At 43.1% G+C, this 126,952-nt stretch overlaps 5 protein-coding genes and 2 long non-coding RNA genes across 18 annotated transcripts; 3 read left to right on the forward strand and 4 right to left on the reverse strand.

Annotated features, from left to right (window-relative positions):
- Window positions 1-34,049: 34,049 nt before the first annotated feature.
- oma1 (OMA1 zinc metallopeptidase) lies at window positions 34,050-46,402 on the reverse strand. Its single transcript, XM_078945633.1, has 8 exons — window positions 45,778-46,402; window positions 42,871-43,099; window positions 42,616-42,789; window positions 42,421-42,528; window positions 40,196-40,324; window positions 39,986-40,060; window positions 38,106-38,255; window positions 34,050-35,606 (listed from the first exon to the last, which is right to left on the reverse strand). The coding sequence occupies exons 1-8, from the start codon at window positions 46,110-46,112 to the stop codon at window positions 35,346-35,348; spliced, it is 1,461 nt and encodes a 486-aa protein (XP_078801759.1). The 5' UTR covers window positions 46,113-46,402; the 3' UTR covers window positions 34,050-35,345.
- A 178-nt stretch (window positions 46,403-46,580) lies between these two features.
- On the reverse strand, window positions 46,581-66,431 carry mysm1 (Myb-like, SWIRM and MPN domains 1). Of its 2 annotated transcripts, XM_078945632.1 has the most exons (20): window positions 66,289-66,430; window positions 66,111-66,183; window positions 65,965-66,035; window positions 55,108-55,182; window positions 54,932-55,010; window positions 54,597-54,695; window positions 53,967-54,513; window positions 53,665-53,875; window positions 53,456-53,586; window positions 53,266-53,369; window positions 53,119-53,196; window positions 52,959-53,041; window positions 52,267-52,324; window positions 51,887-51,937; window positions 51,735-51,809; window positions 51,460-51,648; window positions 51,253-51,385; window positions 51,017-51,122; window positions 50,855-50,912; window positions 46,581-50,140 (listed from the first exon to the last, which is right to left on the reverse strand). In XM_078945632.1, the coding sequence occupies exons 1-20, from the start codon at window positions 66,342-66,344 to the stop codon at window positions 49,850-49,852; spliced, it is 2,568 nt and encodes an 855-aa protein (XP_078801758.1). In that variant the 5' UTR covers window positions 66,345-66,430; the 3' UTR covers window positions 46,581-49,849. The 2 variants fall into 2 exon arrangements, with proteins under 2 accessions (XP_078801758.1, XP_078801757.1); XM_078945631.1 differs by having other exon boundaries at window positions 53,119-53,369; window positions 66,289-66,431.
- Window positions 66,432-69,529: 3,098 nt separating this feature from the next.
- Window positions 69,530-70,892, reverse strand: LOC144991838 (uncharacterized). The gene is made up of 4 exons (XR_013655470.1): window positions 70,716-70,892; window positions 70,064-70,160; window positions 69,838-69,934; window positions 69,530-69,710 (listed from the first exon to the last, which is right to left on the reverse strand). It is a non-coding gene; the product is annotated as an uncharacterized LOC144991838 (long non-coding RNA).
- Window positions 70,893-73,788: 2,896 nt separating this feature from the next.
- suco (SUN domain containing ossification factor) lies at window positions 73,789-111,827 on the reverse strand. 7 transcript variants are annotated; one of them, XM_078945625.1, is made up of 24 exons: window positions 111,634-111,827; window positions 95,611-95,725; window positions 94,678-94,773; window positions 94,118-94,446; window positions 93,288-93,413; window positions 92,841-93,018; window positions 92,235-92,346; window positions 91,133-91,260; window positions 90,980-91,047; window positions 90,783-90,890; window positions 88,647-88,752; window positions 87,711-87,731; window positions 87,406-87,461; window positions 85,911-86,002; window positions 85,662-85,727; window positions 85,268-85,351; window positions 81,335-81,410; window positions 79,909-81,225; window positions 79,732-79,819; window positions 79,555-79,659; window positions 78,819-78,973; window positions 78,468-78,559; window positions 77,795-77,847; window positions 73,789-76,183 (listed from the first exon to the last, which is right to left on the reverse strand). In XM_078945625.1, the coding sequence occupies exons 1-24, from the start codon at window positions 111,687-111,689 to the stop codon at window positions 75,650-75,652; spliced, it is 4,161 nt and encodes a 1,386-aa protein (XP_078801751.1). In that variant the 5' UTR covers window positions 111,690-111,827; the 3' UTR covers window positions 73,789-75,649. The 7 variants fall into 7 exon arrangements, with proteins under 7 accessions (XP_078801751.1, XP_078801750.1, XP_078801754.1 ...); XM_078945624.1 differs by having other exon boundaries at window positions 77,795-77,850; XM_078945628.1 differs by lacking the exon at window positions 93,288-93,413.
- Window positions 98,518-104,255, forward strand: LOC144991839 (uncharacterized). 2 transcript variants are annotated; one of them, XR_013655472.1, is made up of 3 exons: window positions 98,518-98,585; window positions 103,739-103,807; window positions 104,121-104,255. It is a non-coding gene; the product is annotated as an uncharacterized LOC144991839 (long non-coding RNA). The 2 variants fall into 2 exon arrangements; XR_013655471.1 differs by lacking the exon at window positions 98,518-98,585 and adding an exon at window positions 103,085-103,209.
- A 52-nt stretch (window positions 111,828-111,879) lies between the features above and the next one.
- On the forward strand, window positions 111,880-116,236 carry tmed5 (transmembrane p24 trafficking protein 5). The gene is made up of 4 exons (XM_078945634.1): window positions 111,880-112,939; window positions 113,408-113,505; window positions 113,575-113,755; window positions 114,575-116,236. Exons 1-4 carry the CDS (start codon window positions 112,751-112,753, stop codon window positions 114,791-114,793), a joined length of 687 nt encoding a protein of 228 aa, XP_078801760.1. The 5' UTR covers window positions 111,880-112,750; the 3' UTR covers window positions 114,794-116,236.
- Window positions 116,237-118,562: 2,326 nt separating this feature from the next.
- pigc (phosphatidylinositol glycan anchor biosynthesis, class C) lies at window positions 118,563-121,114 on the forward strand. Of its 4 annotated transcripts, XM_078945638.1 has the most exons (4): window positions 118,642-118,800; window positions 119,652-119,883; window positions 119,959-120,030; window positions 120,142-121,114. In XM_078945638.1, exons 1-4 carry the CDS (start codon window positions 118,751-118,753, stop codon window positions 120,613-120,615), a joined length of 828 nt encoding a protein of 275 aa, XP_078801764.1. In that variant the 5' UTR covers window positions 118,642-118,750; the 3' UTR covers window positions 120,616-121,114. The 4 variants fall into 4 exon arrangements, with proteins under 4 accessions (XP_078801765.1, XP_078801763.1, XP_078801764.1 ...); XM_078945639.1 differs by having other exon boundaries at window positions 118,563-118,644; window positions 119,959-121,114; XM_078945637.1 differs by having other exon boundaries at window positions 118,627-118,729; window positions 119,959-121,114.
- Window positions 121,115-126,952: the final 5,838 nt, after the last annotated feature.

A 126,952-nucleotide genomic window follows, 5' to 3' on the forward strand; every position in this document is an offset into this window, starting at 1 on the left:
ATAAACTAATGAAACCATCTGTAAAAGTTGGGAACTTTCAGGTGCATTGCAAAAGATGCCAATGAGCAAACAGATGTACTGAGCATTACTTTATTATCTTAATGGATATAAATCAGCTGATTGTAAGCTCATTTAGTTGGTAGAAATGACAATGTGTTTTAGCTTAAAAGTTGCAATAGTGGCCTTTTTTTAGTAGCTCAATTAAGCTGATGGGTACAATAAACTGTGGCTGTCTTTGGTATCATTTCTCAAGCAAATGAATGTGATCTAACATTTTTTAGGTTCTATCATCCCATGTCAATATTCAAAAGAGCACAGTTTCTTCAGTTTGGGAAAGAAAAAAAAAGGGAAATTAAGAAAAATTGCTTTGAGTAAAAATAAGAACCAGGATATAAATGAACCTGAACAATCTATTGTCCATGAACTTCAACATTTACCAACACCATTTGTCCAGCCATTCGGTTTTAGAACCCGCTGTATCTTGTTTAGGCTCACAGGGCTGGTGGAGCTAACCCAGCTACTGTCGGGTAAAGCCAGAGTAAACCAGGAACAGTCCAAGACCAAAACATTGATATAAATTTGTGTCTATGACTTTAGAGTGGGAATTAACAACTGCAGGCATCAGTTTTGGGGAAATATATGGAAAGTCAAGTTTCCATGCATAAAAAAACTTTTGCAAAGCTCTGTTTTAATGCACAAAGTACAAAAGTGTTTTGTTGATGATTCTAGTGAAGCAACAAAATGAAACAGCAAAGAATTTGTTGGCAGTGTGGCTGGGCAAGATTCTGTCTGGAAACTGTAAATGAAGCATTGAAGACAATCCCTACCACAACAATCACAGTAACCAGTGAACTGTTTTACACTTCAGCAGCAGTGATCCTTGAACTTGGCTATAAGAGCACCCATGGCAGAAAATAATACCCACCAGGGAAGCAACGGTTGGAGGCTACAATCAAGGCAACTCGGAGGGATGTGAATCAGCTGACAGATGCTCAAAGAGGTGCAATGAAAAAGTACCTAAGAGATAAAGCAAGATGCCCATACCTGAAGCACTGGAAACTGCCAAACAAAGGCATTGAGCAGCCGCCTAAAGAGGCAAACAAGAGACAATGAAGTCAGACGGATAAACAGGCTGTTCGCAACTCAGCCTTCGAAAGTGTACCCCTTAGTGGCAGGGTCAAAACATCCTCGAGACCCAAAGCTCTTTACAGTCACAGTCCCATTCACACACACACATACTTTCACACACTTATTGCGGCTCGGGTGCCGAACATTGGCACCAACCTTCCACCAGAGGCAAGGTGGAGTTCAGTGTTTTATCCATGGAAACTTTCACATGTGGACAGGCAAGGTGAGAATCAAATAAGCCTCCATGAACAGAATCCAGTAACCATCACAGTGGCAGACATCCAAGAAAGAGTCTCAGGTATAAAGAACTGGACAGCACCAGGCCCTGACATGATACATGCCTACTGACTAAAAAAACTCACTGCACTCCATAAAGTGCCTGGCAGCACAAATGAACCAGCTGCTAAGAGATGTGACTCACCCCGAAAGGCTAACGGAAGGGTGAACAGTCCTGAACCAGAAGGATCCCTTAAAGGGTGCAGTCCAATCCAACTACCAGCCAATAACCTGTCTGTCCTCAAAATTTCCATATCCATAACAGTTCATTCCGTTGCATTCCCTTTGGCTTCCAAGAAAACTAGAGAGTTTTGCCTTGACTGATGTGATGCAGTCCATCTGCATCTTTACTTAACATGAGCAGCCATAAAATTGTACGAGTAGTTGGGAGAATGGTATCCTATGGAGGTAAAACTAAACCGATCTCTCAGCATGTTTATGTGTTGCGGTGTCTTGGTAATCTGCAGCCTCACTGAGCTCTCAAACAACCCACATTCAAAACGGCAATCATCCCACTTTCCATCTTTGCGGAGCTCACAGCAGAAGGCTGCAATCAAAATGAATAAAGCGCAGAACGTGACGCTGCTTCCGCAACTGGACGGAAACTTTACTTTGGGGTTTGAGGACCTGCAGCAGAAACGACCGCAGATCACTTTTCTCATTGATCCTTTAATGCAGAGACTGACTGCCTGAGATCCCCGCTTGTCACTGATGAGGCAGCGAGCAAACCGGAGATGATTGAGCTGAAATCTCTTTTGAAAAAAAGGCCCTGTTATCTTTTGGAGAACGGAAAAATACCAGTGTGTAAAAGAGCTCCTCTCAAGCTGCTGTCGATGTTCTCTTTAATATATGTCTGCCAGTCCCTGTTTATTTCCTTGAAACACGTGAAATCAAGGCATCGGTCCGTTTTGACCGACACTCACGTAAAGGAACTGATCAAAGGGGCTACAACTGAATATAAACCTGATCTGCAGAGGATCACTAGAAACAAGAGAAATCCCACTGAGATCATCATCCCATCACTGCAGCAAGGTAAGAAATTCTGAGATGTAGTTTGGAAAACACACCTGACTGAGCATGCTTGTGTGAATAGTGTAGTGACCTGGGGGTTTGCCCCGCTTCAGCCCCTAAAACTCATGGGAAGTGGGGAATCTTGGGTGTAAAAACATGAGTCAGGGGGCTGTGAGCAGAAGTGAGGTCCATGCTGTTTGGCCATTAGCGGGTGTGTTCAAATACATGGGCTCAGAAACCGGGAAGGTGGGGCACGGACAGCTCTTCAACGCAGCCAGTTAATCAGCAGCTCAGTGCTTGTTTCCCCGCTACAGCGATGTACAATCAGAGTTGTTACAATAATTTAATATTCCATCAATTATCAGCTTATCATGCAAAAAGTCAATCATACATTTTTTTCTGAAAATTAAAACTAATGTATGCTGCACACAACTGAAATGTAATGTTTTTAATGTGTTTATTCTGAATATGAATTACTTAGACCAGAAGAATGCTCTGTCCAGATGTTTGTGTATTTGTTGGTGTGTCATTGAAAGAGGAATGTTGATGAAGTTTAAAGATTTACCAGTTAAATACTCTTGGATAAATGGTGAAATATTCAGTTTTATCATCGTAAATCTGACTTCAGAGGAGTCGGTGCCTCACCAGCCATCAACCTCACTGCACGTCACTGAGTAGTTGTGTGTCAGAGAGAGGCAGAAAAAAGAGTGAGATAGAGAGAGAGAGTGTGTATGTGTGTATGAGATGAGAGAGAGGTGCCTGTGTGTGTGGAGGGGGTATCTGGCCTCCAGGGTAGTTGCTGTGTTAACTCTGGCAAAGCTGCATTTGATGTGTGCATTGAGGGTGGACACTTTCCTTGAAATAAACACAAGTACAATACGTGCTGTTGTGTTGTAGGGAGAGGAGTGTTTTATGGAAAATAATATGGCTTTAATTGCGTGTGTACGTCTTGGCAGGTCAGTGTGTGGTGTGGCTCTTTGACTATCACAGTAAAAATTGCGGGTCTTGGCGTCAAACTTGTTCGCCACCCCTGGCATAGTGTTAATGCTGCAATAGCTAAAAGTTGCTTTGCTTAAATTTGTCAGGTTGTGTCTAGGACAGCCAAAAGAAGAAAACTCAAGAGTGAAAGAAGCAGTCAATTTATTTGGTCTGAAACCTGGTTTGGACCAGCAGATCTGAAGGGGCGAGAACCTCCCACCTGCAGTAGAAGCAGGACTTTGTAGCTTCAGAAGGGGAAGTCAGCCAGTGAGCTATATAGGCTAAAATCGTTACATTAATTGGTCGCGTTTGCAAGGTTGGACGCCATGTTGGATAGGGCCAGATGCCTTCTCACTGCTGTTGTTTTTAACCCAACAATTTTACATACTCGTGTCACTGAACACACTAAAGCTAAACTTTTGAAATGTTTTAAACCTTTAAAACTTAACTTTTTGAACATGAATATGAATAATAACAGACAGGAATATTCATTTAAAATAAATCAATTTAAACCTTAAATATTGATAATATTTTGTTCTCCATAAAATATATTCTGTCAAAATTATACATATGTAAACATGCTGCAGAACAAAACAAGGAAACATTAATAATAAGAAATAACAAATCAAATCATTCGTTACAATCAAGTAGGAATAGTACAATATTACCAAGAAAAAATAATTATTAGCTAGTTAAAACTAGGTGACAGTTTGTGTGTGAGAAATTCTGGTGACTGTAGTGCTAGAAACTTAACAACACTTTGGATCAGATGTGTTTTATAATGACATTAAAATGTCTTAAAAAATTTATAAGGATTTTGTTTTGTTGTTTTAGCATAAATATGATGATTACTATTTATGACTAGATCATACTAATTAAACCATTTATTAGGTTTGGCTGTTTTTTTATAAAATATGAAATTCTTTTTTTGATGCCTTCAGACCTGGCATCCACATGGATAAACATCCCATTTTGGGCTTTATCACCACAGTAGTTAAATCTAAAAAAAGGATCTGGTCTTAATGATGAAGTGTCATGACTCGCTAACTTGGCAGACCCAGATGCTGGAACCCGGAAAAAGGACAGGAGGTGAATGGAAGTAAATAAACGAGTTTATTGTTCCAGAGGGTGACGTAGTTTGCTGTGGCAGGAGGACGGCGAAGTTGGGAGGCCGCCGAAATTCCGGAGCGAGACTTAGATGTACGGCTGCGGCTTCCGACGTGGCTTCGGGTCGGCTGCGGCTCTTGGCGTGGCTGGAGGTTCGGCTATGGTTCTGAACGTGGCTGAGGCTCCGTGACGAGGTAGGTGGCTTCCGGTGAAGTTCTGCACGGTAATCACTTGATTCGAGGCGTTCACTCGTGGGCATGAAGGTCCATCAGGGGCAACGATCTGGCGTTGAATCCTGGTCTTGAGGCTCCTTAAGTAGGTCAGGTAGGGTGATGAGATGAGTGGACACAGCTGGGATGAATCAGAGGCCAAGCAGAGAGGGGAGGGGGAGGAGAGCTGACAGAGGCACAATGACATAAAGTACCTTTCCCCGCAACAGCATCTCACAGCTGATCTTTTTTCTGATAAAATGACTTTGTAGGTCGTTGTTTGCATCAAGGTTCAAAATGAAATCAGATTTCGATCGAGTCATAAACTCCAATCAGATCGGGACATCCCTGGTTTGTACTCAGCGTTTATAACACAGATGGTTTAAATGAGACTCAGAGTCTTATGTTTTAGAGTTTAATTTGTAAGAAGCACAGACAATGGTTCCATTCAAGTCTGAACTAAAGTGCACCTGAGATTTACAAGGGTTTATGTAATTCTGGTCACACATCCATGCAATGGATGACTCAGCACATTTCCCACAGACTCAGCTCCGGCACGTCCTTGAGTTTGGGCTGAGAAACTGTCTCCTTTTCTCGGGCACAGGTGTCGCATCTGGTCAGTTTCTCATGTCAGTTCTGTAAATGTTTTGCTGAGTCTACAAGCTGGGTGCAGTCAGAAACAGCAGAAACCAATGCAGCAGAAACCAAGTCTCAGAAACAGACAATCCAAAATTTGACATTTCTAGACAATAAAATGCAGTTTTTTATTATGGTGCGAAATAAACTCAAATTGCAATTTTGAATAAATATATATGCTTAACATGTTTTATAGAAAATAAATCCTACCAAGGCAACCACTGATTTTTACTAATAGTATTTAGCATACGGATCCAATAAACGTCCCTACAGCAAGCTTAGAAAGATGCAACAAGTAGATCAAAGGGGGCCAGCAAGACAGGTGGAGAGTTGGAGCGAACAGATGTAATAAACTTTTCAGCCACTTCAGGAGCCAAGTAGCGTTTCTTCACGTTTTCACAGAGGTCTCTTGTTTTATAAAACCAGTGATGTTAAAAAGCACACAGTAATGGTCAGATACAACCAATCCCGCCCAATGCCTCAGCGGAGATCCCGACCCGTCAACCCCCCAAGGTCCCGTACCAATAGTGGGCTCCCCCTCCCCCCCAGAACGCCCCTCCACAGGACAGGGCCGACAAGCCCCCCACCCCACCCCACCCCAGACCCCGCAGCCGAAGCGGATGACACCCAGAGCGACCAGGGGTCCCAAGAGGGTTGTACCGTCCCGTCCCAGAGCCAGGGAAGGGCTGATCCCAGCCCCAGGTGTAGATGGGCAGCCCATCCAGCGCCGCTGGGCCCCCCTCCCCAAGCAGGGCCCCCCCCCCCAGCACAGGCAAAGGGACCACCCCCCCAAGCCAACCCAGACCACCACTCAACCCCCCCACCACCACCCCCACACCCAAGCCCAGAGTACCACGCAGCGCCCCAGCCCGCCCCACCCAGGCACTGGACCCGACCCCCCGACCAACGGAGCCCCCATCCCCCCCCGCCAGGCACCAGAGGCCCCGACCCAGAAGGGCAAGGAGCAGCTACGACCAGGCCCCCCACCCCCCAAGTCACGGAGTTAGCCATGGGAGACCAGAGAGACTGAATTCTTTCAAAGTTACTTGAACTTTGGGCTGACATTTTTTCCAAGCTGATATAATCAAGCAGCAGATTTCTGTGTTGACTTATATTTATATTTTTCTCTTGTTTTTCCAATTTATCAAAGTAGTTTTTTAGCAATACAAAGAGTTATGAAAATAATAGAAAAATAATAGATACTAATTCCTCTTCTATGTCGATGGCACTCATGTCACCAAGCACACAAAGTGATGGTGAAGCTGTGATTGAAACCTTAAGCCAGACTGATAGATCGGCACATACCTGCTGCCAGAGAGCCTGGACAGGCGTGCAGAACCACAGTGCATGCATGTAACTGTCGGGTAGATTACTATCACAGTGCTCACAAATGTCTGAGTTACTGACACCCATCTTGAACAGCCTCTGTCCAGTGTAGTAAATCCTGTGAAGAGTTTTGAGATGGATTAGCTGCAGATTTGGACTTTTTGTCAGTTTAAAGGTGTTTAGGCAAAGTTCTGACCAGAAGCTTTCATCTGTGCTGATGCTCAAATCTGCATCCCATTTTGTTGTCGGAAGTGAAATATTATTATGTAAATTACATATAAGTTTGTGTATTTTGGAGAGAGTTTTATTCATTGAAAAATTAATCAAAGAGGTAACTGCTTCTGGTAGCTTTAAATCAATGTATTTGTATTCAAACTTTTTAGTAATGATTGATTTAAGTTGCTGATATTCCAAGAAGTTATTTATTCCATGTTTGTCTTTTAGTTCCTGGGGAGTTATGAATCTTCTATCAATAATTAGGTGCTCTAGTTGTTTTACGCCCCCTGCTTGCCAAGCTGGGAAGTGTATCGTTTTTTTGTTCATAAGGATGTCTGGGTTGTTCCAGATGGGTGTCATTTTGCACGGTTGAATTGATTATTTTGATATTTTGAGAAATTCCCACCAGGCTGTTAAAGTGGTGTTTATATTAATACTTTGAAAACAATCCTGTTTTTTAACTGTTTGGCTAATAAATGGTAGATCTGACAGGTTGATCTTTTCACATAACGCCTGTTCCAAGTCTAACCATGAGTTGGTTTCTGGATTACTTTTTAACCATTTTAAGATGTATTGTAATCTATTTGCAAGAAAGTAATTGTGGAAGTTAGGTAATTCTAAGCCTCCACAGCTTTTTGCAGATTTTAAAGTTTTTAGACAAATTCTTGCCGGTTCATTGTTCCATAAAAAGCTTGATATGGATGAGTCTAATGTTTTGAACCATTTTAATGGCGGTTGTGTGGGAATCATTGAGAATAGATAATTAACTTTGGGTAAGATTTTCATTTTTACTGTGGCTACCTTGCCCATAAGGGACAGAGGCAGGTTGGTCCAGCGTGTTAGATCGTCCTGTATGTTTTTCAGTAATGGGGTGTGGTTTAGCTGCACCAGTTCTGATAGTTTGGGGGAAAAATAGATACCCAGATATTTGATATTTCCTGTTTTAACTGGTATTGTGAGTCTTTGCTCCGAATTACTGTTCAGTGGTAATAAAACAGACTTATTCCAATTAATGGAATAGTCTGATATAGAGGAGAATTCATTAATGATTGCAGCTGTTTCAATTTCAATTTATTTGTTTGAAGGATAAGCCCCTTGAGATGTGTCATCTCGTTTTCGAGGGGGTCCTCAACATACAACAAAACAAGCAAATACCGACAGATACAGTTGAGCAAACTTTGCATATGTCAAAACAAAGAAGAACTTAAAATTTACAAGACAACGAGCAGGCACACACACACAAAGACATTTAATGCACCTACTAGCAATTAGTTTAAGGTAAGGAAATAAAAATAATAATAAATAAAAAGCAGAAAAGAAATCAAATTAAATCAAAAACAGTTACATGAGTGTTGAAGATGTTCTAAACAGGTAATTTTAAATGCAAAGAATGAGGTTAAAGAGCGAATGGATGGAGGAAGATTGTTCCAGTTAGAGGGTGCTTTGTAATAAAATGAATATTTTCTGATTTCTTTTTTAACTCTTTGAACAACAAAAAAGATTTGATCTGCATGACGTAAATTATAAGAAGACTGAAAAGGAATTAGATATTGTTTAAGATATTCTGGGTAGCTGAGGTTAATACATTGGAAAATGTACAATAGCCAGTGAAGTTGACGTCGGGAGGATAGGGGAAGCCAGGACAGTTGCTGAAACATAAGACAGTGGTGAGTTCTAAACGGACAACGAAGAATAAACCTACACAAGCTGTTATAAATAACGTTCAGTGGTCGGAGGTTAGTGAGAGTGGTGTTTTGATAAATTATGTCACCATAATCTAAAGTCGGGATAATCAGTTGTGCAATAATTTTCTTCCTGACTGAGAGACTAAAACAATGGTTTGATATATAAAGTAATTTTAAATGATAAGAAATTTTGTGCACAATGGACTGTATATGGGCACTAAAAGCACTTATGCCTAACTAAAAGAAAAATATGGAAATAAATCTTTCTCTACTGCATGAGTTGTCTGACTGAAATTTATTAACGATCAGGAGGATAATGATCAGGTTCTCCTCCATGTTGGCTTTGGACTCCACCCGCTGATCACGTCATTCACACATCACGGGCCAAAGTTGAGTCTCTGGTTGACATGACGTGTCTTCTTTGCAGACTACTCTGGACCTGATGCAACGCCCCAAACACCCTGCTGCCCAACTGACAAGCTGTCCTCAACACTCAAATTGCACTGGAGAACGTCTGATCGCGTCTGTACATTGACTTAACAAAGAAACTGGACTCTCCTGACGAGCAAATTGTGTTTGGTGTGAATGCAGCTTTTGTACATTTATCACTGAGTTGTTGGGACAAGGTTTTGTGTATCCCATCACGCTTTTCTGAATAAGGTTGTGAATCCTCACTTAAAGTTACTTGGGATAATGCTCAGCACCCATGATATCAATTTATTTTTATAGAGCAAATTTACTACCATTGTAGATTGTAAAATAATTCAATAAAGACAAGAAAGAAAAACAGAATTCTAAACTGTAAACTATGTGTCTAAAGTTTTTTTTTTTTATGTGAAATACAAAGTACCCATATGCCAACACAAAAGCTTTATTGTTTGCACTTTGACATGGAGATGGGATTTATGGCTCTTTTTAGGGAGCCAAATCTGATGAATCAGTTCATTTTTAAGAGCCGTTCAAAAAACTGGCTCATTTGGTTCTTTTTACATTCATTTACTTTTAAGACGCCATCCTGGATTCAAGCTATTTCATTCTGGAAATAATCACACTGAGGATTGATGGGCTGAAATGAGATCTGGATCAGAATAATGCAAATTCAGATTTCCCACCAATAATTGAGTTAGAATTTATTTATTTATTTAAAAAAAAAATTTTTTTAACTTGTCCTGTCCAACAGCTGGACAGACAGATGAGAGCTGAGGGCCTCTTGTGTTGGACATATTTTACTTTAACAAAAGGGGTTATTAATCTTCAGACAAACCAAAGGTATGTCTGAATAAACCCCTTTTGTAATTGAGGCCAAACTTTATTAATTTCAACCATGTTTGAAAATCTTTGGTGTTGGACCGGACGGAAAAGGAAAGAAGGGAAGAAGAGAGAGGGATGTTAGAGAGAGGGGGGGGGGGTTAGGAGGGTGATAATAGGAGGGGAGGGGGGATAAGACAATGAAGCAGCATCAAGCAACAAGTTTACTGGTTGTTTATCATTACGGTAAGGTTCAAATGTAGTACAAAAAGGGCGGGGCGTGTCCAGACACAAACTCATATGTCATAAACACACCTGCTAGCTGCAAAAATGTCCACATGTCAACATGTACACAAAACAGATGCATACTTATGCCTTAAAACCAACTAGTGTGAAATATTTCATTCATTTAATCATGCAAACTATTAGTGCAAAGGTGAGCTAACACCTGTGCTCAGGTGAGTGTTTATGTTCTTCTAAAATGGATGGTGGAATGTGAAAAGAAGGAGGAGGAGCACCCAGCCATCCCCACCACAAGACCCCCACTGTAGCGGCAGCCGGAACCCCTCCAACGCCACACGGGAGCAGGCAGGGAACAACCGCTCCCCTTGTGACCAAATCCGCGACCCAGGCCAGGGCCAGCAGGACCGCCGCGAGGCCCCCAGAGCCAGAGAGCAGGGAGGGATGGGGGAAAAGAGAGCGCCGCCCCAGTCCAACCAGGAGAGCAGCCCCGCCGCCGCGCCGGGAGAGCCCAACGCAGGGCCCAACCAGAGAACGGTGCCCACAGCCCCAGACGAGCACCCCATCACCACCCAGGAGTTCCGGGCACCCCCCCCGCCCCAACCCCAGGTACGAGCCAGGGCCCCCCCAAGGGAGACCCGCTCCGCACTCCAGGCAGCCACCCACCCGGCCCACGGTTGGTCCAGGGAGGAGCAAGGCAGGGGCCCGCCGCCACCGCCCAGGAGGGGGGAACCCCGGGGAAAAAGGGGGCCCACAAGGGGTGTTGTAAACATGGCCCGACCAGGCTCGGCCACAGTCGGAAATTTTGCGGGGCACAGCGCTCAGGGGCAAGGACCCGAACCCACCCCCCAGGGACACGGACACCCCCGGCTCAGGTGTAATGTGAACCCCCTCGCCGCACGGAGAGAGCACCGCCGGGCCCAGGAAACCGGCACCCAAGGGAAACGGCCGCCTTTGCCAAGGGCCCCGTACCCCCCACCAGGGAAGGGGTAGGGGACAGATCGTCCTAGGTCCCACCTTCCTTGCAAAATGTGTGTGTTTTTGAGAAGATGTGTGTGTGCATATGTGTGTGCTTACGTTGGGATGTATATATTGAGGGGGGAGGGGTGTGTGTACTGTGTGGCGGGTAGGGCACTAAGGGGACATCTCCTGATTATTCAGAATTTATTTATTTTTTAATATCAACTATAGCTTTATATGACATCTGTGAGGAAAGTCATGGTCATTAGTCTGACATGGATTCATCGTGTATCTTCCACTAATATATCCCTCTGAGTTGACAGTAGCCTCGTTTACATGAGCAAAAGTCATGTAAACGCGCCATTCGGAATAGTTTGCCCCGGTCAGACTCGTTCGGATCAGAATTTCTTTCCGATCAAGATAGGTGGGTTATACCAATTGTTTATCCGATCGTGGAGCATGTAAACGGTCATTCCAATCGTGTGTCACTACTGCTCTGGTTTACGTCATGCATAGACGGTGTTTCGCTGAGAGAAAGCTTTGGAGCTCATACGGGACCGACCAGCTGCTCTGCGGAGGCCCCGTGAAAAGCGCCGCTTCGCTCTCGCCCCCGCTGGCTCTCCCCTCTTTTCACCCCTAACGAGGGAGATGCGGGGAAGGAGCGCTTCGTGCCCCCGACGCTCACTGGGTCCACTGGCATCCGAGTGAGCAGAGGAGCTGGATTAATAACTTCGTGTCTGATGGGAGGAGGATGCTTGTTCGGTGTGCGTTTTTTTTTTTTTTTTTTTTGTTATGTGTTGGAGAATTCAGACTGCGAGCCGTCCCGCCGCTCTTGGTTAGCGGCTGCAGGACTCAGGAGAGCCTCCAGCTCACTCAGCGAGTTTGGGGAAGCAGAAATAAATGTCGCTCAGTTCTTTTCAACACTACTGCGCATGCCCAAATGATTCATTCCGACCGAAAGTGTGAGCCATGGGAACGTTTGTTCTAATCGGAAAAAGGTTTTCTGATCCCAGGTGCACGGGTGAATTTTAACCCGACCATTGATCCGATCAAGATATTCTGCCCATGTAACCGCGGCTAGTGAAAACACTATTTACCCTGCATGTAAAGAGTGTGTATGTGTAGTTTGAATAATGTTATTAATGCAACAGCTAAACCAGGCGTTTGCAACTTTTAACGCTAAAAGAACCTTTTGGTCCAGTTTCTTACTGACAAAATCGAGGGAGAGTCTCAAAATCTCACCACACTGTTTATAGAAATACACTTTATTTATGTTTTTGTGGCCATTAATCCATTTAGTTATAACACACAGCCTCTACATATTTACAATAATTAAATGCTGGAGCGCCACATCCTTCAGCCTGAGGAGGAAACTTCATGAACTCTGGGTGACATAGTGACTTAGTAGTTATTCAAATCTTTAAAACAAAATGTTCAAAACTTTCTCTAAAACAATGGTTTAATTTGAAAGCAAAAGTGAAATGGAAACATAAATCTGATCTCAAAATAAAGTAAAAGGAATATTCTGTCACCTTTAATTTATTGCCTCTGTTACTGAGCTATGACTAGTTAAATGTAGGAATAAACAGACAAATTACCATAGTAATTACTTGCTAATGATTTTATTTTTTGAACAATTATTATGCAGCATTAAATAGAGCCATATAATTAAAAGCATTTCTAAATTAAGGTAAAAACAGGATGTTATGAAACAATGGAAAAAAAATGTGTGTGTGCACTCAAGCACACACTGATGTGAAAACAAAGAAATGCCACATTTTACTGCCCCACTGTGAAAGCATCATCATTAAACACAAGTCAAATTAAAGTCTCTTCCTCAATGTTAGCTAAGGTTTATACAAATAAGCATTAATAACTATTAACCCTTGTGCTATCTTAGATGACCCCCCCCCTTACATTCACGTGTTCTCCCTACCATGACAAAGGTGGATAAAGGTGGAAAGATTTCATGTAATCCATGTACACCAGTGAAGATCACAAATCACTGAAGAAAAAAGGTTCAGAGCACTGTCTAGTGGGTCTAGATGACCCAACTCCCAATGGTAAAGTGCCTAGGATAGCACAAGGGTTAACAAATAAGACTTATTCAAATACCAAAAAATGAACTCTGAACTTCAAGGTCATTTGTTTCTCATGTATGCTTCAACATTTTGGAACTCTTGTGCCAAGGATGCTGAGTCTAGAGCTGGCAGGCAAGAGGTCTTTCCCTGGAAAAGTCTGAACTGGAGAGATGTTGGCCGAAAGTGGAATCTCAGATCCAGGAACATCTGGTGAGCTCATGGAGAGCTTTGCCACCCTCCAAAGAAATGCCACCCCAAACCGTTACTGACCCACTGTCAAACCCGTCATGCTGTCACACGGGCACAGTGTGAAGTTGCTTTCATCTGTGAAGAGCACAGGGTGCCAGTCAGTGGCCAATTTACCACTCTTGGTGTTCTCTATCAAATGCCAAATGTCCTGCACATCTTTGGGCTGTAAGCACAACTCCCACCTGTGGGTGTGGGCCCAGGGTTCATCCCTGTGCTGCGGCTCTGTGCTTTCTGGTCTATCATGTTCTAAGACTGTCGTGGTGCCTTTAACACCATCGGGATGTGCAAGTGGGAAGAAGGAAGATAGCAGTGTGAACGCCAAGAGGGGGCGTGTCTGCGGCTGTGAGCACGGACCAAAGTTATGGGATGGAAAGTTCTTCTAAAAAGACAGTCAGTGGATATCTCACTGCTAGTTGGCAGCAGAGCACACTGAGCCTCTTTTTGAGCAGCTGTACTCTGAACCAAAACAACAACATCTGAGCTAAAAGGCAACATGTTTTGTTGTTATGAGACATGAACTACTTAGTTATTACTTGGGATGGGTACAGAACTGAAACTCTGTGCCATGTTGCTGTCAGTAACATATAAAAACACGGTTTGTGGTGCTTTTTAGCGGCTCAGATAAGAACAAGTGAAGCACTGCAGCTACACAGCGGCTAATTCACGGATCATCGGACAAAACGCTGTTGGCAAAGCGGGCCAAAGTTCTGCAGAACCTCACAGCAATAGATTCTAGTTCAGTGACCTGATGGGTCAGAGTGATGTGTAAAACGCTCTGAAAAAAGACCAACATCGTGGCGATGACTGTTACTAGTTTACTACTTTTCTTTTTTTTCTTTAACCTTTATTTAACCAGGATGTCCCAGTCAGATCAAAAACCTCTTTTCCAAGGGAGTCTTGGCCAGGAAGCAGCACATTTCAACACAAAAAAATACACATAAACAAACATCATTAAAACCACATCCGTCATAAAAAGCAGTTGCACATTATTGTTTCAGTCTTTGATGCTTTGAGCTTGTTCTTAAAAACATTTAAAGAGACCAGTTCAGTTAGTTTCCAGTCTTTCTGCAGCATATTCCAAGCAAAAGGAGCAGAGTGGACAAAGGCTTTTTTCCCCAGCTCTGTGCGGGCAAATGGAACAGAAAGCAACAACTGCTCTTTAGATCTTGAGGGGTAAGATTCCACACTTCTCCTTGTGATTAAGGAACAAATGTAGGGAGGCAATAATCCAAGCAAGTCCTTGTAAATAAAAGTGTACCAATGTGCATGCCTCCTGGTGGCCAGAGAAGGCCACTGTACCCTTATACAGATCACGATGATGCGTCATGGATCATGAATCGTTTGTCTTTTTCTGTTCAGTTTTATGTGACACTTGAGCATAAAAAACAGGAGAATATGTCCTTAAGTTTCCATTGATGTTCATTCATGAAGACAACGAAAATGACCAGAATTTATTCGTTCAGAATTTATGTCAGGGTTGTTTTCAGATCAAGAAGAGAAAAAAAAAACAGAAAAATGTGTCAAGTTTTACCAGAACCAGCCAACCTTCAAAGGAAAACACAAACTTATGTGTGATAAGTGTAAACTAACTACACACTATATCTTAATAGTGAATTAAACTATACAAGTATGCTTTACACATGTTTAACTCTCAAGTATATTTTGTTTCGCCCAGGGCATCAGACCAGCCAGGACCGCCTCTGAAGATAGTACATGTTGAATGAGGTTGAATGAGAAGTGAATAACGAACAAAAACTTTAAAAATGAGAGAAATGATGCTGTTCACTGGAAACACCAGGTTTTCCAAAGGGTGCTGCGGCTCCCTGTGTTTCCATTTCTGTGGGAAACTGATCCAAATGGCTCTGTGAGGGGTAAAGGTTGCAGACCCCTGAGCTAGGCCAACACACACTTCTACATTCTCTAACACATTAGATGTTCTCAGATTGTGTCCCGGAGTTCTGCCCCCTGCTCATGTGTTATAACACCAATGGAGGCTGGAGTGTTTTAAAAAGCTGCCTTTCTGCTTCTGCAGCTCCCCAGTCCCCAAATGCAGCCATTAATGAGGCATATTATTGGTAACAGAGCTGTGAATAAGTGGTTGCCACACCGTTCCAAGTCCAATAGGGAAAAACGGATAAATTACACAATAAAACAGGAATCAGTGTGGCTTGTAGCAGCCATCTGCGCTTTAGCACTGACTAAAAAGTATCTGCTCCTCAAGGACAGATGGAGTGTTCTCTGAGTGTCTTCTGAGGTAATGAGATCAAAGCACACCAGATGAACCCCAAAACTCTTGTTGATTCTTATGAAATCAGAAACCTCAGAACAAACCAAAATGAGACATATTTTAAATTAACTTTTATAAAGAATATTAAAGGACTTGATGCAGAAAGAACTCACAGGTAATGGAATGAGCAAAGTCCTGTTGCAAAATGGTGACAGTGTGATTAAATTCTGAATTCTCTTTAAATATTTTCTGAGTTATTTCCTTTTAGACATTTAAATTCTCACTTTGATCATCTTTTGATCTATTTTCAAAGTGTTCCCTGTGGTTTTTTAATTATGCCGTTTATGATTATGCCGTTTTTGGCCAAAATTAAAAAAAAACTGTTGTTTTCTTGAACATAGTTTCTGCAGAGTAGAAGGAGTTTAATAGAAATTCGCCTTTGAGTTGTGGGCAGGACTGTTGAGGCAGAGAAAGCCTGTCCTCATTTCGATCCATGATCCATCTGTCAACACGCTCTCCTTAGCTTATAGCCCCTCACAACCCAACCTAACGTACAGTTTTGATCCAGATCCCAGTTCAGGTGAGGAAAACAAAAATGTTTATGGATCTAATTGTCTGCATGTAGATGCATCAGAATGGAGAAGAGAAGGGAGCTTGTGGCTCACTGATTGTAGTTTGTACGTACCAACTAGAAGTTATATTCAAACAACCTTTTTTTGTCTGCTCCTGATTCAACACAAGTTTTAATCTTATTTTTCTTTTCTTTGTTTTTTTTTTCTTTTTTTTAACTAGTCCTGTCCAACAGCTGGGTAAACAGATGAGAACTGAAGGCCTCTTGTGTTGGACATATTTTACTTTAACAACAGGGGTTATGAATCTTCTGACAAACCAAAGGTATGTCTGAATAAACCCCTTTTGTAATCGAGGCCAAACTTTATTCATTTTAATCATATTCGAAAATCTTTTGTGTTGGACCGGACGGAAAAGGAAAGGAAGAAAGAAGAGAGAGGGATATTAGAGAGGGGTGGATAGGAGGGTGATTATAGAAAGGGGGGGTAAATCCACGAAGCAGCATAAAGCAACAAGTTTCTGGATGGTTATAATCATTACAGTGAGGTTCAGATGTAATACAAGTCTAAAAGGGCGGGGCCTGTCCACACACACACTCAAATGTTACAAAAGTACCTGTTGTGTCACGGTGCCTGTCAGTTCATCTCCCCCTCCCACAGCTCTCACCACCTTGCTGATTGGAACCAGCTGACCCTCATCTACTCATCATCCTGTCGGTCTTCAAATGGGAGCTCCTCACCAGAATCCAGCGCCAGTTAAAAGGATCCCTGGGTCTCTCCACGGAGGAGATACTCCCACGCTCCCTCAGAAAATTATTTAACATTGGTAAAATAAATCCTTTCTAAGCCATCCTTGTTGTGAGCTTCTTCCGGGTTTCAGCGTCTGGGTCTGCTACGTCTACGACACCATGACATGTTGGCTCCAAAAATGTTCACATGTCAAAAACACAACACACATAATGGTCACACACGCATGCCTTCAGAACAACTAGTGTGAAATATTTCATTAAATCACACAAACTATTTGTGCAAAGATGAGCTAACACCTGCCTTCGAGTGAGTGTTTATATTCTTCTAAAATGGATGATAGAATGTAGAAAGAAGGAGGGAGAGTGCCCAGTCATCCCCACACCAAGACCCCCGCCGCAGCAGCAGCGGCAGCCAGAAACCCCCAACACCACACGGCAGCAGGCAGAGAACAACCGCCCCCCGGGCGATCATATCCGCCACCCAGGCCAGGGCCAGCCCCCCCGCCACGCCTGGTGGGCCCAACGCCTCAGAAGAGCGTCCACAGCCCCAGACGAGCACCTCATCACCACCCAGGAGTTCTGGGCATCCCCCAACCCCAACCCCAGGTAGTAGTCAGGACCCCCCAAGGGAAAACCGCCCCGCGCTCCAGGCAGCCACCCACCTGGCCCACGGTTGGTCCATGAAGGAGCAAGGGACACGGACACCCCCAGGTTCAGATGTGATGTGATCCCCGGCTCTTGGTCTTGCCAGAAAGCCCCTATCTCTAAGGGAGCGCCCAGCCACCCTACAGAGGAAGCTCATTTCAGCCGCTTGTATTCGGGACCTCGTTCTTTCAGCCATGATCCAGAGCTTATGACCAAAGGTGAGTAGTGGAAAGCTTTGCTTTGTAGTTCAGCTCTCTCTTGACCACAACGGACCAGTTGTGGCGCTCCATTAGAGATAGGGTGAGAAGCTTGGTCACCCAGAGAGAGCTAAGAGTAGAGCTACTCCTCCTCCACATAAGTTGAAGTGGGTCGAGCATCTGCCTCCTGGGGGGAGGTGTTCTGGGCAGGTCCCACTGGGTGGAGGCCCCAGAGAAGACCCAGGAAAGTTTAAAGAGACTTTATCTCTCGATTGACCTGGGAACACCTGGGGTCTCCCAGAGGCGTTGGAGGAAGTGGCCAGGGAGAGGGAAATCTGGACATCATTGCTTGGATTGTTGCTGCTGTGACCTGGTCCTAGATGACTACAAAAAGATGGTTCAATGGTCTTTTGTCATGTAAATGAAACAATCACTCTTGATCTAAGAGTAATGATCAAACGTTGATTGATGTGTTCCACCACAACAGCCACCGACGTTAGTATCTGAGGCTCTTCTTAAATTAGAAGCTACTACCATCAGAATAGAATTCTGTTTTGAGTTCTTATTACAGGCTTTCAGGCAGCTTTAAAAACCCACATCAACCAACCAGAAACATAAACAAGTGAAAAACGACGTCTGTGGACAAAACTAACTGAATTAGTCTTCAGTTGCAGCTCAAGCACTTCTTGACCATACTTGACACAAGTGGGGGTTTTTTCCACTTCACATATAAAAACAGAGAGCTTTGTTTGGATGCACAGTTATAGCACATACATCTTTAGAGAAAAGTTGTTTTGTATTTAATAAATTGACCAAATTTCTGATCCTGCTCAACAGTTAGTGGTACACTGATTTAAAAAAGTTTCATTTAGTACGTTATAGCAAATTATCTGTGTATGATGTAGTAAAAGATTCATGTTAACTTTGAGAAACATTCCGCTCTTTCTGTGAATTGATTTCATGCTCCTCTACTGTCCCCACGTGAGGAACACAGGCACATGCCAGGAATACCATCGCATGCGATACGAGACCCCACTAAAGCTACATTCCCAGTGGGGTTCCAAGAACGCGCTACACATGGTTTTATGAAAGTGCATTCAGTCGGTGGTGTTCACACACCGGACAAGCAGGGAGCGGATTCCTTTTTCTTTTGTTTTTTTAACAGTTTTCTTGTTCTTGTCCGCCTCCCACAGTTGGTACAGGTTTGGTGTGCAATGTCAAAGCGGTGCAAATCCAGCAAATTCTTCTCCAGGTTTTTTTCTTTCACAGCTCTGTACTAATGCATGAAAGACTTGGTGTCACAGAATTCCCGCCGTGCATAAACTGCAATTATTACAGTTTTTCTCAGTCGCTTTAGTACTATTCTCAGATCAGAATGAAATTCCCAAAACTATTTGTTCAATCTTCACATCATGATGTCACTTGTGCACATCATGTATGCAGTTTCTCACTTCTTTGAACAAGTTGCAATTGCTTTGGTACATCCATGCAAATGATTATGTACAATTCTCTGCTCTTTGCTACATTATCAATTGTTTATGTCATGTTGATCAAAATGTATTATGTAGTTCACTGTGCAATAGTCTTACTCCTCAAAAGACCTAGTCATTAGTTCATCGTATAAGTCATTAACTGCAAAATGGTTGACCAAGTTGTCATAATGTGACAAACATATTTCGCTGCATTGCAAGAGAGGATATTTGCTGTGATGTGGATGAGAATTTGTGGCCTAACATACTGGAACAGCAAGAGGTGTAGGAAGACCACACCAATTCCTACTGCACTGCCTGTACTGTTGTACAGAGTATTGTCCTATCTTTTTTTCCCCCTTTGTGTTACTGTTTGCAGTGGGTTTTTTCTATGTTGGTTTGACATGGTCTGTCAACAAATTACAATATGAACAATAAAAGTGTAAATGTGAATCTTGTCCAGTCTCTTGCAATCAAACAAAAATGGTGTAACTTACATTTTACAATAATTGTCATCAAAACTTTAGCCATAGTTTACATCAGAAACTCCCTCTAAAGTTTAGATTTAGATTTTATTGATTTATTTCAAGCATTGTAGTCAAAGAAATAAAGAATTTACACATTCATTTGATAGTTTAACAGTGTTTTTAAATCCGGTTCTGATCAGATAGATTCTCTTGAAGTAACAAAATCCAGTGCCTAGTAATGATTGATGATCTTCAGAAAACATTCATTCATGATTTCAGTAAACAGTAACGGTACCGATATGTAATAATAATTGATTATCATTAGAACACATGATAACATTAAACCAGTAATTATTGCTACACATTGCAGATCAAGAAAACAAAATCAATAGCTTATTGATTGTAATTTAAACATTTCAGTAATCATTATTGCACATTACAATGTAATACTCAGTGGTTGTAATTAAAAGAGCTTTGATTATTTCACCACAATCAAGTTTACACATGGATTTGGAATTATTCAAACACCTGTTGATCCTTAAATCCTCTTATCCTCATATCCTGAAATAAGAGTTTCTTTATACATTTTCTTGAATATTTGAATATTTGAACATTGTTTGAGCTCATTACTTAAACTGTTCCAAAGTTTAGTGCCACACACCGACACACAGAAACTTTTCTTAGTGGTTCTTATCAGTTTGATCTTGAAGTTCCTACATCCCCTCAGTCTGTAGCCTCCTTCATTTTCTAAGAACTGTGTTTGGACATTGAATGGTAACCATTTCCCACTGGCTCTGTATAAAAGTTGCGCAGTGTAAAAATCCACATGGTCATACAGTTTTAAAAGTCTTGATTGATAAAATAAATTGTTTGTATGATCAAGATATCGGGCTTTATGTACAATTCTGACGGCTCGTTTTTGAAATAAAAAGAGAGGATGTAGTGAACTCTTGTAAATATTCCCCCAAGTACACAGGTAAATTGACAACATGACTAAGTAATTTGACTGTCTTCTTCATAGACAATGACACAAGGACTTGACATTCTGATGGCACTGACATGTTCTATGACATAAAGACTTAGTTTTGAGAGATGAACTAAAGATTTTGAGCAAGTTACAGGCTTTTGCAAGAAATCCATAGTGTTTGGCTGTTTGTACAAATTGTTTTGAGAAATGCACACACGTATTTGCAAACTTCAATTCTGATCTGAGAATTGTACTAAAGCGACTTAGAAAAACTGTAATTTCTCCCTTGCGATCCTGTTTACAACAGCCTGCACTTCCATGCAAAGGATTCTACCCACACATTACACTGACTGGTCAAAGTTCAGCATCTTCATGATGTAGTAGTCCAAAGTTCAACTGGTTGAACTTCCAGCACGCGATCACATTGACTTTTCATTTAAAGAGGCCGCTTGAACACCAGACGATGCAGCTGGTGTGAATGCACCTACACACACACACACGTGCGTGCACGCACTTCTGTTGGTTCATGTCCATGTAGCTATGGCTGGTGAAGCAGTGATTCCGGACAGAAGTGGAGGGTAAAGCTGCCGGTGTAGGAACTACCGTTCGGGGTTCTTTCGACTGAAGGTAACGTCACACTACGGTAGCCCCACTTGGACAAACTACGTAGCATCGAGATCTGCTCGGGCTCTACAAATTTTCATTTCACGTTTCCTTTTGTAACCTAAAGTTATATTCCCTCATAAATTAGTCCCAGGACCCCGAAGGACCCAAACGGTAGTTCCAGGCTGAACGGTTATGGTAACTACACCGGACTGACAGCAGAAACCAGAAAGTTCAATAAAAGCGTTGGTTTGGAGACGCAGGTGTTCTTAGTCACAGACTTAACTATAAAACTGATGTTATTGAGCTGGAGACACACGGTCCGATTTCATGTCGGAAAACATGTTTTCATGGACCAGACTTTAAGACGTGGCGGACAAATACAACATAAATAAGCAATAAATACACATTACACAGCAGGTGGCGCAAAGTGTTGTGCTGCTGAATAGAAATTAATAAAGGAGTTACTTAGAAAACGTCTCTTTTAAGAAAACCAATAAAGTTTTTTTCAACTTGTGATTTCTAACCCTTGCTATCTTAGATGACCCCACCCTTCCATTGACGTGTTCTCCCTACCATGACAAAGGTGGATAAAGGTGGAAAGATTTCATGTAATCCATGGACACCAGTGAAGATCACAAATCATTGAAGAAAAAAGGTTCAGAGCACTGTCTAGTGGGTCTAGATGACCCAACTCCCAATGTTAAAGTGCCTAGGGTTAATTATGCTGTGACTTCTCTCTGCCTTCATTTAATACAATATTGTCGGCAGCCGTCCGTCTTGAGAGACGATGGTGTAGCTCCTTGATGAATCTACCTGCACCGCCGAGAGTGGCTGTGCAGTCCGATTCTGGAATGGCAGTCCCTGCCACACTTGGTACAGGTGAAGGATGATGGCTCTTGCAGCTGTTGCTGCCGCTGCTTCCTCCTGGTTCTTTTCTGTACAGCATTCTCGTTCCGCTTGGCCTCAGCATCTGTTGTACCCTGCCTGACTGCAAGTCTCCAGATGAGGCGATCGTCTGCTTGACTTTCCCAAGTGTAGGGGTCAATGGAGCACCACCTCATGTCCTTCTTGCAGACGTCTTTGAAGCGCAGCTTTGAACGCCCTCTTCTTCTATAGCCTTCAGCTAGCTCGCCATAGAGTAGGTCTTTAGGGATGCAGCCTGTGTCCATTCTCATGACATGGCCAAGCCACCTCAGACGTCTCTCACCAAGTGCTGCGTGCATGCTGTTCATGTTGGCTCGTTCCAGCACCTCTATGTTTGGGACATTGTCCTGCCACTTGATCCGCAGCACGCGCCGCAAGCACCTCAAGTGAAAGGTGTTGAGCTTCTTCTCATGCCTTGCGTAGGTGGTCCACGTTTCGCTGCCATAGAGGAGGGTACTGAGCACGCAGGCTTGGTAGACGTGCAATCTGGTATTCTCAGTGAGGCTGGAATTATTCCACACTCGCTGGATTAGTTTGGCCATGACTGCAGCTGCCTTTGCGATTCTGCTGTTGATCTCCGAGTCAATGGACAATGAACTGGAGATCATGGACCCGAGGTAGGTGAAGTTCTCCACAACGTCCAGGATGTGTCCATCAATGGTGATTGTTGGAGGGGTCTCAGTGCCCTGGGCCATGACATTGGTTTTGTTCAGACTGATGGTAAGTCCAAACTCTTTGCAGGCGAGGGAGAGGCGACTGACGAGCTGCTGAAGGCCGCCTTCAGTGTGTGAAGTCAAGGCTGCATCATCAGCAAAGAGCAACTCACGGATGTGTACTTTTGTCACTTTAGTCTTGGCACGAAGACGGGCTAAACTATAGAGCTTGCCATCCGACCTGGTGTGGATGTAGACACCCTCGCTGCAGTCCTTGAACGCATATTTTAGGAGCACGGAGAAGAAGATGCCGAAGAGTGTGGGCGCGAGGACACAGCCTTGCTTTACTCCACTGCTGACGGGGAAGGCCTCAGATGTTGCACCATTGTAGCAGACCGTACTGTGCATGTTCTCATGAAAGGACATGACCACTGCAAGCAGGTGTGGGGGGCAACCGATCTTTCGCAGCAAACTGAAGAATACAATATTATTTCATAACATAAAACAGCTGAGGATTTTCTATGAAGAATAATGTAATAATTTGGCTGTTAAGTCAAAAATTAAATTTCTGTGCTTTCTTCTTGTTAGTTATTGACATGGTAACTGTAAAAATCTTAATAAGATTCTCCACAGCGTTAAATTTACAATTACAATACATCATTGAACTATAAACTAATTACTGGATGATGTGTATTCAGTTTGAAAAAGCAGAGTAATCAAGATGCTTTACTTTTGTGATGTAAAGCATCTTGATTGTGTGATTCAATGAAGTTCATTGTGTCTATAAGTTCTATTAAGCACTTAAATTATTTTTTATCAGACACTGGGTTTGTTTTGTGTAAAACCTACCGACATGTTTCGGCGGAATGCCTTCCGCCTTCGGAAGAGCAGGAAACCCCCCTCATCACCCCCCTCATCCCGACGTCACACGCCACCATCTGATGACGACCCTGACGAAGGCGGAAGGCATTCCGCCGAAACATGTCGGTAGGTTTTACACAAAACAAACCCAGTGTCTGATAAAAAATAATTTAAGTGCTTAATCTTGATTGTGTGGTGTCAAAGGAACAGACATCCGGTCCACACTTGTTTCTAAAGTACTAAATGTGTGTGTGTGGGGGGGGGGGGGGGATGTGGCAGATAGTGCAGTGTGCCAGCCTTACCTCTCTTAGGATGAAGTAGTAATAATTCAGTGCAGTGCTTTATAAATGCAGCGTGCAGTGAGCCTTCAGACAATACACACAGACCGCTATTCACACACACACCAGTGTGAACTAGCTCTAAATTGACCCCCACTGTTGTTACTGCACCATCCATGCAACATCAACACACTGTAATCACAAGAGCAAAAATGCAATATGTGTTTGGGATGCAAAAGAACAGCAAAGTCATAAATATGTAAATATTACATGATTATTCATGTGCAGGGCCTCCATAGGAACAAACAGCAGCCACAAATACAGAGAGGAAGATTAACCACAGTCTTCATCAGCATCATGCTTAAGTTTAAGTCCAACACAAACCAAATGACTTATCTTTGACAGAAACTTTCTTCAGATGGATCAACAGAACAAATAGATCACTTGAAAAGCACCCCCCCCCCCCAAACACAAACACACACATCCACACCCTACGGCACAAACACACAGTCTGGCCGTGACACAGATAGAAGATGGCGAGTCAGTCATTGTCCTGTTAGGGGATATCTGAGATGATGTTGGCGACTTATCCGTGCTCTTCATAATCCATTGTGTGTGTCTGTGCCCTCAGCTGTGTGTGCTTGTGTGAACACAGCAGGCCTGGTGTCGTTGATAAGGGCTGACGGCTTAGTCCTCAGTTGCAGGGACACACTCGCAGAATTAATGAGCCCAGAGCACAGAGGACTGCCTCTGCCATAAAGGTCTTTATCGCCCTAAGGAGGCTGTGTCCACGTGTGTGAGTCTGTGTGTTTTTGTTGCTTTATTTTACCATAAAAGTATTAATTATCATAGCTGTATGAACCCCCGCGTACTGATTAGCCACATAGCCTGAAGGTAAGGTAGTGGGTTGAGATTTAGCAGCGCCTCTTTCTGAGCAGGCACATCCATCAAACAGGCAGCCAGAGTTCCGTGTTTGCATACTATATCAGAATTAGTCAGGTAAAACGGGAATTTCTGCAAAAACTGGCAGCCCTCACAGCACGAGGTAAATGACTGACGGTAGATTCTACAGTTGTAAACATGAAGCAGAGGATAAACCGAATGGAGACACTGAAGTTTAGAGGCAGATTGACGTGAGCTGACAAGAGGTACCTCTGCAAGTCACTGTGAGGAGCGTTACTCAGCATTTCTGCTGCTGAGACACATCATGGGAGTATCCAATGAGACAACAGAACAAAGTCTGTCAGTGGAATTGTACTGTTCATAAAGCAGTGTTAAGCTGTTCTACATGCTTACACTGAAGTCCATCTTTTAGGAACATAAGAAGGAACAGGCTAATTGAAATATTTTTGAGTCCATCTCTATTCTTCCATTTGCTGGTTCAGGACAGGATTTACTGAGTTGATCCAAGATGACGTTTTAACTTCAGCTACCAGGACGCCCAAACCAGGGTCTCCTTGTGCCGGTCCCAAACACAGATGAACACAGAGGGTTGTGTCAGGAAGATCTGACGTAAAATCTTTCCTAAACCAAATCTGGGAATCAGACCTACGATATCCTTACTGGATCAGTCGAGTACCGGGTTAACAAGACTGCCATCGGTGCTGTTCACCGACAGGGTGCCAGTGGAAATTGGACTACTGTTGGTTGATAAGTGTGTTGGTAGAAAGAGAGAGAAGTGGAAAGTCATGAGTGTTGGACTAAGAGTAGATACTTTGAATGTTGAATTGTCAGAAGTTGTTCCTGGGTTCTGTGCTCGCAGGTAATCTGGAGTCCGACTCCCTTGTCAGGCCGGCACGGTTTCGACTTTGGTAATGGAAAAGTGACTCCTCAAATCTGCTAAAAGTGACGCGCTCCGCTGCCAAGTCATCAACGGAGGCCGCGGACATTAAGGAGTTTTGGATTAATCAATGGTAGATATATCATGAACACAACTTTTATTTTGAAATACTTTTTTAATGCCCAAAAGCTGTATTTTCTGGGCATTGTCCGCACATTTGTCCTTCAAAGCAGAGCATGCAGGAAGCATAATGGAAACCGCGGCAACGAGATAGCAAATAGACAGCACTGGTAAGGCTGAACATATGGATGGAAGTGAACATAGGGTTCCTGAAAGGATCACTGAAGCGTAAGGAGACTCAAGAGATGTGTGAAAAAGGACTGAAAGTCTGAGCCCTGCTTTTCACACTCTTCTCTTGCATGCAGACACGCAAACACACACGCAAAAAGATGGACAGTCATTTACAAACACATGCACGAACACACACGCACAAATAGACACAGACAAACACATGAACAGACATACTGCAGCAGGCAGCAGGACTTGATTTTCTTGTCTTCGTTGCTCAACAGGAGCCAGTGCTTTGGTGCAATAAGGGCCGTATGTGTTTGCTTTACAATTTCCAGCTCTCAGCTATCATCGTTCCTCATTAAATATGTGCAGCCCACTGAAGTGAACTGGACATAAACGTTGCTAGTCTTAGTTTCCAAGATTTCATCATCCAGTTTTATAATTGTTTCCTATCCCTCCCACCTTATACTGGAAATGATCATGTTGGATTTAGAATAAGCATGTCATGAAGGATTACCATGAATGTAATGTAATTTATTCCAAACGTAATCCATTATTATATCCCTGTAAGTAGCTGTAAGAAGGCAGATGCACACTGAGACACCTTTTCTGAAAAGCACAACTGCACTCAGCCGGTTACGCCGTAATCTACTTTGACACACTGACAAAATAATTAACAACAAATTACACTAGTTAACAACTTTTAACATTTTGTCTGAGAAGTTTGAGAAAATGTTCTTAACTAGAAACTCATCCTAACGACCCTTAACGTCAACATTTGTTTCATCTGCAAAGGCTTTTCTGTTTTCTGTCCACCTATTATTTTTAGATCAAAAAAGTGACCCTGTGTGGACCAAATGGAAGTGCAATGCTTGTTGTGCTTTGACAGACGTCTAATGGAAGAGCAGAAAAACTGCCGTGCTAGCTGTGGCTTCCAAAGGTCGTCCTCACCCAGTCAATTCCAAGGTAACTCACCAACAACCAGAAAATAGACCACAATTTTTTATTTCTATAAGTAGCAAAGATGGCATTAAATTAGTTATTGATGTCCTGAGCAGAATTTTTCTCTAATTCTGATTTGATATGGATTTTTTTATTTCATTTATTATGAGCAAAGTTATCAGGAGCAAAGTTAAACAGATCACTGATTTTTGAGAATTATGAGAAAATACCTAAAAACATTTTTTTGCACTGAATTGAAAGGGTCACCTATGAGATAAAAATGTCTGCTATTTCATTTAACCATGTAAACGTACATCCAGAATTTAATGAAATCTTCTAACAAAATCACATTTCTCCATCAGACACACTCAAAGTCCAAATATATATAATTATAATAATCAAACAATATTCTGACATGCATTGACATGTCATATAAAGAATTCATGCTGAATTTCAGATTTTGAAAAATCAGATTAAAGAAAGCAATTTTTAATCTTTATCTTTGAATGTGCCGCCATAGGAAAAATATCCGTTAATGAAAACAGCACAAAGCTATTTTTGTTTTTTTATTGGCTCTTGCTTTTATGTCTTCATAATCTCCAAAACACACTTGAAATGATTCTACTATGGTTTTTGAAACGTTATGTCTAAGCAAAAACACCCCCTAAAAGTAATTATTCATGCAAGAACACAGTGCCATTATTTAAATTTCCTTTAGGTCTAACTTATTTAGTATGTCAAATATTTTTTAATTTTGTTGACACTTTTCTGTGTCACGACTCAAGAATCAGCAAGATATTAACAAATTTACTTTTCTTTCCAGGTAGTTGCTTTCAACTTAGTCTCCCTGCCTGGTGCCGTGGTGGTTTCATCTTCCCAAAAATTTCAAGGTAATAATATTTTAGGAAGAAATAGCAAATATAAGAACAACTAATATGTTTTTTTTCTTGTTTAGAGCCATTTTTGAATGTTTGTTAGTCTTTTTTTCAAATGGCTCCATCCGTGCTGCATATCTGTCAGAGGAAAGCTGTCCGAACTCCAAGGCAGATCTTCATCACTAAAAAGGAAAGGGTTAACATCTTCAAATAAAGATTCCTTCAGGTGGATGAGATGTTTCATTCAAAATTTTTCAGCAGAGATTAAAGAGAAAAACCGGGAAAGGCGGTGGAAGTCCCTATTTAGTTAAAAGAATCTTATCAGAAATACGGCATTCTTGATTAATGGAATTTAAGACCATACATCCCTCTAACTGTCCTTGGCCAGCGGTCAACAGAAAAAATAACTCTTCAGATACTGTCTCTAAATGGGAATACCTTATCCTCGATGATGTCAATAAGCAGTTTGCCAAAGAGGTTGCCCAGCAGAAAGAGCAGAGACAATCACCCAGCAAAACCAAAAATGCAGGACGGCGGGAAAAACGACATGATGAAAATATATCAAGGAGTTACGTCCAGAAAAAAAGCATCTTCAAACTGAAAAGGAGTCACTCACAGAAAAACTAGAAGGAAGAAAATGGTTGTAAAAAGGTTATCATTGGAGTCTAGCAGATTAACATCAATTGAAGCAAAAGAAAAGGAACAATACGTAGAATATAATGAACTGTCAGTATATTGGAGGGAAATAAACAGGGGACAGAAGGTTAATGCTAATTTGATAGATAGAATTAAAGAACATGAAGATGATTCTATTCAGCTTTTTGATGAGTGAGACATGTTAGCCCTTGTGCTCTCTTGTTAGGTCCAGATGACCCCACTCCCAATGTTAACATGCCTCCTGGCACACAAGGGAGGGGGGGTGCATATAACGACTGAACAGAAGAGGAAAAGGCAAGTGTTTTGAAGCTACACAACTTTTTTTGTGGTCTACATCTCCTTGTTGGGACGGCTGATACTGCATCTGCAGCATTGTTGGCTCAGGAAACAGCTGCATTTCTCTTCAGGGGAAGGTTTGGATGATGAAAGAGAAAAGATCCATGGGGAGAGTGGAACAATCAGATTAGTTCGAAGGTCCTTTTCCAAGAGTGGTGATGAGAAACAGACACTGGTGTTCACAGAAACTAGAAAGCACATTTGGAATGAATACAACTTTGCCAGCACCTCACTAATCTTAAACTTCAAGGAGAACAGGTCCAATATAAAACATTTTCTTGGTGGGAATGCGTTTTTCTTAATTCAGCACATTGTTGTGTGCTTGCAAGCAATAAAGGACCCAAACAGACTTGTCAAACAAGTTCTGAAAGACACTGAAAATGAATATTATTTTGCAGGTTGCAAGGCGCTTGGGCTTTTGCAGAAATTTATCACCACTCCACTGTGGCGTCTGACAGAAGGAGAAAGACATGTTCTTGACTTGAACGCCTACTACAAAGGCTTGGTAGATTTCCTTGGCGAGTGCTCTGAGAATGAAGACTCTCTCTTCGACTTCATGCAGGGGGCAAGTCTCTTTCCTCGAAAGGTTTTTCAATATCTCATCAAGACAAGTGATTATGATGAACTTAGTGGTCAGTTGCTCCAACCAATACTGCTTGCCCTCAAAGATTATTTGGAAAAGTCTGTCAAGGAACATCTTCCTGGGGGGAAATTTTGGGATCCAGGTGAGCATGACAGAAGCGTAACAAAAGCAGCTCCAAAACACCAATAAGAACCCAGAAGGGATATTCGGTGTGTTAGACTACCTTGTTCACCATGGGTCTAATGCATCTGCCATTACAAATGAAGCATATCTGATTTAATCTTACAATAAGACATCAATGTGGGTGTCTCAGTTATGTCCTGAAAAGCTGGAACAACTACTAGGTGATGTGAGAAAAAGACGAAAGGAGATGGGAGGCCAGTATCCCAAAGCGCCATAAAGAGAAGCAACAAAAAGCAGCTAAGGCTTTGGGAGAAAGCAGGAGAAATAATGAGAAAAGAAGCACTTGACTGAAATAATGATTGATGCAGGTCTATGGCAATCAGAGTAGGAAGGTGATAATAAAATGGAGCAGTGTGACAGTGATGCTGAGTGATTCCAAGCTGTAACAAATCTGTTTCGTTTTCGGAAGGAAGTGCTACAGCAGGACCCCAGGGGGAGGAAAAAAGAAAAAATCTTATAACCACATGACACTAAATTAAGAGGCCTTGGGTGTTTTATGAATCTCCAAAATGCTCATGTCAGATGACCCAGTAAAATGACGATTAAATCTATTGTCAGAACTTTCTATTGTTGGATTAAGTTTGTAGCACATGCTCTTATCTTCTGCTGCATAGCATTACCTATAGTTTCAGGAGCAAATTACTAAAATGACAGAATTGCATTATAATAAGTGCAAGTAACTTTACTGCTTTAGGAGGATCTTCTTTGACACATTTTTATTTTGAAAGGAACTTGAATGTGCTGCTGTCAGATTCAAGTTAATCAAAATAGCCTATTGAAAAATTGGTTTATAGCCTATTAAAAACTTCACAATTGAAAAACTTAACACTGTTATAAATTATTGTACATTTTTTAAAGTTACATGTTATAACCAAATAGTCAAAGGCTGTAATAATGTGTATTTTTATAAAAAAGAGTATGGAGATTTTGCGGCTCTAACTCGATTGAAACCTTAAGCCAGACTGATAGATCAGCACATACGTGTTGCCAGAGAGCCTGGATGGGTTTGCAGAACCACAGTGCATGCATGTAACAGGTACATTACTGTTGCAGTGCTCGCAAATGTCTGAGTTACTGAGACCCATCATGAACATCCTCTGTCCAGTGTAGTAAATTCTGTGAAGAGTTTTGAAATGGTTCTTTTTGGTTTAGCTGTTCCATTAACATAAATAGCATAAATAAACACACTCTTTATACACACACTATGTATGCTGGCAGTGGAATATTTACAATGAATCCTCCCTATGATTATTTCTAGGGTAAAATGAATAAACTCCAGGCTGGCTTCTTTAAAGGAAATAACTACCGTATAAATAGAGTCAAATGAGCCAGCCTTCTGAACGACTCTATGAAATGAACTGATCCAAAAATCAGGATATTGAAAAGAAGAAATTAAAAGAAGGTGAAGGAGTTAAAGGGTCGAAAATATGTCGCCCAGTATTGTAAAAAAATGGTGGGTTTGTGGCATTTCAATTGAAAGTTGATTGGCAAGAACGCTGGACCTCAAAGACCTTTTGGTGATTTAGCACGTGAGAAGGCTCAACATTGGGCTGTGGGTGAACAAAGTTTATCAAGTAACAGGTTAAAAGGTTAGAAGAAGAAGCATGACTTACTTATTTGCATTTCATTTATAAGTTAAGTTTTATATATGATGGATGGATGGATGGATGGACAGATGGAGAGATGGATGGATGGATGGATGGATGGATGGATGGATGGATGGATGGATGGACAGATGGATGGATGGATGGATGGATGGATGGATGGATGGATGGATGGATGGATGGAGAGATGGATGGATGGATGGATGGATGGATGGATGGAGAGATGGATGGATGGATGGATGGAGAGATGGATGGATGGATGGATGGATGGATGGATGGATGGATGGATGGATGGATGGATGGATGGACAGATGGATGGATGGATGGATGGAGAGATGGATGGATGGATGGACAGATGGATGGATGGATGGATGGATGGATGGATGGATGGATGGATGGATGGATGGATGGATGGATGGATGGACAGATAAATGGATGGATGGATGGATGGATGGATGGATGGATGGAGTGACGGACGGACGGACGGATGGATGGATGGATGGATGGAGAGATGGATGGATGGATGGAGAGATGGATGGATGGATGGATGGATGGATGGATGGATTGATGGATGGATGGACAGATGGATGGATGGATGGATGGAGAGATGGATGGATGGATGGACAGATGGATGGATGGATGGATGGATGGATGGATGGTTAGATGGATGGATGGATGGATGGATGGATGGATGGATGGATGGATGGATGGATGCACCTGGGTACTCCCTCAACCCCTGCCGTGACAGGAACACCACCGAGACAAACCTGCTCGAGAGAAGTCAGGAAATCCAAAAGCGACCAAATGCTACAGCACTTTGCTGAATACTGCATCCTCAGCAGTCTTCAAAGGATGCTGCTGGTTGGATTTTCATAACAGATAAAGACTGGTGATGGTAAATGACCTCCAGGGTGGAAAGGGTTACATAAAGAGTCTTTATGAAGCCAAAAAAACAGAATGAGCAGTGAAAGATTCCTGGAGCCAGTGATTGAACCTGACAGGAATAGAACTAGAGCATGATGTGACCGTTTTAGGGTTCATTTGTGTCAACTGCTGCCTGAAAAGTCATGTGCTAATGAGAGATAAACAGCAACAAAGCATCAGCGTTTTCTCCTTTTGTGTGTCCTCTTACTTCAAACCATTCCAAATCTAATTTACACTCATTAGTGAGCCTCCAGAGTACTTCTGCCTCACGCTGCAGACACAACCTGTAAGACTCTCCCACATGAATGTGAGAGACAGATACTTTAATTACCCAGGTAATGCAGCCAGATGCTCCATCGCTCTGGCAATGACAGTGATTAAAAGCAGTAAAATATTCATTTCAATCAGACACCCACACGCCACATGTATAATTAATGCACAGTGGAAGGACATGGTGTGTGTTACCACAACTACACACACACAGCTCTCCATCACCGTCCTCCCATCGCCAGCAGCTGTGTCTGTTGGGTAGAGCCGTGAAAATGAAGCTTGAAGTTTGAGACACTTTCGAGCAAAGCTCCACGGGGAAGTCAGAGGGTGGCCAGACTGCATTCTGGGACTTCATTCAGCCACCTACACAGCAGATGTGCCGGGTTTTCTTTCACTGCTTGGCTTCTCTCTGGGTGTGTTGTTGTTGGGGATATCGTATCTGGAGTTTGCCAACGACCAGGCATTGGGAGTGCTGTTCCGTCGCCCTCCGTCTCTGCTCCTCAGCCGTTCGGCCCTGGTGGATGCTTCAAAATGCCTCTGAGCTGCTTTCTCTAGTGGGAGAAAGAGAAACAAACTGAGACGTGAGGCGAGTTCACAGACATGAAGCAGACGTTTGGTTTCAAACTTCTCCTCTGGGCGACGTGTGTGGAGAGTTTCTTTATCCAGCCTCTGCACCAGCATTCAAAAAAGAAAAAATAATATAAATCTTAGTCAGTAATTATCTAACAGCTGGACTGAAATCTTTGCTCCTCTTCATCCCCGTCTCTCTCACTGCTGTCTCTGGTGTCCTCATTTTGACTGTTCCTTTATCGTTTGGACCAGTTGTCTCCAACCTTTTTCAGGTCACGGACCGGTTTGATGTCAGACAATATTTTCACACATTAGTGTCCAAACGGGCCAGAAGTTTAGGTTTAATATTAAAAATCTGAAAACATTAGATTTTTTTTATATGACGTTTAACCCTTCTGTTATCTTAGATGACCCCCCCCCTTCCATTGACGTGTTCTCCCTACCATGACAAAGGTGGATAAAGGTGGAAAGATTTCCTGTAATCCATGGACACCAGTGAAGATCACAAATCATTGAACAAAAAAGGTTCAGAGCACTGTCTAGTGGGTCTAGATGACCCAACTCCCAATGTTAAAGTGCCTAGGATAGCACAAGCGTTAAATGAAACAGAATAGAAATTGTTTCTGATCTGTAAAGAACTCAAGAAAAGCAACATTTCAGCTTTTTTTTTTATAGAATTCATTATAACACTGAGAAAACCCAGTCTCAGATCATCTTTCAGGGCAAGAAGATTTATCATCTGCAGTTTTTACATGAATGCTGATAATGTATTTTTTTCACACATGGGAACATTTTCTGTTCTCAGATTTCTTAGCAGATCCCTGCCTGATTCACCCTTGCTGACAAATGTTTCCACATATCAGAAAGAACTTTATGTGATTGAATCTTTGTTCTCTGTCAATTGTTTGGGGCTGGTTTAAACTTTATGAAGATTTTCCCTTTCAGGTCAGGTAGATGCTAACAACTTTAGCTGCGTCCGACTTTTAAGGTGGGACGAATAAATAAAGTGAAATCAAAAGACACAAACCGTTGTAAAACAGTTTTTTTCTGAATATAATAATAGACATGAATCCACCGTGTCAGCATCTTTATTATCTGCGTGTGTAAAACATTCAAATGTCAGTCACTGCATAGGCAAGCTTTATTGTTCTTCTTCGGTTTCCTCACAGACTCTTTTCTCCCCAAACAAACTTTCCAAATATGTTTTATTGTTTGGTTTTCGTTAGCTTTTACATGTTCAGCTACCACCTTTGCGGCCCAAGCAGCGCGTGATGCGTCAAGACAGACGATGTGGTGAACAGAATCCAGTAGATTTTCAAAATAAAACTTCCTTTAGTATCTGAAATAAACATACGGAAATATTCAAAGTTGGCATATGCATTTTCTTCTGTACCGGTCTGCAGCCTGGGGGTTGGGGACCACTGGTTCGGACAAAAGCAGTGTTGTATGAGCTTGGCTCTTCTGTTCCTGTTGACTGGTGTGAAGGCCAGAAGGTTCTGACGTTCCTCTGCTCCGTCACACGCAGACTGCAGGGTTGAATGTATGTCTATGATCATCTCACTTTGTGGATGTCACAAAACAGAAAATAGACATAATTTTATTCCCTTCGACATTTTAATTTATAAAACGCTGGCGTGTATTTCTCAATAAGAACATCTGACCATGGCCTTTCATTGCATCAAACAGTTTACATCAAACCAGAGAAAATTTAGGCAAAAGTAGGCAAAGGTTGGGAGTGGCACTAATCTTACAGGAGCCCATAGAAGTGGGACAGTTTCCTAATAAAACCAGTGCAGCAGCAGCTAAGCCCACAGTGGCTTTAGAAGGCCTCATGATAAGTTACTATTCCATGAGCAATCCCCCTCCTGCTCTCTTCAGTGGGTTCCATCTGTTACAGTGTCGTTCCTTTAATCTCATTAAATACTACTTTAAAACATCCTAAAGACGTAGGATTCTTTCGCCTTTGTTTTCCTGAGCAAACGGCTGTTTTCAGACATAACCACTAAGGTCCGTCTTGCTAAAAGTGCATAAAATGTTGGCTGTGATAGAAGGCAGGAGTCCCAGCTGGAGGACTGAAGTCCTCAGCCTCCAACACGCTCCTCCCACGCCACAGACCCGTCAATCATGAACATATTCCTCTCCAGATCTATAGAAGCTTTCCTGATTCATTCACAGCTTCCTGGCTAAGCAGATAACTATTCTTCTCTAAACATGGATGGGATTTGGAGTTTGGTTGCGCTGACTCGTCCCAATTATTCCGCCTTTTGTCATAAAACCACTCAGTTTTCTTTCTCAACAATGATTCCTGACAAATAAATGTGTGCTAAAAGCCTTTTAAAGGTGTTGTGGGTCAATTTTTGATCTGGCTTCACTCGGAGGCTTTGACTGGGATCTGGGTTTTGCTTAAATGATCCAGGCTTGGGACATAAGAGCGCACGCTTTGGGCAGCCTGCACTCCGGGCAATCCATTGGGGGCCGGAGCCGGTTGGAGCCGGTCTTCAGACCCTGGTTCTCGTCCCGTCTGCACTTTGGCTTTTTCCAGCAGCACACGCACTGTCTTTTGAAAGACGACCCGAGGGTCAGTGGAAGGCAGAGCAGGGCACAGACAGCTCTCCCTCAACTCCAAGGCCTGCAATAAAGAAGGACAACAGACACAAGCATCTGTTTATTCTAGTCACACCAACACTCGGGCATCATGATATGAACAAGTGGTGTAGCATTCATTGCAAACAGAATATGACAAGTCACAGAAATAATACACGGCAGCCTGAAATCACTAAGGGGCTACCTGCAAAACCCTAACCCCTCAGTGTGCAGTAACAATTAACTGAATAATTAACTGAATTAAGTTTTATTACTAGGATCAAAACAGATTGAAGTGTCTGAGATAGAAGGAAATGGAACAGCCCTTTAAACCATTAAAGAATTTTTTCAAAATTATATAAATCAATTATCAATGTTGGAAAATACCATTTGGATTTAGATGTGGTAGGTTTATTTCACTGTCAGGTAAAAATTATTAACAACCATCACAGTGAACAACACACATGTGATGTCATCAAAAACTGATCATCGATCATTCCAGTCCAATGAGTGGAAACACTTTGAATAAAGTCATGTGACCATCCAGTGTCTAGAATGTTCTAAGAATGTTCCCTTTGGATTCTTTGGATGTGGAAAAACAACAGTGGTGAACTTTAGGAAACTAAAATGTGAATGGATTTGACATTCATTCTAGTTTACTTGTTTGTTTGGACACATATTTCATTTACACTTGATGATCTGGAAGAAATCCAAGAATCTGGAAAACTTCACTGTTCAGTAGCAGGAATTTCTGTCTGAGTCTCACTGCTGGAAGTTTTGGACAAAGATGATCTGGATCCACTTTAGATCAGTGAATCGGATTGAATCTTTTCAGGAAATCAATCATTCAAAATGAACAAATGTCGAATCAAATTGTTCAAATGAATCGTTACTCCACTAGTAAGCAGTCTGGGTCAATGTTTCTATGGCAACCTCTCTGGCCAATGAGCAGTGAGCTGTTGGAAGTCCACACCCTTCCCATTGGAAAGTGGGTTCGAGAGTTTACAGATGGCCTGGTGAATTCTGTTGTCATTCAAACATCATTGTATCAAATCTGTCAAATGTTTTTTTAATGCTTAACGTGACATCACATGCTTTAACTGAGGCATCCGATTGGTCAGTTTAAAACTTGCACTACAGAAAAAATATGGTGAAAAAAATGAGGATCATTAAGAAGATGTTAAAAAAATGGCAAGAATGGTTATTCTGACCAATAGAATGACTGAGTAACAGCTGTTTCTTTCTCTATAGAAGTCTGTGGGATTTTGGCTTTTATGCCAGCAGGTACTTCCTGTTTCGAACGCCGTGGGTGGCGGTCCCTCAGTCCAGTTCTCTTATACAGTCAATGGTTCGAACTCATTTATTTCCTTAAGACAGTACTTTAACATAAATGCAGCACGTTTCTTTTAGGTAGTTTATTTAAAAGAGAACAGAGTTTCCCTCCGAGAGGAGACACTTGAAGTCACTTCAAGGCCGTTTGGAAGAACAGTTGCTTTTGGAGTTCTTTGAATCCTGACCTCTGGCAAGTGTTTTGGTTACTTCTTTCAAATAGTACAGCAGAGGTGCTCTGTGGGTAATAGAGGCAGAGCTAACAGATCCAGGGGTCACTTGGTTCAACCCAACTGTGCATGAACGTGCACGCTCTCCCTCACACACCACCTGTTGAGTTTCTGTGCTCACACATGAGGAGCGCTTCCATGAAAGCACTGATCCCCCCAGAAGAGTAGCTTGAGGCTGTTGCCCCTTACAAGGTTAAAAACGTCCCATCATGCATCACTTCCACCTGACTGAGCTCAGCTTTTAGCGAGCCCATCTGTGCCGCTGCTCGGAATCTGACAATTGGCTTTCGGGACACTATTATCACACCAGAAAATGTATCCACACATTAAAACTCCAGCTGATGAATCCCCAAAACAATCTTCTTCATCAGGTCACCGCCTGCAGCTACAGTCACCGCTGCTGGAGGTTAAAGTTCCAGTCTGGGAACGAGGACGCACAGAGCATGCATTTACTGAATGACAAATCCCCCTGATGGCCAATCAATGCCTTACTCACATGTCTGGTGTGTGAATCCAGTTTAGCAATACACTCACAGTATAAAGGTCTCTCAGACATGCAGGTTTTAATGGTTCAGATGCTGACAATCCTCATAAAAGCCCAGATCAAAACTGCTTCTGGATTCCTTTGCAGCACTGGGACACCGCTAACTGTCTTATTAGTTTGAGCTGCTATGACAAAGCTATTCTCCTTTGGGTCCTCCACAGCTCCAGGAGCCGGTAAAGCTACATGTTTATCGTGTCTTCCTTAATGAAACCTTCTTCTCCCCCAAACTTATCCTCCCTTTGTGACCCCATCTCTGCGTCTGCAGAGAAAAAACATCTCTAGATGCATCATTAACTCTCCTTGCAACAGCTCCTGGAGCGACTCCACCCCAAAAGGCTAGAGATGCTCAGGGTATTGAGGATCACAGGTTTTCCATTTTTGGCTCCAGACAAACATGTCTGCTTGAAAAAAGGGAAGAATTGATCAGCAAGTGTGTTTATACCTGCGGTATAAGCCGGTCCAGTTGAGCGGTTCTGTTCCTGTGGGATGGGTGTGTAGACAGCCACTCAGGCAGGGTGAGCTCTCCTGAAAGTCTGTCGGTGATCTCCAGCTGCTGCCAAAAAACAGGGCCAGCTCGCACATCTGCACACGCCTGGATGGACGGACACATGCGGACACAAAGACGCTGCATGACACCTGAAGGGAACACGGCATGGCAGCTTCCTGACCGCGCCTGCATGTGAAGCCTCTCTGAGCAGCTTCTTCTTGACCACAGCGCCCCCTGCTGTCCAGCAGACACATTACAGAATGTGAACCCTGCCTACAGGTGTGCCTGTCTGATACTAAACTGCTCCCCATTTTATATCTAGTTGAATAAAAAACATTGTATTATCAGCTCAAAGGCTGGTCAGAAACCAAATTAGGAATCTTCTCCATCAGTAGCTGCGATTACATGGACAAAAGTAATCGGAATGAACGCCTGATCAGAATAAAGAAGCGTCATGTAAACACGCCGTTCAGAATAGTCTGCCCCAATCAGACTCAAAATTTCTTTCCGATGGAGATAGGTGGGTTATGCTGATTGTTGATCCGATTATAAACAGTTTGTTCTGATCGTGGGTCACTACTGCTCTGATTTAGGTCATGCTTAGCGACGTGGCGCTCTAGAGGAGTCTTTGGAGCACAAACAGGACTGGCTGGCTGCTCCACGCATGTGAAGCATGTCTCTGAGCAGAGCAGCCGGACTTTTAGCTTCATGTTTGTGGGCAGGGAATGGTGCTTTGTTAGGGTGTGCACTCTGGAGGAGGTTTTGGACCGCAGTTCGTCCGGCCGCTCTGCATGAGTGAGCTGCAGGACGCTGTTTCAGGACTGGAACAGCGTGTGAGCTGACGGAGGCGGCTTTTGAATGGAGAAATGCCACGCAGTCCTGAGAAACCGTGTAAACCATCATGTGAAGTTATGTGTTCAGTCGTGTCCAGAATAAAAAATAGAGGCTGAGTTATTCCCAATATTTACGTTCAGTCTAGATCCAGATTGCAGCATTGACCACATGGATTTTAACTACATCTATGGCTAAATGTTGTTGTTGGCACATATTAGCCCAATCCTAACCCTTCTTTCTGCCAAGAAAAAAAAGCATGGATAAAAAAATTATGAGCGAACAAACACTTAATAATAATCATAACAATAATAAATCATGTTTAACAGATCATCTCGCTCTATGCAGCAGCTTTGTTTGTTTACAACAGAACTCAATATTTCTTCTTCTATGGTCGTTTCCTGTATTTTCGACAGTTCTGCACACATCCACATGATTTGTTCCGACTGAAAGTGTGGTGTATGTAAACGTTTGTCAAAATCGGATAAAGTTTTTCTAGGCCCATCAATCCGACTTTTGATCCAGTCAAAGACATTTTGGACATGTAACCATGGCTACTGACTGTTACGGTTGGGATTTTTTACAGGTATGTTGTTTTCATTGAATTTAAGCTAAACTTTTAACCATCTGGGCAGACCATCTCATGATTGTTCTGAAGAGCCGTTGCTTCTTCCTTGACTTTTCATTCTGTCTCAAACAGAGAACAAAAGTGTTTTTGGGAAAAAGTTCAACAGGTAAAGAAGCTGACTACAGTAACCAATAACCTTCAGTCCTACATAATGATTAACCTAAAAAATCCTCACATTCTACACTTAAAGGCTTCATCAGCCTCCATTAGACCAGACAACAGTGTGTTGTTGTTGAAAATCCATGTTACAGGTCTTTATGTTGATGCTGAAACAAAGGTCCAACCCTGAAGACCAGTCCAGGGTCAGAGGTCATGTCCTTTCTGTCCTCTCACTGAGAAAGCGCAGCTTTCTGATAGAAACTAGTTCATGCCATACCTTTGCAGCCAGCTGCAGTCCAATCTGATCCGCCTCCACCTCCAGTTTGCGACTGTAGGGGCGTTGGAACATCAGCTGAAAGTTAGTTCAAGATGAAACGAGTTGAGGACGATCGGCCCACATGAAGCTTTGGGTGAATGTTTAAAACCTACTGGGAACGGAAAGATAACAGAGGAGGGCCTCTTCAAATTAGGAATAGTCAAGTCTCACCTCTGCAAGCTTGTCCTTAGCCCACCCTCCCAGCAGGGCCATGGTGTCTGTGGGACACATGGCCCATATGGCTGTCAGCAGAAGAAGAGACAGGAGGTCCACAATGTGAGACAGGCTGGCCTGCTCTGCCTGGTGGGGGTCACAGGAGGTGACACAGCAAAAGGAGAGGAGGACAAAGTGTGCAAAAGAGACAGAGAGGAGTGAGGCTGCAGGAGCATACTGATTTTTCTCATCTGTCTTAGTAAAAGGTTTTCATGCAAGCAGGTTTACAGGTTTGAGCAGCCAATCTAATACAGCATGTTAAATGTGCAACACTGCACCCCCCCCCCCCCCCCCCCCCCATTGAGTTCCATCGGAGTTGAACCTCCGACAGTTTCAGACTTTCTGCAACTACAACATCAGGCTTTTAGAACCAAACCAAAGAGGTATTTAGGGAAGAGAATCCTGAAAGTTGTGACTGTTGGTGTGGCCATGGTCAACACAACAGGGTAATGACACAACAGTGCAGCTAAACCTCAGAAAACATGGAATCAGTGCAGAAGCTGAGCGATACTTTCAACAAATAGATGTATACCACGTGGAGGTGGGTTGGTCGCACTTTATCAGGTTGATAGGATAAAACTGCAGAACACCCAGGAGGAACGTTTGCTCCTGAACATCATTTTACTAGAAATACTTGCTGGAACTCTTCCTTGAGCACAGAAAGCTCTGCTAGTGTTCAGCTCAGCACTCTCCTTTCCCTACAGCACTACTGTCTGAATAAAGGAACAGTGTTTGCACTAAACTGGGCGTTTGGGTCTCACTGACTGCTGTTAATGACACATTTAGGGTGTTTTAATGGGAAACTTGGGAGGAAGTGTTACTTCATTATCTGAGAATGAGATATAGCACACCCAAAAGTCTTTCTTTACTCACTCCTTAAAGGGTAATACCATGCAAAAAGGTAGAGCGTTTAGCCATCAAGCCGCTGTTTTATGGAATACAACTCCCAGCTCAGTTTCTACATTCAAAGTTAGACTGAAAACATTCCTCTTTGGACAGGCTTATTATCAGACTAGCTAGTATTCTGAGATTACTTAACTTAATGTTAATGTGTTTAAATTAAACTTAATAACAATAACAATAAAGTTGTTACTAGGCTGGTAGAAGTTTCTTCGTTTTTTCCGGAATCCGTTTTTTTTTAGGAGCTTTTCCTTACCGCCAAGGGGGTCTAAGGGCAGGGATGTCCAGTTTAGTTTAGTCTGTTAGTTCAATTTAGTATTTTCCTATTGAATTCTATGCATTCATGATCCTTTTGATTTTATGTTTCACTTTTTCAATTACCGATACAAAGCCCATCGAGGCGACTGTTGTTGTGCATTTTGGCTATACAAATACAATTGAATTGAATTGAATGCAAAATCAATTTTTTGAGCTTTTAAGTGTATTATAATGTTCATTCCTCACAAAAAACAAGTGAAGAACCACCCCTTCCAGGAAGAGTCTGTGCTCTCCCATAGTTGAGCTATACCTATAATGAAAATTACAGAACTCTCTCATCTTTTCTTTTTAAGTGGGAGAACCTGCACAGTTGATGGCTGGCTAAATATATATATGGATATCGTTTACTCTGAAAGGCTTAAGAAAAGCATGATAGGCCCTTTATCTCTTGTGCTATCCTATGGGGTCCAGATGACCCCATCCTTACATTGACGTGTTCTCTCTACCATGACAAAGGTGGATAAAGGTGGAAAGATTTCATGTAATCCATGGACACCAGTGAAGATCACAAATCATTGAAGAAAAAAGGTTCAGAGCTCTGTCTAGTGGGTCTAGATGACCCAACTCCCAATGTTAAAGTGCCTCCAAGGCACGTTAACGTTGGGAGTGGGGTCATCATGACCCCACAAGACAGCACAAGGGTTAATCATGGGAGCGACCATGCTTTTACAGTGCATCATAAGAAAATAACTCAGCAGTGGCTCCAGATATCCACACGTTTCCGTTCCTAACATCAAACTTTATATCTTCCACAGTGCTGCCATGCAGTAGCCCATTCATATGATGAGGGGGAAGACACAAAGTAAACCGGTATAGAGCCGACAATAAAGTCAGCTTGATTTGGATTGAAATCTTGGGGGTCCATCACTCTCCGGCACTCGTCACCAAAATGCTCAGTAGTGTGTCCGACCTACAAACACGGACATAAAAACTCTCAAAGCTTCATTACAAACCGCTGTACCTACAGAGTGATCAAGTATCACGTGAGCCATTTCATGTCCCAGGACGATTGTGAGCTGATCAGCGTCTGCCACGGCATCCAGCATCCCCGTGAACACGAACACCTTCCCATTCTAGAGAAAGCAAAAGCTGCTCTGAATCGGAGCCACGTCCTGTTGAAACCAACAAAAACTGTTTTCATCCGTCTTCCTGTTACTTACTGGCAGGACAAAGGCATTGATTTGGGGCTTTTTCACCACATGGACACTCCAGGGCCTTTCTGACACCTTCGGGATGTCCTTGTTCCTTTCTGCAAGCACCTGCACCAGCCGATCCACCATCTGGTGACGAGGGTCGGTGTCTGGAAGCAGATGCTCTGCAAACTCCTCCAAGTACTGCAAGGCAAAGACAAGTTCCTTCGTCTTTCTTCAAACTTTGGCTCCGCCTCCAACCTTCATCGTTCCATCCTGTCTCACCCCCTCGGCAGTCAGAGCGGCCAGCTCCAGATACGCCTCCTTGCTGAACAGCAGCAGGCGCACCCGTCCAGTCAGCGGGGACTCATCTAGGTGTGTCAGGAGGAGGAGGGCCACAATCACCACGGCAACAGCCCCCCCGGCTGACAGATGCCAGCGGCGCCTCAGGACCCAGTCTCGCATCAGCTCACGGCGGTTCTCAGGCAGAGCTTTCCACCACTTCCTCAGACTCCTGCTCACAGAGGAGACCAGCAGGTTTTATGCATCACTGTTCATCTTGCCGTTTGCCTCTGATCTGCTGGACAGAGGTTTGTCTGAATCTGGTTCCTTTCTGGGAGGTGTCGGACAAAGAAAGCCAAAGATTTGAGAAGAAGCAGGAAATGGAGCGGTGGACCCGCTTGGTGTTGCCCAATGACGTCATTCTAACCTTTCTCTCTCAACCGGTGCCTATTTGAGGGGCTCAGGCGGTTGAGCAGGTCGTCCAATGACCGCAGGGTCGGCAGTTCGATCCCCGCTCTCCCCAGTCAACTGTTGTTGTGTCCTTGGGCAATACACTGTGCGGCTCCACTGGTGTGTGAACGTGCATGAATGTCCCGGTGATGGTCAGAGGGGCCATGGGCGCAAACTGGCAGCCACGCCTCTGTCAGTCTGCCCCAGGACAGCTGTGGCTACAACAGTAACTACCATCACCAAGAATGATGGACACACTGTAAGAACTTAGAGCATCTGGAAGAGCGCAGATAAATCCAATCCATTATTCTTATTATAATTTACCCTCATGATGTTTGACTAAGTCATTGCTTTGAGGGGCGGCGTGATGCAGCGGCAGGGCGGTCGACCCCTGATCGAAAGATTGCAGGCTCGATTCCCGCTTAGCCCGCCTACATGCTGAGGTGTCCTGGAGCAAGACACTGAACCCCACCTTGCCTCTGGTGGAAGGTTGGCGCCAGTGTTCGGCAGCGGAGCCGCCATCAGTGTGTGGCTGTGACTGCAAAGCGCTTTGGGCCTTCAAGGAAGGAAAGCGCTAAATAAGTATACGCCATTTTGCTCATTTACAAGATGGAGACAGAAAGGAAGCAAAAAGCCAAACTCGTAACCATTTAGTTTTTATGAATGCTTACGTTATCTTTTAAACTGATGATAGAAATGATTGGATTTTCTGAGGGAACACAGAGGTTAAACCTGCTTTATCACATACTGTCCTGCTGAGAATAAAAAGAACCCAAACAACTGCCCTCTTTTAACCCAGAACAAGAATAATCATCTAAATTCATTTGATCTCAAGTAGAAGTTTAACAATTCCTTATCCTACCATCCAATCAGATTCATCTGTATGAGGCAAGTTGTTCACCAAATCAACCAATTCTATTACAAAATTCTTTCAAAATAAGATAAATTGATCATCGATATCGGAAAATACCATTTGGATTTAGATGTGGTAGGTTTATTTCACTGTCAGGTAAAAATGATTAACTACCATCACAGTGAACAACAAACACGTGATGTCATCAAAAACAGATCAGTCCATCATTCCAGTCCAATGTGTGGAAACACTTTGAATTTAGAATGTCATGTGACCATCTAGTCTAGTTTTCTAGAATGTTCTAAGAATGTTCCCTTTGGATTCTTTGGATGTGGAAAAACAACTGTGGACTCAACTTTATTGACCTGAACTTTGGAACGGTTTAAGTAATGAGCTCAAACAATGTTCAAATATTCAAATATTCAAGAAAATGTATAAAGAAACTCTTATTTAAGGATATGAGGATAAGAGGATTTAAGGATCAACAGGTGTTTGAATAATTCCAAATCCATGTGTAAACTTGATTGTGGTGAAATAATCAAAGCTCTTTTAATTACAACCACTGAGTGTTACATTGTAAAGTGCAATAATGATTACTGAAATGTTTAAATTACAATCAATAAGCTATTGATTTTATTTTCTTAAACTGCAATGTGTAGCAATAATTACTGGTTTAATGTTATCATGTGTTCTAATGATAATCAATTATTATTACATATCGGTATCGTTACTGTTTACTGAAATCATGAATGAATGTTTTCTGAAGATCATCAATCATTACTAGGCACTGGATTTTGTTACTTCAAGAGAATCTATCTGATCAGAACCGGATTTAAAACACTGTTAAACTATCAAATGAATGAACTCAGTAGGGGTGGGATTATATAAGCTTGCTTCTTCCCACTCCTTCTCAAGCAATAAATCAAACTCTACTTATATTTCAGTTAATTATTACTGTATTTAATTAAGCAAATGTGATTTAAGTGAGGATTTTGTTTTGTTTTATTTTCTGTCTTTTTAATCTATGCATTTCATCATTTCTGTAATGACTTTGATAAATATGTGTAAATTCTTTATTGCTTTGACTACAATGCTTGAAATAAATCAATCAAAATCAAAAAATCTAATCAAAAATCAAACTTTAGGAAACTAAAATGTGAATGGATTTGACATTCATTCTAGTTTACTTGTTTGTTTGGACACATATTTCATTTACACTTGGTGATCTGGAAGAAATCTGGAAAACTTCACTGTTCAGTAGCAGGAATTTCTGTCTGAGTCTCAATGCTGGAAGTTTGGATGAAGATGCTCTGGATCCATTTCCGGTCAATGAATCAGATCGGCAACCACAAATTTTGACATTAATCAAATAGTTAATTTGAATGGTTCCAGTCCTGCTTTTCAGTGTCAGCTGACAAACACTGTGGTTATGGACAGAACACCAACATTCTGGGGTTTAGTGTCAGGAGAGTAGAAACCTCAGAGCAAATTCTACTGTCAGGAGGTCACTTTGAACAACGATCTGTGGAGCGACTCTTCGTACTGAGCTTTGCTCTGACGGCTCTCATACTGAGCATCTCAGAGGATGCATCACCTGACGGCCTTACCTGCCCAGCAGCATCGCTGCCACCTTCTGGAGGGGCTTCAGGACCAACCACAGCAGCGGAGCCGGCACCGCCCCCCTGCGGGGAGATGCGTGGAAGCAGCGCCCGGGGGACGGCGGGAAAAGGTGCGGAGGGACAGTCGGTGTGGGTCTCGGACAAAAACGGCCACAGAGAGGCGAGCCGGCGGCTGCGGGTCTAGTGTGAGCTGACTGGAGGCTGACGTGAGGGGAAAGGGGGCGTGTCTTCTGCGCTGGACACGCAGCTGGACAGAGGCGGAAGTTCCGAGCTGAAGCAAGGATGCGGAAGTTCCGCGCGTGACAGTTGAGCATCGAGTGCATCTGTAGTGGAGTCTGTTGTTCCGGTTCTGAATAAAGACTGTTGTTCTTATGGCATGACGGCCGATTCTGAAAATCGCGGTCCGTGACCTTGGTCACTTCCGGCAGTAGAACCTCAGTTTGCCGCTGTCTTAAAGTTCGGTTCCGGCGGCGTGACGGCTTCGCGGCGACAAATGTAAAAAAAAAAAAACACCTTCTTCTTATTCAGAGAACGTTCAGAAAAGATGAACTGACAGATGAACCGGCCTAACTTTACAGTTCCGCTCTGTTAAACACTCCCCCAGAAACACTCACCTGCTGAAGGTTCCGGTACCGACTTAATCCAAGTTTCATGGAGCAAATGGACAAATGAACAAATGAATGAAAGCTGTCCAACAGCAAACTTCTCTTAAACAAAAACCCAATTTCCTTCTTAGTAACGGGTCCATAAACCCTAAAAGCACTTATATTAAATGAATTCATCTACAAAACTACAAAAATAGACGTTTATTTTTTATCTTAAGAGTTGTCAACAGAATAAAGAAAAAAAGCCCAAAGCATTCTGTCAAACAGAAAGAGATCTGTGAACTACATAAACAATACAGAACATAGCATGGGGGACAGATCATAAAACACTAAGTTAGTAAATAACCATGCGAATCATCCACAACACTTTAGACATACCGGATCGGTCGAGGCCCGGGTTAACAACGACCGCCACCGATGCTGTTAACCTACAGGGTGTCGGTGGAAATTTGACTACTGTTGGTCGAAGAAAGAGGGGAGGCAGAAGGGTCCGTGGCCAGAGAGAGAAGGGAAAAGGCAGGAACATAGGTTTGAGAATAGGGACTCTTAACGTTGGCACAATGACAGGGAAAGGCAGAGAGCTGGCAGACATGATGGAGAGAAGGAAGGTAGATGTACTGTGTGTGCAGGAGACAAGGTGGAAGGGCAGCAAGGCACGTAGTATTGGAGGAGGATACAAACTGTTCTATCATGGTGTTGATAGGAAGAGAAACGGGGTAGGAGTGATTCTGAAGGGGGAGTTTGTAAACAGTGTTCTAGAGGTGAAAAGAGTCTCAGACAGGATGATGAGCCTAAAGTTAGAAATTGAAGGGGTGATGGTGAATGTAGTCAGTGGGTATGCGCCACAGGTTGGCTGTGAGTTAGAAGTGAAGGAGAGATTCTGGAGTGAGTTGGATGAGGTCATAGAGAGTTTTCCCAGAGGAGAGAGAGTTGTTATTGGAGCAGACTTTAATGGCCATGTTGGTGAGGGCAATAGAGGTGATGAGGAGGTGATGGGCAGGTTTGGTGTGAAGGAAAGGAATCTGGAGGGACAGATGGTGGTGGACTTTGCGAAGAGGATGGAAATGGCTGTAGTCAACACTTACTTCCAGAAGAGAGAGGAACATAGAGTGACATACAGAAGTGGAGGTAGGAGTACTCAGGTGGACTACATCCTATGTAGACGAGGTCATTTGAGAGAGGTTAATGACTGCAAAGTGGCGGTAGGAGAGAGTGTAGCCAGACAGCACCGCATGGTGGTGTGTAAGATGACTCTGGAGGTCAGGAAGAAGAAGAGAGGGAAAACAGAAAAGAAGACCAAGTGGTGGAAGCTACAGAATGAAGAAACTTGTGAGGAATTTAGGCAGAAGTTGAGACAGGTTCTGGGTGGTCAGGATGAGCTTCCAGATGACTGGGAAACTACAGCAGAGATTATCAGGGAAACAGGTAGGAAGGTGCTAGGTGTGTCATCTGGAAAGAGGAAAGATGGTAAAGACACTTGGTGGTGGAATGAGGAAGTACAGGAATGCGTCCAGAGGAAGAGGTTGGCTAAAAGGAAGTGGGATGTAGAAAGGACTGAGGAAGGTAGACAGGAGTACAAGGAAGCGCAGCGTAGAGTGAAAAGAGAGGTGGCAAAGGCCAAACAGAAAGCTTACGATGAGCTATATGACAGGTTAGACACAAAGGAAGGAGAAAAGGACTTGTTCAGGCTAGCCAGACAGAGAGACAGAGATGGGAAGGACGTGCAACAGATAAGGGTGATTAAGGACAGAGATGGAAAGGTGCTAACAACCCAGGAGAGTGTACAGAAAAGATGGAAGGAGTATTTTGAGGAGCTGATGAACGTGGAAAATGACAGGGAAAGAAGGGAGGAAGATGTGGTTGTTGTGGAGCAGGAAGTAGCAGAGATTGGAAAGGAGGAGGTTAGGAAGGCTCTGAAAAGGATGAAGAGCGGAAAGGCCGTTGGTCCTGATGACCTACCTGTGGAGGTATGGAAGTGCCTAGGAGAGACAGCAGTGGCATTTCTAACAAGGTTGTTCAATAGGATTTTAGAGAGTGAGAAGATGCCTGAGGAATGGAGGAGAAGCGTTCTGGTTCCGATCTTTAAGAACAAGGGTGACACGCAGAACTGCAGCAACTATAGAGGAATAAAGTTGATGAGCCACACAATGAAGCTGTGGGAAAGAGTAGTGGAAGCCAGGCTTAGGAAGAAGGTGGAGATCTGTGAGCAGCAGTATGGTTTCATGCCCCGTAAGAGCACCACTGATGCCATTTTTGCTTTGAGAATGTTGATGGAAAAGTACAGAGAAGGTCAGAAGGAGCTGCATTGTGTGTTCGTAGATTTAGAGAAGGCGTATGACAGGGTGCCGAGGGAGGAGCTGTGGTACTGTATGAGGTCGTCTGGAGTGGCAGAGAAGTATGTCAGAGTAGTTCAGGACATGTATGAGAGAAGTATGACGGTGGTGAGATGTGCTGTAGGTCAGACAGAGGAGTTCAAGGTGGAGGTGGGACTACACCAAGGATCAGCTTTGAGTCCTTTTTTGTTTGCTATGCTGATGGACAGGCTGACAGACGAGGTAAGACAGGAATCTCCCTGGACAATGATGTTTGCGGATGACATTGTAATTTGCAGTGAGAGTAGAGAGCAGGTGGAGGAACAGCTAGAGAGGTGGCGGTTTGCTCTGGAAAGAAGAGGCATGAAGGTCAGTCGTAGTAAGACAGAATACATGTGTCTGAACGAGAGGGATCAAGGTAGAAGCGTTAGGTTACAGGGGGCTGAGGTGAAGAAGGTGCAGGAGTTTAAGTACTTGGGGTCAACAGTTCAGTGTGATGGGGAGTGTGGAAAAGAGGTGAAGAGGCGAGTGCAGGCAGGTTGGAGCGGGTGGAGGAAAGTGTCAGGAGTGTTGTGTGACAGAAGAGTGTCAGCAAGACTCAAAGGAAAGGTGTACAAGACAGTGGTGAGACCAGCTCTGCTCTATGGGTTAGAGACGGTAGCAGTGAGACAGAGACAAGAGGCTGAGATGGAGGTAGCGGAGATGAAGATGTTGAGGTTCTCCTTAGGAGTGACCAGGTTAGACAGGATAAGGAACGAGTACATCAGAGGGACGGCTCATGTTGCCTGTGTTAGCGACAAAGTCAGAGAAGCCAGACTGAGATGGTTTGGACATGTTCAGAGGAGGGATAGTGGATATATTGGTAGAAGGATGTTGGAGATGGAGCTGCCTGGCAGGAGGGCAAGAGGACGGCCAAAGAGGAGATATATGGATGTCTTAACAGAGGACATGAAGTTGGCTAATGTTAGGGTAGAAGATGTTCATGATAGAGTGAGGTGGAAAAGGATGATTCGCTGTGGCGACCCCTGATGGGAAAAGCCGAAAGAGAAAGAAGAGTAAATAATAGTACATAATACTTTAGCATAGAATTACTTTAATGTGTTAAATTCTGCAGGAAAAGACACAGACTAGCTGGACAGCTGCTTATAGTAGATAGTCATGTTCAGCTGACAGCACAGAGCCGAGGTTCAGCACCGCGGGTTCTTCTGGGACCGCCTCCATCCCCAAATGCTTTTCCTTACCAACCAGCTGACCGAAACCAGTTTCAGCGGACCCTGTTGGGTTTGAAGTGCGTAGAGGTCCTCCTTCGTCCAGGTTTGACGACTGTTGCTTGGAAATAAAGTCCGACTGGAAAAGAGATTGAATGTGCTTCAGGAAGTGGTCTCCCTCACTGTCTGGCAGCGGCTCCAAATGCCTCGCCAAGGATGCCAGCATCTATAAACAGAGCAAGTTCAGTAAAAACAGTAACAAACAAAAGTCTAAATCTGACATTTAAAGACCCACTCCAATGAAAAAGGTTTTTTTAGACGTTCTTCTGACATTTTTCTGATGATGGAAGAACACATAAAAGAAAATTAAGATTAGATTTGTGTTCCTGAGTATTTCTTTATTCAAATCGTTGTGAATCAGGAGCAGCTGAAAAAGCCTGCAGCAGTGACATAGGCGCCATAATCAGCAGGCCAAAGTCTCCCTGCTCTGCTCCATTCTGATCATCCACTTACAGACAAATAGATCCATGAACTTTATTTGTTTTCCCTGTCTGAGCTGTAATCTGGATCTAAACGGTACGGCTGAATAGCTCCATCGTTGCTCACCATTTCTGATGCACCGCTAATGCTAGTTTAGGGTTGTGAGGGGCTGTAAGCTAGCAGGAGAGAGTGTAAACAAAGGGATGATGGGGAAGGACGGTAGGCTCACTCCATGCCAACCATCCCCCCTCCAACTGAGAGGCAAATTTCTCATAAACTCCTGCCGCTCTGCAGAAACTATGTTCTGGAAAACAACACAGGTTTTTGATTTTTGTCTAAAAATGGCATAAATTTAATGAAAGGACTACTGGGAAGACTTTACCAATAGATCAAAAGAAGATCAGAGTGGGACTTTAAAGCCAATGAGACGTGCAAGCTCAGGATAGATGGATCATCTCACCTTCTCAAAACAGGTGAGCTGGGACTCCTCCTGGAATAATCTGTCCATCTCTATGCCCCTGGAGATGCACAGGGCTGTTTTTAGTCTGCCAGACTCTGTTCAATAACCCATAAAGATCTGACTGCTTTCCCAACATGGCCTGAACACCAGCATAACACTCACCCGGGAGGTCGAACGTACTTCTGAAAGATCCACTCAGCCCTCTTCATGGTCTGCTCCCAGTCTGGAATGTGGTTTGATGACAGGAAGTTGAACCTGTAGGGCATCTCTGCAGAGGAGCAGACACACAGGATCCTCAAAACAAACCCCTCACCGCAATGCTCAAGGTCATGTGTATTTTTTTCCACCAACTCTTCCTAAGTTCAGAACCTCGTGTGATTGTGACAGTTTTTACATACTCTGGGGGCTTGACGAGTCGTGGCTTTCTTTTACCAACAAACAGGTGATTTGGGAGTGAGGGGACCGATTGGCTGGGTCATATGGGCTCACTATCATCCCGATGAAAGGAGCCCCCCCACGTGAGAAATAGCTCTGGACCAATGAAAAAACAGAGACTCAGACCACGTGTCCATCTAAAGAGACTCCTACACGAAGTCCAGTTGTACCTGAAACTGGTCCTGTGTACTGATGTCCCGCACTGACGGGTTTGGGTGGAAGGAGGGGTGTGAGTGGTACCAGCCCACCACACTGAGGCCAAGAGACAAGAGCGCATCACAAGCCTGAGTCTGAGACACGGGGTCCATCTCACACTGCATCCCTGTGCTCACACTGTTGCATGGCTCTGCTGCACACACCTACAAGCAAAAGTCTGTCAGGTTTCTGAAAGTTAAAAAAAACCAAAACACTTTTTGTAGTTTCCAAACTTTCCAACTTCTCCCACCTTCAATATTTTTGCATCCATATCAAAACGTCCACCCAGCAGACCTATCACTTCCCCTGTGGAGACATGGGCGTGCTGCACAGGATCAGAGTACAGAGTCAGAGTTTCCCTTCACTGACTGCCGGCCGGCAGAACATGAGGTTCAGACGTACCATGTCCATGATAAGGAGAGTCTCTGCACACACCACCACCTGGAAGGGCTCCTGAAGAAAGACAAACGCTCAGATCTAATCTTTCATTGTTAACTTTGAAGAAGTGAAAGAAAAACAGATTCCACACGCTCTTTCCAGAAAATTCAAACAAACCGACGTCCATAAAAGTAATACAGCCCTGCCTGAACTGAACACAGCAGAGCAACACAAGAAGTATTAACCACAACCTCATTAGTCCTCTACAATCACACACAAAGAACTAGAGCATTCATCTAGAGTTCATGCGTACATAAATATTTCAAGTCATACTTTCTAAATGAGAGCAAGCAAACTTTTGAAAGTATTGCTCCATCAGAAGGAAAAGACAGCAGGTTACTGACCGGTGTGTCCTCGTCAAAAGATCTGCATGGAATCAGCTGGAACGGGTCAGAAGGCCTCCTGGAACGAGTCACATTTACTCGTTACTGTCTGTGTCATTCAACAACATACAACCAATTCTTGATAAAAAGATGGCATTTCTTTGATCAGTGGAGACGGTTCGTGCCATATTTAAGACTTTATATTTGGCCAGAAATGTATTTAATGGTCAAACTGCAGTTAAAGAAATGTTTGTTTTTATCTGAAAGATCTAGCTCTCAGGGACTAACGGCTTTCCTGCATGTTGCTTTGACATCTCCCTGGAAATGTGGAACAAATGATTCATGCTTTCTCTGTACTGGATATCTGAAACTGGCCGTAGCTCCGCTTCTTAAACCTCAGGATTTTCAGAGACTCGCGTTGGCACCTGAAAAACCCTCCATTAAGATTGAAGTTTAGATTGAAGTTGTGAAATGTCAGATGCAGTGGTTATCTACAGAACGTCACAGTGGCTCTGAAATGACAACTATCAGACAAAACTTGTTTCCCCCCTTGCCCTCTCCACTTCACAGGTCTGAAACTCTGTGAGGTTTCAGCGTCACAGCACCTGCTGTGATTATGCTACTAACAACATTGGGGGGAGGGGGCCATGATCATTATTTTGGCAGAAATCATAGACTTTGTTGGGAGTGAAGCATTGAGGCACGGTGCGCACTCTCGATATCTGGACGTCTTGATGGGTTTGGGCCGTTTCTTCGTCTCCTCCTTCTGCTGAGCCAGTTCTTCAGCGCTGAGATGCTGACAAAACACAGAGTCAGCCAGAACCTTCATGCCAGCTCAGAACAGTGTCTGTGTGTGCACGTTTGTGTCCAAACCTCATATGTTTGTCCCTCACAGTCTTTAGCGTCACGCCAGTACCCCCACACGTCCCGCACACGCCTCTTCCTGGTCCGCTGCAACCGACTGAAAGTCAGCTCAAGAGCACAAGTCAGACGGGAACAGAACCTTTTGGGTTCACCAACCATGCTTTGTAATCGCTGAGCGAGCTGATAAGCTTCCAGCATGTCTCCTCCCTCTTTGACCCTTGAGCGGTCCACCATCTTTGGCCGGTTATAAACTGCTTGTTCTAAACAAGGAGGTGCCAGCGCAAACATCGAAACCGAGGGGAGACTACAGAGCACAAGAAAAAAAAGATATAAAAGCAACAGCTACCACAATGAAAGTTGATGGCTCCAATGAGCTCCAGGTAGGTGTGAATCCTCCCAATGCAGTTGACGTCTCCGCAGTTCTTCAGACCGGGGCGCACCGAAGTCTTGTTCAGATAATTGGGTTTGCTCCTCATCCTGACAAACAAACACATCAGCCATTAGTTGGGTTTTAGCTCTGAGGGGACAGAAGGAACCTCAGAGTGTTTGTGGTACCACTGGTCCAAAATGTAGTTCCTGATCTTTAAATATCTTTCAGGAGTTTTTGATGGTCGTCCCTCAAAGAATTCTGGGATGGCTTGTTTTTCTTCCTCAGTGATGGTTCCTGTGTCCATTTCTGCTTCCTGCTCTGGAGCCTTGAGCTCCTCCTCTTCCTCATCTCCATTCTCTTGCTCTTCTTCGTCTTTATGGACCTCATCAGCAGAGTCTGGGAATCATCGGTCAGAGGCACTGGTATTATTTAAAGGTTAAAGATCATGATGGTTGTTGACAAAGAAAAACAGAGATGGTAAATGTACCCATGCTCGCACGGCCATCTTTTTCCAGACTACCAGTCTGAGCGGCGGGGTCACGACCCTGAAGAACTGCTGTCACCGGTTTGAAGCCTGTTTGTGCCTGAGAGCTTTCTGGAAAGATTTGCTCATTCTCACTGATGTCTTCATTCGACCTTTTTTCTCCAGTTTCCTCAGCACAAACGCTTGAAGAGGAAGCCTCAGGATGTTGTGGACAAAGAGAACTCCCACAGGATTGGACTGTTGCATCACAAGTGCTTTCTGCCTCAGTCGGACCAGCTGTCTCTGGCTCCTGTGAGCTCTTTTCAGTTTGAATCTCCCTCTTCTTTTGCTCCTCTTGCCTCATCAATTCAGTTCTGGGATCAGCCTGTGTTTTGACATCTGTTGCTTCATCATCACTCAGATCATCAGTGATGTCTACGTCCTCATCGTCCGAAAGTCTTTCTATTCGGACAGCATTGGCCAGAATTGACACTTCACTTGGCAGAAGCTGAGGATGTAGCTGCAAGACAGGACCTGTAGAGGGAGCTGCAGATGTGGGGTCTGACTTTTTCTGGCAAAGAGTAAGTGATAAAAAAGGGATTCAGATTGCAGTGCATATGTGGACACACCTTGGAGCCAAAGGGGTAGTCTTACCTTTTGTTTAAAATAGTGTTTGGCATAACTTTTCACCTGAATAAGGGTACGACTGCCCACCAGCTTGGCAATTTTAGTCCACCTCTGACCAAATTGCGTCTAAAAAGTCCATCCCAACAAAGAGAGACATTTCTGAGGGTTTTTCTTCACATTACAACGTTGCACCTAAGCCTTCAAAAGTCAAGGGTGTTTAAACATTCATGAGAAAACAGCTATGCATGAATACAGATATACCACTAACTTTATACACAAGCACGTTCAAATATTCTAAATGCAAACGAATATCTGCTGCAGCAGCACAAGCCACTCATCAACCAAACAGCAGCACATCTTACCAATCCTTCCTCAAAGAGCTGCTTCTCCTCTTTAGACCAGCGGGATGAAAAGGTCGATGCTGAGCTCTTGGAGGGTGACCTGAGCATCAAACCGGAAGAAGCATTTATGATTGGCCACCAAATCAGAATTCCAGTGCACTGGAGGGAAATGAAAGCTGAAAGTGGACGGCACTTACTTCTTAACCTTTGGTTTCTTGTTAGCATTACTGTATAAAACATCCTTAGGGGTCCCTCTGCCTGTTAAATAATATCTTTAAAAAGGTATGGGAAAATGCTTTCTAACAAACACAGACACAAGAGTAAACAGCAAACATCTAACTAGATATATAGCATTAGCTATGAACTGTGAATTCTGTAAGCTAAATGAGGCTGCTGAAAACTGAAAACCCTAAAAATGAAAATGATGAAGCTAAAACCACCAAGGCTGAAAACGGCTGAGCTAAAAACAGCGGAGCTGAAAAGCCTAAAGCTGAAAATGCTAAAGCTGAAAACGCTGAAGCTGAGAACGCTGAAGCTAAAAAAGGCTGAAGCTGAAAACACTGAAACTAAAAACGCTGAAGCTGAGAACCCTAAAGCTGAAAAGGCTAAAGCTGAAAACCCCTATATTTGAAAACGCTAAAGCTAAAAACGCTGGAGCTACAAATGCTAAAGCTGAAAACACTAAATCTGAAAACACTCAAGCTGACAATGCCGAAGCTGAAAATGCTGAAGCTGAAAACGCTGAAGCTCAGAACTCTAAAGCTGAAAATGCTGAAGCTGAAAATGCTGAAGCTGAAAACGCTGAAGCTCAGAATTCTAAAGCTGTTACCTCTTGTTAAAATAAAATATGTCCAACACAAGAGGCCCTCAGCTCTCATCTGTTTGCCTAGCTGTTGGACAGGACAAGTTAAAAAAAAAAAAAAAAAAAAAAAAAAAAAAAAAGAATTCTAAAGCTGAAATGCTTAAGCTGAAAATGCTGAAGCTACATACGTTAAGCTCAACCTGACAACGCTGAAGCTGAGAACCCTAAAGCTGAAAAAGCTAAAGCTGAAAATCCCTATATTTGAAAACACTAAAGCTAAAAACGCTGGAGCTACAAATGCTAAAGCTAAAAAACCTAAATCTGAAAACACTCAAGCTGACAATGCCGAAGCTGAAAACGCTGAAGCTGAAAAAGCTGAAGCTCAGAATTCTAAAGCGGAAAATGCAGAAGCTGAAAATGTTGAAGCTACATACGTTAAGCTCAACCTGACAACGCTGAAGCTGAGAACCCTAAAGCTGAAAAAGCTAAAGAGGAAAACCCCTATATTTGAAAACGCTAAAGCTAAAAACGCTGGAGCTACAAATGCTAAAGCTAAAAACCCTAAATCTGAAAACACTCAAGCTGACAATGCTGAAGCTGAAAACGCTGAAGCTCAGAATTCTAAAGCTGAAATGCTGAAGCTGAAAATGCTGAAGCTACATACGTTAAGCTCAACCTGACAACGCTGAAGCTGAGAACCCTAAAGCTGAAAAAGCTAAAGCTGAAAATCCCTATATTTGAAAACACTAAAGCTAAAAACGCTGGAGCTACAAATGCTAAAGCTAAAAACCCTAAATCTGAAAACACTCAAGCTGACAATGCCGAAGCTGAAAACGCTAAAGCTGAAAAAGCTGAAGCTCAGAATTCTAAAGCGGAAAATGCTGAAGCTGAAAATGTTGAAGCTACATACGTTAAGCTCAACCTGACAACGCTGAAGCTGAGAACCCTAAAGCTGAAAAAGCTAAAGAGGAAAACCCCTATATTTGAAAACGCTAAAGCTAAAAACGCTGGAGCTACAAATGCTAAAGCTAAAAACCCTAAATCTGAAAACACTCAAGCTGACAATGCCGAAGCTGAAAACGCTGAAGCTGAAAACGCTGAAGCTCAGAACTCTAAAGCTGAAAATGCTGAAGCTGAAAACGCTGAAGCTCAGAATTCTAAAGCTGAAAATGCTGAAGCTGAAAATGCTGAAGTTACATACGTTAAGCTCAACCTGACAACGCTGAAGCTGAGAACCCTAAAGCTGAAAAAGCTAAAGCTGAAAACCCCTATATTTGAAAATTCTAAAGCTAAAAACGCTGGAGCTACAAATGCTAAAGCTGAAAACCCTAAATCTGAAAACACTCAAGCTGACAATACCGAGGCTGAAAATGCTGAAGCTGAAAACGCTGAAGCTCAGAATTCTAAAGCTGAAATGCTGAAGCTGAAAATGCTGAAGCTACATACGTTAAGCTCAACCTGACAACGCTGAAGCTGAGAACCCTAAAGCTGAAAAAGCTCAAGCTGAAAATCCCTATATTTGAAAACGCTAAAGCTAAAAACGCTGGAGCTACAAATGCTAAAGCTAAAAAACCTAAATCTGAAAACACTCAAGCTGACAATGCCGAAGCTGAAAATGCTGAAGCTGAAAACGCTGAAGCTCAGAACTCTAAAGCTGAAAATGCTGAAGCTGAAAACGCTGAAGCTCAGAATTCTAAAGCTGAAAATGCTGAAGCTGAAAATGCTGAAGTTACATACGTTAAGCTCAACCTGACAACGCTGAAGCTGAGAACCCTAAAGCTGAAAAAGCTAAAGCTGAAAACCCCTATATTTAAAATTCTAAAGCTAAAAACGCTGAAGCTACAAATGCTAAAGCTGAAAACCCTAAATCTGAAAACACTCAAGCTGACAATACCGAGGCTGAAAATGCTGAAGCTGAAAACGCTGAAGCTCAGAATTCTAAAGCTGAAATGCTGAAGCTGAAAATGCTGAAGCTACATACGTTAAGCTCAACCTGACAACGCTGAAGCTGAGAACCCTAAAGCTGAAAAAGCTCAAGCTGAAAATCCCTATATTTGAAAACGCTAAAGCTAAAAACGCTGGAGCTACAAATGCTAAAGCTAAAAAACCTAAATCTGAAAACACTCAAGCTGACAATGCCGAAGCTGAAAATGCTGAAGCTGAAAACGCTGAAGCTCAGAACTCTAAAGCTGAAAATGCTGAAGCTGAAAACGCTGAAGCTCAGAATTCTAAAGCTGAAAATGCTGAAGTTACATACGTTAAGCTCAACCTGACAACGCTGAAGCTGAGAACCCTAAAGCTGAAAAAGCTAAAGCTGAAAACCCCTATATTTGAAAATTCTAAAGCTAAAAACGCTGGAGCTACAAATGCTAAAGCTGAAAACCCTAAATCTGAAAACACTCAAGCTGACAATACCGAGGCTGAAAATGCTGAAGCTGAAATCGCTGAAGCTCAGAATTCTAAAGCTGAAATGCTGAAGCTGAAAATGCTGAAGCTACATACGTTAAGCTCAACCTGACAACGCTGAAGCTGAGAACCCTAAAGCTGAAAAAGCTCAAGCTGAAAATCCCTATATTTGAAAACGCTAAAGCTAAAAACGCTGGAGCTACAAATGCTAAAGCTAAAAAACCTAAATCTGAAAACACTCAAGCTGACAATGCCGAAGCTGAAAATGCTGAAGCTGAAAACGCTGAAGCTCAGAACTCTAAAGCTGAAAATGCTGAAGCTGAAAATGCTGAAGCTGAAAATCAAGAAGCTGAAAACGCTGAAGCTCAGAATTCTAAAGCTGAAAACGCTGAAGCTCAGAATTCTAAAGCTGAAATGCTGAAGCTGAAAATGCTGAAGCTACATACGTTAAGCTCAACCTGACAACGCTGAAGCTGAGAACCCTAAAGCTGAAAAAGCTAAAGCTGAAAATCCCTATATTTGAAAACACTAAAGCTAAAAACGCTGGAGCTACGAATGCTAAAGCTAAAAAACCTAAATCTGAAAACACTCAAGCTGACAATGCCGAAGCTGAAAACGCTGAAGCTGAAAACGCTGAAGCTCAGAATTCTAAAGCTGAAAATGCTGAAGCTGAAAATGCTGAAGTTACATACGTTAAGCTCAACCTGACAACGCTGAAGCTGAGAACCCTAAAGCTGAAAAAGCTAAAGCTGAAAACCCCTATATTTGAAAATGCTAAAGCTAAAAACGCTGGAGCTACAAATGCTAAAGCTGAAAACCCTAAATCTGAAAACACTCAACCTGACAACGCTGAAGCTGAGAACCCTAAAGCTGAAAAAGCTAAAGCTGAAAATCCCTATATTTGAAAACGCTAAAGCTAAAAACGCTGGAGCTACAAATGCTAAAGCTAAAAAACCTAAATCTGAAAACACTCAAGCTGACAATGCCGAAGCTGAAAACGCTGAAGCTGAAAACGCTGAAGCTCAGAATTTTAAAGCTGAAAATGCTGAAGCTGAAAATGCTGAAGTTACATACGTTAAGCTCAACCTGACAACGCTGAAGCTGAGAACCCTAAAGCTGAAAAAGCTAAAGCTGAAAACCCCTATATTTGAAAATGCTAAAGCTAAAAACGCTGGAGCTACAAATGCTAAAGCTGAAAACCCTAAATCTGAAAACACTCAAGCTGACAATGCCGAAGCTGAAAACGCTGAAGCTGAAAAAGCTGAAGCTCAGAATTCTAAAGCGGAAAATGCTGAAGCTGAAAATGTTGAAGTTACATACGTTAAGCTCAACCTGACAACGCTGAAGCTGAGAACCCTAAAGCTGAAAAAGCTAAAGCTGAAAACCCCTATATTTGAAAATTCTAAAGCTAAAAACGCTGAAGCTACAAATGCTAAAGCTGAAAACCCTAAATCTGAAAACACTCAAGCTGACAATACCGAGGCTGAAAATGCTGAAGCTGAAAACGCTGAAGCTCAGAATTCTAAAGCTGAAATGCTGAAGCTGAAAATGCTGAAGCTACATACGTTAAGCTCAACCTGACAACGCTGAAGCTGAGAACCCTAAAGCTGAAAAAGCTCAAGCTGAAAATCCCTATATTTGAAAACGCTAAAGCTAAAAACGCTGGAGCTACAAATGCTAAAGCTAAAAAACCTAAATCTGAAAACACTCAAGCTGACAATGCCGAAGCTGAAAATGCTGAAGCTGAAAACGCTGAAGCTCAGAACTCTAAAGCTGAAAAAGCTAAAGCTGAAAACCCCTATATTTGAAAACGCTAAAGCTAAAAACGCTGGAGCTACAAATGCTAAAGCTGAAAACACTAAATCTGAAAACACTCAAGCTGACAATGCCGAAGCTGAAAATGCTGAAGCTGAAAACGCTGAAGCTCAGAACTCTAAAGCTGAAAATGCTGAAGCTGAAAATGCTGAAGCTGAAAACGCTGAAGCTCAGAATTCTAAAGCTGAAATGCTGAAGCTGAAAATGCTGAAGCTACATACGTTAAGCTCAACCTGACAACGCTGAAGCTGAGAACCCTAAAGCTGAAAAAGCTAAAGCTGAAAATCCCTATATTTGAAAACACTAAAGCTAAAAACGCTGGAGCTACGAATGCTAAAGCTAAAAAACCTAAATCTGAAAACACTCAAGCTGACAATGCCGAAGCTGAAAACGCTGAAGCTGAAAAAGCTGAAGCTCAGAATTCTAAAGCGGAAAATGCTGAAGCTGAAAATGTTGAAGCTACATACGTTAAGCTCAACCTGACAACGCTGAAGCTGAGAACCCTAAAGCTGAAAAAGCTAAAGAGGAAAACCCCTATATTTGAAAACGCTAAAGCTAAAAACGCTGGAGCTACAAATGCTAAAGCTAAAAACCCTAAATCTGAAAACACTCAAGCTGACAATGCCGAAGCTGAAAACGCTGAAGCTTAAAACGCTGAAGCTCAGAACTCTAAAGCTGAAAATGCTGAAGCTGAAAACGCTGAAGCTCAGAACTCTAAAGCTGAAAATGCTGAAGCTGAAAATGCTGAAGCTGAAAATGCTGAAGCTGAAAACGCTGAAGCTCAGAATTCTAAAGCTGAAAACGCTGAAGCTCAGAATTCTAAAGCTGAAATGCTGAAGCTGAAAATGCTGAAGCTACATACGTTAAGCTCAACCTGACAACGCTGAATCTGAGAACCCTAAAGCTGAAAAAGCTAAAGAGGAAAACCCCTATATTTGAAAACGCTAAAGCTAAAAACGCTGGAGCTACAAATGCTAAAGCTAAAAACCCTAAATCTGAAAACACTCAAGCTGACAATGCCGAAGCTGAAAACGCTGAAGCTGAAAACGCTGAAGCTCAGAACTCTAAAGCTGAAAAAGCTAAAGCTGAAAACCCCTATATTTGAAAACGCTAAAGCTAAAAACGCTGGAGCTACAAATGCTAAAGCTGAAAACACTAAATCTGAAAACACTCAAGCTGACAATGCCGAAGCTGAAAATGCTGAAGCTGAAAACGCTGAAGCTCAGAACTCTAAAGCTGAAAATGCTGAAGCTGAAAATGCTGAAGCTGAAAACGCTGAAGCTCAGAATTCTAAAGCTGAAATGCTGAAGCTGAAAATGCTGAAGCTACATACGTTAAGCTCAACCTGACAACGCTGAAGCTGAGAACCCTAAAGCTGAAAAAGCTAAAGCTGAAAATCCTTATATTTGAAAACACTAAAGCTAAAAACGCTGGAGCTACGAATGCTAAAGCTAAAAAACCTAAATCTGAAAACACTCAAGCTGACAATGCCGAAGCTGAAAACGCTGAAGCTGAAAACGCTGAAGCTCAGAATTCTAAAGCTGAAAATGCTGAAGCTGAAAATGCTGAAGTTACATACGTTAAGCTCAACCTGACAACGCTGAAGCTGAGAACCCTAAAGCTGAAAAAGCTAAAGCTGAAAACCCCTATATTTGAAAATGCTAAAGCTAAAAACGCTGGAGCTACAAATGCTAAAGCTGAAAACCCTAAATCTGAAAACACTCAAGCTGACAATGCCGAAGCTGAAAACGCTGAAGCTGAAAAAGCTGAAGCTCAGAATTCTAAAGCGGAAAATGCTGAAGCTGAAAATGTTGAAGTTACATACGTTAAGCTCAACCTGACAACGCTGAAGCTGAGAACCCTAAAGCTGAAAAAGCTAAAGCTGAAAACCCCTATATTTGAAAATTCTAAAGCTAAAAACGATGAAGCTACAAATGCTAAAGCTGAAAACCCTAAATCTGAAAACACTCAAGCTGACAATACCGAGGCTGAAAATGCTGAAGCTGAAAACGCTGAAGCTCAGAATTCTAAAGCTGAAATGCTGAAGCTGAAAATGCTGAAGCTACATACGTTAAGCTCAACCTGACAACGCTGAAGCTGAGAACCCTAAAGCTGAAAAAGCTCAAGCTGAAAATCCCTATATTTGAAAACGCTAAAGCTAAAAACGCTGGAGCTACAAATGCTAAAGCTAAAAAACCTAAATCTGAAAACACTCAAGCTGACAATGCCGAAGCTGAAAATGCTGAAGCTGAAAACGCTGAAGCTCAGAACTCTAAAGCTGAAAAAGCTAAAGCTGAAAACCCCTATATTTGAAAACGCTAAAGCTAAAAACGCTGGAGCTACAAATGCTAAAGCTGAAAACACTAAATCTGAAAACACTCAAGCTGACAATGCCGAAGCTGAAAATGCTGAAGCTGAAAACGCTGAAGCTCAGAACTCTAAAGCTGAAAATGCTGAAGCTGAAAATGCTGAAGCTGAAAACGCTGAAGCTCAGAATTCTAAAGCTGAAATGCTGAAGCTGAAAATGCTGAAGCTACATACGTTAAGCTCAACCTGACAACGCTGAAGCTGAGAACCCTAAAGCTGAAAAAGCTAAAGCTGAAAATCCCTATATTTGAAAACACTAAAGCTAAAAACGCTGGAGCTACGAATGCTAAAGCTAAAAAACCTAAATCTGAAAACACTCAAGCTGACAATGCCGAAGCTGAAAACGCTGAAGCTGAAAAAGCTGAAGCTCAGAATTCTAAAGCGGAAAATGCTGAAGCTGAAAATGTTGAAGCTACATACGTTAAGCTCAACCTGACAACGCTGAAGCTGAGAACCCTAAAGCTGAAAAAGCTAAAGAGGAAAACCCCTATATTTGAAAACGCTAAAGCTAAAAACGCTGGAGCTACAAATGCTAAAGCTAAAAACCCTAAATCTGAAAACACTCAAGCTGACAATGCCGAAGCTGAAAACGCTGAAGCTTAAAACGCTGAAGCTCAGAACTCTAAAGCTGAAAATGCTGAAGCTGAAAACGCTGAAGCTCAGAATTCTAAAGCTGAAAATGCTGAAGCTGAAAATGCTGAAGTTACATACGTTAAGCTCAACCTGACAACGCTGAAGCTGAGAACCCTAAAGCTGAAAAAGCTAAAGCTGAAAACCCCTATATTTGAAAATTCTAAAGCTAAAAACGCTGGAGCTACAAATGCTAAAGCTGAAAACCCTACATCTGAAAACACTCAAGCTGACAATACCGAGGCTGAAAATGCTGAAGCTGAAAACGCTGAAGCTCAGAATTCTAAAGCTGAAATGCTGAAGCTGAAAATGCTGAAGCTACATACGTTAAGCTCAACCTGACAACGCTGAAGCTGAGAACCCTAAAGCTGAAAAAGCTCAAGCTGAAAATCCCTATATTTGAAAACGCTAAAGCTATAAACGCTGGAGCTACAAATGCTAAAGCTAAAAAACCTAAATCTGAAAACACTCAAGCTGACAATGCCGAAGCTGAAAATGCTGAAGCTGAAAACGCTGAAGCTCAGAACTCTAAAGCTGAAAATGCTGAAGCTGAAAATGCTGAAGCTGAAAATGCTGAAGCTGAAAACGCTGAAGCTCAGAATTCTAAAGCTGAAAACGCTGAAGCTCAGAATTCTAAAGCTGAAATGCTGAAGCTGAAAATGCTGAAGCTACATACGTTAAGCTCAACCTGACAACGCTGAATCTGAGAACCCTAAAGCTGAAAAAGCTAAAGAGGAAAACCCCTATATTTGAAAACGCTAAAGCTAAAAACGCTGGAGCTACAAATGCTAAAGCTAAAAACCCTAAATCTGAAAACACTCAAGCTGACAATGCCGAAGCTGAAAACGCTGAAGCTGAAAACGCTGAAGCTCAGAACTCTAAAGCTGAAAATGCTGAAGCTGAAAATGCTGAAGTTACATACGTTAAGCTCAACCTGACAACGCTGAAGCTGAGAACCCTAAAGCTGAAAAAGCTAAAGCTGAAAATCCCTATATTTGAAAACGCTAAAGCTAAAAACGCTGGAGCTACAAATGCTAAAGCTAAAAAACCTAAATCTGAAAACACTCAAGCTGACAATGCCGAAGCTGAAAACGCTGAAGCTGAAAACGCTGAAGCTCAGAACTCTAAAGCTGAAAATGCTGAAGCTGAAAACGCTGAAGCTCAGAATTCTAAAGCTGAAAATTCTGAAGCTGAATACATTAAGCTGAAAACGCTGAACCTGACAACACCAAAGTTTAAAACGCTCAAGCTAAAAACACTGAAGCTGAAAATTCTACAGCTGAAAACGCTGAAGCTGAAAATGCTGAAGCTGAAAACACTGAAGCTCAAAATTCTAAAGCTGAAAATGCTGAAGCTGAAAATGCTGAAGCTCAAAATTCTAAAGCTGAAAATGCTGAAGCTGAAAATGCTGAAGCTACATACGTTAAGCTCAACCTGACAACGCCAAAGCTGAAAACGCTGAAGCTGAAAATGCTGAAGCTGAATACATTAAGCTGAAAACGCTGAACCTGACAACGCCAAAGCTGAAAACGTTCAAGCTAAAAACACTGAAGCTGAGAACCCTAAAGCTGTAAACAGTGAAGCTAAAAACACTGAAGCTGAGAACCTTAAAGCTGAAAAAGCTAAAGCTGAAAACGCTGAAGCTGAAAACGCTGAAGCAGAGAACTTGAAAGCTGAAGACACTGAAGCTAAAAACTCTGAAGCTGAGAATCCTTAAGCTGAAAACCCTAAATCTGAAAACGCTAAAGCTAAAAACGCTGGAGGTACAAATGCTAAAGCTGAAAATTCTAAATCTGAAAATACTGAAGCTGAGAATGCTGAAGCTGACAACACTTAAACTAAAAACACTAATGCTGAAAATGTTACAGCTGAAAACGCTAAAGCTGAAAATGCTGATGCTGAAAACGTTCAGGGGTTCAACACAAGTGGATCCACACAGATGGAACCGGATTCACAACATTCACTTTAGCTAAAATGGAAATGAAGAAAGGAGTTTAAGACCCTTCATTTTACTGTCGAACTGTCAAAACTCCATCTGAGGTTGTACTCAAAGTAATGTGCAGTATTCTTTCAAAATGTATAGACATAAGCTTAATGGTCGGATTGGTGGTTTTTAACGTTTCAGAAGTTTAAGAGATCGAGATTCAAAAAGGAAAAATAAACATCGTCATCACTAAGAAAGACCTCCCATAACTTCATACCTCGGATAAAAATAATTCAGAATAATTTTGCAGAGCTGGTGGATTATTAATATACTAAACAATATTTAAAGACCCACTCCAATGAAGATTTTTTTCTCATGATGGAGGACGTATATAAAGAAAATTAAGATTAATACCATTTCTGGATATTTCTTTATTCAAATCATTGTGAGTCATGAGTAGATGAAAAAAAAGTTGTCTGTTGAAAAAGCTTGAAGCTGAAAACGCTAAAGCTAAAAACTACAATCAGTAAGCCATAAGCTTTGTCCTTCACTCCATTCTGATCATCCACTGGCAGACAAATAGATCCATCTTTATTTTTCCTTTTCTGAGCTGGAATCTGGATCTAAACTGTTCGGCTGTAAGCTCCAATATTGCTCGCCATTTTTGTTGAACTGGTAATGTTGGCTTTGAGGTGTGAGCGGCTGTAAGCTAGCGAGAGACAGTCCCGCCCACAACTCAGAGGTTCTGATGAACCCCTGCCCCTCTGCAGAAACTATGTCACAAAAAAACGACACAGGGTTTTTAATTTGGGGTAAAAATGGCCTAATCCTGACGACCACAGGAAACGCTTAGAAAACTGATCAGAAGATGATCAGACTGGGACTTTAACTGAACATCATTTGTAGCTACAGGTACAAACCACTTTGTAAGAATGTCAAATTCTGGGGGGGGGGGGGGGGGGGGGGGGTTGTCAAACGGATGTTGACCTAAACTTAAGTGATAATGAATGATGGTTGTTGATGGATCTTATTGGAGATAAAGACAAACATAAATGAAGAAACAATACTGTGTTGTATTTCCCCCTCAGAGGAACGGTGAGTTAAGGATACTGCTCCTCCAGCAGCATCTTCTGGATGGCAGCCCTGTTCTCTGGGCTGATGGAAGCGTCCGCCTGCCACGGCTGCAGCAGCACAAGTAAGAGTCAACACAGACACACACACACACACAGCAGGCTGGACATGACTGAACTTCATACCAGAATCCAGGAGCTGTCCTTCCCAGCGGGCTGGACGAGCGGCTCCGTGGTTAAACTTCCAGCGTCCGTCTGCCTGCAGCCACAACAACAAACCACACACCGGATGTTCCCATCGACTACAGTTCACACCAGCAGTAGATGTTGGTATTTATTAACAAGAGTAAACAAGCATCTTCACCTGATATTCACATCGAAATCACCCCCCTCGATGTCGATATCCACTTCGTCCTCCATGTTGTAAACAACAGAGGAGAGGCGCCTGAATGAAGGGAGCAGATTTACTTACAGCGACACCCGGTGGCCGGATGTATGGATTTTTTTAAAATTTTTTACAAGGCAAGAGTACTGTCCTTTTTCTTTTTCTTTTTCTTTTTTTTTTGAACACATAGTGTCGTTCTACGTGGGCCGGTTTAGCTTGTTCTGGTTTGCAGCGCCTTCCGTCCGTGAAACCAGGGTTCGATTCCGGGCCGCTCCCTGTTCCCTTCTCTGCTGCTGTGCCGGTCCCAAGCCCGGTTGGATTGAGAGGGTTGCGTCAGGAAGGGCATCCAGTGTAAAACATTGCCAAGTTAACCATGCAACTCATCCTCGAGGGAGGGTTGTTTCGTTGTGGCGACCCCTGATGGGAGAAGCCAAAAGTGAAAGAAGAAGACCTAATGTCATTCTAGCTCAGGGGTGGGCAAACTACGGCCCGCGGGCTGGATCCGGCCCGCCTCCATGTTCGGTCCGGCCCACTGAACAATATCAGAGACCCATGTTTTTATTTTTATCTGGCCACACAATCAAAACCTGCATAGAACATGACATTTTATTCCCCCTTCTGCAGTCTGTGCTCCAACCTGAAATCTGTCAAACAGAACAGAAGACAGTCTTTCCTTTCTACGTCGCAGTTCATCTTTCTCGGTTTAGCTCATTCTTTTAGATCAGTGTTTTTCAACCAGTGTGCCGTGGGAGATGGTCAGGTGTGCCGTGGGAAATTGCCCTCATTAACTGATCTTAAAACATTTTCCATCTCCAGGATATCAGCTCTGTGTTCATCCAAACAGGCCCTGATAAAACACTGAGTAGTTAGGAATATGAAAGATCATAAAATACTTTTTTCTTTGTGTTTATTTGATTCTATCAAAGACATTTTGATAAGAATGACGGTACCGCGATTTAGCCGTAGCGTCAGCTGTTTTCTAAAATGTCCCGTCCCTTTGACTGTCTCCACCAATCATTCTTGGAGGCTTAACCACATGTCATCAGTCTGACCAATCAGAAGGGGTTACAGTCTTCACTTCCTTGTTCTGATTCTGCTCATAAAGTCTCTCATTCCTACAAAAATACCAGCTAAAGCTCGTCTTTAGCTGTGTAGCTTTCCACAGAATCCGGTGTTAGACCGTGGAAAAAGTGAACAAAACAATGAAGCTCAGAGAAATGACTGTTTGCGATCGGCGGCTGTTTCTACTACCCTAGCACACCCTGTTCTGTGTCCTGATTTGCTGGAGACCCTTTCAATCAATCTCCTCCTGTACATAAACGTGGAGCTCTTCAGATCTACAGAAATCTGTGATCGGTTAGATCTTTGTTTTCATTCTAAGATTCTGGACCTAATTTCGATGAAGGTTTGAGAATTTAAACAAGAGAAAATGGTGAAAATGTTCATGTCTGTCTGAGAAAAGTGTAGAAAGTGGCAATGAGGAGTTTTACTGCCATAAACGTCTGTAATCAGACGCCGTGGATTTCTCAGATCACGGTTATTTTTCGAACATAACTCCTGCAATAAACGAGGGAACTCTGTACAGGTGAAAAGGTAAGGCAGATATATGCGTAGCTGCAAAAGAAGACATGGAAATGTCCGTGTTTTCATTATTACTGGATGAGAAACAGACGTGCAGGACACAGCTGCTCAGTTTTAGTGCAAACTGTGAGACGTGTGAGGAGCTGCAGCTTTAAAGTCTTTATTGGAATAGACCTTTTTCACACTTCCGCATTTTTTGACCGGAAATACGTCAATGACGTGTAAAACAACTTCCTGTTAGCATAGCGGCACATATGAAGAATGGCAGAGTCGAAGAGTTGCAGTTTCTGTTGTGTTCCAGGCTGTTCGTCTTCCAACCAAAAACAGCCTGGCCTCTCATATCATTATTTTCCTGTGGATCCAAACCTGAAACCCAAATGGATATAGGCGATCTGAAGAGAGGAAGGGCATAGTTTTAATGTAAACACAGGTAGCACCCTCTGCTGCCGGCACTTACTAACTTCGCTCCGGATGTGTGGTGCGGCTGCGTCGTTCGTCGCCTGAAGAGTGGTGTCGTCCCGAGTATTTTCCCTTGGAAAAACTTTACTGCTCCTTTGAGAAGGGAGTCAGTATATGACAGAACCTCAAACGTCAGTCTATGCAGCTATGCTGTGAAGATAGCGACACGGTGGCTAAGCTAAGGCAGTAAAGATGGATCAGGACTACGTGACACACCCACCTGCAGGTAAGGTTGTTCATAATGTGTTTGGTTAACGTTAGTCAACTATGTGTACCGTTATTGGATAAATGCATTTCTACCTGAAAAAATTAATGTATATAATAAAAGCTGGTCACGCTCTCACCTATTTTAATTACATGTATTTAATTAATTTTGGGTATTTTGTCATTAACCAAAATAAATGAAATGTATTTGTAATTAAATACTTAACATACTTTTCAAAACATGATTACTGTGTTGTGTTGAAAGGTAGAATAAATATATCAAGACTGATTTTTAATTTCTTTATCTTCACAGGTGCTCTGGATGAGGCTTTGGATTACATCCATGACTTAGAAGCCAAGTTCCTTTGCTGCAGCCAGGAGACGATGTCATGGCGGACAAAAGTTCCTCATTTGAAGACCTCCTTACTGACAATGGATCTGAGATCATGATTCCACCTTTTAAGCTTTCAGGTCCATCAGCAAGGAGGAAATAGAACAAACCCAAGCCATTACCCGCCTCAGAATTATAGTGGAAAGAGTGATCAGTAGGATAAAGTCCTTTCACATCAGGGACTCTCTGTGCCGCTCACACTGATGGGCAGTGTGAATCAGATCTGGCTTAAATGCCGTGTTTTGGCAAATTGTCAAGGACTTTTTTGTGTTGAAGAGTGAATTAATGTTTGGTATGTAAATAATGTATAATGTGCAAATAGTATGGAAAAATTTAGTGTTTCCACATATTCTTAAAATCTAGTTAAATATAATTGTTATATTCGTAATATTTTCCTGTTGAAATGTGACTTTGACTTCACAAAAATAATTAGATGAACAAATAAAACAATTTTGGTCAAAATTGTGCCTCATTTAATATTTTTAGGTATGCGTAACAACAACTGATTAATAACACAAATAACATCAAAGATTTAGAATAAAAAAGAACATTACAGATCATCAACAGTAAGACAGAAGGCTGAACTGATTTTTAAAGACAAGATAAGTGTAATTTAAGGTATGCATTCATGCATTTGCTATAATATCTATCCAAGTTCTCTTTCATTCCATCTCAGAAACCCCATCCAACACAGCCATGAGAGGTTGGGGCTGCACCTGGCATAATCTGCTTCCAGATGCCATCAGATATGGATCTGGCAGTGGTCCTACACAAGAGAAACACAACACACAAAAGTTAGACATAAGTGCATAACTACATTTAAATTTAATGTAATTTTTTTACATTTAAACTTAACTTGCTCTCACAAAGCAACAAAAAGTTAAATTATTCACCTGTATATGCCTTGTACAGTGTGGACCTCAGACCGTCTTAGCCAACTGTTTTGGGCTTTTGCACCACCAGCTCACTAACCGGTTCAGGATGGATTCCCTTATAAATAAAAGGCAAAAAGAAATTACAGTCTGTAATAACTACTGGGGGTGTTTTTATAATAATCTACAGTTGTTATGGATACACATCCGTTCTTAAATCATAATGATAATTTGATCACAAACCCACCTGTGTTCTTGGTCTGTGCCATCTTTGCAAGCCACTCGTGCAGGCCAGGGGGGGGGGGTGGATCAGCCTGCTGACCCAGCTGTGAATAATGTGCGGTCTGGAAATTAAATAGGTTAAAATTAAGACATACTTATGTTGCTACATCAATGTAACATGAAACTATAACTGTCAGTAGGGTGACCAGATTTGAGTTTGTTAAAAAGAGGAGTGAAGTGAGTTTGTGAGATATTTCATCGAGAGTAATTGGTGTTCAGAGCTGCATACATGAAGCAAATATGATTACATTTCATCTATGTTCAATGTTATTTTATCATATAAGTATAGAAAAATAGGACATGTCCAGGAAAAGAGGACGTGTGGTCACCCTACTTTCAGAAAAATAATACTAATAGTAAGTGAAGAAAGTGCCGCAACTGTCTGCAGCAAGAAGAATGAAGACGCAAACGGGCACCTTAACATTTCTTATTTACAGCTTCACCAAATTTTTGGGTGTTATGTTAATCTCATGCCTTTTCACTTAAACACACACACAACATATTAACTGCGATGTGTTATACCTTATATTACAAATAACACCAGGATTTACAGTTGACGTAAACAAACACACAGAGTTACCGGTGATGCGGCTATGGCTAAGCTAGCTGAAGCTTACCTTGGTAATGGTGGATAAACTCTTCATGGACGAATTTATATCCCTTGTCCAATTTGTTTCCTTTAGTGGACGAATGCATCTTCACACCCTTCATCGCATCGGCGCTGATGAACTTCGGAACACAACTCAGGCTCTTCGAAAACACTCTAGGCTCTGCCATTCTCCGCCAGCGAAGCACAAACCGGAACTAGGTTTACACGTTGCTGACGTGTTTCCGGTTTTTGCGAAAAAGGTCTATTATGACTGGAGAGGATCTACTATTTATTGGTTTTTCTTTTTAATGTATCTAAATATTTTTTCCTGACTTTTTGTCTTTGAAAATCACAGTTATTTGTACATTTTTTGTAATTTCATAAATGATATTTATTTTATTAAAAGGATCATGAATTAATACAACTTTATTATAGGGATTTACAATAAAAGAAAGATAAAAGAAGTTTAAAGAAAAAAAAAATTATTGTGGCCCTCACAAGAAACGGTTTGCTCTAGCATCCATGTGGTGTTGGAAGATTTGTTGTTTTCCATTCTTCCTATCGTTCAAACACCACATGAACACAGCATTTCTCTAAGTTTTACACGAGGTACATCAAGCCGTTGGTGCAATTGGCTCTAAATTGAGAACAAAAGTTTCAACCTTAAAATTCTAAAGTGATCTGTTTTAAAATATCATTTTTATTCAGATTCCACGTTATTTCTTTCTCACTCCATGCATCTGCTCCTGGTCCGGCCCTTCTATCCAATTTTGGAACCCCATCCTGTTCTAGCTCAAATATAACTCCATTACTGGCTGAAAAAATACTTTGCCATAACTGCCAACATTTTCATTAAACATCATCATATTCATTATCATATTAGAAAATAAATAGAAGAACATAATCCTTTTCCTTGCAAAATGTCACATACACAAATATACATTTATGTAAACCTTCCTAAAAGTAAGATTATTTGCAAAGGAATTCAAACTATATTTGAAATCGTCAAAGCTCCTTAAGGAACCAAAAGTAAAAATGATATATAGTCGACTGAAAACTTCCCTTTTGTATCTGTAGTTATGTAAAAACACCATTTGCTGTATCCTTCACTTTGCTCAGATCTATTTTTATTTAATCAGTTTTGTTTTAGATGTTTAATGCTGCAATTGCCCGCTCTGTTTGATTGTAATAATTTAAAAATTGTTTTATGTTGTGAAGCCATGTCTTGTGTTGTAGTTGTTCGATAGAAAAATTATAAATAAATAGATTTCTCAATCACCGTCCGGTGGGCGGACAAGGACATTTGGCGAGCAGAAGACTGCCTGCCGGTGTCACGCCGATGTCTGAATCGAACAGGCCACAGAGCTCCCACACCAGGAAGGAGATGAGCAACTGTGTGTGGTAAGATGATAATAATATATTTAACCACAATTTTAAGACAAAAGTGAACCTGTCATTAAAATGATTAAGTAAAGTTGATGAAATAAATCCCTTTTAACTATTTTAATACTTTGATAAAAATAAGCCCCTTTAAAATAATGAAATAGAACGTGAGCAACTAGAACGGTTGAGAGAATCTGGTGTGTGCAGCAGACAGGGATGACTGTTCTGGGTCCTGTCAGAGAAGTCTACAAGTTTTTTATATATACATATCTATATATATTATATAGATATATATATTATATATGTATATATTTATATTTTATATACATACATACATACACACATACAACTTCTTCTTTCTCTTTCGGCTTTTCCCATCAGGGGTCGCCACAGCGAATCATCGTTTTCCACCTCACTCTGTCATGGACATCTTCTACCCTAACATTAGCCAACTTCATGTCCTCTGTTAAGACATCCATATATCTCCTCTTTGGCCGTCCTCTTGCCCTCCTGCCAGGCAGCTCCATCTCCAACATCCTTCTACCAATATATCCACTATCCCTCCTCTGAACATGTCCAAACCAAACACACACACACACACAACTCATCCACCTTAAATACATTGGTAACAAGTAATTGAGTTAAATTTATTCAACGTAATTTCTTTTGTCTATCCAACTCAACAATTGTTTATACAAAAATTCTCATCACTCCAATTCAATTAAATATTTTTCCATCTTCACTTTTGTACTTCTTGAACTCTCATATGTCTAAGGTTGAGGCAGCAGATATTGTCATTTTTACAACATTAAAATGAAGGATACAGTGTGGATTTGCAATATGTATCACACATTCAGTTATCATGACTCTGACTTAAACACTAGTGGTATTATAGAATAATACTGGACTTATTAGCACTGGACTTATTGTCAAAGACCTATCCCCTACCTGAAGGCGAAGGGACATGACCCTATTCTTCCTTCGGGGTGAACTCCGACAACTTGGCAGTTAAGCTCATGTCATGTCATTGTGTCCTTGGGCAAGACACTTCACCCTCCCTGCCTCCAGTGTGGCTCCACTGGTGTGTGAATGTGTATGAATGATCCCGGTGATGGTCAGAGGGGCCGTAGGCGTGAACTGGCAGCCACGCCTCTGTCAGTCTGCCCCAGGGCAGCTGTGGCTACAACACTAGCTTACCGTCACCAAGAATGAATGAGGAGTGAATGAATAATGGACACACTGCAAGGGCTTTGAGTGTCTTAAAAAGCGCAGATAAATCCAATCCATTATTATTATTAAGCTAGCCCACACTGGCCCAACACCTCCAACCATGTGCAACTCCAGAATGGTAGAGAGTCCAGAGACCAGGCTGTTCGTGGAGGTGAGCCCAACTATATCTAACCGGTACCTCTCACACAAGCACAGGCCCCTTTTCCTCCCAGAGAGATGATGCTGCAAGTTCAGTGACCTGGGGTTTTACAGCTTAGCTCTTGGGACCACTCTAGCCCTCTTTACGGAGGGATCTAATGAATCATCAGTTGAAAAATGCATGACCAAACTGCCCTTCCCACTGAGGTCTAAAATGCATTTTCATTTGAGATTCGATACCAAAAAAATAAATGTTACGATGCAAATATGTTTCAAATTGTACATTAAAAACTCCTGTATTTTAAATGACTAAACTTCCATACTAACATAGGACAAATTGAAAGACGACACAGAACAAAAAGCTTTTATTTTGAAAGAATTCACAGTTTCTAATGGCACTACAGTTTGTGTTGTAACTTTCTCCTGCTGAAAAATACTGTGCAGCTCACAGAGAAGGTAGAACCCCCCCCCCAAACAAGACATGAGGATTCGTAGAAAGTGCAGAATGAGAAGTGGTCTCTGGAAAGCAAAACAATCGGACAAGCATAAAAGGTTTAGACAACATTGTCCAAACGGATGAGGGGGGAAAGGGCTGTCCCTCTGTGGAACAATCACAATAATAGTGTTTCACATCAGAATAAGCTACGCTCCCTTTATTGACACATTCTCTTTCTGTGCTTAAAACACCAACAACAAAGTGAAGTGTGATGATGTGAGCAGAAGGCCCACGAGGAAAATACAAACGCATTCAGGTTAGCAAAGGGTGGAGTGGCAGATGCAAGCAGGAAGTCGACAAGTCATTCTGTGGAAAAGAAGAAGCAGCAAAGGCTGCAGTTATGAAAGAGAAAACAACCACATGGAGCCAGTCAGAAAGCAAACCGAAAATCCTCCGAGCTTCATCATAAACAAAGACAGACAAACAAGACTCCCTGGAGGAGAGTCTCGTCACCACGCCTTCAGAGCAGAAGAGAGGACAGCACTGCCACCAAAGACCCAGCAGCTCCATACAAGCAGACGCTGCGGTGTGATGGTCCTACTCAACACACAATTTAAATGCCTTTCATCTGCTGGATGATGGCAGTTATGGCCCAAACAATACAAGCATTTTTAGAGAGAACATGTGAAAGAGATCCCATGTCAGTACCTCTGAGAAATATTTGTCTATAACAAACCTCACCAGTGAACTAATGCAGACCTGAAGGACAGAGATACTGGCAAACCAGTTGCCTGGACTGGAACATCTGTTCTTTAAATAAATAAATAGATAAATAAAAAGGGGCGTGTCAGGCTCGTCTGCAGACTCTCAGAAGTCGTATGTGTAAACCATCAACTGTCCCACTCGATGAGCTCCCACAGAGCAGTCCACTCAACAGCAGCTGGTTCCACTGACTGAAGGTCCAGAACCACAGAATGTCAAAAGACAGAGAGGATGGCAGAGTTTCTAAAGAGGGAAATAAAAGCAGCTTCCAGCTCTCTTCCTCAGTCGCAAACCAACAAAGACATTTGGACCCAGCAAAAGGGGAATGATTCATCATGTAGGATCTGCAGACACTGTATTGCTTCAGGAGGTTCATGAGATGCAAAACTGAAAAGCTGCGACCGATGCTTTTTCTTCATTCAGCTCCTGTGGTTGGCTGGAGACAGGCAGACAGACAGGCAGACAGACAGACAGTGCAAAAGCATCAGAGAGACTCAGGACAAAGTCTAATACTGTGGTCCATGAACGAGTGTGGAGTCCTTACAGAGCCAAAGCAGCATGAAGAAGAAAAGATGTTGGCAACAGAAGACAGAAGGAAAAAGATGTCATGCTTCACAGTTCTAGCATTCTGAGTCACAACAGTGTGGGCTTGAAGCCAGCGCCACTCCCTCTGCTCAGAGACGGAAAAATCTCCATCATCAGAATCATGTGCTTATCAAACAGAAAGGATCCGACATGTTCTGACACCCATAGTGTCTATTTTCGTGTTAAAACCTTTTCACTTCAACATACATACAGGGATTTTAAGAAAACAAGGTGTAAAACAGGTATAAAGGCACATCACCATAAACAGGTCTTTGACTGGAGTGAATGAGGGCTGAACAATCTGAACCAATGCGGCCACACCCACTTCATCTCAATGGGTGCTCATGGGAAATGTCGTTCTTTGGGATCTGTTAAGATCTGTTCGCCTCACAAGTCTGCAGAAGGTCATAAATGAGACGTGTGACCTTCTAAACATGTCCAGAGAGCGTGGACACCCGAATAGTCCCCACACTCATCTCCTTGTTTCCCTTCATGAACTGCTGCAGAGCAGGCAGGGCGCCTCCTCCTGGCATGTGCGGGAAATGCAGGTCTGTTTGTCTAGACTTCCGCCGCTTCATCGAGCGCTTTTCCTGACGGGATTTGGCAGAAGGCTGGCTGGGAGGAAAAGGAAGAGCGTGGCCGTTGCACAAGCCGGCGGAGGGGAAAGTGGGAGAGGGAGGAGGAAGGCGGCTGGTGTACGACTCCTCTGAATGTGTGGAGGAGCTGCAACTGCTCGTCTCTGTGGGGATCTCGTTCTGCAAACAGGGCGGCAATAATGACGCCTCTTCTGGAGGTGGAGGGGGTGCAGGCAGAGGGGGAGGTGGTAGAGAAGGGGGTGGTGATGGAGGGAGGCATTGGTGAAAGCCGTTACACTTGGGACCTCCATTTGCTGAGGCGGCAGAGGGATCAAACCCCTTCAAGGTCTCTACTTTGTCCAGGGACTTTGTCTTGGAGCGCTTTCTCTGGAAAAACCAAAAACACAAACACAACCGAGATAAAGAAAATGTTTCCATAGAGACCTGATCATCATGCTAGACAATGATTTTACACCAACTAGTCAGACGAGAATGGTAATGGTTAACAGGGAAGGAAGAAGTAAACATAAGGAAAAAGTAGACTTTACAGAAAGTTATGCTTATTATTTCCACTCCACTACAGGGGTGTGTATCAGCAAGAGTCAGCCGATTCGATACGTATCCTGCTACACGATACATATCGCGATATTGTCCCAGAAAACATTTTCTTTTCTTTTTTTTTTTATTCATGACTTAGAAAAGACTCTACCTGAATATCAATACGGCTTTCACTGTAATAAAATTGTAAAATTCAGTTTAATGATCACAATGTTGAGCACTGCAACTGTATGTCATTTATTAGCTGCTTTTACCCAAGCAAATTTATAGTGCTTTTATTTTGGTAACTTGAAAAATATTTGTTCTTAAAAGGAACAGTCAACATTGTCTTATGTTTACAACAATTAATTTTCTGTATAAGAAAAAAAAAAGGAATTAATGCACCTTAACCAATAAAGTTCTAAAAGTATGATTGAGAAAATAAAGTGCTGTTTATTTTCAACATTGCTTAATTTAGCTTCTCCAGTTCTTTTAAACGGTTCAGGAGCCTGAATGGTGTTTCAAAAATAAAGCGGAAGAAAACGCCAGGTCTTTCTAGAAACAATAAGTGTGATGATGAGGCAGCATGACAGGATGAATGGAAAGTTGCTTTAATGTGACTAAGATGCTTTATTTCCATGACAGTCTGCTGTGCAGCTCCACTTTCTCACACGTAGAAGTAAACTAGTAACAGTCATCACCACATCGTTGGTCTTTTTTCAGAGCGTTGTACACATCACTCTGACCCATCAGGTCGCTGAACTAGAATCTATTGCTGTGAGGTTCTGCAGAACTTTGGTCCGTTTGCTGACAGCATTTGCCTGATGCTCCGTGCATTAGCTGCTGTGAAGCTGCAGTGCTTCACTCCTTCTTATCTGAACCACTACAAAGCACCACAACCCGCTTATTTATATGTTACTGACAGAAACATGGCACAGAGTTTCAGTTCTGTACCCATCCCAAGTAAAAACAAAGTATTTCATGTCTCATAACAACAGAACAAGCTGCCTTTTAGCGCACATCTTGTAGTTTTGTGTGGTGTAGAGCTGCTCAAAGAGGCTCAGTAGGCGATGCTGCCGACTAGCGGTTGTGGGGTTTAAGTGGAAAACAAGAGTCAGACGCTGAAGGGCGCTCAGAAATAGTTAAATAAATAAATATCGTCCTGACAGCATTTTGAATTGATACAAGTATCGCCAAATGAACCATTGCGATGCATTGTCGAAAGGATTTTTTCCTACACCCCTACTCCACAATGCTGCTTCTATGGAACACCATGGAAAAACATTGTTGTAAGAGCTGGCGTCACCAGTGACATCAAAGAGTTCGGCTGAGTCTCAGCAGTTCTTAACTTTTGCCTTCGCTGCTGCAACATGACCAAGTCAGTTCCCTGCTCTACTAAACACACTGTCAGAACAAAGTGACAGCAGAGGACACACAGCACTTACGTAACAGACACAGTACCTTTTTCTCTGGAGAAAACCTTAGAGGTTCTACTATGTACAAGTCATCGGGACCTACTGGGGAGGGGAGAGAGGGGACGGATTAGTGATGGAATGGCAAACTGGAAAACAATACATGGAAAAAAAAACATTACATGATTTTGCAAGTAGTTTGAAGACAAAATACAAAAGTCAAAGTTGTCATTGTTGGTTATAACTTTCAGCTAGAAACAGTTTAATTTCTGAACACAAACATCTAGCAGGAGCAAAGCACTGCTCTGTAATTCCACTGCATACATCTGCATGTTGGGGAAGGAGCGCCGTACTCAACGGCACAAACCAGCCGAGGGGAACGTGACAGGTTTTCAGCCTCAAGGGCAAATGGAACAGGCACGCTCAGTCAGAACAGAATGGCCAGCAGGGGGAGGTTCAGGCTCCTCCCTGTTGCATAAGCCGTGCGTTGTTTCATAACTTTAATGTCTGAGGGAAACTGGGAAGGTGTCAAGTCAAACACGGGAGAGGACAAAGACGGACTGGACTCCACTCAAAAGGAGCGAATGGCAGAGATTTGCCATAATTTGATGCTGACCTAGTTCAGACTGTTCTAGAATCCTGCAGGAAGGACCAACAAAACGGGACAAAGGAGTCCGTGGGAGGACAAGCGGGACACACATGTCAGCATTTGGACGTCTTACCTTCTGAAGAAGGAAGCTGAAATGATTTGGAGCGAACCAGTGGACAGGTCACCCTGCGCTTCAGGTTCATGTCATCATAGGAGGAAAAGCATCTGACAAACACAGAAACACAACCCACATGAGTGACTCACACTGCCGCTGTTTGAGCTTCAGGCGTTAGTTGCAGGACCGGAGGGACAACATTGGCTAAACGGAAAAGACTAGCGTGGAAGAGATCCAAAAGGTTCCAGGAAGTGTGCGGTGACAGACCGGAGAACCGCCAAGCATTTCCGGGAGATTCAAATACCAAAAAGAGGGAACTGAAACGGCCCATGCTTTCAGCGCAAATGTATCTGAGAGAGACGGGCGTACCTCTTGGGGCTGGGGTAATTGTTGCTCTTGGGGAGGGCATCTGCGTTGGTGGGGGAGTTGGGGGTAGAGCTGCGGCAGCACTGCAGACACAGCAGCAGCCCCAGCAGCAGACACAGAACCAGAGAAACCACCAGATAGCTCTGACGATCAGATACCTGCAGGTACAACAAATCCATGAGCCACAGGTGAACGCAGGACACCTGAGGAAAAGACTGCGCTCACGGGGAAGGCCGGCCCGAGTATTTGGAGCAGAATCCAAAACAACTTCAAAGTGCAGATGAAAAGGTTTTTAGACAAAAGGGAAAACACACAGACGACACACGACTACACGAGAATGAAAGATTCTGTGTGGCTTTGCTTCCTGTCTGACATACTTTACTGAAATGAATGTTTTCCATCATGGTAAACAGTAATGGTTAGGTTGCTCAAAAAGGCAACCATTTGTGATACTCGTTCCACTACGACACTACATGAAAATGAGATAATAGTTGATCTTTTTCGTCCAAATTTCTGTAAGTCTTTGGAAAAACTTGCCATATTTTAATATCCCCGAGGGTGGAAACGCCTTTGGAAACTAATAAGAACAGCTTATTTTTCTATTTTAGAAGTCAAAGCAACATCTAGTCTAGTCTTCTATGACTTTATTCTCTGTCCTGGCAGGAGATCTCAGACCACAAGGCCATACTTTAGTGATGAACTGAATTTGAGGCCAAAGGACAGGAGCGGGTTCGTTTACCTCCATCTGCAGCTGGGTGACGGTGGCTGTGAGATTAAGCATCAGTTTGGTGATGTTCTCCAGCTGGGTCTGCAGGAGCTGGATGGAGTCGGTCTGCTTCTGGTCCTGTTCAGAAAACACCAGCAGCTGGTCAGTTCAGGTCTGAATGTGGATTTGTTTCTATTGAGCGGTTGCGACCTGCTCAGCGGCGATGCGGGATGTGTTCTGCAGTTTGGTGATGGTCTTGTTGAAAGCTCTCTGCATCTCCTCCATCTGCTTACGATACCTAGCAAACACCAACGCAAACATCTTAGCACATGAACCCACACACACACACATTGCTCCTTCAGGTTTAGGATTTGTGCTCAGACGGACCTCTGGCTGAGCTCCTCCAGGTATCTGCTGGACAGACTCATGTTCATCTCCAGAGCTTTGATCCGGTTGTTCAGCCTCATGAACACGCTCTCCTTCTGACTGGACCCATGGACCGCTCCTCCGTTCCCGCTCACCGCTCCACCGCTGTAGTCCCCTGCGTTCTGCAGCTCTGCATAGAAGTCAGCAGCTGCACGCTGCGTGTTGCTGCTCCCACTGGTGCTCAGCAGCTCCTCCTCCACAGCTTCCTCCCCCCGGTGGGGCTCACCCGACGGGGGAAGTGGGTCTCCCTCTATGAGGACCTGAGCAGCCTTATTACTTTGTCTGTCCTCACTGGTGTCTGTGCCTGACCTCAGCGTTTCTGAGTGGCCATCAGCTGGTGGGGGGGTTGCTGGCAGGTCAGTGGGAGGGGTTTGGAGGTCTTCAGGTCTCGGTGCAGTGGGTGGCGTCTGGGTGGGCTGCTCGCTGACAGTGGAAACTGTGGTTTCCGAGAACGACGGAGCACAGCTGACAGAAGGACTGGGGGTAGCATTGCTGGTCTGCTGTGTCTCCAAGATCAAGGCAGCTTCCAGGGGGGGAGTGGCTACAGAGACCCTGGATCCGTCTCTTTGAGGGGGTAATAATGTCTTCTCTGGGGTGGGACGCGTCAGGGAGCCTTGGATGTCAGTGAAAGTGTGTGGGGGAATGCTGGAGGTTCTGCTCGGCTCCAGGAGGATAACGGGCTCTGTGCTGTGAGCTTCGGGAGTGATAGTTCTTGGGTGGTCGTCTGTGCTGGGGGTCTCACCCACAGCCCCCCCCTCAGCATAGATCCTGTCAGATTCCTCTGGCTCAGGAGCCTTTTCTGTTAGCGGGAGGGATTCCAGGGGAGGTGTTGGGACAGAGGCAGTGATCGATGGAGTGGGGTGTGTGTCCACATCTGGGTGGGTGTGTGTTTGAGGGCGATCGCCTCTCCTCTTGAGACTTCGCAGTCGCTCCTTGGCGACCCTGGCAGAGCACCAGCGAAGGAGCAGCTCCGGGAGGGTGGCTGAGCAGGACAGAGACAGCGAGGAGAAGAAGGACAAAGGACAGTACAACTGGCTCTCCCACTCTTTCCAATCTGCTTCCTGTCTTTTTTTCTCCTCGTCTGTCTCCTCTTCCTCTGCGTCCTCCTTCATCAGAGTGACCGTAGACTGCTTGGGCTCATCTTCCTCCTCTTCTTCGACCAAAGTGACAATCTGTCTATCCTCATCAGATTCAGACGAGGGAGGAAGTGAAGACGAGTCACTGGAGGTGTGAGAGATGTCCTGGGCCGCAGAATCCTCAGAGCTTTTGGAAACCAGTCTGTAAAGCAAAAACAGGAAGACTCAGGTAAAAGTGTTGAACTTAGTGGATCATAAGTGTCTCTGCGGGACACACTGAACCCTGTGGACAGAGGTTGACTTGTCCTTACACTGTGGATTCATCAAGAGCCGTAGCTACAGTATTCGTGTCCTCCTCCTTTGCACTACTCCCAGCTGTTGCATTACCTGCAGAAAAGATTAAAAAAACACTCAAAACAGGACACAAAACACGTGGCCACCATGTGAGGGGAACTCGATCCTTTAGCAGGGCCCCATCTCACAGTCTGTAGGGGGTATGTGCTCAGCACAGAGGGGTTTGCGAAGGCAGAAAACCCCCAGTCTAACCCCCTACAGCTGACCTTCTTTAGAAGGTACACCAAGTTGCTCTAAGTTCCATGTCAAATATTTGTCTTGATAATCGTTTGCAGAAGGACAAAGCGCCAACAGTGTTAGTAAGACGACTTATGTCCGTGCACCTCTGTGGTACTCAGCGCCATTTTTTTTTCTAAAGATGGAGACAGAGGCTGCCAAAGTACTGCCGGAGAACTGCCAGCAGCAGGAGAAACATCTGGCTGTGGTAGCAAACTCACAAACACACGAGCATTCAGGCTGCAGAAACGCCTCCTCCTAAAGCAGCTCATGTAACAACATGGTGGCAGAAAAACGCAGCTAGAAAACCCACAACGTTGCCGAGATGACTCATATTTAGTAAGGTAAAATCTAACTTCAGTTTCTTCTGACACTGATCATATCTAGCTGAAGGCATGTTTTTACATCTGCTTGTCACGTTTTACGCACCAAAGTGTAGAAACGTTGTTTTCATGTCATCTAATAATGTCAGCAGAATCATCTGGACTGCATGAAATCTCACATTTTCATACATTTAGAAACTCTGATAAAGATTTTAAAAATGCGGAATTTCAATGAGAAAACATTCATCTGAATTTACCTTATGTGCTGATGTTTGTAACTCAGCTCCTAAAGAGCTGAGTTTTTCTTTAGGTGCTAACCAGTTAAAGAATCTCAGTCCAAACCACTGACAAACAACCTCTTTTTGACCCATTTCCAGCTTTTCTTACAGACATTTAGTATTTCCTTTGTCCAATAAAACATTACAAGGCCTAGAATGTACTAAAGACCTGAGAAAGTGCTAAAGACACAACACAAATAACCACTACATACTAGGGTTATGTGTATTGGCAATAGATACAATACGTATCACGATACATCTCACTTGATCTTATCTGAGCTCACTACAAAGCACCACAATGTGCGTTTTTATATGATACTGGCAGCACACAGCGGATTCTCGCAAGATCTTGTTGTTTTGGTTCAGTGTAGAGCTGCTCAAACGGCCTCCGTGTTCTCTGCTGTGGAAAACAAAAGTCAGACGCTGAAGGACGCTCAGAAATAATTTAATAAATAAATATCGTTCTGACAGCATTTTAAATTGATACAAGTATCGCCCAATAAAACATTGCAATGCATCGCTGTATTGCTTGATTGTATCCATTGATGAGCAACACCGGAGCACCACAGGGAACTGTACTATCGCCTTTTCTCTTCACACCCTACACTGCTGACTTTAATTATGCATCTGCAGCTTGTCATGTCCAGAAGTATTCGGACGACACTGCTATTGTGGCGTGTGTTAAGGGAGGGGGTGAGAGTGAGTACAGGGAGCTCATCACCAGATTCACCTCCTGGAGCAGGGACAATGGTCTTGTGCTGAACACATCAAAGACCAAGGAGATGATCATTGACTTTAGTAGGAAGTCCTCCCACCAACCAGTGATCATTGATGGAGGGAGAATCGAGGTGGATTGGACAAACTGATATGGAGGTGTGCCTCTGTGATGGGGAGGAGGGTGGACTCGGTGGGAACTGTGCTGCAGAAGAGGATGAGGGCCACACGGAGTAATAGGCTCCTTTCACTGCGCTGCAGGACAGAGCGATTTAGAAACTCATTTGTCCCTTCAGCTATCAGGCTGTTTAATGAACCTGCCTAATATGAACTGATATTTTATTTTATGAACTGTCATTTTATTTTTATTTATTGTGTGTGGTTGTGAGTGTTTTGCTGCTGGACACCTGAATTTCTCCTTTGGGAGACTAATAAAGTGTCTATCTATCTATCTATCTATCTATCTATCTATCTATCTATCTATCTATCTATCTATCTATCTATGTTTCCCTACACCCCTACTACTAACAATAAATTAGGATATTGTTGTTCTCAAACACCTGTTGTACATCCTGGTGTAAACGTCCAACAACTGACTCATATTTGAAAACTACGGTAAGTCTGGAAATAACTGACGGCTTGTTTTGTAAAAACCGGTTTGACCTCATTCTGCTGTTCAAACACAGACGATGTTCATTCACGTGAAAAAGATGAAGATGGTTCAGAGAGTCTTCCGCCCAGTCTGGTATTTGACTTCATTTTATATCACATGTGATCAATTGAATCTGACATGTTAAATAGATTTGCCTGAATTCAGTATTTAGAGGAGAAATGATTACAAATCTTAGATGCTAAGAGGCTCTGCCACCTTTAGCAAAATAACTCATTTCCAGGAGGAATTGTAATGTTTCAATAGTGAAAAGAAGCTTTTTTCTCAACAACACATATGCTTTGACATATTAGGAGATCTTATGTGTTCAGCAGCATCTTGGACTTACAGGAGTTCACATTTCTGGATTGACCCGATCAGCTGTCTTGATCTAAATGTGTTGCTTCTGCTCAAGCCAACGTTTGGCTGAATGAACTGATTTTGAGCAAGCCTCAGGTCACACACACGCACGCACGCACGCGCGCGCACGCACGCGCGCGCACACACACACACGCGCACACACACACACACACACACACACCCACACACACACACACACACACACACACACACACACACACACACACACACACACACACACACACACACACACACACACACACACACACACACACACACACACACACACACACACACACACGGTCTCGTTTTTGCTTCAGTAAAAGAAGGTTCATGGTCAACTGCAAGATCCTAAAGTCTTGTGGCTAAATAAAAAGCCCAAATCATCATTCCCCTGTCACTGTGCCAAATAGTGAGTGTGAAGTGTTAACCGACTTTGAAATGCAATCATACCAAGTTTTGTAAAGTTTTGTGAAGGTCCAGCAGTCTCCCTTGACCCCTTCCATGTCACCCCTTCCAAACAAAAGGCTGCGGGACCAAACCTTTCCTTTTTGTGAGTCTGAAGCATCCAGGAAGGTTTTTTTTGGACTTTGACTGACTTTTCCATTTACTTTTTCCTTTGGTGGATCTGAACTGAACACAACATATTTTGGACATATTTCTAACCCCCCATTCAGTATTTTAGAGTATTTAAATGATAATAGACCATTCTATATTCTTAGAGTTTTTATAATGTTCTGCAGCTAAAGAAAGACTTCAATGCTCTTTTGTCTTCCTCTTCCTAAGCTTAGTAAAAAAATCAATCAATTTAAGGCAGGCAGAGGGAACTGCTGTCTTCTGTGTGCAGTGGAACACATTGAATTCTACTGCACACATCATGTTCTACTGTACATCTATTATGTTCTACTGCACACATCATGTTCTACTGTACATCTATTACGTTCTACTGCACACATCATGTTCTACTGTACATCTATTACGTTCTACTGCAAACATCATGTTCTACTGTACATCTATTACGTTCTACTGCACACATCATGTTCTACTGTACATCTATTATGTTCTACTGCACACATCATGTTCTACTGTACATCTATTACGTTCTACTGCACACATCATGTTCTACTGTACATCTATTACGTTCTACTGCACACATCATGTTCTACTGTACATCTATTACGTTCTACTGCACATACAGCTCGTTCTACTGCGCACATATCACATTGGACTACACATATCCCTAGAACTAAAAAAAGATCTCAAAGGTCTGAACTGTTCAGCACTCTGGTAGCTAAAAATATTAAAGAGAAGCTCAAGAAAAAAATGAAAGTAAGCGTAAGGTCTGCCTACCTTCCAGCTCCGCTCCACCCTCTGGTCGTGGTTTGCCTCCGAGCACATTAGCAGCAATGTTGCTCACCATGTCAATAATGGCATCTACAGAAAAAAACAAGCCAACACATTTTACCAAGCAGGCCAAAATTCACAAAAACAGGATAGATTGACTTTTTTCTTTGCTCTTCAGCAACCGTCGGAGCACAAGAACAAAGTTTAAGGTTTCTGAATGTAGAAATGACAACAATGGTACTTCCAAGCTCAAGTCAAGAAAGCTGCTTCTGTATGCAGCTAATGTCAGTGTTGGGCAATATTTTTTACACTGTAGGGCATTTCTGCACTGAATTCTTGTGGTCAGTTGGTTGTCATGAGTTGTAGTGTAGTGTGGGCGAAAGCGTGCACGCATACATACTGGTTGCTGAACAAAGCAGATTTTTGGAAATCTTGTCTTCTGAAGGCTGGTAGCCAGGAGGATAGTCTAAAATGAAAACAAAAGAATTCAATCATCAAACAAATCACAACTTGTTATTACTGCAGGTTAAGTACAGCTCAAGTTCTGGAAAGTTCAGGTCTTTTGATTTTAAAAAAGTGCAAACTACAAAGGTTTCAAATTAAATGCAGCAAAATATTTGATTCAAACATGACAGGTTTTTATACACACCATAGTCTTCATCCAGGTACTCTGGTCGCTCTGAGGGATACTGGGAATCTGCTATCTCCTCATACTCTTCCACCATGCTAGTACCAAACACCCTACACACACACACACAAACGCACACACACACAAACAGGGTTACCCAAAGACACCACACAAAAAAAGCCAGTAGTTCCACCGACCACTAGAAAGGGCAGTTTTTATTTCTAAAATCCAATAAATGACCTAGATTTAAAGTAAATGTAAAGCTGAACCAAATGCTTTCCATTTGTCTAAAAACCAAACACTTCACTGCTGATCTCTGCCTTTTGTGGTTCCGAAACTTTCAGAAAATACCTCCTTTCCTCTAACCATGAGTGGAAATGTGCACTTGGGTGAAAACAGACATTTCTTCCTTAAAAAAGCAGGCATGACTGATCTATTCCCAACACCAAGAATGCACGTCAAGCCGGACCCCTCCCACATTTGGGCCAGTAAGACCATGTGGACCAAATCTGATTTGCTTCCCTACCTCTCCTGCGTCCCCCTACTCCCACATTGATGCCTCCAAACAGAGAGATTTGGAAGAATACTGTCTTCAAATCCTGACCTGACTACCACTTGATGACGTCATGAATAGTAGCCGGTCACCTTTCTTGGCGTGTTGCTGCCAGCGCTTGGAAAATACAGAACATCGGTTTTAGGACAGTAATGAAGTCCTGAAACTAGGGGAGAAGAGTGCATTCTACAGCTTGGCACTGAACAAGAACTCAGCCGGACTCGTTTCCTTGTTCATCGATGGTGAACAGGTGGAGCAGGTGGGGTCCATTAAACTCCCCGGGGTCCACATCTCTGCAGACCTCTCCTGGTCAACCAACACCTCTGCTCCGGTCAAAAAGGCTCAGCACCGGCTACAATCCCTAAGGGAGCTCAGGAAGCAGCAACTACACCCAAACCTGCTGGTGACCTTCTATCGTTCCATCACGGAGAGCAGCGTGACCCACGCCGTGTCAGTTTGGCGCTCCAGCTGCACGAAGGCTGACAAGTGGAGAAGGCGACCAACACTGCACAGAAAATCATCAGCTGCCCTCCGCCTACAATAACCTCCATCTACACCTCCTGCTGTTTTAGCTGAGCCAGAAGCATCTTGAAGGACAACACTTATCCCAGTTTTCATCTTTTCAACCTGCTGTCTTCTGGAAGAAGCTACAGACCAGCAGAAACAGACTTATTGAACTCCAGTTTTGCAGAGACCAAACCTGATTCTATTTTAATTGCTTCTCTTATTCTATTTTTGCCTGTCTTATGTGTCCAGGATTAAGGCAAAGGATTTTAAATGTAATTAGACTTTGCATAAAGACAAAGGCTTTCTATTTTACTCTGCATCTCAAAGAGCAACACACAGAAAACTGCATGTAGACAATCTGATCTTTGACAAACCGTCCAGCAGAGACTGCCCTCATCTTTGCAAATGGGACACAAATTTAGGATGAAAAGAGTTTCTAAAAACCGAAGATGGTACCTGATGAGGCTGAGGGGACAGAAATGTTCCGATCCAAAGTGAGACAGAAGTTCCACCTGCAGAAAAATACACACCACTGTCACAGTTAGGACAACAACTTCCACTGGTTTAGTATCTGTTAGTCACAAAAGTGTGCTCCTTTCCCCCCCATCCGACAGCCCATCAACCACCCAGGAAATCCAGAACTACCCAGATGTGGGAACCAGGCGTGTTACTGTGTTAACTTCACATGCAGTAAGAGGTGCACGTCGTGTTTAGAGCTTTTTTTAAATGTAATGTTCTGACAGTGGAAAAAGAGTGCTAACCTTTATGTACTTGATGAACATCTGATGTGAGTGGAGGGACAGAGAGAGAAATAAAAGAACAAAAGGGGTCAGTGAAGACTCCTTCAAGCTACAAGCAAGTCAAACAAAAGCAAAAAGTTCATCTTTCCAGCAAAGCAAATACACAATTATGTTAACATTTCAGGAGAAGAGATGCTTTTGCAAAAAAAACTACAGACACAGGACAGACTTCAAAGTTCAGAAAATAGAAAACAAACTTAAAAAAAGAGAAGAACTAGGATGTTTCAAGTGAGAAATCATCATGCAGGCATTGACACAACAGAGTAATATTACTGTTGCAAACAGAGCAGAGATGATAGAGACGTTTCATACAGAAATGCTGCACTCGTCAGGTAAAAAGATCTAGAGCAGAAATAGTTTAGACACATTAAGAAAGTTTGCATCGCATTCACATGACTGCTGCACACGGATGTGAAAAGAGAACAACTGTGACGTTGATAACACCTGAGCCAATAGGAAAACAGGGAGAAGCTTCTTCAGCCAGAAAAACAGCACAGAAAAATGACAGTTTGAAGAAAAAAAATCAAAAATGTATCAGAACTTGTTAAAAACTGCTATAGGCCAACACGGGAGGGGAAAGCAATCCTGGATCGTCCAGCTTCTTAACTATCTGAAGTGCTGCATGCCAGCCTCATTTCACTTCCTCATTTCAAGAAAAATGCCTTCTGCCGCCTTTCTCCTGACTGTTCTACACAACTGACAAAACTAACTGCAGCAAAAGTTCCTGAAAGCAGCAGAACAAGTCAATGAATGGGTAACTATTTCCAGAAACTTTAGCATACTGCACAGCTAGGGACAAATGTTTTTATGTTTTAGGAGGTCAAATGTTTTTTTTTTTTTTCAAAATGACTGAGTCTCACTATTGCAGCTGTGAAAAAAAAGAAAAGAATTGAGCACCTTTACAAATTTAGCATAAAGCTGTTCATCCAGAGGGAAGCTCTGCACTATCCGCTCATCACGGGCATGGAAAGTTCCCAGTTTCACCCACTTGTTGGTGGGATATCTGCAAATACAACAAGTTAAAATATGAGTGTGAAAAGTACCACAGATTTACATCAACACACAGGTGATCCTTGGCACGTATTTCACTTGAGGTCTGTCCAAAGCCGAGTTAAATTTCAAGATATGCTGTCTTAGTCACATCTGCCCTTACGGGGGGATACAGGCTGTCTGCGGGTGAAAAACGGGCAAGCCTGTACGGGGCAGGCAGGTGGCCTGCACAGAATTTTAAGATCATAGACTATCCAGTGTGAATCCGTAAGGCGAAAATGTCCATGCATTCGTTTCTAGGGGCATGCTGCAGGCATCCGGTTGCAGTGAACTCTTAAGAAACACATAAAAGTAAGTAAAGGGGCGAGGCGCAGGCGTGTCGTACAGATTTATTATATTCATTCCTTTATTTGTTTATTCAAGCACTGACATAATATCTGTCCACAATACAGAATCCATTAAGTTCATTTGAAGCTCTTTCCGCCAAAGTGGATCAATGCATCTAGCCATAGTTGCAGCAGTGAGATCCAGTCTAGGGATTGTTACTGGTATTAAGGGTCCCACACGAGCCTTTCCCATAACAGAGGCACTGTGTGCTTTTAAATGCTCATCTCTCAGCAACGGGTGCGTTACTGATCCGTATCCATCTTCACTATTAACACAGAAATGATGAAGCTGCAATGCAGTTATTTTTCCAAAATCTGGTGGCTTCATACATCTGATAACGCCAAAGTTGTCAAGGTTATGGAGCTGCTGCAGCCATGTAATCCACTGGTCAGGTACAAATTCTGAACACAGTGAAACGGCGCTCAGACACAAATCCAAGAGTTATCCTTGTTCAGCATCTCAGGCAGCTTAAATGTGGTCTGGATTCCTTTCCATCCGCCCGTTCATTCACAGGAAGGCATACCTGTCCTTTGCTGAATGGCGTGGGGGTGCCACTTTGGTGAGCGTTTACCGTCAGAGTGAAATTCAGTCTTTTTGTCTCTTCTTTCCTTCGGGCTTCAGTTTTGCGAGCAAAGACTTCCTCCTTGACTGTTGTAGATTTTTGTTGACCTAGTGTGAGGCCCACTTTCCTGCTGAAGCTGCTGGGCTCAGTTGGTGTGTGGCGCGCTTCCTTTAACTACGCTGCAGCCCATTCTGTAGTTTTGTGTTTAGTTATTTTTACAAAAAGTAAAAAGTGGAACAAAATACGTTTGCCTCGTATGCATTGATGAAGCCAAAAAAAACAAACAAACACGCTTTCCTTCTTTTTCTGCAAAGAAAACAGTGGCGACAAAGTGGCCTGAAAGTGTCAAAAATAGCGTTCGACAAAATAAACAGCCCAAGCTCTGCTCCTCCTCAAGACATGGAGCAGCTGAGCGGGAGCTCATCAAACGTTTTACCCAGCTTTTGCCAATTAACAAATAAAACAAGTGAAATACACAAAATCACAAAGTAAATGAAAAAAAAAATGTGCAAAGAAACAACAGAGTTCGCCTCAAAGATCGACAGCGTCCAAACCCCAAGCATGTTGCTGCACTGCAGTCCATGTGGGCATGTTTTAACGCGTGTGCGTGTGAGGGTGATGATAATCATGCAGCCATAAACTGTGAAGGCATGTGCAGGCTAAACATGTATCCGTTTACTTCTGCAATGCTATTCTAACTCTCTAGGAACACAGAGGAAAAGGTGCAAACACAAAGACATATTTGATCTTTTATACGAGAACAAATGTTTGTTGGTTTTACTCATTGAATACACAAAGAAGATTTTTAGACGTAACATCTTGTTTCTCAGACATGACTGTTAAGTTCAGAACACTAGAGGCTGAACCAAACAATATTAATCTCTTTTTTTTGTGGAACATTTTGCAAGTACATTTTTTAAATGTCAATTAAATGTCTTAATTGTTGCCCAGCATTGACAAACTTGAAAATGTCTCTATGTTACTGCTGTGCCTTTTTTTCAACACATTCCAGGCAAAATAGTCCTGTTTGTATTTTCATGAGGACCTTTTTCTCCAATGATTGCTTGAACATGTAGGACGCACAAAGAGCTTACCTGTCACTAATGGAAACTAAAAAGTCTTTAGGTGTTGATGAGAAGAGCTCAAAGTTAGCAATGTCCAGCTGTTTGACTTGAATAGGCTCACAGAGCTCAATGACAAACCTGAGAAGAAATGAAAGGTTTACTCAGACAGAAGCGGAAATACAGGCTTGTTACAAAATGTCAGGCCTCAGTATGTTAAGAGAATCTACCAGATTTTGTTGTTGCAAGGATTAAGCATGTAAAGGTCCATGTTCTCCATCAGAATAGCAGAAGTACTCTGAAAATGAGGAAAATACCTTTTTAGCATCCACTATCAAATATCACTTCAAAGGGTTTTTTAAACAGCTGCAGAAGACATTCACCTTGGCGTCACTGTTGGCAGACAGTATCTTGGCACCACACTCCACAGAGGCATAGTTATTCTTAAAGTTTTTCTGGGCCTTCTTCACCGGATGAGAGCTGCCGCTTGTTGAAGTGTGGAGGGTCTGACCTGGAAAGAGGAAGGGTCAGCGTCAGGTTCGTTACACTCAGAACAGCCTTGCTTAATGTACAGTTTGAGGACGATGTCTGAGGTTCCTGCAGAGAGACTGTTATGAACAGCTGTAGCTCCTCGTCTGCAGGCGGTAGCTAGCCAGACACGAGATGACAGCAGCCGTGAACCACAGCAGAAAAGGAATCTAATGACATCTGGCCTTTAGGAACAATTACGCTTTAAAACCGGCAAACAAACGGTGGATTTTTCTGGAATGAGGAGGTGGAGGTTAACGAAGACTGAATAGAACAGAAATTGGAAAGAACTTCTTTCACTAATGAGTTTATTTAGTTTTTTATTGTTCTAAAGATGAAAACCGACAGCCATGACTTTTGTTTGGCTCTTTTTTACACCATTTAGGATGGTTTGATGCAACAACAGCATTATCTTATTGCTAATAGAGAAAAGCGAATAACTAGATGGTGAGAAGAAGCACATTTGTCCAGAGAAGTCAATGAATGAGCATGAGATAGGTACAATGGTAAAATAAAAGCCTAAGATAGTTTCAGTTCTTTAAAGGAACCAGCTCTGCTGGAATCTTTGCCTGACTGGAGTCGAGTGGAAGACGTTTTTGCCTCAGAGGGACAACTAGAGAAGTTGTGTAACATTTGAAAGCACGCACTTCACTGAACACTACACGTGACATGCAAAGACCGACAAAGCTATCAAGAGAAAGTGAATACAATGAGGAGGCCTCCGGAGAGGAGACAGGAGAGAACAAAGCAGGCATTAGTGGTAGCGTTAAGGAAGGCCTGGGCAACAGGAAGGTATACTGACTAGAAATGACAAGAAGACCTCTACTGTCTGCAGAAACAATCCATCAAATAACGTATTTCACAATGATCTGCTGCTGCAAAAAGCCTTCAACAACATCGGAGGTCACGTGTCTGTCTTCATTCAGACAAGTGCACCTAAATGATGTCTGCGCCTACTTTTTTCTTTCTCCACCTCCAAGACTTGCTTCTTCCACTCATCAAAGGTGGGGATGTCTTCTTTACTCGGGACTGACGGATCCGGTTCCTTGGCAGTATTGGCCTCCTCCCCCTGAAAGATAAAAACGTCCCAATCATTGAGTGGTCAAAAAGCCGGCAGGCTCAAAGATGATCACAGCTGATGATGCCCACTAAGAAAACCAAGTATCATTACTGCAACTTTGTATGATATTACAGGATCTGATAATCTGCCAGTCAATGGCAATAAAATCATGGTGACTTCAACTAGAAATAAAGTTTGGACACTACAAAATGATTAGTGGTCTGAGTTCTGACACTGAATTACAGGTACACCCAGGTACAATTCATTTAGTCCTCTGTTAACTATAAAACACACACACACACACACAAACACACTAGACTGGGGGAGTTCCAAGGCGCACAAAGTTTCCCCAAAGGTTCGGAAGACAATCCAAGTTGGGCTAACAGAGGGCTTAACTACACCAAACCAGCCTAAATCTGTGGTCCAGGCCAGCCCAGAGTTAATGTACTGCATTTCCAATAAGATCACATTTTTGAGCAAAAGGCAATGATGGAGCTCCTGACCTGCTCCTCGTGGTGGTGGGACGTATTGCCTTCGCCCTGCGGTTCTGCAAATCCCTCTTGCAGCTCCTGTTGTGTCTGGTCCAGTTCTGTGGGTCCTGGTTTGGACTGTACCTCTGCCTCAGGATCAGGACTGTCCCTCTGGCTTGGCAGCTTTTCTTCTAAATCGGTCTCCTCCACACTTTTTTTCATACGTTAAGCCAATGAGGTGGGCCGGGAAAAGGAGAAAAATTGGACAGGGGGAAGGACAAAGATACAGAACTCAAATTAGTTTCAAGAAATTGTGGGTCGCAGGTCCAAAGATAAGTAGTGTTCATTTTATTGGACAGTCCTTGGCAGGCAAAACAATCCCAACAAGCAAAGAGAATTAGTGGGTGAGGTGTATGGCCGGCATCTGACGACTGAGAACAGCAGAGCGCTGCCGCTTGTACCTGGCAGGGACAAACTCACCTGAGGACAGAACTCTCACAGGTTGCCAGTTTGGGGGGAATGACCCTGCACTGTGAATCAGAGTGCTCACCACAGACAAAGCTGTCTACTGGGAGTTCATCTCCTGCACTGGCAACCCGCACAGCACTGAGGGGAAGAAAGGACATGGTGTTTACCACACCTCCTCACACTGGAGAGAGCAGAGACAGGAGGATGGGATGCAAAAACAAACAGAACAAAAGAGAGGGTGGGAGGCAAGCGGGAATAGATGGAGGGTGGTGGGTTTGAGAGGAATTGATGGAGAAGCTGGATGCTGGAGGAGCATCAAGAATTTTGATTTAAAAAAAATGTCCCAATACTAAATGTACTGACGATTTCAAACATCCAACATCATGTTTTAGGTTTACACCAGACAAGAGCTCTTCTAGGTGTAGTCAAAGTTGGATGTCCACAAGGATGATGGTCCAACGTATGGCTCATGAAGGAATTTCCATTAAGAAAATCAGAAAAAATAAGGTGCATCCAAAGTCCTCAATGCTGGCTGCCAGTTCAACCAAATGCTCTCCTGAACGTCAGCTCCTTTGATTTGCTTTCACTTTGTCAACATTAAATCTATGCTTACAAAACAGAAACAGAAATAAAATGTCATCAACAAAAATCGAGAAAGTTTGGAACTTTGGATAAAAGGCAGCAGCAGCAGCAGAACGATGTCATAAGATCACAGCTGGAAGGAGATATTACTGGTTTTTACAAGAAGGAAAGAAAGCCCGTCCTGTCAGAAAGATTTGTGTTGGTTCAGATCAATGTCCAGTGTCAGAAGGCTCTGGACACTGGGACAGGAAAGAGCTTACCCTGTAGTGACTGGGCTGGCACTCTCTGAGGTAGGTATGTTTTCAGCTTCATCTAGGGATGTGGTGGAGTCCAGGACCGGATTTGGATGATTGGAATCACTGAGAGTCTCTGCTGGGACTTTAGCCTCAGCAGATGTCTGGTCCTGGGCTGGTAGCGTTTCTGTGTTGGGGGGCACCAAGACATCCTGGTCACTCTCTTGGGTGCAAGTTTGCAGTTCTAGGTTTATCTGTGGACTTGGGGCTTGGGTTGGCTCAGAAGAAACAGGTCCACCATCGGGATCTGCATTGGACTTTGCCTCCTGCCCTGCAGTTTCAGCTTGATTCACAGTCTAATAAGAGACAACACATAAATTGCAAGCAGGTCATATCAAGACATTCATCAGTTTTTACGAACTCCTAAAGCAGAGTATAAAGGACATGGAGGTAAATACCATTCCTCGGACCTTTGTTTTTTTGTTTTGTTTTTAATCTTTTAATCTGCCAAGAAAAAACCAAGTTCTTTCTGTTTTCTACGAGGCAAAGGGTAAGACTTGTCCCGGAAAGGATTCGCATGTCTTTACCTGTTCATGATGTACGCTTGCTTGATTTTCTTGTGCAGTTTTCTCAGACTCTAACCCCACGTCGTACGAGGAGTGTGTTGTCCAGTTTTCTGACGCCTCGGGGAAATATCACAATGATATCATATTTACAAAAACAATTCATCACTTCAACCGTTCATGAAAAAGAATTCCAACAGGTCATTTTATTCCAAATGGCATTATTTTGTATAGTTGCCGGACATAAAGGTTTTATTGTTTGTATCGGGGAATGTGACTGAGCTTCTTCTTCATGAACAAAGGCCACGTTATGAGGCCGGTGACAGTCTGCCAGGCCTGTTTGCTACTAAAGCTTAAAAAAGGATTCCTCTTCCCTTGTTCTCAAACCAAATACTCACTTCCACAAATGACTTTTCACTCTGACAACCAGCTGCACACAAACAGAACTTTCTTTCATTCCAAAGAACCTTTAAGAAGTGATGTGCGGCAAAATCACATGCCTTAAAATTAAATAAACACCCTCCAGCTATTTAGAAAGACGTGTTTTCATCAAACACCTGGCAAAAGAAAACATTTTGTACCCGATACCATGAATTCATAGCAAAACACCTCCCGACAGACTCCATCCCTGAGACACGTTTTATTAGATAAAAATTCTGTACATTTTTTCTTGCACGTTCTCTATGAGTACTAGTTCAATGTATTAGTAGTCAAATGTTTGTTTAAGTCTTTTTACAATCGAATGACTGGCTCAGGAACCTGAATCCACATCCATCCAGGATATCCTGATTCCCTTCCTTCAAATTCACTACCTCCACTTTACTATTTAAGGTCAGTAAAACTGAATGAACATCAACCATCCTCAGCAGCAGCGATGACGGCTAATAAATGTTTTAATGGTTCAGCCCTAAAGGCCCTGTAATCTTGGGTCATACCATCTTTTTAAACCCCACATACCTCGTTTTGTGAGGACTCCTGCTCCGGCTCACTGCCTTTGGGCTTTTCGTCCTGGGCAGATTGAGCCGAGCCAGACAAGCTCTGCTCTGAACAATACACATCTTGACTGGGGTACCTAAAAAAACAGACAGAACAATCAGTCAACAGAGAGAATGCAAAGACCCGTCTGCTCTTTTCTGTTCCCTCAATTTATGTTATGCCCTATTTGATGTCTAGGGGTACCTCGAGGAGCATAACAACAGTGTAGTAAACATATGTCGAAATGTTATTCCTGCAGGAAAAATCCTATGTATTCAATTTCCAACGTGTGGTAATGGTGCCCCACCTCATCCTGCAGTAAGCAGACGGACCTCCACAGCCATCCCTAAAATTACACGTGGTCTACAGAAGAAAACCATGCTGTAACATTTGTGTGTCAACAGGAAGTGCAGAAAGTCTGCCCTTTAATGTCTCCTAAGGATGGAGATGTTAAAAAGTCTAAACAGTACAAAAATGTTCAGTCTCAAGCCACATAACAATATGTTCAACCATCCAAACTGGTTTCTGTTTCTTTCTATTCTCGGAAGTTTGGTAAAGTATTCTAAAAATCCTCTGCTTTCATGTTCAGGCACTCAAAGCAAAGAAAGCATGAATCCAATGCTTTTCCTGTTTGACGATGACTGAACCCTGTGCCAGTTTACATCTTCCTGAGCTGTACCACATTTAGCAGACTCCATAAACCTGATTTAAAGATGGAAATTAGAATGAGTTCTTTGTAACATGTAGACAATCCCAGGATGATCATTTGGACCAGATCAGGCTGTTTTTCCTCAAACTGTGATCCTTACAATCCCCAGCAGAATAAAACTACTGAGTGGTTAGACTTGGTGCAGGCTGCTAAGAAGTTAACTGTATTAAATGAAGGCAACAGGCAGGTCTGTAGAAAAATGGTTCTGTGGGTATCACCAGAGGATTAATACTGAGAAAGCAGCGAGGTATTTGAAAGGAAAACATGTTGAAAACGTGAGCCTCTAGGAGGCTCAGACAGCTCCGCTCCAACACTCCGGATTTCCGGTACCAGAAATCCTTCATCCCCAATAACCCTGTACAATAACTCATTTTTTTCTTTTTTGCACATTTTTTTACCTGCACTGTCTGTAAATAGCTTTTTTTAAATTATACCACCTTATTGTTTACATCTATGTTACATTTTTTTGTTTTTTATTTTATTCTTATTCTTTTTTTCCTCTTATGTTTACAATGCTGTCATTTGCTACGGTAACAAACAAATTTGCCACGTGTGAGATCGATAAAGTAATTCTGATTCGGATGTTGGTTTTTCCAAACAATTAACATTAGAAAAGAAAGTTTGGCAAATGATCAAGTAGAAAATGTTCCACTTTCACAAAGAAAAGATGTAAAAATGCATAACTCAGAGAGGGCATTAAAATGCCCTACCAACATGTTTTTAAATGTGACTCTTTGCACACCGGACAATGCTAACAGGCTGGTCTAGCATCTCTAGCCTATACAAGTCATTGGTTGAAAAGGCCCATCATTCTTGGGCTCCCTTTGCATAGAGCTTCTCTGCCTTTAGCGCATGCATTAAATGAACTTGGTAAGTAGTCATGTTCATCTAGACCAGTGAAGTGCACTGAGGCGTTGGGTGTTAAAGATGTTAACTCTCCCAAAACACAGTTACAGGAGGTGGCTGCATATCTGCTCCCCATCAGACGATGGCATGGAGTAAAAATGTTGAGTGGTTTTCATTTATTCAAAGGTCTGATGTACGGTTTGTCTTGAAAAAAAAGAAGAAACATGGATGGATGCTGTCTGTGCTCAGGTCCCCTTAAATTTCTGTTATTGCTATGCAGACGCTAAACAATAGTAATATTCACAACATATATCAATAAAGGCCTTCATTTGTGCCACAGCTTGTCTATGTCTGTGTCATAAATCTCCATCCAAGTTTTGCATCAAAACATGCAAATTGCGCACACGTTCAGCTTTAAATGTGTTGCAGCAACCTTTAACTAGAACTTCCAAAGTCAATAACACCTAAACTGGGTTGTAAACACCAAGGTTCGCATGTGGAAAAAGTGCAGCGATTCATCCCAGCCTGCATGGTGCTGTTTCCGACTCCAAGCCAAACAAGTGGGATGTTATTTCAGGCCTCCTTGAATGACTGGACAGATTGTAGTGCATGCAGAGAAGGCGTGCATCTGCTGGGGACCTGCATACTGTTTGAATGCAGATCTGATGCAGAAGAGTTCAATAAAACACTAACAGTAGACCTTCCATGGGTTCTGCATGAGAGCGGGGCTAATAACTGAGCAGCTCAGCTTAAAGGAGAAACCATGACTCAGCAGTCTACAAACGTCCTCTACCTGGTTCTCTTTATTTCCTGCCCCGTTTCTAAAGCACCATGGGATTTTTTAGCCAGTCTGTCCCTCTGAGTGTCTGAGTGCATGTCTACACAGCGCATTGACTGTGTTTGCTTCTGCAGGTCTGGTTGTGTGCGGACAAAGCCACAGTCTGTCTGACGGTTTAAAACCAAGAGACCAATGATCAAACAGGGCTCCAGACTGCGACCAATTGCTCGTATTTTGCGACCAAAATTTGAGAGTGTGCGACTGAATTTTACATCCAGTCGCACATGTGCGACCAGTAAATTTGCCTCCCCCACCCTCCGTATTTTTTATACATTAAACGTGGAAGGGGCACATCAATGATCAATGAAATAATCTGAGACGCGAGCGCACACGCACGCAGGCAGACACACACTCGCGCACATACTCATGAAACGCGAGCACGTACACTCTCGCGTGATGCCTGTGTGCGAGGCGGCCACTGCGTGTGAGAAGAATAAGTCACTGTAAGTGGCTAAAATATGTGGAGGGGGCGGGGCCTAGAGATATTCACGCGCGCGTAAAAATCTGTGGGAAGGAAACGGAGACAAATATCATCACAACCTGATATGTGCGTCTGAGCTATGAGTAAGTGAACTATTGATTCGTTCTTCCGACCTGCAGCTAGTGTACCAGTGCCGGAGTGTACAGCAGGGGTCTCAAACTCGCGGCCCGCGGGTTATTTGCGGCCCCCAAGATGATAGTTTGCGGCCCCCGCCTTAAATGAAAATTTAATGTTACTGCAGCCCGCCAGTTTTAATGAATGACACTTTTTCATTGTCGTGCGCGGAACTGACCAACCAATCACAGTGGGGTAAATGACTGTTGGGGGCGGGACAATGACAGGGCTTGAAAGCAGGAAACCTGACAGCCTGACAGCCCCCTCCCCGGACCACATTAAGGAGTTCCTTACTTTCCTTTAGAACTTTCCTTTAGAATTCGCTCGTAATTTTCTAAATCCATGCAGTCCGTGCTTAACTCTGGCTCACACAGAACCGGAGGAAGGTTAAGTTTTGGTTACGGCGGCGCATCAAACGGTTCTCGTGCACGGCTGTTACGGCAGCACACCGCTCCCGTGGGAGTCGGGTCAGCTGAGGAGAATAAATGTCCCCCACGCACGTGCGTGACAGGTAACGGGGCTTGAACATTAAACACGTGCGGGCAAAAACATTAGTTTTAGACTCACTGAAAATACGTGGGGAAAATGCAACGATAGACGTGTTTGAGATGAACCGGCACCTCGCCTGGATCGTTGGGGAGACCAGGCCGGGGGGGGGGGGGGGGGGTTGTGAGATGAAGGCGAATCTGCAGCAAGACTAAAGGAGAACAGGAAGTTGGAGTTGTCCTAAACATTCAATTTAGTTTTAATATTCCTCTCCCCCTTAGTGTGATCTGTGTTATTATGTATTTATTTTACAATTATTTTAATGTTTTGTAATGTATGTAGCCTTTTTTAATGAATTGGTATTTTAAATTATTTTAATTAATCACTCAACTACAAAAACCATCAAGACACATGTCCCATAATGCATTGTTTTGTAGTCTGTTGGGCAGCTTTCAGTCAGTTCAGTTTCCAGCTGTGTCCGGGTAGGTTTGCCCCTTGCTCCCACCCCTTTATCGCAATATTTTTGTGATGATTGACGTTGGAGCAAAAACAAAAATATATTTCACACACCAGGTGATCTGCGCAGCGTTGAGTTCACCTGGGTGATCTCAAACACACTTATTGTGCATCTTGGCTGCACCTATTTGGTGTCACAAAGATTGTTGCAAGTTGCATTTTCAAAAGTGAAGAATAAAATGTGACACTGAATTAGAAACAGCACATTGTAATTTCTGCATCTATTATTAAAGTATTTATTAGTACTACAGTGGAAATTAGTAGATTTGGTTAGGATGTTGATTTACGGTATGCGCCCCTAAATTTTCTGGTTGTGCCCCTAAAATTTTCAGTTAGGGGCCACTGTGCTCCTAGTGAAAAAGGTTAGTCTGGAGCCCTGTCAAAGCATTCACACCTACAGTACATAACCGAGGACACGCGTCTCAAACCGGTTGAGGATTAATCTGCTCAATCGTGCAGCATGCAAAGCATGTCCTAGTCTCCTTGGAGGCGGGGCCAAAGACTTTCAGAAGCATCAAGCATAATGTGGTACAGACAGCTGGTGGAGGACTTTGTGCACTGGAGCCAACGAAACTGCCTCCACCTGAAAACCACCAAGACAAAGGAGGTGGTGCTGGACTTCCGTCGAACACCTCAACCCATCCTCATTGGTGGAGCAGAGGTGGAGGGCGTGTATAACTACAGATACCTTGGAGTCCTCCTGGACAAGAAGCTGAACTGGTCGGCAAACATGGACTCCATTTACAGGAAGGGGCAGAGCAGGTTATACTCCTTAAAAAGACTCGCCTCTTTTAATGTCTGCTCAGAACTCCTTTTTATGTTTTATCAGTCTATTGTTTTAAGTGCCCTGTCTTATGCGGTGGTGTGTTGGGGGGGGGGGGGGATGCGCAAACAAAAAGGACAAAAAAAAACTGAATCGTCTGATCAGGAGGGCAGGCTGTGTGGTGGGGCGGAGCCTGGAGACAGTGGAGGTGGTGACATCCTCCGCTCTGCCACCACCATGAAGAACGCTGGTCATCCCCTACATGGACTTATCACTGACCAGAGGAGCCCATTCAGCGACCGCCTTCGCTCTCTCCATGCTCCACAGAAAGACTCAGGAAGTCCTTTGCACCGAGTGCAATTAGACTGTTCAATGCCGCCGGGAGGGGAGGGGGCATGAGGAGGAGTCACTAAACGGACATCTACTTTTTACCACTTTTATGCTTTTAGATACTTTTATTTTTATTGCTCTTGTACTTTTATTCTTTTTACTCTGTTTTTAGTGAGTGTGATTATTTTATGATTTTATGACTATTTATTACTCAACTACTTTTTAAATTTCTATTGAATGTTTGTGTATTTGAGGAGCAATGGATGGATATGCAAGTTCCCTCGGGATTAATAAAGTACTCTATCTATCCATCTATCTATCTGGTCCGTTACGATGAATTTAGCCTCACCTGGTGCAGCACTAATTTCAAAATACAGACACATCCCAAACATGCATCGTCATGGTGTCTTGCTGTGCAAAGTCATCTCTGTCCTGGATTTACACAGCAACTAATGCAACAGGTAACTGGAGCAGGTTAGTGTAGGTTCTTCTGCTGGTCTGACCTGAATCTAAAGCCAACAGGTTTGTTACCTAAGCCGTCAAGAACACAAGCTGAAGCCATCTAAAGACAAGAGCGGACTAACAGACTTAACTGACCTGAAGAAGTAGAAAAACTTTGGGATACAGAAAAGTCACAGCTCGTTTTTAACTGATGAGATCCATTCAAGCGCACAAAAGATACGATTTAATGTTCGGCCGGTGCCTCAAAACTTACATTTTGGGCCACTGCATGTTCTCACATCTAGTCCATTTCCTGTAGCCTGCTTTCCATCAGGGCGCTCTGGTTCCCCAGCAGCTGACGCTGACCTTGGTTGGCCTCGGACCGACCACGACGTGCACTTCATCGTCTTCCATGAGCACGTTGGATTACGATAATTAATAACCTTGTTTTTCCACGTGCTGGTCCTGCACCAACTGAGCAATCTAGCTCTGTGTGTGCGGGTTTGTGAGTATGTACAACATGCTCATGTTGTAGACAGAGAAAACAGACGCACACATGGATGATGGGACAGTTCTTAGAGCAGAGGAGGCAACCTGCAGGATCTACATGGGCAGAGGAGGATTTTCAGACAGGGAAACCAGGCCAGCACGTCTGCCTGGGCAGACTAAAGCACGCCGTCCCTATTTAAAGACGGAGAAAACAATCCAGCCTTCAGAGAGGTTAAAGGTCTGAGTGTCTGCTCTACTTTTCCTCCACATAGCAGCATGAAATAGCATGAAGCGCCAGTTTATTGTAAAGCCTGCTGGTGCTTCATAATTTTGTGCGCTGGGTTTTTCTCATAGCTGCCGGGACACAGCGACCGGACAAGGAGAAATGACTTCACCGCCTGTTTTACATGTTTTCATTTCTTCTTTTTCAGCTGTCAAAGCATCTCTGAAGGAAGCCTTTTGGTATACTTTCATATTAGGGCTGCACGATATGAAGAAAATTCGCAATATGCGATATCAGTGATTAAGTTTGCGATAACGATATAATTTGCGGTATATAAACAATTAGCAAAACAACCAAAAATATTATTCCCATTCCATTACAAGAGCTTAAAAATAATACTACAAATGACCCTTGTTGACATAGGAGGCGAACATACAACATAATAGAGCGCCATCCGATTAGTTAACAACGTGAAGGGGTCCATCTGATTGGTCAAATGCAGAAAGGGATTCTTTCAATCCATTTAACACTTCAAGCTGCCATAAGATTGTTTGGCCAAATCTAAGGTAACCATTTATTGCAAATATGCTGTCTTTTGCGATATGCATATTGCACAGCTTGAAATTGCGATAACGATAAATTTGCGGTATATTGTGCAGGCCTATTTCATATGTTAGCCAAAAACTGAATCAACACCCTACTGCTTTTTTAACTATTCACTTTGTTCACAACAAGGCAAGTTTCCCTTTGTGGGATCAATAACTTTTATTCTATTCCATAAATAGGTTTTTCACATCAAAGTCCCACAGCGATCATCTTTTGATCTGTTTTATATCTACTGGCAGTGATCTTTTAATTATGATTAGGCTGTTTTTAGGCAAAAACAAAAAAACGGAGCTCACAACAATTTGAGTAAAGAAAAACTCAGAAATGCAGTTTTAATCTTAGTTTGCCTTCTATGTGTCCTCCGTCGTTAGATAAATGCTACAAGAACATGTTAAAAACACTAAAACTTCACTGGAGTGGCTCCTTAAACGCTTTCAAATCTAAACCGGGAAAGTTGAATTGCGGCCCCTTATGCTCCCCACTGAAAAAGAGGGTTGGAATATCAAACACATTTTAAAATAAAAAAAATAAAATGATAAATATCATCATCCTATTTGTTTTCAGAATGCGTCACAATCTTACAGACAGAGCAATATCTTTCTCTGCTTTGATAACAGAGCCGATGCATGAGCAGCTGGTCGGACTGCGGCCTGTCGCCACAGATACACGATAACAAGCCCCAGGAGGACGTCGAAGCAGCAGCCAAAGATCTGCTCTCCTGTTCAGAAATACAAAGCTGGTCTGTCACTGAATCCACTCAAAAACTCAACAAAAACGCGGTTTTCATCCTACATTTACAAAGTTCAAACATTTGACTGGTTAAAGGCTGGCTTAAAGGTGTTACAGCTTTCATGCAGAGGATTTAGAGCAAACACAACCCCCCAAAGACTGGGATGTTATGGTATAAATGTGGGGTTGAAGTTTTTAAAACTACAATAAATGCAATCTTCAAAAAAACAAAGCCACACCTCAGTGACCTAAAAAAAAAAAGGATTTTCTTTGTTTCAGAACAAAGAAAGAGCTCGGTTAAATGCCAACTAACTTTCTTAGTTTTCAGTTTTACAAATAAAAAACTTTATGTTTAGAGGTATTTATTTTTGGAATGTTCAAAACACAGAAATGTTACGAGGCAAAGTTCTGTTCTAAGAATTTGGCAGCCGTTCTTTAGAAAATGAAAGTGTTTATCTTTCAAACGTTCGGCTCTATACTTCTGAAAACTTTTGTACAGCATCTTTGCTGCTTTGTAAATTTCTTTTTGGCCTCCCCAGGACTGACAAATCCCTCAAACTACACGCAGAAGCTTGAGCCGACACGCCTCCCTCCGCTGCAAAAAGCAGGTCAGGCCGGCGGGTAGACGAGTCAAACTGTGGCTTTTCTTCAGCTTAAGAAGATGCTGGCCGTTGAGTGAAATACGTTGGCTTTTCCCAAATTAAATATTGTGACTTTAGAAATTCACTGAACATGAAGAAGAGTAAAACTGTAATAAGTAAAACTAGTTTGAATGTCTGTAGTTCAAATCTAATAATTGTATTGTTGAAAAACCACCATGGATGATGCCCTCTATCCTAAATGTGGAACCTAAAAATCCCATTTCACATGTTATTTTTTGTGAGTTGTAATCATCTGAAACTAACCTCTCTGCCAATGAAGTGCTAAACGGGACAAAGAGACGGAACCAGAATGAAGCGGCACCCTGGATCCGGTCCCACAGGGATCTACGAGGCCAGGAAGCGGGGCGTCAGGATGACAGCAGGACTGAGGACGCAGTCATGTGACTTAATGCACTTTGATGGGAAAAGCCACTCAGCCAAACAGGGTTAGTGTTGGTGAGGGTCTCACACACACTCACACACACACACACCAAAATACTACAATGAGGCTCCACATTTGCACTGTAAAAAATGAGCTCTTAAAAGCACGCTGTTAAAAAGGGAAAGATTGTTGAAGATGGTAAATCTTGGTTTTTCTGAGAATGAGCAATTGACGCCATCATTGAAAAACACTCAGCCTGAAATTGTGCCTTTATTCACGAGCTACAACAGAACAGGTCCTCAGTACACGATGTTCTCCAGAAGGAAAAACCCAATACAGCCAGAGAGCAGGGAAAGCAAAGCGCAAGAAGAAAACCACAACATCGGCTGAAAGCCCCAGACTGCGTTCACGCGTGGAAGAGCGCTGAGCGAAAGAAAGAAGGGGGAGGAGAGGAAAACCAGAGCATGCTGGGAGGGTTCCTGCAGAAAATAGCTCATTCTATCCAATAACTAATACATCTGTTTACTGCACATCTACAATAGGTTTCTAGACAAATAGAGCTTCACGGTGGAGTACAGCGGCTCTGACGCTCCAAACTTCTGCACAATCCAGCCTTTCCTTCTGCTGCCAGAGCCTCGGGCTTCAGTCAGTGCTCCACACAGAATAGCTGTTCGCCAACCGTTCCCTCCTCATGGAGACATAAATACAAACGCATGCAAAGAAACAGACTATGGTGAACTTTGGGACGTGAGATTAGCAAATGACTCTGTGATGGAAAAACACAATAAGAGCTCTTCAGCTCATTTTATTAAACCTGGCATAATTACATTTGAGAGAACCTGCGTCATTTCTTTAAATGTCAGACTGCGATAGTACGGTACTCAAAAACAGCTCCCTTAACATGGAAATGACGGCGCATGAAAAGACTGAGACCCAGAAACGTTCCCCTCCAGACCCATCCGCACACATCCAACTGCAGAAATGCAGCTTTAAAAACAGAAATACCTCCCATTTCTGAAAGAGAAGACAAACAAACCCCAGGAAAACAACGATGTAGAGGAAACAATGGTCTCTTCTGAACCATTGTTTAGCATTTCAATGAAATCCTGATCTAAAACTTCACAAAGCAAATCTTAAATCTGGAAATAAACAAACACAAAATACGTTGTAGTATTTGTCAGCTTAAAGTTAAAAATAAAAAAAAATACTTGTGTCTAATTAGAGGAAAAACAAAAGGAAAAGTCAACAAGCAGCCTAAAAGCTTTGATTAAAATATGGATTCAGCTTCATCCCTGAAAGCATCAATGTGTTTGATAATCAAGCCTAAAAGAACTTTTCAATAGCAAGTTTTATTCACTGGGGAGGGGGGCTTTTAGATGGGGGTATTTATTGATTATTTATTCATATTTAATGTTTCTTTTATTACTGGATTTTCTTTTCCAACATGTAAATCAACTGAAAGACAAACAGTTGGTTTGGATCAGAGGCTGAATTCCTGGAACAAAACGTACAAAACGCGTGGCCACTGCACCCGAGTGTTCACACTGGACAAGCGGGGAGGGGCTACATCTTCTTTTACTAGCGCGTTTCCGCCCCCTACATATAGAGGAGGCTCTGCGCGAATCGTCAAAGCGGTGAAAATCAGGTGAATCTTGCTCCAGGCTTTTTTTTAGGTCACAGCTCTATTCCGGTATTAATGACTTTGCGCCATAAGATTCCAGCCAGGGACAAACAGCAATCAGGGGTAGTTAGGAGTTGCTATAGGAACAGCAAGATTTGGCAATGTGACCCCTACAAGCACCAAATATAGTCGGTGAGGTTTGCAGTAGCACTGCCTCACCAGCCACAACCGTCACCGCTCTAAACATCCTCCGTGTCTTCCATGCATTGGAATGAGACCCACCGCTCCCTGTAGCGATAAGGCTGAAAACTATTGGTGATGGCTCCTCCCACACGCCGCCGGGGCGGAAAGCTTATGAACACATTTTTGGACAGCCGTCCAGCTACGGCAAGCGACAAGTATCAAATCACCAGGAAAAGAACGGTGATTTGACCATCAAAAATGCCGATTTTTATGTTCAAGCACCAAATTTGCTGCGCGGCGCAGTAGAGGCGGCTGACGCCGGTCACCCCATAGACTCTCAACAGCTCCTCTTAAATAAATGACTTTGTTTTCTTACCAAACTTCAACATCTTCTCTTTCCTCTGAATTTGACAGTAAACACATTTCAAAAGTGCAATCTATTGACAAGACAAAACCATATTAACTAAGGTCAGGTTTGATTCCTTGCTTGAAAAGAAGTGGGAGGAATCCTACTTATATACTTCCAGCTCTATTGAGCTATTACATTTTATAGTTTTGCATTGTCGTCATTATCCGGTTCTGATTAGATCCGGTGCAGATTTTTTGTCAAAGAACAAAAATAAAATCTTCTGTGTGTTGTGTGTCTGTGTGATGTGTGTGTGTGTGTGGGTGGGGGGGGCTGATGGTCACATTCCAGGTCATGATTGGTTGAAGTTGGCGGCTGCATGCTGACGCTATTTCCACGCTGATCAGCCGCTTGGATCAAAATTACGGGATTAGCTGAGACCCGATTTTAGGAGAAAAAAAAAGCTGCGCTTTCAGGCTGGAGATACCAACACTGCAGCTGGTGACCAATCAGCACCACTAAAACAAGCATAACTGGATTTTACAGCCTAGAAAGGTGTCCCTGAACATATCTATGATGTGGAAAATATGCTCCCGCCGTCCAGTCTCAAGTCGGAGTCATTCAGAGGTCTTGTATCAAGAATCTGTGCCGTTATACAGTCAGGACCATAAATATTTGCACAGAGACACATTCTCTCTAATTTAGTTTCTGTACATTACCACAGTGAATTTTAAATAAAACAACTCAGATGACATTTAAGTGCAGACTTTCAACTTTTATTCCATGGGTTGAACAAAAAGATTTCATAAAAATGTGAAAAACCAAAGCATTTTTTAAACACAATCCCTTCATTTCATGGGCTCGTAAGTAATTGGACCAATGAAATAACTGAAAACCAGATTGCCATTACTAATATTTGGTTGAAAAGCCTTTGTTGGCAATGACAGCCTGAAGTCTTGAACTCATGGACATCACCAGATGCTGGTTTTCTTCTTCTGAATGCTCTGCCAGGCCTTTACTGCAGCGGCTTTCAGTTGCTGTTTGTTTGTGGGCCTTTCTGTCTGAAGTTTAGTCTTCAACAAGTGAAATGCTGCTCAATTGGGTTAAGATCAGGTGACTGACTTGGCCATTCAAGAATATTCCACTTCTTTGCTTTAATAAACTCCTGAGTTGCTTTGGCTGTATGTTTTGGGTCGTTGTCCATCTGTATTATGAAACGCCGTCCAATCAGTTTGGCTGCATTCACCTGGATCTGTGCAGACAGTCTGTCTCTGAACGGCTGCTTCTGTCCTGTTTCACGTCATCAATAAACACTAGTGTCCCAGTGCCACTAGCAGCCATGCACGCCCAGACCATCACACTGCCTCCACAGTGTTTTACTGATGATGGAGTGTGCTTTGGATCAGGAGCTTCTCCACGCCTTCTCCATACTTTTCTCTTGCCATCATTCTGGTAGAGGTTGATTTTGGTTTCATCTGTCCAAAGAATGTTTTTCCAGAACTGTGCTGGATTTTTTAAATACTTTTTAGCAAAGTCCAATCTAGCCTTCCTATTCTTGAGGCTTATGAGTGGCTTCCATCTTGCAGTGTACCCTCTGGATCTACTTTCATGCAGTCTTCTTTTTATGGTAGACTTGGATATCGATACGCCTACCTCCTGGACAGGGTTGTTCACTTGGTTGGCTGTTGTGAACGGGTTCCTCTTCACCACTGTTGTCTTCCGTGGACGTCCAGGTCTTTTTGTGTTGCTCAGTTCACCAGTGCTTTCTTTCTTTCTCTGGATGTACCACACTGTTGATTTTGCCACTCCTAATACAGAAGCATTTTCTGGCATGTTTTTTCTGTTTTCTCAGCCTAATGATGGCTCCTTTCACCTGCATGGAGAGCTCCTTTGACCGCATGTTGTCTGTTCACAGCAAAATCTTCCAAATGCAGCACGAGTCCTCTAATCAACTCCAGGCCTTTTATCTGCTTCACTCATAATGACATAACAAGGGAATTGCCAACACCTGCCTAAGCAATAGCATGGAAGTCAATTGTCCAATTACTTACCAGGCCATGAAATGAAGGGATTGTGTTTAAAAAATGCTTTAGTTTTTCACATTTTTATGAAATCTTTTTGTTCAACCCATGGAATAAAAGCTGAAAGTCTGCACTTCAATGTCATCTGAGTTGTTTTATTTCAAATTCACCGTGGTAATGTACAGAAACTAAATTAGAGAGACTATGTCTCTGTCCAAATATTTATGGTCCTGACTGTATATTAAGGACGAGAACACAAAAATGAAAAAACATTTCACAGGATACTTGAAATATGTCGATATTAGAAACCTTTACTTTCATTTTCATGAAAGGTTTGTTTTGGTCTTTATTAGCCCTTGTGCTATCTGTCGTGCTCCCATCAACAGTGGGGTCATCTAGACCCACTAGACAGTGTTCTGAACCTTTTTTCTTCAATGATTTGTGATCTTCACTGGTGTCCATGGATTACATGAAATCTTTCCACCTTTATCCACCTTTGTCATGGTAGGGAGAACACGTCAATGTAAGGGTGGAGTCATCTGGACCCCACAAAATAGCACAAGGGTTAGAGGTTAATATACGAGTTTGAAATGCGGAAGCTCAAAAAGCGCATTTGCATAGACTTTTCTTTAGAAGTCGCTACTTGAACGCACGTTGCTGGGGGCGGTGTGTACATGGCGTTGGGGTTTTGCGGTTCACTCCACAATGGTTGTGCATCCATCACTCATGCTATGTTTATTTTAGGTTTTGTGAGTCTCTCACTTGAGAACTACAGTTCCCAAGTTTAAAATCAAAGAGGCCAAGAGAAATGGTGAGAAAAATCCCATGGAGTCACTCTCACCCTACCCGGTCCTGGCCAGAATATGGCTGGACAAACGCCATCTAAAAATTATTTCACAACCACAAACTACACAAATGTTTAATAGGACATATATTCCTGCAGAAATGCGTTAAGAGACTTCTGTTTTAGAGTGCAAAAGACTCTTCAGTGTTCATGAGAGGGACACCAGGCTCAGCTGGTCAAGACAGAAAGAACAAAGAAGCATCCGAGGTCAGCTGGAAAGTAGAGAAAGCAAAATGCGTCAGAGCATCTCCACTGTTAATCATGTTACATAACAATAATCCTCCAGAGGCGCATAGAAAATAATCCTCTGACTCAGAAGAAGATATACTAAAGTCATTTCTCACTGGTTTTACACGAAACTAGACTAAACGCTTCGATTTACATGACTGCTTTTATCTTTTTATACATAATTATTGAACTTGTACTGTTTGAGTCACACAAGAGAATGAAAATGGAAGCAGCCGTGTCCTCCATGCCGCCTTGGCCTGGCTGAAGGTGTGCACATGCTCGGACAACCTGAGCCGGCACAACGCAGCCACCTCCTTCTGCTGACAGCATGAGTGAGGAGGAATGGCGACACACAACGCCTGCAGCCGCGAGGCTGATCAGCACAGCGCCTCCATGTTAGAGGCGCCGGACATTCAAAGATCCTGGACGAGCCGCAGGAAGCCGTTACAGCCGCTGGAAAGCATCAAACCCCACTTTTACTGGAGCTGTTGGGAGTCCAGCTCTGCATTCCTGGCTTTTCTCTGCCTACGTGTGGGTAGTTAGCAGCTGGGGGGGGGGGGGGGGGGGGGGGGGGGGGGGGCATGGCAGCATGCTTAAAAGGTATTGCATTAATGATGAAGTCTGGGTAGTGACAGAGAAAGAAAATCTGCTCATGCTTTACATCGGCCAACTTTAGAGGTTGAAAGAGGTTTTGTTCCAAGCTGCAAACCATTAACCTGGTTAGGCTTAACTAGTAGGTTGATTATTGAGTACTACATGTTGATGTCACAGAATATGAGGTCCAGTAGATCACAAAGAAAAATATCTCCTGTCAGGGTTTATTATTGTTCAAAAACAGTTGGATGTGAAACAGGGAAATACTTTCATTTGCCTTAAAGGGCCATTATCATGCTTTTCTTAAGACTTTCAGAGCTCACTGTCCTCCCCGGAAGTAGGGCAATTTGACCTGTGAGGCCCCGCCTTTCCCTCCGTGTGGGTGACCCCCCATTTCAAGACGTCAACCCCCAGCCGGCGGCGGCAGTGTGTCTGCGTTTCACCCACGAAAACAAACAACCTCCGAACTTTTACAAAGACAGATGTGCAGATTGTGTTTATAAAACAGAAGCATTCACCCTATCACAGTTAGCCCTGCAGAAAAAGTGTGTTTGTGTGTGTTAGCGTGGGGGCGGTGCTGCAGGGCAGACTCTTCCTGGAAGGGGCTGGTCCTCACCTTATGACATCACAATGTGAGAGCCCCCTAGTTTTCCTGGATTGGGAGCGGCTAGTGCTTAAAACACAGGTTTTTAAAGGAATACTCAGAAATACGTGAATGGATCAAAATACCACTGCAGGTTGTTTTTGTTGCAAATTAGCATTATAATACACTTCAAATAAAATAAAATAAAAATTTGATTTTGCAAGGTTTAGGCCCTTTAATGATATGGGTCTTTTTCTCACTGTGTTCTCTAAATTTCACACATTTGTTCAGCATTTGTTCACAAAATGTTCAGCTCTTTCAGCTTATTCCAGCTAGGACTTTTGGTCCACTGTTCCAGATATTCCAGGACTTTTGCCTCCATTGAAATACATGGATAATCCTTGGTGCAGAAGCTCACTGGCATTTTTGGCAAAAAATATATTTTTCTTATGCTGTTTTCACTTTATTTATGGCCAACTTTGATCATTTATTTATTTATTGCCAATTATTACCCTTCAAGTTTCATTTTCATCCAGCAATTTAGCATTCAACCCTGCATTTCCTTCTGGAAATGCAGGTCCTTCTAGTTCCAATGATGGATTTCTATTTGGAATTATTTTCAGACAGAACTATAATGCACATTTTTGTCCAAAAGGAAAGCACCTTCCTGAAGATTTATAAACCAGTTAACTTACTAACATGCGCACGCGCGCAAACACAGACACACACTAATAGTGAACAACAAACTTCTTCGTTGAAACTGGGACGGAACCAGTCCGACCCAGCTCAGACAGCAAAGCCTCAACAGACCCAAAGACCGTCACCGAGCTCGTTCTCAGTCACGGGCGGTATAGTCCGTATCGGTACCAAACAGCCCGTTGGCTGTGCGGTGGTCCGGACCAAACAGCTGACCGTGGAAGCCAGGCGGGTCCATTATCTGACAGGACGCTGCCTTTCTTCACATGTGTCAGATGAAGAGGAGGCCGCTTACCCGCACAGGAGAGCTACTATCAGCCACACCGACAGAACGCGCAGCCTCTTCATCATCTTCCCGCGGGGACCATCATCCTCGCTTTGTGCGGCTTTTCTCGGATCTGTCGCGGGTGATCAGCACGTGGGCAGCGCGTGGGCTCGTATCAGAACCGCGCAAACGGCAGATTCATCTCGGTAATGATGGGTTTGTTGTCGGAGCAGCTTCGCTGCTTTAGCTTCGGCTATGGACGAGTCGCTGGGTTCCTCATAAGCCCCTCCCCTTCAGTTGATCTGACCAATAGAATCGGTGGGAAGCGCTTCTCGGCCAATCGCTGTGGACCCAGTGACGTAGTAGACCCCGCCCACATGGAGGACCGATGAGTTGTCGAAGCGAACGCGTCAGCTGTTTGTTCATCGATTAACATTTCAGTAAAACACGCAACAGCCCAGAGTGTTTCGCAATCCCCCGTGAAGTCAGTCTGAGGTGGTCGTAATGATTCTTTGTGTAGGTTTTCTTCATTCGGGTGTAGACAGAGAGTGAATGTGGACTCTATTTCTAAAAGGCAGTAAAAGGCCAGTTATGTTTAATAAGTCTAAGTCCGCGGTGCTAATAAAATCCGTGCTAATACCCGATATTCCTTCGTGATTTTTTAAAATTTTTGTGCTAAACACGTGAGCTGTGCTGATTTTACATTTGCCACCAGAGCTGAACAACAATGGCAGGAAAATAAAGGGGAAAGAATAATTGAAAGAATTCGCCATACTTCCTCTTTTTGTTTTCCATGTGTGAACTACATATCCCAAGATACATTTCGATGAGGTGGTCATAAACTATGCCTGTTATTTTTTGTGTTTTAAATCTGGCAGTAAAATAAACAACAAAAGGAAGAGGAACCAAAACTATCAATAAATCACAACATTAACTTTATTCTTACTTTAAGTAGAATAAATAAAAACATTTTGAAGGTGTAATTTCCGACAGGCGCTGCCACCGACAGCTCTCTCTTCGGAGGACAGGGAACATTTCAGACTGTAGTCAACTTTTGGGGACCTGGAATATTGTTAGACTTGCTGGTTAAACCGCAGTTTTCGGTATCAGTCGGTTTTTATCGAACTTTCCAGCAGCCTGTCAAACTATGACCCCGGTTCGGCGGTTTTTGTGCGCGTGGCTGGTGTCGCTCCCGCTCGCGTGGGACAGCTGTGGGGTGCAGGCTGCCTTCTCCCAGGCGATGGACAGCGACTTCACGCTGAACCTACCTGCCGGTCGGAAAGAGTGTTTCTACCAGACCATGAAGAGAGACGCATCGATGGAGATTGAATATCAGGTCAGAAGATCTGCCTCTGGTTGGGTAACACCGTAAGATCCCGAAGTTTATTGGTAAAAAAAAAAAAAAAAGTCTGATAAGTAGTTTTCAGAACCAAATCTGGGTCATGTGTCAGATCTGTTGGTGTGTTTTGGGTTCATAACTGTTGCTCAAAAAGTCGGATCATGTTCAGTGTCTCAGCCTGTCATCTCCTTTCTCTTGGTAACCTGTTCTGCTTGGATGATTGTGTCTAAACCTGAAGTACAGATAAAGAAAATGACTCATCAACATTTCTTTACAGTTATCCCTCATCTGTTGTTTTCTTTATTTTTTGCTCTGCCTTGACTAAATAATGAAGCTCACATAAAAACACTGCCGTTCTTTCCTCCTGAGTGGAAGTCATCAACATCCGCCCTGAGGGATCTGAACTTTTCCGAGATGCTGCCAGGATTCCTTCTTTTACCTCCAAGTAACGTGTGTCTCCTCCAGGTTCTGGATGGAGCGGGCCTGGATGTGGATTTCTCCATCTTTTCTCCGTCGGGACAGTTGTTGTTTAATGACCAGCGCAAGTCCGACGGCGTCCACACGTACGTATGTGGCGGTGGGCCGGCGTGAATGTGTCGGCTGCACACCTCACAGCTTGTTCTGCCCTGCAGGGTGGAGACGGAGGATGGAGACTACATGTTCTGCTTTGACAACACGTTCAGCACCGTCTCAGATAAGCTCGTCTTCTTTGAACTGATCCTGGACAACATGGACACAGATGAAGACCCAGAAAACTGGAAGGAATATGTCCACGGAATAGATACTCTAGATATGAAGCTGGAGGACATCATGGTGTGTATCTGTCTGTCTGTTTGTTTCATCTATCTGTTCTGTCAATCAGTTGTCTAAAAACGTTCAAAATTATGCTGAAAACAACCCCATCTTCCCTCCATATGTGGTGTTTTTTTTTTGTTTTTATCTTTGGACTTTGTCCCTCCTTTGCTGCCAGTGGCATACATGTCATGCTGCCACTAAAACGGCCCGTCACATGCTGGGAAATGGCACCAAATCCGCCACATTCAGGTTGTCTGGCGCTGTGTGACCCTTTGAGCGGATGCAGGACAGTTGAACCTCTCTTCTTCTTCTTCTTCTTCGTTCAGCCGCAGCTCTGCCGGAATAAGAGGACGGAAACTAGTCTCCTCCATTTTTTTAATTTGTTTTATTTAACCTTTATTTACCCAGGAAATGTCCCATTGAGATTTTAGGAATCTCTTTTTCAAGGGAGTCCTGGCTAGGAGGAAACCATAAGTTACATTTACAATAAAAATGTAAACATTTAAAACACAAAATAAATAAAAATAAGAGCTTTTGTGAAACAGGTTCAGTTAAAAGGGACTTTCTCCTCCATTCTCAGCATGGATTTAAAGATATTTAGAGGAATGAGCTCTTTTAATTTGCAGCTTTTTTGTAGAGTGTTTTATATGGAGGGGGCAGAAAAGACCAAAGCCTTTTTTCTCAGGTCACGGAACAGCGAGCAACAGATGAACGCAGTCCCTTTGACTCCACAGTCCTCGGCCTGATCACATGTGAAGGAAGTTGTTCTTGTCTGCAAGGAAGGATCACTGTTGTTTGAGTTACTGCGTCTCTAAATGATGTGTTTGTTTCCTGCAGGACACCATCAACAACGTTAAAGCTCGGCTGAGCAAAAGCGTACAGATCCAGACTCTGCTGCGAGCCTTTGAGGCTCGGGACCGCAACATCCAGGAGAGCAACTTTGAAAGAGTCAACTTCTGGTCTGTGGTCAACCTGGTCGTGATGGTGATGGTGTCGGGGGTCCAGGTGTACCTGGTCCGCTCTCTTTTTGAGGACAAAAAGAAAATTCGCACATAACACAACCGGGAGTGGATTTTAAAGAGCCGGAAAGTAACCAGCTGACTGTTTATGTCTCCGGGGTTTGTTTGGGGTTTTTTTGCCCCCCAGATTTGTAACAAAGATACGTATAAGACCCTTATTTCAATGTTGGTGTTGGGTTTACCACAACTGAATGGAGTTCAAATTCCATATTTGGACTCAAATCAATCCGTTGTAAGTCCACCGTCTGTGTTTCCTGTTCTGATTCTACTCTCTTTGCTAAGCTGCTGTACTTGATTGCTAACGGCCACAGGATGATTATGTTGAGGATGTTACTGTTTTCTACCCGACTTGAAGAAATGTCATTTTAGTTTTGTGGATCACCTCTCTGAGTGTTACATGAAGGAGCGTTTGAAGACATGTTTCTGACAAACAGGCAAGAGAAGTGCGACCGGTTTGGCAGCTGATCTTTCCCCGCATTCAAATGCCGCCTTTGCATTGATGGGCGTCAACTTTTCCCTCTGATCTAAAGCCTCTCGTGGTTTTTTACCGTCAGCCACGCTTTATCCCCGTGTAAATACGGTAAAGTCCGAGTTGCTGCACTCTCGCGAGGTCCAGGAGAGACCCTCTAGCGTGGACTGAGCTGTGGGTGTCTGTTTACAGCCCTCCTCCGGCGTGAAGACGCAGAGCCAGGACCTGCTCTCTGGTGACAGAAGTCTATTATTATCTTTCTGACACCTGGAAGGTCAGTGCAGGTCTGCTCCAGACTCAGTGCCACAACCATGTCAGCATTCTTTACCATTAAAATACTCAGTTCATACTTATGAAGCAGCATTTAAACGAATCTGTTGGCCATGCTGCCTCGGTAGCAGGGAAAATGGCTTTTTTGGTTTGACATTTGTCACAGAAGCTTGAGGGGTAAACTCATATAACTGTCATATTTTATGAAATGCTGCTGTGATGTGTGGCCTTAAGCTTTCATTTTTAGGTTTGCTCCACTTCTGGAATTCCGCCCTGAAAAGCCTAAGTTGTCATTTTTCTGCAAAACGAAGAACAAAGGTAAATATTATGCCTTCATAAAAACGTGCTCCCATCTCCGAAAACGGTTTAAAACGTGGTGTGAGTTACGTCAAAGGGTTTTGGCGTCTGTTGGTGTTTGTAAGGAGGAGCTCTGAATTTGCAGAGATGATATTTTTTATTCCTCTATCTGGCTGCTGTCACTGTAGGATCTTCCTTATCTCTTTACGCTGAAGCCTTAGAAAGCATCCATTTCTACTGAATCATTCTAAACAGTTCTGTCATGCTTTGAAGGAGATGTTTGTAAAAAAAAAAAAAAAAGGTTTTCATTTTCCAACGCAAGGATTTAGTGTTTCTGATTCACAGCTAGGAATATTTTTAACTGTTTCTACCTCGATGAGGCAGCGCAGGAAGATCAATATATTTATAAGATAAATATGTGTAAATTAAAGAATCTTTGTTTGACTTGTGTGTTCTTTTGTCTGCATTTGTAAGCAGTCTGTCGGCCACAAAGACATGAAACTCGCTGAGCTCAGCGGTGCAGAACCGGGTCATCAGGCACCATTGTGGCTCAGCATCACCTCTGCTGGAGGATGACCCTAATAACCGGGAAACATGTTATATGACTGATGATACTCAACGTTTGGACACATGCTGACCTGGAATTCAAGGAAATTATAAGAAGACTTTCATAAACTGCATTTTAACCCGAGGATAACAGCATTTTCCTCATGCAGACGTCACTATGGGTCCATTATTGATATGAAGTACCGTGTTGGTTCATGCTGACCGCCCACCGGCCTGCTGGGATGTTTTGGGATGTCGACGTGGTCTTATCATTCGGATCTAAACTCAAGCACCACGGTGACAAAAAGAAACCGGTGTGGGAACCAAAACAAGTACAACTCATCGATTCCCCTACCTCCAAATCACCCCTTGTGTTATCTTAGATGACCCCACCCTTACTTTCACGTGTTCTCCCTACCATGACAAAGGTGGATAAAGGTGGAAAGATTTCATGTAATCCATGGACACCAGTGAAGATCACAAATCATTGAAGAAAAAAGGTTCAGAGCACTGTCTAGTGGGTCTAGGTGACCCCACTCCCAATGTTAAAGTGTCTAGGATAGCACAAGGGATAAAGAAGTCCATTTTAAAACCACAATGACATAAATCCATGTAAGGAATTTTTAAGTATCAGATTTAAAAAGATAATTTATGCCCTATTTGTGCAAAAGATTTTGACACTCAGAAGCAGCTGTTTCCTGATTGCAGTTTGGTAAAAATTTTCTGAAATTATTTATATTTGGCTTTCAACAAAAACTCAATCCCTACATTTTCATACTTTAACATTCAATCTGGGTAAATATCAAAAAAGAAAATAACATTCAGTTCATTTTTGATAGTTGTGTTATTTTAGTTCAATTTTTTATTCATAAATGTCATTTTATGGCACCCCCCCCCCCCTCCATTCCACTTTTACTCGCATATTTGACACATTGATTAAGAAAGGAGGGGTTGAGGGACGTGTTGGGTGAGGGGGAATGTGGAGGGTAGTGTAGTGTGGGGGGAGATAGGGGTGGAGCTGTGGTTGCTCTGTGATCTCTGGGTGGCTTGTGTCGGGCGCCGGGGCTGGCCTGCGTGGTGACGAGGCTCCAGCTGGGTAGTGGGGGGCTCCTGGGTCCTCTGGTCCCTGGCCTAGTCCTTGGCCCGGGTCTCGGTGTCCGGTGCCCGGTGGGCCCAGTGGCTGCCGCCCGGTACTGCCAAGCGCACCTGTCCTGTGGCCTGGGGGTCCTGACACCGGCCTCGCCTATGCCTCCAGGTGCCGGAGGGGCCCCTGTCGGGGGGCCTCCTCTGCACCTAGCTCCACCCCCACGTGCACACTGCTCCCTGTCTGCTTCATCCCTCCTCCTAACCCACAGTGTGTTGATGGACAGATGTCTTCTGCTCATCTTAGTGTCAGACTATCACCTTTGATGTAATATGTGTCTTTCTGCAGATCTACTTTAAATGTTTCACAGCTTAAAATAATAACCTATACAAATTAGCAACTCAGCACTTGTATTCCCTTACTTTCTCCCCCTCCCTCTTTATTTCTTTTTCTCACAAACACACACACACACACACTTCCCCCCTCTCCCTCCCCCTTGATAAAAAAGAATTTGTATAGATACTTAAAACACAAAATGTAAAAAAAAAAAGGGTTTATACAAATTTACACCCTGGTTATCCTAAGATTCATAACCTCTTTTGTAGTAAAACTGTCAAGCAAAAGAGGCCTTCAGCTGTGATCTGTTTGCTCAGTTGTTGGACAGAACAAGTAAAATAATAATAATAATGAAAATACATTTTATGAACGATAAGCCCAATTCATTGCATATCAAAAACAATCTCCTGCTTCCTTAATAAATCCCTTCAAAAAATACATAATAAGGAAGCTATAAAGCTTTTCAACTGCTTATCGGTTTATGTGGATTAACGCCTTTGTTTCTTTTTATTTTATTTTAGTATTTTTTGTTTATTGTTTCTTTTAGTTTGTTTTTATATGTCTATGTTTTATGTATTTATATTACCTATTACTCTATCGTATTATATTGTTTTCATCTGCTGCTTAGACTTTGTTCTAGTTTCATAGTTGTAACACCCTATACTGCCTAATGTATTTAGATTTGAATGTTACAAATGGAACAAATGATGTGTAATTTTGAATTTTGTCAATAAAAATAAAAATAATATTGTACAACGATAGAGGGCGCTGTGACGTTTTTAGGGCTCAGACCAGTGAGACCTTTTTTTTTTTTTGCGCTGTTACCAGCAGCTGACTTCCGGGGCGATCATCGCGGCGTTCAGGGAGAAGGGGGAGCTTTGCTGAGGTGAGTCAAAGAGGCAGGTGACGTTTGAATCGGGATGCGACAGTAAAATGTGCTCGTGTGGGCTGCGACAGCTGCATTCTCGAAGGTACATCTGTGTTTACTGCGCATGTCTGCTTTCATCGTGCCTAAAACCCGGAAGTATCCAGTTTATTCACGGTACGTGTTTCGAACACTGCAAACACAGGAGTCTGCTAAAAACTGTTTATCATGGTTTAGTTAGGATGACGTGTTTGCTCATGTAGAAAGACTTTACTGGAGAATCTAAAGCGTTAGTTAAGTCTGGGAGCAGCAGTTTTACATGCGCGGCGCTGACACTCACAGCCACCTAAGTCCCACTCGGATCATCTTTTAATCGATTTTCAAAGCGTTTCCGGTGGTCTTTAAATTATGATTGGGCTGTTAACCCCCCCCCCCCCCCCCTCAAAAAAGAAAGAAAAAACAACTGTTGACTGTTTAAGACATTTTCGGCGCAACAGCATGAGCTCATTGGAAATTTGCCTCTGAGTTGGACGCGGGACTGTTGGTATCCCAGCATGCCTTTGTTTACACTCTCCCGCTAGCTCACAGCCCCTCACATATCCAAGCTAACATTGGCGGTACAACAAAAAATGGTGAGCAGCCGTACAGTTTAGATCCAGATTCCAGTTCAGATGAGGAAAACAAAGACGAACGTGGATCTCTTTCTCTGTGCGTGGATGCATCAGAATGGAGCGGAGCAGGGAGCTGGTGGCCCGCCCATTTCTGTAGTTGCGTCACAAACCCGAGTTTTTGCAAACAGCGGTTCTTATCTGTTTCTGATCCATCACGTTATCGGTAAATAAATACTCAGAAACGCAGCTTCAATCACAATTTCTTTTCTTAATGCCCTCCATCACGATCAAAACGCTACAAAAACATGTTAAAAACACGATTTTCTCTGAAGTGGGCCTTAAAAAAGAGGTCACTTGAACCGTGAGTGAACATGGGCTTTACCTGTTGCCGCCCGATCGTGGTGTCATTTAAAACAGGGTGATGGGGCCGGACAGCGCCCCGGGCCAGACTGTGCCCTGGCGGAAGGTGCTTTGGGAACCACAGCCTTATCCTGATAACTACGTGGACCATCACTTCCTAGAGGAGCTGAGGAGGAACGAAGGCATCCGGCAGTACCGCTACTGGGCTGTGGTGAAGGAGGCAGGCTTTGTGGGGCAGCAGATGTCCTCGGTGGCCATTTTCCTCACACTCTGGCTCTACATGGAGCAGGTACGACCATGCGTTCTTTGGTATTTTGGGTCATCAGCCTTCAGGGTAAACTGTGTGTTCTGCTCTTTGTTCAAGGGTCTGCTGGCTCCTGGGACGCTGCTGTGGAGCAGCCTGGTGTGTGCTCTTTTGGGTTATGGACTCCACCAGGTATTGACCCCCCAGACAGAACTGTGCAGCCATCCTCGCACGCATCTGGCCGATTTACAGAGTGCTGCTATCTTCCTCTCATTCACGTTTGGTTTCTCCCCGGTTCTCAAGACCTTAACGGAGTCTGTGAGCACGGACACGGTGTACGCCATGTCTGCCGTCATGCTGCTGGCCCACCTCGTTGCTTTTCCTTATGCCCAGCCCTCCCCTCCTGGAAGCCTGTCCCTAAACGCAGCACTGTTTGCCTCGGTGTGCTTGGCTTCCAGGTTGCCTGGTTCTTTGCACACCTTTGCCATGCTGAGCTGTGCTCTGCTGGTGTTCGCCCTGTGGCCGTGTCTGCTGCAGAGGCTGAGAGAGAATGCGCCGGGGCACTTCCCCGGAGCCTGTGTGGGGGTGTGCATCGGGGGTGTAGGGGGTCTAGGATCTCAGTCCGTGGGCGGAGCCTTGCTCTTGTTCCTGGCCTTGGCCAGTGTTACATTCCTCTGTCCTTTGCTGCTTGTGAGGCTGCAAAGACACAAAGACAACATCCACGGACCCTGGGACGAGGCTGAGATTCACGAGGACCTGAGCCGCCTGCTTGGCTGACCGCTCCCGAGGCGGACTGGAGCGGTTGAATCTGCTGAAAGATTTGACTTTCTCCTGATTCATTCTTGTACCATGTCTGTCTTTAGTGACAGATTGTGTGTGTTCATCTGGCCAGAACTGGTTACTGCAATACACAACAGCTGCTAAAGTTTTGTACCGTAACTTCTGGGGCTGAATGGAACAAATAATTTATTGGCATCACTGACACTGCAGACCAAATGATGCTACGCTTTAATTTAATATTACAGATGTTTATGTACTCTACAGGGATGTTTATTTTTTCAGGATGCTAATGTTGTCTATGTGTAGAAAGGGTTTTATTTTGAAACTGATCTTTTTATTAACTGTACTTCCTTACTGTCCAGTTTTTTTTTTGTACCCCTAGTATGTTTGCAGAACATTTGACTTCGTTTCTGACCGAAGTGCCATTCTGTTTGACATTCAATGTTGAAGAAACTTAACTGAGAATAAAGAAAGTCACAGAAAGTTACCAGATAAACAGTCTGCTCAAACTGATACAGCACAAACAAAGGTACGCTTTTGGGTTTTTTATGTGTAAAAATATGTCAACCCTTGAATTTCCTAACAGGTGACCCTCCTTTGGCAGCAGCAACTTGCTTCCTGTAGTTGGAGATCAGACCTGCACAACGGTCAGGAGGAATTTTGGGCCGAATGTTTCACTTCAGGGAAATTCTGGGATGTGCTTTGCTCTCTTGAAGTCATACCACAGCATCTCAGTCGGGTTGAGGTCCAGACTTAGACGGGGCCACTCCAGAATTCGTGTTCTGTTTAAGCCGTCCGGTTTTTGATTTAGAAGCTCGGGGTCGTTGCCCTGTTGCCCCATCCGTCCTCTGTTGACCATCGGTTGGAAAAACAGTTTTCCTGCATTCGGTTTGCTAAACTTGTTTTTCCATCAATGACAGCAATCCATCCAGACCCTGAGGCAGCAAAGCAGACCCTAACCATGATGCTCCCGCCACCATGTTGAGATGAAGTATTGGTGTCTGTGCGCTGCCTTTTTAGGGCCCGAGCACGGAGTGCAAGGACCCTATTGTAATTCGAATGTTTATTAGGGCCCGAGCACGGAGTGCAAGGACCCTATTGTAATTCGAATGTTTATTATTATTAGGGCCCGAGCACGGAGTGCAAGGACCCTATTGTAATTCGAATGTTTATTATTATTATTATTATTAGGGCCCGAGCACGGAGTGCAAGGACCCTATTGTATCTGTTAGGTTTATTATTATTATTATTATTATTATTCCGACTTTTCCGTCGCCTTTTTGAGGCCTTTAACATACCCCAAAACTCACCAAATTTTGTATACACATCAGGAGTCGCGAAAAATTTCATATTTTATAGGAGAACGGCATAGGTAAACAAAAATGGCTCGATAGCGCCACCTGCAAAATTTGTTTTCGCGAGCACCTCCATATGCTTTATAGTACAAACCTGATTTTAACAGGGCATGTTCATCAGATAGAAACCTACAAAAAAGTCTCTTGGGACCAAGCTGTCAGTCGCACAGGAAGTCTGATATTTTGATGACTTCTTCTTCTTTCTCTTTCGGCTTTTCCCATCAGGGGTCGCCACAGCGAATCATCCTTTTCCACCTCACTCTATCATGAACATCTTCTACCCTAACGTTAGCCAACTTCATGTCCTCTGTTAAGACATCCATATATCTCCTCTTTGGCCGTCCTCTTGCCCTCCGGCCAGGCAGCTCCATCTCCAACATCCTTCTACCAATGTATCCACTATCCCTCCTCTGAACATGTCCAAACCATCTCAGTCTGGCTTCTCTGACTTTGTCGCTAACACAGGCAACATGAGCCGTCCCTCTGATGTACTCGTTCCTTATCCTGTCTAACCTGGTCACTCCTAAGGAGAACCTCAACATCTTCATCTCTGCTACCTCCATCTCAGCCTCTTGTCTCTGTCTCACTGCTACCGTCTCTAACCCATAGAGCAGAGCTGGTCTCACCACTGTCTTGTACACCTTTCCTTTGAGTCTTGCTGGCACTTTTCTGTCACACAACACTCCTGACACTTTCCTCCAACCGCTCCAACCTGCCTGCACTCGCCTCTTCACCTCTTTTCCACAATCCCCATCACACTGAACTGTTGACCCCAAGTACTTAAACTCCTGCACCTTCTTCACCTCAGCCCCCTGTAACCTAACGCTTCTACCTTGATCCCTCTCGTTCAGACACATGTATTCTGTCTTACTACGACTGACCTTCATACCTCTTCTTTCCAGAGCAAACCTCCACCTCTCTAGCTGTTCCTCCACCTGCTCTCTACTCTCACTGCAAATTACAATGTCATCCGCAAACATCATTGTCCAGGGAGATTCCTGTCTGACCTCGTCTGTCAGCCTGTCCATCAGCATAGCAAACAAAAAAGGACTCAAAGCTGATCCTTGGTGTAGTCCCACCTCCACCTTGAACTCCTCTGTCTGACCTACAGCACATCTCACCACCGTCATACTTCTCTCATACATGTCCTGAACTACTCTGACATACTTCTCTGCCACTCCAGACGACCTCATACAGTACCACAGCTCCTCCCTCGGCACCCTGTCATACGCCTTCTCTAAATCTACGAACACACAATGCAGCTCCTTCTGACCTTCTCTGTACTTTTCCATCAACATTCTCAAAGCAAAAATGGCATCAGTGGTGCTCTTACGGGGCATGAAACCATACTGCTGCTCACAGATCTCCACCTTCTTCCTAAGCCTGGCTTCCACTACTCTTTCCCACAGCTTCATTGTGTGGCTCATCAACTTTATTCCTCTATAGTTGCTGCAGTTCTGCATGTCACCCTTGTTCTTAAAGATCGGGACCAGAACGCTTCTCCTCCATTCCTCAGGCATCTTCTCACTCTCTAAAATCCTATTGAACAACCTTGTTAGAAATTCCACTGCTGTCTCTCCTAGGCACTTCCATACCTCCACAGGTACGTCATCAGGACCAACGGCCTTTCCGCTCTTCATCCTTTTCAGAGCCTTCCTAACCTCATCCTTTCCAATCTCTGCTACTTCCTGCTCCACAACAACCACATCTTCCTCCCTTCTTTCCCTGTCATTTTCCTCGTTCATCAGCTCCTCAAAATACTCCTTCCATCTTTTCTGTACACTCTCCTGGGTTGTTAGCACCTTTCCATCTCTGTCCTTAATCACCCTTATCTGTTGCACGTCCTTCCCATCTCTGTCTCTCTGTCTGGCTAGCCTGTACAAGTCCTTCTCTCCTTCCTTTGTGTCTAACCTGTCATATAGCTCATCGTAAGCTTTCTGTTTGGCCTTTGCCACCTCTCTCTTCACTCTACGCTGCGCTTCCTTGTACTCCTGTCTACCTTCCTCAGTCCTTTCTACATCCCACTTCCTTTTAGCCAACCTCTTCCTCTGGACGCATTCCTGTACTTCCTCATTCCACCACCAAGTCTCTTTACCGTCTTTCCTCTTTCCAGATGACACACCTAGCACCTTCCTACCTGTTTCCCTGATAATCTCTGCTGTAGTTTTCCAGTCCTCTGGAAGCTCATCCTGACCACCCAGGACCTGCCTCAACTTCTGCCTAAATTCCTCACAAGTTTCTTCATTCTGTAGCTTCCACCACTTGGTCTTCTTTTCTGTTTTCCCTCTCTTCTTCTTCCTGACCTCCAGAGTCATTTTACACACCACCATGCGGTGCTGTCTGGCTACACTCTCTCCTACCACCACTTTGCAGTCATTAACCTCTCTCAAATGACCTCGTCTACATAGGATGTAGTCCACCTGAGTACTCCTACCTCCACTTCTGTATGTCACTCTATGTTCCTCTCTCTTCTGGAAGTAAGTGTTGACTACAGCCATTTCCATCCTCTTCGCAAAGTCCACCACCATCTGTCCCTCCAGATTCCTTTCCTTCACACCAAACCTGCCCATCACCTCCTCATCACCTCTGTTGCCCTCACCAACATGCCCATTAAAGTCTGCTCCAATAACAACTCTCTCTCCTCTGGGAAAACTCTCTATGACCTCATCCAACTCACTCCAGAATCTCTCCTTCACTTCTAACTCACAGCCAACCTGTGGCGCATACCCACTGACTACATTCACCATCACCCCTTCAATTTCTAACTTTAGGCTCATCATCCTGTCTGAGACTCTTTTCACCTCTAGAACACTGTTCACAAACTCCCCCTTCAGAATCACTCCTACCCCGTTTCTCTTCCTATCAACGCCATGATAGAACAGTTTGTATCCTCCTCCAATACTACGTGCCTTGCTGCCCTTCCACCTTGTCTCCTGCACACACAGTACATCTACCTTCCTTCTCTCCATCATGTCTGCCAGCTCTCTGCCTTTCCCTGTCATTGTGCCAACGTTAAGTGTCCCTATTCTCAAACCTATGTTCCTGCCTTTTCCCTTCTCTCTCTGGCCACGGACCCTTCTGCCTCCCCTCTTTCTTCCACCAACAGTAGTCAAATTTCCACCGACACCCTGTAGGTTAACAGCATCGGTGGCGGTCGTTGTTAACCCGGGCCTCGACCGATCCGGTATGTCTAAAGTGTTGTGGATGATTCGCATGGTTATTTTGGCAATTTTTACGCCGGATGCCCTTCCTGACGCAACCCTCTCTATTTATCCGGGCTTGGGACCGGCACAGAAGTTACTGGCTTGCAACCCCTGTGGCTAGATTCTGATATTTTGATGACAATATGTCATTTTTGCTGTATTTTGGTCATTTGCAGGCCTCGCTCTAGAACGAACTCCTCCTAGAGATTTTGGAGTAATGACTCCAAACTTTGGTTTTGTAAACTAGACACATGTCCGATGTTAAATTGCAAAGCTTTTAAGTTTTTATGGATGTTTGTGACCATGGCGGCGCGTCAAAATTGGAGGTCGTTTCGAAAACACGCCATGAAAAGAAAAATGGCCATTACTCAGCCATGCATAATCCAATCTGATCCAAAATTGATGTGCATGATTGTAGTCTGACTCTGAACACATCTGCAGTGAAAAAATCTGGAAAAAGTGTAGCGCCACCTGCTGGCAAGAGGAAATGACATGTTTTACTTGGAGCATCACTACTCCGAGTAGGATGAGCCGACACACCTGAAAATGACGTCCACCTGTTGAAAAGCCATTGAAGTTTACTCTGACAAAAAACCATAACTTTCAATGCGGGGGTGTGGTCGTGACAGAGCGGCAAAGTTGGGCATCTCGCTATGCACACAAAAGTTGCTCTCACGTGCACATTCCTTGTCCAATCTCACTGAAATTCAATGGATATGATGAAGCTTCTATTCTGAACCCATGGATATGACAATCTTGGACGAGCTCTATAGCGCCACCTAGTTATTGCATGGGGCACATTCTGCCCTGTATTTTCTCTTTGCTTTGTCCGATGTGCATGAAATTAAAACTGGAGATACTCAGAAGGGTCTTCTCTCATCATCTCAAGTTTCATGGGTGTACACCTGACGGTGCCTGCGTAACAGGAAGTGGTCGATTATGTGCACCCAAATAATAGAAATTTATTATAAATCAGCCGTTTGTCTCAGGAAGCTGAGATTTCAGAATTAGATGCCTTTAATAACCTCCAGCTTTGATATGTAACACTATAGGGTCTACGAGAAACTTCATCACTTGATTTTTTTAATGAAATTTTGGACTGAACAAAGATTTTTAGCATAAATTCTGTTTAGGTTATCAGCACCAAGAATTCAACTTTCATAGGCATTTATGTGCTACTGCTTCCTAAAAAAATTCAGAATTATTGAAGTTACAGGTGAACTTTTAGACAACATTTCATGCAAAAAGGTCCGAAAACGTCTTTTTAGGCAAAACTGCAAACACCTATTTTTTTGCATAACTTATCTTTCAAATATCAGCACAAAAAAATTAAAAACGGTAGGGATCTGTGTTTGCTGCCTTCCATATTTTTTTCAGACTTAAAAGTGTAACAGATGATTTATAAAAAATCCTTTTTCATCCAAAAACCTGTGTTAAATCTGTCTAGACTCCAAACAAACATTTTTTTATGGTAACTTATGTTTCAACAATCGACACCAATTTTCACAGACCTATAGCTAAACATGTCCCATAGCTACCTGAATATTTTCATAGATATAAAATGAACTGGTCATTCTAACATCTGGCATTCTAACATCTAACATCTTACATGTCAAAGCCTCTCTCAGCCTGGCTCTGCTGAAGGAGTCGTGTTACAACCCCGCCCCCTCCTGCTGGGACCCCTGCTATGTAAATTAGCAAGCAGTGAACAGAGAGATGAGAAGTAAGAATGGCCATTACTCAGGCATGCATAATCCAAAGACAGCCAGTTAAACA

Source organism: Oryzias latipes, chromosome 4 (assembly GCF_053564925.1).
Source record: "Oryzias latipes strain Hd-rR chromosome 4, Olatipes_Hd-rR_3.1".
Lineage (NCBI taxonomy): Eukaryota > Metazoa > Chordata > Actinopteri > Beloniformes > Adrianichthyidae > Oryzias > Oryzias latipes.

Coding starts and splice junctions, on each gene's coding strand:
- oma1 (XM_078945633.1), bottom strand. CDS start 46,112: ATGCACTCGATGCTCAACTGTCACGCGCGGAACTTCCGCATCCTTGCT. Junction 43,100..45,777: donor GCAGCGATGCTGCTGGGCAG/GTAAGGCCGTCA, acceptor CTCTGTGAGCAG/GAGTCTGAGGAAGTGGTGGA. Junction 40,061..40,195: donor CTAAGGACAAGCTTGCAGAG/GTGAGACTTGAC, acceptor ACTAACTTTCAG/CTGATGTTCCAACGCCCCTA.
- mysm1 (XM_078945631.1), bottom strand. CDS start 66,344: ATGGAGGACGAAGTGGATATCGACATCGAGGGGGGTGATTTCGATGTG. Junction 55,011..55,107: donor AAGAAACCAAAGGTTAAGAA/GTAAGTGCCGTC, acceptor TTTGATGCTCAG/GTCACCCTCCAAGAGCTCAG. Junction 54,696..54,931: donor AGCTCTTTGAGGAAGGATTG/GTAAGATGTGCT, acceptor TGGACTTTTTAG/ACGCAATTTGGTCAGAGGTG.
- suco (XM_078945624.1), bottom strand. CDS start 111,689: ATGATGAAGAGGCTGCGCGTTCTGTCGGTGTGGCTGATAGTAGCTCTC. Junction 93,414..94,117: donor GCCAGCCCAGTCACTACAGG/GTAAGCTCTTTC, acceptor TCTTCCCCTCAG/TGCTGTGCGGGTTGCCAGTG. Junction 91,048..91,132: donor CTGCCAACAGTGACGCCAAG/GTGAATGTCTTC, acceptor CCTCATTTTCAG/AGTACTTCTGCTATTCTGAT.
- tmed5 (XM_078945634.1), top strand. CDS start 112,751: ATGACCCCGGTTCGGCGGTTTTTGTGCGCGTGGCTGGTGTCGCTCCCG. Junction 112,940..113,407: donor CGATGGAGATTGAATATCAG/GTCAGAAGATCT, acceptor TGTCTCCTCCAG/GTTCTGGATGGAGCGGGCCT. Junction 113,506..113,574: donor AAGTCCGACGGCGTCCACAC/GTACGTATGTGG, acceptor TCTGCCCTGCAG/GGTGGAGACGGAGGATGGAG.
- pigc (XM_078945636.1), top strand. CDS start 118,751: ATGTCTGCTTTCATCGTGCCTAAAACCCGGAAGTATCCAGTTTATTCA. Junction 118,801..119,651: donor AAGTATCCAGTTTATTCACG/GTACGTGTTTCG, acceptor CATTTAAAACAG/GGTGATGGGGCCGGACAGCG. Junction 119,884..119,958: donor TCTGGCTCTACATGGAGCAG/GTACGACCATGC, acceptor TCTTTGTTCAAG/GGTCTGCTGGCTCCTGGGAC.